Source organism: Lolium rigidum, chromosome 3 (assembly GCF_022539505.1).
Source record: "Lolium rigidum isolate FL_2022 chromosome 3, APGP_CSIRO_Lrig_0.1, whole genome shotgun sequence".
Taxonomy (NCBI): domain Eukaryota; kingdom Viridiplantae; phylum Streptophyta; class Magnoliopsida; order Poales; family Poaceae; genus Lolium; species Lolium rigidum.
In genome coordinates this window covers 20,993,654-21,117,464 of record NC_061510.1, presented here as the reverse complement: position 1 = coordinate 21,117,464, position 123,811 = coordinate 20,993,654, and the positions used below count along the sequence as shown (strand labels likewise).

Genomic DNA, 123,811 nt, shown 5'->3' with positions numbered 1-123,811 from the left:
GCGTTTGGTGTAATCAAAGTACCTTTCCGAGTATAAGTGATTTACATGATCTCATGGTCATAAGGACTAGGTAACTATGTATCGAAAGCTTATAGCAAATAACTTAATGACGAGATCTTATGCTACGCTTAATTGGGTGTGTCCATTACATCATTCACACAATGACATAACCTTGTTATTAATAACATCCAATGTTCATGATTATGAAACTAATCATCCATTAATCAACAAGCTAGTTTAAGAGGCATACTAGGGACTTCTTGTTTGTCTACATATCACACATGTACTAATGTTTCGGTTAATACAATTCTAGCATGATATATAAACATTTATCATAAACATAAAGATATAAATAATAACCACTTTATTATTGCCTCTAGGGCATATCTCCTTCAGAATGGTCGTATGTTCTTGTACAAGATTTACAAATATATCATCTTCTATGCACTACAAATAGGAGGAGAATATTTTCTCTACTAATCCGTTCGGGGAAAGATTTTCATACACCCAAGGGGAGACTTCAAACATCGAGAACACCACTCGCGTATGTTCATATTTTACAAATATTCACTTACACAACATAAAAATACGACTATTATTTATGAACCTTTTCGTACGCAGCAACATGTTGAACCTAACTGGCCAGAGATGGAAGCTGGACTCGGCTACAATATACCTCCTCCACAGGTTCCTTCAATTTTAATATATAATTTCTCCCATAAAAAAATATTCATGCCTATTACTGACAACTCATATTTTTACGCAGCAATCTTTTGATCCTGCTTGGTCCAACATGATAGCTGGGTTTGGCCACAATATGGCCCCACCACAGGGTCGTGAGCATATGCAGCAAGAACATTATGCCGGATCTTATAGTCAACCTGACAATCAAGGGATATTTAATCAATTCTTTGGTGCTGACATTATGAGCGGACAAGGAAGTTTAATTCCTCCAGCGACACAATCTCAGCACGTACTACAAACTCCACCACAGAACAATGATGCCAGCACCGATGATGAGGATGAAGAGTACGGCCGAGGTTTGCGCCAACATCGTCCACCACGTCGTTTGTCGCCTTCTGGTGCTAAGCAGAGACCACCACGTCGTCGTCGACAAGCTTGATATGTTGAGAACTGTTACATATTATTATTATTTCTATCTATGTATGACCAAAGTATGAGACATATTTCTATAATTTCGCTTAATTATTCAACAAGTACTTCAAAATAAGATACATCAACATGCAAAAAATTCAACATCAAATTAAGTTACTACCGAAATGAAGATACATCGGCACTGCCAACACCACAACTTGAAATAAACACTACGAGTAACATTATAAGCTTCACCTTGTTCCCTTCTTCTTGCTCTTCGATGATGAATTAGCCTTGCCCTTCTTACTCGGTGGCATAAAATCGTCGTCCGAGTCAATGCAAGCTGATGCAGCACTTTTTCCCTTGAAATATTCATTGCTCTTAGCCAGATTCCTCGGCGTGAAGACTTCTTCGTCATCCTCCGTCGAGGAAGCCCATGTATATGGATACCTTAGAAATTTTTCTTGTTCCTTCTCATTCTTCGGTTTCTTCTTCTCAAACCTTGCTTGCAACCTAAGTAGCTCTTGTCGTAATTCCACCGGAGTTCGGCCAGGCATACCTGCGTGCTTAGAAAAAAGCTTGCCTACCTCAACGAGGAGGGTCACATTCGTGACCAGATCTTCGACATTGTCTATGTTATTGGCACTCATAACTGAAGTAGCAGAGGAGATAAGAGGAGCAGCCATACGTGCAGTAAAACTACGATCTCCCCGAGGAGCCATCTTGTGGAGACTTCGATTGTGTACAACAAATGAATGCCCGGGGAGGGGTTTTATAGCACGCGGCTAAGAGAAAAGGCGGGAAATCTTGGCGGGAATTCATGGCGCGAAATTTTGGCGGAAAAAAATAAGGCGGGAACTTTAGGCGGGAAAATTTACGCGCGAACTTTTTCCGGGAAATCAACATTTATTATTAATACATCTGCCAAAATAAAGTTAGAAATATAACTTAAATTAAAATACGGCTAATCACTACAACGGAATTTAAGATACAACGCGAAAATAAAACAGAAATTAAAATACGTAGTTACTACAACAAATCACTCTATTTGCCCTGCGTCCAGCGTGGCCATTTTCCAGTCTTGTCGCCGCGTTCTTCTGCTGCCTGCGCCTCAGCAGCCCTTTCTCTTAATCTCTTCCTTTCCGCTTCACGGGACTCCCTGCGCACCTCTTCCTCTGCATACCTACGTGCGGCCTCATCATCCATCCGCTTCTGATTTACCTCGCGATTTCGAGCTTGCTCTGCCCTTAATTTTTGTATTTGTCTCTCTCTTTCTGCTTTATCATTAGCAATAGCCTTTTCGAAACGCTCCTCCTCATGGAACATTGCCCATGCACGCCTCTGTTTTTCCTCCACCTCACGGCGCGCCCAATCCGGCTGCTCCTGGTCTATCCAGTGAAACCAGTTGCAAAGGGGCGGGGGAGACTGCAACAAAAATAATACGGTTAATAAACAAAAATTAATGAAACATACCGCAGGCCTCCAGAATTTTTAATCATGCTTTTAGAACATACCGCAGGCCTCGAGGATGATGAACTTGTTCGTGCGGGTGGATCATGATCGTAATAAGCGCACATGAAATATTTCATGCCGAACTTATCAGAAAAATCCACCACCTCCTTCACCTTCGCAAGGCGGCCGCACCAACACCTCTCTGCTGTAACCCCAGGTGGCAAGCTTGCATTCTTCCCCTTCATCGGCCTAAAATCCTGGTCGGAGCATGGCACACTCATGCTGGCTAAGGTATAACGACTTATCACTTGTGTACCAAAGAATATCGATGGCTGTTTTTATAGAGAACTGGACAGATCGAGCGGGAGAATTAGGCGGGAAATTACCGCAATCAGCGAAGCAATCATCAAAAGCGAAGCAATCAGCAAAAATATTCGTGGGTATCAGTGCGCACGCACAACGAGGCGCAGGCCTGCCGGCCTTGTCTCCTGGCCTGGGAACTTGCCGCCACGGCTGGTGGAGGCAGCCGCCACGTCAGCGTGCCGCCGGACCCTGTGGCGGCAGGGCCCACCTGGCGTCGACGGCGCAAACGGCGCGAACGGACGGCGGCCTGGGACGGACGTGCCGCCACACGCGACGGCGGCAGGGCCTGCCACCACAGCCGGCGGTGGCACCCGCCACGTGTCGCCTGGCTAGCGTGCCGCCGTGGTACTTTTGCCATTTACACTCATAGGTGGTCCTTTTTGCCATTTCACTGGGGCAGGTGGTCCTTTTTGCCAAAAATTCCCCTTTGCCAAGGTTTCCTTTTGTTAGTGGTTTAGGTGGTTTTTCGTTCTTTGTCTTGTGTGTGTCTTTGCTGGTTACATCTTTGCTTCAGAATGTTTATAAATCAGAATTTACACTACACAAGTTTTATTTTGCACATTTCGTTATTGTAGATATCCAAGATTGCTTCAGAATGAAGATTGCGCCATTACTTAAATTATATATATAAAAATAAAAATTGGACAGATATGTCTTCCATCTCCCATTCAAAGTAGAAACGCCACGAAGGAGTTCTAACACTCAGACACGATTGTTTTTAGGCACCGCACCACCTTGATGGATAGAAAGGAACCTAAAGCAATTACCACAAGAACTAGTGAACAACAGCGCAAAACAATACTATTGTCAGGCTTCATCCAAACCGGTTGTAGAGTCAAGCAGACTTGTAGAACTCGCAGCCAATGGTACATTCTCTGACAAGGCCACATTCGGCAACCGTGCAGGAGTCTTTCAGATATCTGCTACCGTAGACCAATTCGTGGCGACATCCCGCTGGAATGGTCACCTTTTCCTTGATCTTGCTCTTGACGGAGGCAATGGTGTCTGATCTCGTAATTTCTACGGTTATGGTCTTGCACGTGGGGATCCTGGCAAAGATCTGCATCTTCTGCAGGGAGGAGTGTTTCTCCAGCCTATGGATGAACACATCGGTCAGCACCGTCTTTGAGGTAAGCATGGCTCGCAGCAGCGCAACGGCCTGCAAGAACAATGGAGATCATTGACAAAAAGAAACTCAGCAACCTCTATTTCCCAATTATTTTGTTCTCTCTAATTGACAAGCTACCTTACCTCCTGCTTCCCGATGGCAATGTCCATCTCCAGGACCATAGCCTTGTTTCTCCCAAACCAATGTTTCATCACAGTAATGGCAGAGGCCTGATGTATAAATAGGTTATCGCCTACGACATACCTCCCATACTCAACAAGGTCAGGATGGCAGCAATAGCGTGCCAGATCTGGCACCATATCCTTCCGACACCGACAATCTAGTGCCTTACACATGGCTTTGCTCGAAACATCAAACGGCATAACGCTTGCATCCAGCAACTTCATCTTGGGGAAACCACCGGTTAAGCAGCCAGCGTCGTCAAGATCAGAGACGCTTCTATAGAGATTGTCCAAGCAGCGGCCAAGATGGCAAGTGCCAGCCCCCGTGTTCTTGATAACAGAGCTCAACGGGTGAATCGTGAAACCGAGGAGCAGGTCAACGAAGTCATGGCTGCATTCAGCATACATGACCTTCTTTTCACGGGTGTCGTAGAAAATCTTGAGCTTGCTTTCCGGTAAAGAACCTGCAGAGTCTCGATCGGACACAAAATTCTTCAGACTGATGCCCGGTTTGACAGTGGCATGAGCAGCATTATAATTTGATTCCTTAGGCAGAAATGCATCGGTCAACATGGTATCTGATGAAAGGGAGGCGTTCAACATAGCTACAACCTAAACAAGTCCATAACTCTAAGTCAGCAGTGAGAAATGATCCCAATCTATGTAGGAGGTTATACGGAGTTGTATACACTACTACTGATCTTCTTACCTGCTCCCATTCAACCAACTGTTCGACCACCTCGAAGGTATGGCCGGTTCCATCAGAATTGAACGCCTGCGGCATGGACTGCATGCTGCTGGTGGATGCCGGCTTGATTGTGCAGTCATCACTGATCACATACCGTTGTTTCTCACCCACAAACGTCTCTTTTCTGCCTACTTGCTCGTAGACATGCAAAAGTCTGTCAAAGACTAGCGAACACTTGCAGGACATGGGAAAGAAGCTGCTGCGTGGAATGAGAGTTGATTTGCAGTTGCAAAGCCTGGCAATTTGATCAAGCGAAACTTAGAGCAAAATAGATTATGTCTAAACAGAAAATTGACTAGTTCCTTTCACTACAAAAAGAGGACAGATGAGGTATTTGTACATACGGGAATTCATCGGAGTGAGCAGGCGTGAGAAGCGTGCCACAGCAGGCCTCAACCTTCAGCAGCCTAATGTCACTGAGGCTGTCGACGCTGTCGCCGAGGTTGCAGAGGCATCCCCGCGATGATGCATCTGCCGGGAGGAGCTGGACGGCAGAGAGCGGGATCGTTAGGAAGGCGAGGAGGACGTCGACGAAGTCGGAGCCTGCGTCGGCGAACAGCACGCGGTTCCACGACATGTCCACGGCGAGGTTGATCTTGATCGGGGCCATAGGTACGTGCAGAGTGCAGTCTACCAGTTCAGATGATGTCCAAGAGACGGGTTCTCAAGTGATGTGTTTAAGTAGCTGTAGCAATCACGCATGGGATCTTTGGGAATATCAAGCGATTAAACTGTCGACCGCCTTGGGAATTCAGAGACGTATAAATGCATGGTGGTCGCGGAACCCGAAGAGGCCAAAGTAAAAACTCTTGGGACCCTACAGCCGTCGAGTTCCGCGACATACCGTCACGTATTCCTTAATATCTCGATTTTTCCCTTCAACATAAATCAGCTAAAGGCGGGCGTGTCACCGACCTCGGCTATGGCCGCCATCAAGATCAAGCTCGTTGTGGACAGGTCGCGGAACCGCGTCTTGTTCGCCGATACCGGCTCCGACTTCGTCGACGTTCTGCTCACCTTCCTGACGCTTCCCCTCTACTCCCTTCAACTCAGCGCCGGCGCGTCCTCGCCGGGTTGCATCTCCAACCTCTGCGCGCGACAGCGTCGACCGCCTCCGCCAAGCCGAACTGCTGAAGGTTGAGGCCTGCCATGGCATACTTCTCAGGCCTACGCACAGGGATGAATTTGGGTCTGTTTTTCTTCCCTCTTAATCCTGTAAAACCTAGAATTGCTTCAATTTGTAAGATTGATCTTGCTATCTATCTGTTGGTTATATGCATGAGAACCTTTTTATACGCGCGCAGGTACAACAGTTCATGCTGCCCATGGTGTACCCCGTTTGCGGAGAAACATCTGAATCCACAGGGAGAAAACGATAGTTGCAGGTGCTGGGAGGTACTCATGGCTAGGCTGGTGCATGTGTACCACGAAACAACACGAAAAGAGGTCTTCTCCAACTGGAAAGAAAGGTTCGTCATCAGCGACGTTTGGGTGATCAAACAGGCGTCGACGAGCTCTGTGGTGTCTTTTCTTCAAGAGCTTGATGGAGACGGTATCAGAGACAGCTACGAGGAGGTGGAGGTGGACGTGGGATGGACTGAGGTAAACTAAATTCTTTTGTTCATTATCAAAGTTGTCTGAAATTTCCCAAAGTAGTATACTGAACTAAGCTTATAAATTACTCCTTCTGAAGCTATGCAACTTTAGTGAAATATTTGTGGACTACTAGCTGAGTACTAGGTTTTTTGTAATGGTGAAGTGATTTTGACTTTTTGAGATGAGGATGGTTGAATCGATGTTGGTAAAGCCTTAGAAGTGGCACTAAAAAAAACTAGGCAACTGATTAAACGAAACCCCAACTGTATTTGCTTGGCCAGAATCCTCAACTGAGTACGTACCAGCCATATCTTTACTATTAAATTGAAATAGGTGGCTGCCTGGTGTCACACATGGGCTTTGGGCTATCTCTTCGGTTCATATTATTTTCTTAACCCGAAGTCACCTTAGCCCACATAAAATCGATGATCGAGACATCCGTTCAAAAATATTTTCCTGCCACCGCGAGGCCCAGAGCGTGTAGTATCCATGGCGCAAGGGATTTGAAATAAAGAACATGGAAAGAAATTAGTACGTGACCACGGTTCTACTCAAACTCCGAATAGTGAACCGTATTCTAACGAAACTCATCTACTCATCTTGGTGATGCGTCCCTGCAGCTGTTACTTAATTTTTCTTCTCCGTATCTAATACGAACTGCATCCATGAAATAAATGACTTTCCACATGAATTAGCCCTGTCTTTTTCTAACGAGTAATTAGCTATCATTTTCCTAAAACTTACTTTTGGATCCGTACGGAAAAGAGATGCACTTTTCAATCGCGTGTATTTGATTGTCCGATCTGTTTTCTGCCAACATGTGCGCGTGTTCGCGTGATCAGGACTGAGCTGGTAAAATCCGGGAAACTATGAAATCCTAGAATGAACCCTATCTCACAACAAGTTGAACTAATTAACAAGATAATGCGTATTTGATACTTGCTCATGATTACCTAGATCTTAATTTCTGAAAAACTATAAAGGCATGCAATTATCCTTTAAACTCTATGGTTGGTGGCACACATAGAAAAGATTTCTGGGGCGTACAGATTACTCCCTCCAATTCGGAAAGAGTGTCGGAATGAAGATTTTGCAGATCAACCCATGAGCTTTTTCTTTATCAACCCATCGTGATGGCCACCGCACGGATGGAGGCCTAGGGCCGAGCCGTTTCTAGGGCATGCAATGAGAGAGCGGGGGTGGGGGATGGGGAGGAACTGGCCTGCCGCATTGGTGCGGGAGCCTTGGTGGCGGCGGAGCATGGGCAGCGAGCGACAACACTCTTCATGTCCGGCCGCATCGCAACTTGTTGAAGATTCACATGAGGCTTGGGTGGAGGTCCGGTCTATACTGGCTTCGACGTGAACGAGTGGGACATCTTCTTCCGGCCGGTAGCATCGCAACTTGCTGCAGATGCACGGGAGGGCGTCCATGGAGGTCTGAGCTCTCCTGCCTTCGACGGGAACATGTTGGGGGCGCCGCTTGTGGAGGGATTGGGGACGAGAAAGGCCGGGGCAGGTGGAACAGGGATGGGGATAAGTTTCGGACGGGGTAGGTGCATGCGGTGCGGCTAGGTCACGGGATTAGAATTTTTCTGATTTCAAGAGGGCTTAATTGTGAAACGTTAGTTTTATTAGCCATTTTACATTTTTTCCGGATCAGAGGAAGTAGATAAAACGAATTGTAAGGCGCAAGCGTAGGTTTAACATTCCTTCCGTCCATAGAAGGATGTCTAATATTTACCTAAATTTTGATATATCTATGCACTAAAGAGTATCTACATACACTTAAATTTACACAAACTGATATCCTTTTATGGACACATGTAATATTTGCGGCTCTGTGCGGCCGCACCAGCCTCACTCATGTCCGCTCGGCCCTACACATGATATACACGCAAAGAAAAAAAATGTGCATATGATAAAGCTGTTCATCCTCGTCCATATGACTAACGTAGTATGTACATATGAGCAAATTTAAAATAATGAATATTGCTCATCAATATCACATGGAAAATTCATATACTCTTAGTAGGATGCCGAGAAATAGTTAGCAATTTTGTGAAATACAAAAGCATATGGGTATGCCCATGTGGTAGTGTTTCAAACCATATTAGGTCGTTTCTGTAAAATTACCTTTAGCACAAACATGTACACAAAATACACCATACATAATTTATTTATTGGCTCGTGACAATGCACGGGTATTTAACTACTATCATTTATGGTCTGCATTCTTTGCATAAATTTCAGGTGCTTTCCTTGCTCAAGGCATGTATTTCGTCCACCACCATATTCACTGATGTGTTTCTTGCAAAAGGAACTGATGGGGTTGTTAGCCCAACTTTAGCAGAAAGATCATTGCTTAAGATCAAGAAGCCTCAATATCAGGAAACCGGTGAACCTACAAGCTCTGAATCTCCTGCAAGTATCCCCATCAAGCTTTTCTATGACAAGAGGGACAGGAAGGTCTTGTATGCAGAGTGCAAGCACGAGTTCGTGGACTTGCTCCTTAGCTTCCTGACCTACCCAATAGGATGCATCGTCAAGAACCTGGCTGGCACCTCTCATCTGCGCACAAGCTTCAACAATCTTTACAGAAGCGCTGCCAGTCTTGACGCAGCTGGATTCTTGACAGGACGTAGCTTTGGGGGCAAAAAGACGCTGCTGGATCCAAGCACTGCCCCATTCAAGATGCGAAGGGATTGTTCTGAACGAGAGGTTCCAGAGTGGTACTATCTATGCCGGATGCCAGGTTGCTACTGCGGGAAGGATAAAAGATCATGCCATTCTTTTGACCCTGAGTTCGTGTGTGATCACACCTATGTTGTTGACGATGATCTAAGTGTACATCAGGCCTCTGCAGTGTCGGTGCTGAAGCACTGGTGCAAGAGAGATCGGGATATAGTGGCGGAGATAGACATTGCTATCAGCAAAGAAGAGGCAAGTAGTCCTAGCAGTCGTAAGCTTTTTTTTACTTTACGGTTTTTTAGGTCTTTGATTTTTGAATAATAGCGTGTCAATATCTTCTAGGCTGTTGCGCTACTGCGAGCGGTGGTCAATTCGAAGACTGCGCTGACAGATGTGTTCAAGGGAAGGCTGGATCAGATAGCACAACTGTTGCCACCTTCGAAAAGAACATGCTTGCCATCCGTGGAGCAGATGCAGATCTTTGTCAAAACCCTTTCAGGTGAGACCATCACCCTCGACGTAACAAACTTCCACACGATTGCTGCCGTGAGGAGTAAGATTAGGACAAAGGGAAAGCTAATGGAGCCTTATCGGTTAGTCTACGGTGGCAAATGCTTGCAGGATCCATGGACTCTGGCTGATTGTGACATTCACAAGGAAGCTACCATTCACGCTGAGTTGCGATCACCTGTTCGTTAGTCTTGTGTGCTGCTGCCTCTAGGTCTCATTTAAAAACCGAAACCGAATGATAAAATGCCATGGGTAACATTGGTCAGGTCGATGATGATGTCGTCTTGCATTGAGGCACAAAATCTAGCCAGAGTCGTCATAGAAGCACAAAAACACTATCAGTATTAATCGGAGTATGAACTTGCCGAGTATAAGAATTATTTTTCAGTAAATGAAAATGACGATGCTGATTTTGTAGTAACATGGAGGGGCAGCACTGTTGTGAACTAGCTAGCAGTATGTTTCTGAAACATTGAACAACCGAATAAATACATACCTAAATTTATCAGGGTGTGGCCTGAGATGTATGATATGGCACATCACACACGTAAACCGTGAGCAGCTCACCATTCCTGAGGTGGATGGTACTGACCGAGAGCTTGGTGAGGGTAGGCCTGCAATGCACAAACTGGCTGAGAGGATGTCAGACAAATTCAGAGCCTGTATTGGGCTATTGGCAAATTAACAAAACATGGTTCAGAGAAAGTTCAGGCAATGATATGCAGCTACAAAAGGCATCTAAAACGAAAATGCCTAGGTATCACCAGATATGCACACCATGCGCTTACTTAAGAAGCAACATTGCACAAGCGGTGATGTCTCTAGATTATTAGCATCAACCACATTCAACATGAATGGTGGCAATGTACATTTATCAAGAATTAGCAAAGGGTTTACTAAACTAACTAAAGTCAACTTTACTGTTGGCTAGTTGGTATAAAGTAGCAAAGGACAAAGGACCAAACTGTAAACAAAATGGCGATCATAACTAAGATGGGTCCGTCCGTTGGTGACGGTTTGGTTTAGTCCCTGGCGATTGTGTAGGCGACTCGTGGTTAGGCTGAGACACCCTGTCACATCCCGCCCTCCACGCCTGGTTTCCCGGCTCCAGCGCGCCCGCAGCTCGGCTCCGCCCCTGCCCATCGAGCGCCGCCGCACCTCCCAGGCTCCCACTCCCCCGACCCCCACCTCACAGCCTTTCCTGTGTGCTAGGGCACGGGATCGTACACCACCAAACCCTAGATCGACGGCGCCTCTCGTGGCGCCCGCGGCGGAGGAGGCGGCATGGAGAGGGTGGAGGACCTGCTGAAGGGCCTGTGCCTGTCAGAGGCGGAGAAGAAGGGGCTCCGCATCGGGCGCCCGGGGGAGAAGGTAGCGGGATCTGGGGAGGCGCGTGCACTGGGCAAAGTACTGTCCGAGAAGCCGACGTACGCGGAGGGGATTGCAGCTTCGTTGGGCAAAGTCTGGTGCCCACTCAAAGGTACTCTCTGCAAACAAATGAGGGAAAATGTGTTTATGTTCACGTTCCTACAACCGTCGGGGAGAAGAAGAGCAGTGGAGGATGGCCCTTGGAAGGTGGGAAATTCGTTGCTGGTGGTGGAGGAGTTCATCCCAGAGAAATCCCTTGACGAGTATGCTTACGCAAGCTTTCCGATTTGGATTCGTGTTTTCAAGTTGCCGCTGGGGAGAATGAACCAGGACACAGCGGAAGCTATCGGCAATGAAGTGGGAGAATTTGTGGAGGCAGAGGTGGGGGAAGACGGCACAGCTGTGGGCGAGTTCTTGCGCATCAAAGTGAGACTCCAGGTGGCAGAACCGCTGAGAAGGGGGATCCTCGTGCAAGTTGATGGAGGCGAGAAGGTGAGGTGGTGCAACTTTGAATATGAATTCCTTCCTGAATTCTGCTTCACATGTGGTATCGTTGGTCATGAGGACAAATGCTGCAATATAGTGCTGGGGAAGGGAGAGAAACAACAGTATGGCAAATGGATGATCGCGGAACTGCAGAAACGAAGGAACGAACACGATGGCCAAAGGTGGGGAGACAGTAGAGGCGGATTTGGCAGAAGTTCAAATCAAGGTAGTGGGGGTTCCCAGTCCAGGAGCGATAAGGGCTCATGGAAAAAAGACCCGTCTGAGATTGTCAAAGGGGGGACCTCAACTGATGGTGGCAAGAAGAACAAAGAGGTGGAGGATGACGCCTCTAGTCCGCTGAAAAAGCCTGTAACTCAGCCCCCTGTTGGGACCCCACGTATGCTGGATTTTGATATGGCGGTGATCAGCCCTAGTAGAGTTGGTGGAAGCCAGGGGATAGGGGGCATGGAACCTGAGCTGGACATGCCCGAGGAAATTGGAGGGGGGGACGTGCTGCCCAAGCCGGGGTGCCAGCACCTGCCTTTGGCCAAAGGAAGTGTGAACGTTGAGCCTATGCCAATCAAGAAGCCTCAAGTGTCCAAGGAAGAAATGGACAAAAATCAGTCTCAGGTTGGTGCCGCTGCGCCACGGTATGAAAAAACTTTCAAGAGGTTGCACAAAGACAGAGTTGTGTCTGGGCTGGTTGGGCTGGTTAATCCAGTGAGTGGAGGAAAGAGGGGACCTGGGGATACAGAAAAGCTGGAGGAAAGAGAGCTAAAGAGAGGTAAGAATGCCTCTGAGATGGAAGGACTTGATGGTGCGTCTGACAAACAACTTGAGGCGGGGCTGCCGATACAGCTCCGCAGTGCCCAATGAAGATCAGCGCTTATAACTGCCGGGGATTGGGGAATAGGCCGGCAGTTAGAGGTCTTCTGGCTCACCAGAAGAAGGAGGCTCCGGATATTCTCTTCTTGTCTGAGACCAAAATGGATGAGAAGGGAATGGAGAAGTTTCGTTGGTTGTTGGGTATGCCTCACATGCTTGTGGTCAAGTGTGAGGGAAGGAGTGGGGGTTTGGCTTTGTTTTGGAGGCGGGGTGTTGATGTGAGCTTAAGGTGGAAGGGTCGTATGCATATTGATGTGGATGTGGTTGGTGAGGATAGTATCAAGTGGAGGCTGACCGGCATCTACGGCCAGCCTCGCCAGGAGATGAGAAAGGAGACATGGCGGCTGATGCGTACCCTCCACCACCAATCCAATCTGCCCTGGATGTGCGTGGGGGATTTCAACGAGATCCTGTACAGCTTTGAGAAACAAGGTGGTGTTGTTAAACCCCAATCCCACATGGATAGTTTCCGTGACACCCTGGAGTTCTGCAACCTGCAAGACCTGGGTTTCGAAGGGGATATGTTCACCTGGCGCAATAACAAGGGCCGTGCTGAAGACTATATTCGCGAGCGCCTGGACCGGGCAGTGGCCTCACCTGCCTGGCGTCTTCACTTCACGGACTTTAAGGTTAAAAATGGCGACCCTGAGCACTCTGACCATAGGCATGTGGTGGTGAGTGTGGTGCGCTCAAACAGACCAGTCTGGACTGGGAACGGGGGCGTGAATAAGAGGTTTGAGGCGAGATGGTTGATGGAAGAGGAGTGTGAGACGATGGTGACGAATGCTTGGGGTCTAGCTGCCGCGAGAGGAGAGGTGAATATCATGGGTAAGCTGAAGACCATCTCAAAAGAGCTACATTCTTGGAGCAGGGATGTTCTAGGCGACCTCCAGAATCGTATAAAAAACCTTAAGGTGGAACTCGAGGAGTGCAGAAGGGGTGATATCACTGCCAAGAGTGTTTCCAAAGAGCAGAGGGTACGTTTCAAGCTGGAAAGACTCGAGGACCAATGGGAGATGTCGTGGAAGCAGAGGGCCCATGCTAACTGGCTAGAGAAAGGGGATCGCAACACCTCCTACTTCCACTCTTTTGCAACTGAGAGGAAAAACCACAATACAATTAAGAGGCTGAAGGGTGGCGATGGGGAGGTGGTTACCGGGGAGGAGGGCTTGCAGACCCTCGTTACTAATTATTTCTTTAACTTGTTTACCCCCGTGGCAGGTATAAATGCAAACCAGGTGTTGGAAAATATTCAGGCAAGGGTCTCTCCTCAAATGAATGAGGCCCTGGCAGCTGAGTTCTCAAAGGAGGAGGTGAAGGAGGCGTTGGATAGTATTGGCGATCTCAAGGCTCCAGTGTGCCGATGGTATGCCTCGCTATTTTTTACAAACGGTTTTGGGGTACGGTTGGTGAGACCGTGGTGGAAGAGGTCCCGAATGTGTTGCGAGGCGGCGAGATACCGCAGGGGTGGAATGAAACTCGTTGTTGTGCTCATCCCGAAGGTGAAGAATCCAGAAAGTTTGAAAGACTTACGCCCAATTAGCCTCTGCAATGTCGTTTACAAGCTCGTCTCCAAAGTCTTGGCTAACCGGCTGAAGCTCATCTTGGATGATATTATTTCTCCCAATCAAAGTGCGTTTGTGCCGGGCCGCCTCATCTCAGATAACACCATTTTGGCCTACGAAATGTCACACTTTATGAAGAGGAAGAGGTCTGGTAAGCAGGGCTTCATGGCTGTCAAACTCGATATGAGTAAAGCTTATGACCGCGTGGAGTGGTCCTTCCTGGAGCATGTTATGGTGAAGTTGGGCTTCTGTGAGCAATTTGTCCAGAACGTGATGAAGTGTGTCCGGTCGGTATCATACAAGTTCAAGGTTAATGGGAACATTACTGACACCATCATTCCGGGCAGAGGTCTTAGACAAGGCGACCCAATTTCGCCGTACCTCTTCCTGATTTGTGCCGAGGGGTTTTCTGCTCTTCTCCACGCTGCCGAAGCCGAAGGACAAATCACTGGTATCAAGCTTGCCCCGTCTGCGCCTAGTGTTAACCACTTGCTCTTCGCCGACGACTCCCTGCTACTGCTAGAAGCGTCCACCGAAAGTGCTGTGGCTGTCAATGCAATTCTGCATGCTTATGAGGCGGCCTCAGGTCAAGTTATTAACAGAGATAAATCCTCTATCCTGTTCAGCAAGAACTGCTCTAGACACCTTAAAGACTCCGTTTTGACTGTGTTTGGCCTCCGTGCTGAGGTGCAGGGCGGCAAATATCTGGGCCTCCCAACCTATATTGGCCTCGATCGAGCTAAAGCTTTTGCTTACATAAAGGAAAAGATATGGAAGAGAATTGTGGGATGGAAAGAGCGGTTCCTGTCCAAAGCGGCTAGGGAGATCCTCATTAAGGCGATAGCACAAGCCATTCCGACTTATGCCATGGCCTGTTTTGACCTTACGAAAGGCCTTTGTGATGACATTGCACAGATGATTTGTAGGTACTGGTGGTCACAACAGGACAATGAAAATAAGGCGCATTGGGTCAGCTGGAAGAAAATGATGAAACCTAAGGAGGATGGTGGTTTGGGATTTAGGGACATTTATGAGTTCAACCTTGCCATGCTTGCTAGACAGGGATGGAGGCTCCTCCAGGCACCCAATTCTCTCTGTGCCAGAGTCTTAAAAGCTCTGTACTTCGCTGACGGTGATGTCCTGAGCGCTGGCCCTATGCCTGGGATGAGCTATGTGTGGAGAAGCATTCTCAAAGGGATTCAGGTCCTAAAGTTGGGCATCATCTGGAGAGTGGGTGACGGCAACAACATCCGCATTTGGGAGGATCCCTGGATCCCGGACAGCTCTACCCGTGGCCCAAGCACGATCGTTGGGCACAACCAGATCAAGTGGGTTGCACAGCTCATCAATACCATCGATAATGCTTGGAACAGCCAGCTGGTGAGGTCTATTTTCAACCCGAATGATGCCGAGAAAATTCTTAGAATTCCTATCTTTGGCCAATGGAGTGATCAGGTGGCCTGGCACTATGACAGCCGAGGGGTGTTCTCCGTCAAATCGGCGTACAAGGTCGCTGCCCTCGCGGCTGACTCTGACCAACAAGCTGGTCCTGCTGATGGCGTGAGGGGCAGCATCTGGGAGCAAAATGTGTGGAATAACATCTGGAAGCTCGAGTGCCCGCCCAAGGTTCACCACTTCCTGTGGAGAGTTGGACATGATAGCCTACCTATGCGTATGAATATTGAGAGAAGACATATTGACCTGGACACTAGATGTGCCATCTGCAACAATTTTTTTGAAAATGGTGGCCATTTGTTTGTCAGATGCTCTGAAGTCAGGAAAGCTTGGCGTGTGCTATCTCTGGAGGATGTCCAGCAGAAACTGCTGTCCTGCAGTTCGGGGATGCAGCTACTGGAATCAATCTTGAAGCTGCCTTCTGAAAAGAAAATGCTCTCCATCGCCTTCATCTGGAGTTGGTGGACGGAGAGGAACAAAGCCAACCGTGGCGAGAGGAGACTCAGTCTTAGCGAGCTGTTATTCGCTGTCCGTGCGCACTGCCTGGAGTGGCACTTGCACCTGAGCAAGAAGACGACTTCGTCGACGAAGGGCATTGCGGTCTGGGAAGCGCCCGCTGCCAACTGGGTCCAAATCAACTCTGATGGGGCGTTCCAAGCTGCGTCGAGCAAGGGAGGCTGGGGAGCTGTGGGCAGGGACAGCGATGGTGACTTGGTTTTTGCCATGGCGGGAGCTGTCCCTCGTGCGATCGACCCCCTCCACACTGAAGCTTTCGGCCTTCTCCAGGGTGCAAAAATGGCGAGCAATCTGGGCATCGGGAGGGCAAAGTTCGCAACTGACTGCCTGATCCTCAAACAGGCCCTCTCCTCTTCCTCACATGATCTTTCAAGACTGGGCGCCCTTATCTCTGAAATCAAGTTTACCCTGGAAACCTCCTTCATTGATTATGTTGTAAGCTATGTGCCTCGCACTATAAACAAACCAGCTCACTGTCTAGCTACTTTAGGTTTGGCTGGAGTGCGACATGACCACCAAGTGTGGTATGAGCACGTCCCTGATGTTGTAAGCAGGGCCCTGTACGGCGATCTTGCCGTTCAAGTTTAATGGAATGTCAGTGTTCCAAGTCAAAAAAAAAAAAACTGTAAACAAAATGGCTGGCGTCAATGGAAGTTCTGAATCAATGACCTATTTGTGGAGATAAAGACTCATTTCGTAATTGTCAAGGCGAACAGTTGGTATGGCAGCACAATGAGTTGAAAGTTAGCTGTACATTCACAAGTATACAAAATAGAATTAACTGAAATTTGATTATGAACGGTTAAACACACCTATCAGATTGTATGACTACCATTTTGGAGCCAACACATTTGGACTACCATCATCACCCTGCAGTCAACAGATGAGCAAAATAGTTTTAACTTAGCAAAATGTGATGAACTACACTAGGTAAAAGGATCAGCCATCCATAATTGAAACTCTAAATGTCAATTTGAGAAAAACCAACCAGCATTCCTAAAACTTGATCTCTGAACCAAAAGCAAAAGTAAACTGTTGAGCGGAGTAGGAATCATATCTTTGGTAGATGGTCGTTGAGCTGCTAGTAGGCTGCCCCCTTAAACACCTAAAACATGCAATCCGAGAAAAATCAACCAGAAGCTGGTAATAATTTAATAACAAAATAAATCGGAGTTAGAGTACTCGGCCTACGGCAGTTGAGCTGCAGCTAGCATGCGACGCTGCGGCCATGGCGAGGGCGGTATGCGATTGGCGGTGCACCCAGCTAACCGGCGAGCCGTCAATGGCGACCGGCGGCTGCGCGGCCGGGCGTGAGCCGTCGAGTGGCAGTGTTCTTCTTCCTCAGCAACTTCACACAACCCCCTCATATTGTTTCTTATTTCATTTCAGAGGCCTGCTCATGTCTATATGGGCCGTTGCAGAGCTAGGGGACTGGGCCTCTCGCTAAATTGTCACTTTTCTCAACAAAAAAAAAAAAACTAACCTGTCCCTGGCCAAGCTGCCATGTGGATCCTTTTCTCTAGTGTCGACTAAGGATCTGGACGTGGTACTTCCCATTAATCGCGCGCTCATGTGGGAAAGGACTGTAAAAATAGTTTTGTAATATTTTATTATACTGCGGTACAATAAACTACAGATGACACGTTCGGTATGAGCCAAAATGCATTTCCATGTGTTTGTAAAGCATGTTATGAAGAGTACATTCAAACGTACTCATTGGCATTGTTGTCCTCGTTATTTACTTGGTCAGACTTGGAATAGGAGTACCACGAAGAAGAAGAGTACGACGCCGAAGACGCGAACTAGGACGCTCTCCCAGTCAGCCGCCTGTAGGATAAAGGCCCGACTTGGGTTCCACCGCGGTTTGGAGTCAAATAAATTCCACTGCTGTTTGTTGAACTACGGCCTGGATGGCCTATGTAAGACTTCCGTAATATCTGTAATTCGGTATTGTAATGGATGATGTAATCTGATATCAGTTCGGTTATGTATTCACGATGGAATGATCTTGGGATCGTGAAATTGTATGCATAACAGGGAGTTCTGGACTGGTAAGTCCGGTGCACCACAGAGCTGGTATCAGAGCCATCCTGACTGTAGGAGACCTTAGTTCGCATGGGCGTTAGTTAGGAAAATACTACTTTGGTAAAATTATTTACTAAAATTATTTTCCTACATATTAGAAGTTTGGCTGCTATATTTCTTACCTTTTCAAAAGCTTCTAAATCTCACCTCTCTGATTCTAGCGAATTTGAAGGTTCTTATTATACTGTCTCATCCTCTTCCAAACATATATATTTGACGAGGTTCCCCAACTCAGACTCATCGGACTCGAGGTATTGAAGACAGGACAAGCTCAGTTGATCCGAATAGGATACCCCCAAATATTAGGTGTCCCTTGAAACTAGTCCTATGCGCGATTCATGTAGTTGTTGTAGTTTCCGAAGTGTGAGCTTGATTGTTTGGATATGATTGTTGTGTGATGCTATTTTCTGCCTTTGGCACCCCTGCTATGTTATGCTATCGTTTACCTACTTTGCTTTTGCGTGTTTTCGTTTTCAAAATCATGCATTTTTAACAAGCCCTCCCCTTTTAAGTGGCTGCCCATCTCTTTGTTTCCACATTAATATATGAATCCATCCTTCTTCAGGATGGTTAATACCCGTAGAGGAAACGCCAGTGGGTCAGACCAAAACCCCCCTCCACCTCCGGACCCAACCATGGCGCAACTTCTGCGCCTTATGATGGAAGACCGTGAGGCAGCCCGTGCGGAGCGCCAAACTAACCTTGCTACCCTTGAGCACCTCGCTCAGCTTGCTACCGGCAACGCCAACAACAATAATGGCGGGAATGGGGATGGAGACCACCGCTCTAAGCTGAAGGATTTTCAGAGCACCAACCCCATGTCTTCTCCAAGTGCACTGAACCCCTCGACGCCGATGATTCGCCACTCATTTCCTTTCTGGACCTGCACGTGCCTGGTGGGAGAATGTCAAGGCTATTCAAGCTGAAGGACACGTCATCAACTGGAAAGAATTCAAGGCCAAGTTCCGCAAGACGCATATCCCCTCTGGACTGATCAAGCTCACGAAGGACAAGTTCATGAATCTGAGGCAAGGAAGCATATTTGTGGTGGAATACATGGACAAGTTCACCACTCTATCCAGGTATGCTCCAGAACACACCGACACTGAAGAGAAGAAGAAGGACCATTTTCTGAATGGTCTGCATGACGAGATGCAGAGTATCTTGGTGGCTGTTCCTTACCCAGACCTTGAATCGCTGGTAGATGCCTCTATCATGGTTGAGAGCAAGCGCAAGAATGCGTTTGAGAACCGCAAGCGCAAGGCGATGCTGCAGCAAGGCAGCTCCAACACTCAGCGACCCCGCAGTTTCCCTCCACCCAAGCCGGCGCCCCAACAGCAGAGGGCACCACCCCCTGCACCTCGCCCCAACAATCCCAATCGCAACTACAACCCTCAGCGTTCTGGAGGAAGCAACTACAATCCCAATTACAACCACCAGAACAACACTGTCCGCATCCCCACCAATGGATGTTTCACCTGCGGGCAGACCAGGCATTTCTCCAAGACGTGCCCTAACAAGGCGACCACTGAGCAGCGCCCCAATACGCCCAATCCAAATCAGGGACAAGCTCGCACTACTGCCGGAAGGAACCAGAACCAGAAGAAGTCAGCGGGACCATTCAGAGGTCACCTGAACCATGTCAATGCTGAAAAAGCCCAGGAAGCTCCGGATATTGTTCTGGATACGTTCCCTGTCAACTCAGTACCCTCCACTGTCTTGTTTGATCCCGGAGCATCGCACTCGTTTGTCACTAAGCCGTTCGCTAGAAAGAGTGGTTTGAGACCTACGATCATGCAACGGCCTATGTTAGTCGAAATTCCGGGAGCCTCCACCAAAACAGATCTACCCTGCAAGGATGTTCCTATAGATATTCAGGGGAAGCGTTTCCACGCGCAACCTGATAGTGTTGGGTGAGCAAGGTCTGGAAGTTATTCTAGGTATGGATTGGATGGTGAAGTATAAGGGCCACATAGATTTTGTCCGCCGAGCCATAACCCTGACTCTTGAAGATGGTGAAGTAGTTGAGCATGTGGCGACCATGCCATCCTCGAAGGCCTTATGCAAGAAGAGCGTCGCCAGTCCAGCCCTGCATGAAGTACCCATAGCTTGTGAGTATCCTGAGGTTTTCCCCAGATGAATTACCCGGTATGCCCCCTGATCGGGATATCGAGTTTATCATCGAGCTAGTCCCCGGAACTGCCCCATCGCTCAGCGACCTTACCAGATGAACCCCCAAGAATTAGTTGAGTTGAAGAAGCAGTTGGATGACATGTTGAGGAAAGGGTTGATTCGCCCGAGCGCATCACCCTGGGGATCTCCCTTTATCTTTGTGGATAAGCGGGACGGTACTATCCGCCTGTGCGTGGATTACCGGAAACTGAATGATGTCACCATCAAGAACAAGTACCCCCTCCCGAAGATTGAAGATTTGTTCGACCAGATGAATGGCGCCCGAGTTTTCTCTAAGATAGATCTCCGAACTGGTTATCACCAACTCAAGGTTCGAGAGTCGGACATTCCCAAGACTGCCTTCACCACACGGTATGGACTTTTTGAATATACCGTGATGTCCTTCGGACTAACCAATGCCCCTGCCTATTTCATGAATCTCATGAAGAAGGTGTTCATGAAGTACCTCGACAAGTTCGTCGTGGTTTTCATCGATGATATTCTGGTCTACTCCAAGAATGAAGAAGATCATGCTGAACATCTGCAGATTGTTTTGGGAACTCTCCGAGACCATCAGCTCTACGCCAAGTTTAGTAAATGTGAATTTTGGCTGAAAGAAGTAGGATTCCTTGGTCATGTCATTTCTGCCGGTGGAGTGTCAGTCGACCCGTCCAAAATTCAGTCCATCATGGAGAAGAAAACCCCAACAAACCAGACCGAAGTCCGCGCCTTTTTAGGATTGGCGGGTTATTATCGTAAGTTCGTTGAGGGATTCTCCATCATTGCGAGACCCTTAACGCAGCTGTTGAATAAGGATGAGAAGTTCGAATGGACCGACAAATGTGAGGCCAGTTTTCAGGACTCAAGAAGAGATTAGTCACAGCCCCCGTCTTGACCATGCCCGATATCACCAAGGATTTTGATGTGTATTGCGATGCATCAAAACTTGGTCTGGGAAGTGTGCTGATGCAAGAAGGCAAGGTGATAGCCTATTTGTCAAGACAACTTCGACCACACGAGATGAATTACCCCACGCATGACTTAGAGCTTGCTGCGGTGGTTCACGCCCTGAAGACCTGGCGTCATTATTTAGTTGGAAATCGTTGCGAGATCTACACTGATCACAAGAGCCTGAAGTATATCTTCACTCAGCGGGAGCTGAACATGAGGCAGAGCAGATGGATGGATCTCATCAAGGATTACGACCTCGGCATTCATTATCACCCTGGTAAAGCCAATGTCGTAGCTGATGCCCTTAGTCGAGAGCCCTATTCGTTGAACGCTCTCATCAAGGTTGCTCAACCCAAGCTATATGAAGAACTTGAGGAGTTCGGCCTCGAGTTGGTCAGCCATGGTTTCCTGGCAAACCTTGAATTGAAGCCTACATTATTCGACCAGATTAAGAAAGCTCAAGTGGGTCATGAGAGTATTGAAGGAATCAAGCGTAGAATGGATAGGGAGGAAGTTCCTGGATTCACGATTGATGCTGAAGGAGTTTTGTAGTACAAGGGACGCCTGTGTGTACCCAATGTTGAAGACCTGAAACAACTTATAATGAAGGAAGCCCACGACACCCCCTACTCAATCCACCTCGGAGGAACGAAGATGTATCAAGACCTCAAGAAGCAATTCTGGTGGCACGGTATGAAGTGCGAGATCGCCTTTTTCATCGCTCGTTGCAACGTGTGCCAGAAAGTGAAGGCTGAACACCAGCGACCAGCTGGACTACTCCAACCCCTCCAAGTTCCCGAGTGGAAATGGGAAGAAGTTGGGATGGACTTCATCACCGGACTCCCTAAATCCCAGCGTGGTCATGACTCCATCTGGGTCATCGTTGACCGACTTACCAAAGTTGCTCATTTCATCCCCGTGAAGACCACCTATTATGGTACCAAGCTAGCTGACTTGTATGTGTCCCGGATTGTGTCTCCACGGCGTTCCTAAGCGGATCGTATCAGATCGTGGTACCCAATTCACCTCGAGATTCTGGAAGAGCCTGCATGAAGCTCTCGGTACCAAGCTCGCCTTCAGCACTGCTTATCACCCGCAGACCGCTGGCCAGACCTAAAGAGTAAATCAGATTCTTGAAGATATGCTTCGTGCTTGTGTCCTCGCCTATGGAGCAAAATGGGAAGATTGTCTACCCTTCGCGGAATTCTCTTACAACAATAGCTACCAAGCTAGTCTTCAGATGGCCCCCTTTGAAGCCTTATATGGTCGTCGTTGCCGAACCCCTCTCAACTGGTCCGAGACCGGAGATAGTCAAGTGTTTGGACATGACCATCTTCACGAAGCTGAAGAACAAGTTCAACTGATCCGTGATCGCCTCAAGGCCGCTCAATCCCGCCAGAAGAGTTATGCTGATTCCAAGCGTCGGGAACTGACCTTCAAGGTTGGAGATCATGCCTATCTCCGCGTCACTCCTCTCAAGGAAATGCAGAGATTTCACGTCAAAGGGTTGCCCCCAGATATATTGGGCCCTTCAAGGTTCTCGCTCATCGAGGTGAAGTATCTTACCAACTGGAACTGCCTGCTGAACTGGCGGAATTCCACGATGTGTTCCATATCTCTCTCCTTCGACGATGCCTCCAAGTACCTGACAAGCCTGAGACTTTCAAGAACATCGATTATCGCACCCTCGACCTCAACACCGACTTAACCTACCGTGAGGTACCCCTTCGGATCCTGGAAGAAGCTATCCGTCTCACCCGAAGAAGGAAGATCAAATTCTGTAAGGTTCAATGGACTAACCATTCCGAGGAGGAAGCCACTTGGGAACGAGAGGATCAACTTCGGAAGGACTTTCCTGCACTCTTCAGTTCTTAGCCACCGAATCTCGAGGACGAGATTCATTTTAAGGGGGGAAGGTTTGTAACAACCCAACTTTTGTGCATTGATTAAAATCTTGGAATACAAATTTTTGGGCCAACAAAAACTTTATCTATCTTTAAAATTTGCATGCATATAGTTGATCTTGCATTTGATTGTAGAATGTGTGTGTGTGTTGCTTGAGAAATTTCCCATTGTGTGTCAATCAATAAAAACCCTAAAACCCTTTCTACATGTGAACCTCTTTATTTTTGGTTTGAATTAAATTAACCATGACACCAACCCTTGGAGCATTTCACCTCTCTCTATTTACTTGAGTGATAACATTTCCCTTTCTCACTAAACCCTAGGACTTAAGCCTCTAATGCTTAGATGGATCTTCCAAGATCAACTTCTAGTCACTTTTGTGGGTGACTTTTCTCTCTCAATTTTCAACCAAATTTGATTATAAAATTTCTCTAGCCATGTGCTAATGAACTCATCCCATTTTCATCCTTGACTTAACCTTCATCACTTGTGAGTGGTCTTGCCAAAAATCTGAAAATTGGCATAGGTTGAAAAATGGTCACATAGACCATGCCTTAACCAATCTTTCTTCTTCCTCTTAATTCTTCCCAAAAATATCTTTCCTCTCATTTTCCCTCACACTCCTCACCTATGCACACTTGGTGAGCCCTTTTTGGCTTGCTAATTAAAAATTGGCCGGCCATGCAATGCCACCCATCCATGCAACATCACCCTCTCACCCCTTTTCTATTTTTACCACCATCACTCCTTCACACGACCTCTCTCTCACCTGCATTCCTCTCTTTGGTCACATACAAATCGTTTGGCCATTTCCTTTTTGTCCAACTCCCTCAACTTACCGTGTACTAATGTGCATGGCATCCTATGCCACAATCAACAAGTAGAAAATAGAGGGGGAGAGGTGCCCGGGGCATGTGATGGTGCATGCCACTCTTGTACATGATTTCAATCAGATGCAGCCAAACCACCACTCCTCCACACCCTGATGCCCCCCTCTCTCACATGCACCCCCTCTCCTGTCCCCTACCCATCGACATGGCATCCCCTCACCCGTCACCTCCCTCACTACAAGGATTCGGGTCTATTGCAACAAAAAAAAAATTGTCGCAATATATGCCGATTTGTGGCAATATGTATCTATTGCTACAAAATGACTTTCGTTGGCAAGCGTTGCGACTGTACGCATGGTAATAGGTTATCGCAACGAAAACACAATCGTGGCAATAAAATGCGCTATTGCAACAAAAATTCGGGCAACTACCACAGTTTCCCCGTGGCAGCACTCACTTGATGCCACAATTTTGTTTATGGTGATAGCTTAATGCGACATGCAAATGGATTGTGGCGATTGATAGTTCGTGGCGACAAACATTTGTGGCAATAACCTTTTCCAACGATTCGCATTTCGTGGCGCATGCTCCTCCGTGGCAATAGCCAATCGTGGAAATAACCCTATGGCAACGACTTTTGTTTTCGCAGCGTTAGACGTTTTGCCACGAACCGCTACCATTGTGGCATTAACTTATAGCAGCAAACATTCTCATCGTGGTAACATGAAATTGCAACATACTCCTTTTGGTGGCGGTAAATAGTTATCGCAACATCGAAAATGTTTGTAGCCCAGAAGCTATTGCGACAATGCAAATTTTCATGGCAATACTCTATTTCAATGAAACTTAGTCTCGTGGCGCAAAATAGTTATCGCGACAAATAAAATGTTTGTAGCGAGAAGCTACTGCTACAGTGTAAACTTCTGTGGCGATATTATAGTTCTACTGCGACAATGTAAACATTCATGGCGATACTCTATTTCAACAAAACTTAGTTTTGTGGCGGTAAACAGTTATCACAACGTGCAGAAAAATTATAGTAACAAGTTATTGTGACATTATAAAATGCTTCGTCGCAACATCCTAGTGCAACAAAACATGTAGGTGTGACGGCCGAGTTTTAACACAACACTATTTTTTTGTGGTAATAGCATATTGCAACCGTAAAAAACCCATGCATTCAATTACAAAATTCAAAACCATGTGTATAATATACATATTGATTCATAAAAATCATAATTGTCATAGAAAATATCTATCAAATAAAACTTATATATAATTTAGCATCCTAATTTAGTGCCAAGACTAAACTATGTCTGTCATCTAGTGTCCAGTCCAGCTAGTTGTTTGGATCCTGCAATCAAGAAATAAAAAAAATGTTATTCAGAATTAACAAAGCATTGAAGTTGTGCACCATTCAGATACATGATTAAGAAGTAAGGATGTTGTGTACCAACAACATCCTGGTAGAATTCACCATTGTGCCCTTGTGTAGGTAATATCAGAAATTGAGTCAATTGCAGAAGACACGCAATGTATAAAGCAAGTATAAAATAAAATAAGTTTACCTACAGATGGAAAGCAATCGTATCTTAGTAGAATGGAAGGGATTACTTTGCACCATATCATCAAGTGTACCAGCGGGAAGCATTATGAAAACGAATTCCCCTAAATTTCATCTGCTTATCCATCATCAAATTTTAGTACTACATTTGCTAGAAGTGTGAGTACAGTGAAAAAGCAGAAAAAGCAATCTCTCTTTCAAAGAAACGGAACAAAAAAAAAAGAACAAGGAACTGAGAATGCACAGTTTGAAGAAATAATACACATCAGTTCGATGAGAACTGAGAAGTCCAAATACGAGCTGACTTGCATCCATAGCTAAGACGAACATTAAGAGGTTGTGCTAATCTATGCGTTGGGATTCAGTAGGAATATAGCGTGATGGGATTTAGTTAGACAAGTCAAGGTAATATGGTAAATCCAATAAATCTTCTTTCCAACATTATGATCCTTGGTGAAAATTGCTATTGTATGCATTAGGGTTAACTAAATTTGAACATCAGTATAGACCTTAATGAAAAAAAAATTAAACATGATATGGCACTTGAACTTGCTTACTGTGTCTTACTCTTACTCTAAAATAAAAAAAATTCAAATGTGACTTCCAAGGAAAGTGAAGGCCTCAGAGAAAGCCCAATTTCAGTTGTCACTACAATTTCATCAGGTTATAATGGAGTTATTTTGTTGCTCTTGTTTAGGATTCTACAATGATGAAAATATTAGCAACTGTGTACAAAAAAGCAAGATCCTAGCATCTAAAAAAATACTAGAATTTCGTATATGGCACGCACATAGCAGTTAATTATTCCATAAACCCCAAAAATTGTCCAGCAGAAGCTATTAGACTTGTCAGTAACATGCCCAGAGATCAAACAAGGAGTGTCAGCCAGAGGTTCATGGGCAATGGCAGATTCAGAGGAGCAGGCGATGAAATTCCCCCTCGAGTTCCCACAGCAGGTTTGAAGATGAAATTATCACTGAATCTTGGTCCTAGGGCTTAGGCTATAATCGGTCTGCCAATCTGTGCTAATTTAACCTCTTCGAAGCAAATAAAATTGCAATGCAGGCCATCAAGAAAAAAATGGACAGCCCTCCGCTTGGCAAGATTGTTTAGACTAGCCACAATGGGAGTATCATAGGTAGTATCATGCATGCCATGTAGGAAAAAATCTGATGTGGCACATCAATTAATAAGGAGAGAGGTGAAAGTAGTATCATAAGTAGATACGGTATCATAGCACGTAAAACTAAAAATTATAGTGGCAAACACATCATGTACACATATTTGCATTGAGATTCTACAAAACATTAAATATGATACAACTATGATACTAATTCATGATACTATGCATTGTAGGTGTTGTATCATAAACTAGTATCATATGAATGATACTAGTCTATGATACTTTCCATTGTGACTAGTCTTAGGCCCCTCGCGTTCCAATTTACGATGAAGAAATGAGAAATCCATAATAAGGGAAACCATGGGGACTCGAGATAAGATTAATGAGGCCAGTACCAGACTAAGCGACAGAACAGCCCATCCTTGGACAGCTGAGGCGCGAAACATCTTGGCCGACGGCACACACGCCAGAACACATTGAACAGCATATCAGAGGAAGAACTAACATTGGGAAACAGGGGAAGCTCGCTGTCAAACTGATCTTGGTCACTGCATTTTATTAATTACTACAATGAGATTCGGGAATGTATAACAATTACTATATGAGACAACCATGGGAAGCCAAAACGTGGAACACTACTACGATCAATTAGACACATTACCGGCTAGAGGAATCACAACAGATCTAGGAGCAGCACCCCTGGCGCCCTATTGACTTCGGGATGTGAAGAGCCATCCGGGAAATCAGGCGAGGCTCGAGCCAGGGATTCATACTCGCAACTTGGTGATAGCAAATCAAGGAGGAGCATGCCCGGGGGCGAGATAGAGGAGTGCTGCAAGGCGGCCGTAGGCGATGTACGGAGCACTTCGAGGAACAAAAGGGGGCGCTGCGCTACAGACAATCTATGTGGAGGAGATTGGTAGAAGAAATAACCTGAGTCATTCGTCGTGCCCCTGGCCGTGCCGTTGACTCCGGTGTGGTTCGCATCCTTGACACCGTCATGAGCACGGAGGAACCAGCAACGAGATGAGATCCAATCTTCTGGTATAACGCCGTGATTTAGTTTGGAGCGCCAACCGGGATTAGTTATGAGGGCGATTAGCGGTAAGGTTTATATAGAAGCTAAATATTTTTGGTGGGAAAAAATAAACAAAATTATAGGGAAAGTAATTAAGGGTGGTTAGCGGGAAGATTAAAAAATTATTGGCGCAAAGTACACTACTGGCAACAATGTTTGGTGGGAAAAATTAATATTATTGGGGGGAAGAATTTATAATATAATAAATTGGAAAATCTATATTTGGAACCAAGATGAAATATGTATAGTTATTGTGCTGGAGCACCCGAGTAGATGATGTGTCTCTGTTGGAGCCAAAAAAGACACCATCGAATGGATCGGCGAGATCTCCTAGGCTTGCAGCGGAGCCGATGTTGCTTTGTGTCATTGATACGTCTCAAACGTATGTATAATTTTTGATGCTCCAGGCTTGTTTTACACCAATTTATATATGTCTTGCTTACACTTCGTTGCACTTTTACATGATTTCCGGCACTAACCTTTTAACAAGATGTCACAGTGCCAGTTCCATGTTTCTGTTGTTTTTGTATTTCAGAAAAGTTGTATAGGAAATATTCTCGAAATTGGACAAAACAAAAGCCGAAGTCAATATTTTATCGAAACGAAGAAGAAGTCCGAAGGGATCGAAGATGCACAGCAGGGCGGCCAGACCTGCCCTAGGGGTGGTCTGGGCCCACCAGGCGCCCCACCGACCTAATTCATCCGCCTATTTATGCATCTTCTCGGGAAAACACTAGATACCCGAGCCTCCATCCACGAAAAGTTCTGTCGCGGCCGCCATCGCAGAACCCATCTTGGGGGGTTCTGAAGCTCTTCCCGGCACCCTGCCGGAGGGGAAATCATCGCCGGAGGCATCTACATTGCCATGCCCGCCTCCTTCCATTCGATACGTCTAATCCTTTGTGTTCAGCAAACCGGTGAGATTGACAACCTCACTGTAAGTTGGAGCAAAGTACTTTGGTTGTGTTGTGTGCAGGTTCCACGTTGTTGCCGACGCCGTGAGTGCGCCCTGCCACTAGTCAGCCGATGAACACCTTCAGAAGTCACGCCTTTCTCCTACTGGTCGATTAAACCTTGGTTTCGTACTGAGGGAAACTTGCTGCTGTGCTCATCACACCTTCCTCTTGGGGTTCCCCAACAGTGTGAAGTCGGCGTAACGATAAGCACCATCAGTCATCTAAGTCGAGCGTTTTTCGCTTGTGGAGTTGACATACGATGTCGATGTTGCAGTTGTTGGTGTCGATGCTTCCGTCGTGAAAACCGAATAGATCGGTTCCGATCGGTGGATAGCTCCTTGTGGTCCGATGTGTAAGTCGAAGCTTCCAGCCGCCGGATCCACCCGCTGACTAAAGTCACCAAAAGCCAGGAGAAGGGCGGGAGGGCGTGGACGAAAATTTATCGAGCCAAAACGCACCTGATCACCCAATCTCGTCGAGTTGTATCTTGAAGATGAGGTCGTCGAACTCATGCCTCCAGCGCCCAAAGCTTCCCACAGACGGCGTAAATTGACAAGGGGCAACCTTATCAATACCCATAATGATGGACTTGGGTTTTCAGGAAGGAGAGCGCTGGTGAATTCAAAGATCGGTCAGCTAAACTAGGTAGCCGACGAAAAGTAAGATCAAGGGCGAAAGTCGCCAAGATTGTATTATCAAACTAGGGTTACAGGGGTGTTGCGGGTTGTGAATCTAGATCCCCTCTCGGTGGCTCCTCCTATCCCTTATATAATGGGCTAGCTATCAGAGTCCACCTTCAGATCGGTTACATTGCTTATATCAGTTTACCCGATATAGGCGTAGCCTACCTATTTTACATAGTCACTGGGCTTCGGCTCCATGCGGTATTCTTCGTGGGCTTCGCCTATTCCTTCCGGGGTTTGCACCAGGGATGGTAATGTTGAGTACCCGACATGGTGTACCCATGTCAGTGGACGGCCGCTCGCGGGGCGGGCCGTCGAGTTGGCGGGGTGGGCGGTGCAGGGGCTGACGGCGCGCGTTTAAGGAAGAAGGTGAATAAGGTGGTACAAAAAAAATGGTGGAATATTCTCAAAGGTGCTTTTTTATTGTCTAATTTTAGGGTGTCTCGTCTGCGGGAGTGTTTTTTGGCCCGCAAATCGCGTTTTTTTCCGTCATGCATCCACGCATTTACAGTTTACAGTTTGAGGGGTCTACAGAGTTGCTCTTAATTTCATTGGTTTCGGACGCAATTACCACTAGGGGAAGGACGTGTAAGTAGTGGAAGTTTAGGAAAGTCTGGATACTCTCCAAACCAATCTGATACTACCTTGATTGTCGTCCCCCAACAAATCCCACAAATCTTTCTCTCTTTAAATCTTCCCGATGGTATTCCCTCTCTCAACTCCATGCAACTTCAACGCGAGGACATCGCGCGCCTCTATCATCTCTCCCACGCGGAATGCATGCAGGCAAAAGCTTCAAAAACACTGAAATTTTTCAGCACCGGAGGGAATCACCATGGCGCCAATGACCGAAAAAATTCGTTTTCAAATTGAAAACGTTGGAGCTATAAATACTCCCCTTCTCCCTCGCCATCTCCTCCTCCCCATTTGCCATCTGTGTCTCCGGGTCTGCATCTCCAATGGTTGGTCGCCACTCTGGGTGCATCAACTGGGATGCCCTCGACGCAGATGAGCTGAACTATGAGTAGGAGTAGATCGTACCCGAACCAGGTTAATCGTCTTGTATTCATTTGTTTTTTGTATTAGTTTTTACAATCTATAGCTGATTCGGCATTGGTTTCGTTTTTGCATTCGTTTTTACAATCCATAGCATGCAGAAGTTGAAGTAGAGGGGGACAGGAAGGAGGACGGAGAGGGCACTGGAGGAGCGACAGGTAAAATTATCTTTGCGAAACTTACAAACTGTTTGGCATAGAATTTCGTTTTAAAACAACTAGTCACTGAAATTGCTTTGTCTTGCGAAGATTGTTAACTGTATTTTTTATTACAACAGCAATAAGAGTTCCTTTTTCTTGTTTGTCGGAGTAAACAATGTTCATTTTACTCATGTTGCATGGAGTAACCTGCTGGCTGTACATACTGATTCTTACTTATGGTGGTTACTGCATCTGCATGGTACTGATGGGAATATTTAAGATGTTGCTGCATACCGGTTCTTATAGATGATTACTTGACTTTCTGATTCTTGTAGATTATCACATTTCTACACTGAGTGCTGTAGTACACATATTGCATAGCCATCTTTCCTTGTTGAATTTGTTGAAATCATCTGAGTAGCAGCAACGAGTTTCAAAGTCAAGGCTAATTTTCTTCAAATTATTCTGCGGGTAGCAACAGTACATTGTGAGAAGCAAACTGCCTACGCAATGATTCTATACTTCTAGTGAGAACCGCTCCAGGGGTAATGAGTCGAGGAGTATATTGCTTATAGAAAGGAACGGAGGGAGCCGGAGGGAGTATGGAGAACATTTAGCCCAGTAGAAACCGGCTCTAGAATTGATGATATCTTTTATTTGTCAGTTATTGCAGGCTCGATTGTCCGAGTCAAGTCTGAAGCGCTATATTTTGTTTGGAAGCTGTCACGGGAATTTCTGATAGTCTCGAACTAAGAAAACTTGAGAATTGTTCTTAGATTCCTTGAGAGCAAGATATAAGCATGCTTGTACTCGTCACTCCATTACCGGAGTTAGGTGATGCTCAGTAAATATGTGAAATATAAGGTTACGTAGAATTAATGAACATCATCATACAGTAGTTCAGATTATGCCCGAAATTTTAAGCTTAAAATTCAAACTTTCTAAAAAAATGAAAATATTCCAGTAAATCATATACGTTTCATTATCAATTCTGGAAAAATTTGAGCCTATCAGATCACAATGTTTCTGAATAAGAAGCATTTAAAGTTCAGATATGCCCAAGTGTTGTGAAACTGTAGCCATCATGGGGAATATGCCGCCATTGTTTGTGGTTCTTCTGATCTAGATTTAGTGGTAGATGCTGAAGCCAAGTGACCGTGAAACTACATAACTTCAAGTCAGTGAAGCTGAGTCCGTTCATATACAAGCGGGACACAAATTTGTCACCAACTGAAACCTAGCGAAGTGGTCGTTGACCTGTGATTTTCCCTTGCCGTCCATGGTTCAAACCCTGGGCTGCATGATTTTTGAGTATTTCCTATAATACATCTATAAACCGTGAGTTAAATAACAAAAAAATAGGAGCGACAAGACAATGTAGAGAATATCGTTGCAATATGTTGCTCCATTTTTGCAGCATAAGGGAATTGTTGGCGAGGCAAAAATCTCCCTATTACAACCAATACATATTTTGCTGCAATAGGAAGCCATTTTTTGCAACAAATATTTGCAACTAGCACCACATGTCAGAATTGTTGCAATACATATCTGAATGTTACCACAAAGATTTTCTTTGTTGCAATATGTAGTCTCTATTGCAATGAAATGACAAATTCACGCAACGCGGCGCAATTGTCGCAATATCGCTACCATATTACAACACTAATGCAGTTTGTGGCAATATGTAGCTTCTGTTGCAACAAAAGTTCTACTTACCGCGACAAAGCAAAACTGTGGCAATATATATAGCCTATTACCGCGACTTGGAATTTTGTGGTAATATCACGTTTTATTGCAACAAAATATGGTCATTGCAATAAATTTCGTTGCAATAGACCGAAATTCCTGTAGTGCCTCCCTTTGGAAACCCGGCCGCATGGAGCCAACACCTCCCTCTCTCCTCTCTGCTGCTCATGCACGCGGGGCCAAACACTCCCGACGTTCCCCTGCACCTCCTCTTTCTCCCTCGCACACTCCCGTGCCCTCCCTCTCACACACGCACGCCACACACCCCCAATGGCCACCATGCACGCCGGCATGGACACGGCCACGGTGGCGACCGCACCACCTCGCGCCTATGCTCCTGAACAACCTTCGGGTGTTCGGGAGAGAGTCACGCGCCTCAGAGACAAGAGCAACGCCGTCCCCTCCCATCACCCTGCACGACATCGACACCATGATTTCTGGCATTTCGTCGAACAGTTGGGCTGCAGTGCCAACCTTCTGTCACATCTCTTCTCACCTCGCCACCGACGCGCGCTAGCTCCCAACCTTTGGTGTCGCGGCTCGGACATGTAGCCCCGCCGCCCAGCTCGCCCAATTAGCTGATGCCGCCGCTCCTCTCCTCGCCACGGACCTGGTGCACCGTGCACCGACGTCGCTCCTTAAAACGCCCCCAACCCTCTCCTTCCCTCTCCTCTTGCCAGCACACTCACAAGCCACCACAACTTCATCCCCCCAGCAGAGAGGAGCTCCTCTCCTCCCTGCTGGCCGCGACCTTGCTCGCCTTGCTGCAAACCGGTGAAGGTTGCCGACGCGGAAACCCGCCGTTCTTCCCCTCCCTTGTTTGCTCCCTGGTTGCTACACACCTCTCCCTCGCTAACGCTCCATCGTTTCCCACCTAGGTCGCTTCGACATCGACTGCAGCGTGAACAGCGGGGCGGACCGTCGCCGTCGACCGCCGCTCCGACCCGTGCTGTTTTCGCCGCCACCACCTGAATTCGGGAGAACATCCTCCGCCGCGTCCAACGCACCCGACTCGCCGTTTTTTGCGAACTGAGGTGAGCGCACGAGTCGCCGGAAGTAGCTAGGGTTCCGTTGGTGAACAGCGTCGCGAGGAAGGAGACGCCCTCGCATGCATGCGGTTGACGCGGGGCCCGCACGCCAGCGTGGCCCGCCACGTCCCCGCATTTTAAACGGGATGGCCTCCCGCGCGGCCGCATCTCTACCAGGCCGGATCTGGCCAGGCCCAGCACCCCGGCCCGAATTCATTTCCCCCCCTTTTTCTCTAATTAAACCTACCAGTAATGTTCTGTCTAGATTTTGTAATACCAAAAATTCATGGAGAGACCAAAATTGTTGATTTCAATTTCTAGATGCTCATAGATGTTTTCTCTACCATGAATAATTGCATGCATGTGCTTTAGAGTTGTGAAAATATGCTGTTAAATAAAAACCTAAAAGGTTACTGATTGTGTATTTTATTTATGGTGTGAGATTGATAAACCCTTTCTGCATGAGATTAATTTTTCTGTGAAGTAGAAGTAAATACCTTTGTTTTGGCACTACTATCACATGCAGGACCTTCCTAGATTTGGTTTTATTTACAAATCAAAATTTGACCAGAGAGCTATTCCATGAATTTTATTTCAAAAACCACATATGTTTTTGAATCCAAACCAAGTGCAACTGGTAGATATAATGTTAAGGTATTTCTGTGCCAAAGGAAATAATTTGTAGAGTGGTAGTTTATGCCTGGAGAATTTATTACTGAAACAGTGAACCTTTTCAGTATTTGATTTTTATAAAATCATTTACAAATCAGAAAATACCAAACCAGTGGGATTAGTTCACATTTAGTCTCACCTATCCAGGGGTATGCTTGGTGTTGGTTGGTGATGCTCTGATACTGGTGCGCCTAGCTGTTTGTATGTTCTAGTTTCTGTCTTAGTTAATTTGTCTAGGTCATTTAAGATTTTATTTGCATATAATTCTTGTGCATGTGTGCTCTACATGTTATTATCTTTCAGTAGGTATGCTGCATGCATTTTTGAGACATACAGAAAGATTTAGACCATTTAAATGGTTCCTAAGTCATTCTGAAATTGCAAAAATCATATCTTTTGTTTTAAAACCCATAAATGGGTGAAACCACTTTCAGTAGCTTGCATTTGTGAGCCTTTACATACTGTGATTTTACCAAATTTTTGTGTGAATTATTCTGGTGTGGTTTGTTGATTGGGTATGACTTGTTGTTTTTCTTTTTGCAACGTTAGATTCGAACGCCGCCGAAAACGGAGGAGAATGAGACTTTGGAGGAATTGAAGAGGAAGACCAGGGACACTTTGCTGATCAAGGCAAGCCATCTCTTGATGCATCTCCGATCCTATATATCTTGCTCTTGCATTATTACAGGTTTTTATAAAGTGCATGTCTTTTAATTTTCATGTCGGTGGTTAGTGCCACCCGGAGTTTTATTAATCCACCCTTAGAGTGCAGCCCTCGTTGTTACCTACTGACCACATCTTTATTAGTGATATGGTGCTGATCACGTTGTCATCCTTGTCGCCATTTTTCGAAGAAGAATTGGACTATAGGTTGGGAGCCCTGGAGAAATGATTATGAAAATGTTTTCCTGAAAAGAAGTTTTCGAAAACCTTGGAATGGGGTATCACTGCTCAAGTGTGGGTTTATGAAAGGAAAGATGATTATGGAAAGAATATTTGCTGGAGGCAAGTGGAGAAAAGAAAATGTTTTCAAAAACTTTAGCGCCTAAGTACTCACTCGGACTGAAAGACAGTACGACCACATTACCCCATAGTGGGCACGGGACGTAGCATAGTAGTTTGTATCGCCTTAGTTTGGGTCCTGCAAGTGTAAGAGGTAGTCCGACCATGGACACCTATCGACCGTGGCCTTCCTGACGAACTGGGAACGCCTTTCCATTGCGTACCGATGGCAGGGGTACAACCTAGCTCCCATTGAATAATGCCCCGCAGTCGGTCGCGGCATTCCGGAGGATCGAGCTGGTCGGGGAATTTGCTATTCCCAGGTAAACGACCCCTCAGACTCTGGTGTTGGGAGGTACAACTCTAGGCGGCATGTCTTAGGCTAAGGCGAGCAGGCGAAAAACTGCGATCGGGTATTTGTCGTGGTATATGTTGTTATGCAGGGATGATGCCCACACGATGAGTATCCGGATCTTGTGGGGAAAGTGTACAACCTCTACAGAGTGAAAACTATTCGAATAGTCGTGTCCGCGGTTATGGACGATCGGGAATGCTGTTGCTTAGCCTGAAGAGTTTTTGTTTTATAAAAAGGGTTTCTAAAAATTGTTTTGGGAAAGTGCTGCCAGTGGGACTGGAGGAAATGTACCTGAGAGGTACGGTGGAAAGTTGGTACAGTTGTTTGGCCGTTTCGAGGGCCAGAAAAATAAATTGGGTCACCCTTACCTATTAGTCTTCAAATGATAATTGTTACAAAAAGATTTTCAACAAAATTATAGAGATATCTTATTCTCGAGAGAAACTCTCTCTCGCTCTTTGTCGCCTTAGTTAGTGCCTGTTCCTTGCGACCGCCATATTTCTCTCTAAGGTGGTTTACGAGTACATTCAAACGTACTCATTGGCATTGTTGTCCTGGCTATTTACTTGGCCAGACTTGGAAGAGGAGTACCACGAAGAAGAAAAGTACGACGCCGAAGACGCGAACTAGGACGCTCTCCCAGTAGGGTAAATGCCTGACTTGGGTTCCGCCGTTGTTTGGAGTCAAATAAATTCCGCTGCTGTTTGTTGAACTACGGCCTGGATGACCTATGATGTAAGACTTCCGTAATATCTGTAATTCGGTACTGTAATGGATGATGTAATCTGATATCAGTTCGGTTATGTATTCACGATGGAATGATCTTGGGATCGTGAAATTGTATGCATAACAGGAGTTCTGGACTGGTAAGTCCGGGCACCACATTAACATTCCAAAATAGTAAGTTTTGGGATGTTACAGAAAAATAATTGTAATCTAGGCCCTTGGGGCCTCTCCGTGTTCAAAAAAAAGTAGGTGCGAGTGTTGGCACATGATTCTCTAGAAAATGAGCCGTATGCGATTTATTGGACATGGCACACGGCCTGTAAATTTTGCATTTATTTTGTGTGTGTCTGAATGGGAAGGTTGCATGGCCCGTTGTCCTAGTGATTCACACACGTTTTTGGGTCGCAACCGCAGTAGATGGGCTTAGGAGGCGTGCAGCCTTCGTTCCCGCACACAATCTCCTTGCAGCACAAAATGGACTGGCAGTACCGGGGGCCGGCATTCGAGCAGCACTTGCACTGTCCGCAGTTCCTAAACGTCCCGAAGATTGCAGGCTCCGACGGCCGCCACTGCCCCTTCGACGTCGGCGGCTCCCACACTGGCACCAAATCAGCGGCGTAGTCCTCCACGCTTCCGCCTGCTTAATTAGTTTCCATCATCACTCATCAGCACTTGTATTCTGCAGCCGTATGCCCGTATCTACCATCTAGGTATATGCCTGTTTCAGATTTTTCAGTAAACATAATTTTTTCGTTTGACGTACTATACCTGCAAGGGTGTTGCACAGAAGGGAGAGGAGCACGACGCTGAAGAAATTCACTGTGAGGCCGCAGGCCATGGTTGTCCGGCAGAGGAAGAAAAGGGTCTGTTGCTATGATCTTTCTGAAGGGCTACTCTGAAGATGATCTTGTGGGGCAGTACATGAGTCAATTTATATGCATGGAAGGGCTGCTTGTGTGAGACTGTGCATTCATTTTATACATTTTATTTATTAATTGCATTGAATTCATGCTTGTGTGATAAGTTTCTACGATAGGGTCGTATGACAGGATCCTACGGCGCTGATACGCTCCTAACGGTCCATTACTCCATAGCCAAAAAGAAAAGAAAATACCGCCTATTATTTCAACTCAAAAGGTTTCCGGCGTTGATTCATGTTTCAAAAACCGTACCACCTACTCCTTATGCCACTTTATTGGAGCATTATTATTGTTTTGAGATTGGTGCCACGTGACTTGCACAATATTTACCGCAACATTTTTCTGAATTGTGGATACACTGAAGGAAAACCTGCAAGTCAAATGCAAATTTTTTTGGCCACATGGCATACTCGCAAATCGGCGGATGGCCTGAAAAGAGTTGAAACCGAGACTAGCTAGAATTACACTTTAGAGTAATACGCGAATGTAGAACTGGGTAGTGAATCCCATTTTATATTTCTATTGATTTCGCTTGGGTCAAGATACTGACGCACATCTAAGCCTACACACTCATAGGCCGTCTAGCAGATAACCAAGCATGTAGGCTATCACGATCTTGCTCCGGTCACGCTCAACCTTGGGGTACAACGGTGGCACGTTCATCCATGGCGCTAGCATGCGGTCTTTGCAGTTCTCTAGGCTCATAATCCCATCCACGTACAGGCTGGAGAGTTTTTTAAAGTAGCAGTTGTTCAGACAACTGTTGACGATGACGGCGAGGGTGTTGGTCGATGTGGTGTAGTCGTTCATGCAACCGTGGTAGGCATCGCTCTCTGCACGGGAGAGTGATTTGTTTTGTTGGAGCTGAATCCTCAAATCCTGAAGGGTGCCGCTGTAGGAATCTATGGCCTGGTTCGCGGCGAGGATGGCATACACGGTGGTCTCCTCTGTGTGCGATGGGGAGGGGTCGATGCCACCACGCTGCATCGCGTCGATGCAGTTATCATACATGAACTTTGTTCCGTGTGCGCTGCTGCAGGCGACCGTCATGCTAACGTGCAGCACGTTGGGGCAAAGGAGGCGGGCGGCGGCCATGTAGAGGGGTGCAAGGATGACGAGGAGGGTAAGGATCACCTTCATGGCTGATATGCCTTGGATGTTCTCTCTGTGTGGTCGAGCATGCCTTGCACTGTTGTATTTGTAGCACGGACACATTAATTATCAAATATTATTGTAATGATATGGCTATTTATTGGTTAGATTTGGTAAAAGATTATGGACTTGACGTGTGTCAAGTTATGCTGACAAGCGCACATCTACATGATGACAAATAATCATAAATGTAAAAATAGAAACAAAATATGTCATTAATATCTAGAAGATTTTCTAAAGGAGTGTTTGACTACCAGACACACGGCTTGCCAGCACCCCTCGCCGTGGCCTCGCCGTGGCGGATGCAGGAAAAAAATAGAGGGTGAACACATCTTCTAATTTTTTTACGGTACCGCAATTGTGATAAAAGTTTGCCAAATAAAGAATAATTCGTGTTCCTGAATGTAATAAAAAAGGTGATTTTTTTTGACATGTAAGTGTCTGTGTTCTTTGTCTACATGTAAAATTTTGTGGACAAAGTGCAAATACATTAAAGAAGATATTGTATGTTCTTTGTCTGTGTTCTTTTTTACGGTCACCCTCTAACATTAAAGAATATATTGTATGTGATCTAAGCTCGCACTATACATTACCTTCCTTCCCACCAACACCACGTATACTTTATCATTTTGGCAAACCGTTAGCTGAAATGCTCAGCCGCTATGCTTAGGTTGTACAACACTCAACAAAGACAATTCATACATTATCTTGCTTTTTTTCCATACTAATACAGTACTGGAAGCTAGAGTTCATGGTTGTTCGCTGATTATTTGCTTGATGCATCTGTTGCAGAGGCTGAGGCGATTTGTGCTACTTTAGCTGCTGTAAAGGCCAGGCAAGCGAATGGTGAGTTGGAGCATTCAGCTGACAGAGAGCAGTCTTCAGATACCCCACCAAATGTGAAGTAACGTAGCCTCATCAAACTTGATATTGCTCTTGCAAATAATTCAACGCCACCTCATGTGGTTTGGCGACACCGTAGATCAGTGAGTAGAAAATACAATTAAGCTGAGTCATGTGTACTTATTGATTCTACGTCCTTCCAGAAAAATCCCTTGACTTGTTCATTTTCTTCTTGGTGGACTATTCCTCAACTAACAGACCACGCGCTATATCTTAGAGGCTGTCTGCTGAACTGTTTAGCTCAAGTAGACAGTGAGCCCCCCTGCGTCGCCGCGATGCAGCTACCCAAGGTGGCCAGTCGGCCGTGCTCAACGTCATCTACAAGCCGCGGATGGTATTGTCTAAAAGGAAAAAGATGAGGAAACATATGGGCAAAGAGGAAGATGGGGTGCAGGGATGCGTTGTCTACCAAGGTTGCAAAATGATGTCTTTTGGAAGCTTCCCCAGTTATATTTTGGGCTTCCAACTTGGAAGGAGCACTTAAACTGATTCTGACAAGGATGATGCATTCTTGTGTCAAAGTGCAGGATATTGTATTCTGTGAAAATGCAACTGACCCTCTCAAGGGAGTTGTGTCAAAGAGCTTTTCCAGTCTGCTTGAGTGTTTATCAATATTTCAGTTATGTGAAAATAGACTGGTAGTTACTGGATTAACAAATCAGTTGTTTTAAATGTTGACACTGAGGTCTTTGTAAACATCACAAGAATTTTGTCCCAAAATCCAAATAATTTTGAGTGCTTTCCCTAAATCTGGGTGAACTGTTCCCGTAGGTTATGATAAAGATTTTTTTCTCACCACATATGGAACTTCAAAGCTGATTATGTAAGAATCAAATTCAAGATTGACTTTATGTCATTAGTTTATTTGTGTTTTCAAATGAAATACTACCTCTACTTTATCTTCTGATTTGAAGGCTATTTTTCATCTATTACCAACAGTAGCACTACAATTCAAAGAAATGCATGGGCTATCTACCTATCTTAGAATCCAGACATAAAGTAGAGCTCATTGGATTGTCAAAGAGATGTTCTCTGCTTTCCAGCTTGGACATACACATTGCCTTCATGGTTCATTAGGACCCCCCTGTCATTGCTCAATCTAACAATTTGGGTCGGCATAACATACTAATGCGAACAGTATGTCATTGGATTTGATCCTAACGAACAGAGGTAAGGGGGTAAATTCAAGCATACATTAAATTTTTCAATGTATTGTGAAAGCTATCGGTCTCCCGACTCTCCCCGCACCAGTTAACGAACTCATCATCATTATCTCTGATGATATGACGACAGCAGCATGAGCTAGATACCATTTATGTAAGACAAACATGTCAACTATGTAATCGCATGGGGATATGTCTTAGTACCATTCAGTTTTTTTTTTCGAAATGGGGGTGTACCCCGGCTTCTGCATCATGACGATGCACACGGCCTTTTATTAATAAAAAGATCCAACAAGATTGTTTACAGTTCACACATGCTCAATGATTGATACAAGAATCAACCATCGAAAAAAGGACATACTACGACTACCACTCAACATAGTCTTCTAGTATGCCGCCAACCAGCCTGGCACAAGATATCCTGAGCGACCATCAGGAGACGTGTGCATCCAGAAGCCATGGTATCCCGCAATCCCTCCGGGGAAAGTAGAGCCCAAAGCTGGACCCAATGGGAGACCATGTGAATAACCTGCAAGAAATGAAAAGAGACTTTTTTGTTAAAGATTATATCATTTTAGACCCTCCAAATAGACCAACATAAGGCAGAAACCCCAATCCAGATAAACACCTTAGATTTTCTATCTACTCCTTTAAGCCAGTTACCAAACATATTGGTAATATTGGTAGGAGGTGGGAGATCATAGGTGAAATTAACTATACGCCATAAAAGCTTAGCTAACGGACAATCAATAAAAAGATGTTGAATGGTCTCCTGTTCCCCACAGAATACACATTTTGTACACCCATTCCACTGACGTTTCGCTAGGTTATCTTTTGTTAACAAAACCTTATTACTCAAGAACCACATGAAAATTTTAATCTTAAGGGGTATTTTGACCTTCCATAGATATTTTCGCAAAAAGGGGGTATGGTCACACATAATATCTTCATACATAGACTTGACAGTAAACACTCCGTTAGATGTCAGATTCCAAACAAACCTATCATCTTCGTCATTCAAAGTAACCATCATGAGTTTCCGACATAATTGTAACCATAAAGTCCATTTACTACCATTCAACACTATTCGGAAGGTAATATTCAAAGGTGGTTGGGCAAGCACATGTGCCACAATGACATTTTTATGATGGACAATGTTGTATAGTGAAGGATATTGCTGAGCCAATGAAGTATTTCCCAACCAGGTATCTTCCCAGAAGCGGATGGTCATACCATTACCCACTTTGAAGGAGCCCCTTGAAAAAAACTCGTGTTTTACCTCCATCAATCCTTTCCAAAAAGGAGAATTAGTAACTCATTGATTTCTCCTGCCCTATGAATGAATTCACCTTCTTCGTGTCATCACTTCGCGATACTTCTACTCACATATCACAGACTTGATCAGCAATAGTAATATCTCACAGGATAGTTATATCTCACAGGCCGCGGCGCACCTTCATAGTTTCACTGAAATTGACAAAACCAAGAATTGCATTGGCTTAATCTAATAAAAAATACATTCAAGTAGATAACAAAGGGTTCGTGAAAATAAGTGGTATGAACGCTTAACAACATGTTTCAGAAGGATAAATTTATGTCCATAAATACTGCTGCGCGAATTACGAAACATACCTTGGCTTAACCATGTACTCCAGAACTGTGAACCCGAAAGCAAGGAAGAGGCACAAACCACCAATAGTAAGATACGCAATACGAATGAAGTTATTTGTTCCTCCAATCCAAGATGCAGTAGAAAGGACCAACGCTTTTGATCCTCCAAAGCTATACGTGTTATAGTTATTCTGTATAACCACTGTTATGTTATCCTTAGGCATGATCTCCTTTTCAATCCTGCCATATAGCTTTCTGAAAGTTGGGAAGGCAGCGGTTCTCATCCAAACAATGAGATCTTCTTGCTCACTTAACTGAAAATTGTGACAAGAATAAGGAAGTAATAGGATAGATATCGTTCTTGGAATTGTGGCAAGAATAAAAATTGTGACAAGAAAGAGGAAAAATCCACGTACTGCTATGCTCTCGTTTAGCTTAGCACCACCTATGAGACGTCCTTTCTGGAAATTACTAGGATAGATATCATTGCCGAATTTATGCTTCTTGTCACTCTTCCAAGCTATATCCTTTTTATTCACTTCAATAGTCTCCCCATTGAGCTTAATTGTAAATGTGTCGTTGAACAGGCTCCAAGCAACAAGGCCACATGGAACAATTGGAGCACCACCAGCGGCATGCCCTTCAGGTTCACATTCTTTTCCCAAGTGAACATTCTTATACCGCAGTTGTTTGTCATTTCGACTTTGCACATACCTAGGAAAAGGGCGTAGCAATTGGTCTGAGTATGTCAACACAATTTGTTATACCAGGACACTATCAAAATCAGTACAACAGAATGTGGAAGAAAGAAATGAATACATGTGTTCCAGTGCAACAGAGTCTTATTAAAATGCAATTGTAGGTGGGGAATGAATTTTCTCAGGAAGCACACGGAGAAGGAATGTAATGCATTTCATTTGTTAATATACAAATTTTACAGTGGTTGGCATTTTTAATAACCGTCCATCCACCCTGATCCTATGGTGATAAATAGACGGAACTAAACTGACGGAACCAAAAATGCGGGACCGGAACAAAAATCTGTGGGACCGGAACCTCTAATATATTTTGCTAAGATTATAAAAAATGAACATCCATTTGAGCGGGCGAAGCATCCAATTAGACTAGCACGAATCTTAAAGTCATCCGACAACACGAACTAGTACTTGTTCTCTTTTTCTTTTGTCTTGAAATCACGGACAAATTAGTAGCATTCAGGCAAAAAAAAGTGTCAAACTGAAGCAAAGGGATCAGACAAGAATAATACCTCGACGATCAAACTTCAAATGCACCCATCATAGAGCTTCTTCTCGCAGCTTGTTGTCCTACACAACAGGAACAATAATTCAGCAAATGTTTGAGCATCACCGTCAGCAAATGTTTCCTGCTTTGTACAACCATTTCTGTTTTGATACTGCTATGGTAACCTCTCAGATTCTATTTTGTTTAATCATCTCTATTAAAATGGACAATCTCAAAGCTGACCACATAGCGCTAATTGCAGTCGCAAGTTCAGAAGCTGTATACAAACCTCAGGAGCTAAAGTCGCTTCATGCATTTGGTTTAAATACAAGAGCCGTGGCCATGGCCAGTGCTTAATTTTCTGTACGTTTTCTGCCGATAGAAGGAGCATACGGCCAATGCTTAGCTTTTTGTACAATTTCAAGCAATAAGCTAAGAACTGCTTCATCCGAATTTTTATTATGTGATACTATGTATTGTACAAACATGTAAAAGGTAGTTTTCTCCTTCCTGTTTTTATCTGCTCTATTATTGTTGACAGTACGTGCAACAGTAGGCTGACGCTAGAGTTCAGCTCGCTGAATCTGCACCTCGCCACTGCCACCTCTCTAGCCCAAAGATAGCTACAGGACCTAAAGCTGCCCAATCAATTTAGCTTAGAGATTCTAAATAAAGAAGACTATGATAGAGAGAATACCGATAGAGCAAATTACTCATGTGTTCCAACCATAGTTTAAAATAGCCGGCTATAGACGGGCTATAGCCTGCTATAGCCTTTTCTGTATGGTGCGGCTAACTGCATTAGCCCGCTAAAAGGTGGTAAATTCTTTAAATAGCCGGCTATAGCCAGGTATAGCCGGGCCTATAGCTGTTTTGGGAAGCCGCGGCTATATCTTGTAGCCGGCTATTTTAAACATTGGTTCCAATAGGCAGCGGGCTGCCGGATTTAGAAGTACTGTGTCTACGTTGTGTATTCTTTCTTCAGTATTCAGTTACCAGCAGCAACCGCACAGAGCCACCGACAGGATCGAAAAGCAACACCCATCTCCGCCCCCCAACCCTAACCCGCCCCCGCGCGGCGGCGCCGCGCCGCCGCCGGGGCGCCCACCTCCGCCCGTCCACTCCAGCCCTCCCCCGGCGTTCTCCTCTCCGCCGCCGCTGCCGGGAGCGCCGCCAGGCAAAGCCTGGTCGGTGTGGTGGCGGCGGCGGCCATCCTCCTAGCGCCGGGTTGCGATGATGACAGCGCTCGTTGTCCTCTCCCGCGGCGTTGGTGCAGCGAAGGGACGGCGGCCACGGCGGATCCGGGGATCGCAAGATGCAGCGGCGCCTCCTTCCAATCTGATCCGGTCCCCATGGGGATCGAGCGGAGGGGATGGGCGGGCTCCTGCGGGCAGCGGCGTGCGGGCTTCGTTTGTGTCCCTTCTGCTTCACGAGGGCGCTTGGAGTTTCTGCTCTAGGCATGGCGGTGGTGGTCTTCTCTTCCGCCGGAGGAGATCGGCTAGTTGTGTGGCTAGCCGTGGCGGATCTCGCGATCTGTCGCCTAGCTCCCGATGGCGAGGCGCAGCTGCCGGTGAAAGCCGGCCCGGACTTCGGTCATGGCGGATGATGACGGCGTTCTTCGTCGTTACCTTGTTGAAGGCATTGTCTCTGCAGCCTGCGTTCTTCGCCTGGGCTGCTCCGGGGGAAATCCTAGACCCGGGTCTCCCGGATCAGACGATGGCAGCGTACAACGCCGTTCTCCCTGTTGGGGTCATCGTTTTTGGAGCAGACAACGGATGGCGGTGGTGCTGAGGTGGAGCGGTGTGCTTTCGCTGTGTCGGCGTCGTCGAGTCGCCGCGGCATGGTGCAGTGGTGTCTCGGGACGGATGCAGTGTGATGGACTCGTGCAAGATGGTGGAGTCGTCTGGCGCCGTGGCGGCATCGATGGCAGGCCTGGCATGGTCAATGCGATGATCTCTCTTGAAGATGGAGTCGAGGAAGACGGCGGTAGCAACTTCTATGGCGTAGGCGTTGGCGTATGCTGGGAGTCTGCTTGACTGGATGTGTTTCTCATCTGCTATTGGGCGGCCTGAGAAGGCATTTGGTTTTTGGTTGATGTGTTGTGAATAATCTAATAAAAAAAGCCGTGTGCATCCTTTGGATGCAGAAGCTGGGGCGATTTTCCCCCATTTCGAAAAAAAATTCAGTTACCAACCACACTACTAGGGAGTAGTTTCACAAAAATAAACGAACTGACAATGTGCTTCCAAATATGAGGAGGGGGCCATTGATGAATCGGAGCTTACCGACGATCGAAGGAGGCGATGTGGACGAGGAGCCAGAGTCGCGTCCGCGTCAGGTATGGGGTAGGGGCTGGATTCTCCCGGCGATCCCAGCGACACTCCAGCCGATCCCTTCGACAGAGGGGACGTGTCCATGACTTTCCCGGCGATCCCCGTGACGGAGGAGAGGGGGGCTGCGACGGAGAGGGTGCTGCGGCGGAGGGAGGGGGCGGCGGAGGGAGGGGGCTCAGACGGAGAGAGGGGAGGCGGCAGCGTCTGGCGGCTGCAACGGAGGGAGGGGGCGGTGGCGGCTGGCGGCGTCTGGCGGCTGCAACGGAGGGAGGGGGCGGCGGCGGCTGGGCGATGGAGTACATGAGGCGGTCGTGGCGGCCCATTGAGGAGAGGCGATTGCTCCTGGGAAGAAGGCCAGAACGTGTCTGCGATTTAATGAGATTTATTTTTTATTTTTCTGATTATGATTTGGTGAGTTGACCTTCCAAACGTGCGTTTAGAATTGTTAAAGAATCATAGAAGTTATACACTGATTTAATCAACGGCTACGAAAAAATACATTAGACGGAACCTAGATTTAATTAGACGGAGCCAAAGTTCCGTGCCAATCACTGTAAAAGAGCTCTAATATATATACCTTCGATGGTTTTGATAGAAGTTGCCAATCTGGTAATATACAAGGATTGGACTCTTCATGTATCTAGGCACCTAAAAGGCACAAAAAAACCAGCTAATTAATTTAAAAAGTAAGATATGAAAACACTGCACTTAATATCACAAGCAATAAGGGCAACCATCGCAAGTAATAAGTATGTAGAAACTGGGAGCATTTTCATTGAAAACTCACCTGTAGTGTGATGTTGCATGTTTTGTCAATCTCGGAGTTCTGAATGAAGGCGATCTTATCATCCATGCGCACACTGTGAAGATACCTCGTTAGGTTTGGGTGGAATCGATGCCCTTTGTCTCGGGCTCGGGTACGTGTTTATATAGGCCGACAACGGCAAGATAGGTACATGGTTGTTGATCACGTGTGAGAGAAGTTAGGGAACGATCTGATCTTTATACACCAGATCAGATCGGTTACAAGGATGCTTATCAAACTAAACTAACATATCTCTACACGTGATAAGGATGTTACAACAGATATACATGTAGCGCTAACACCCCTCCTCAATCACAACCCTTTCTAAGGTTGAGATTGTGCTTGAATTCTTCAAGTTGCCGTGCTGGTAAGGCCTTTGTAAAACCATCTGCCACCTGATCCCCTGAAGGAATAAATCTGATCTCAAGCAATTTGTTTGCTACTCTTTCTCTTACAAAATGAAAGTCATTTTCGATGTGCTTTGTTCTTGCATGAAAAACAGGATTAGCAGAGAGATAGGTTGCTCCCATATTATCACACCATAAACAGGATACTCGTTTCCTTTGAACACCAAGTTCTCCAAGTAGAGACTCAATCCAAATCACTTCAGCTGTGGCATTTGCCAAAGCTTTGTACTCGCTTCGTGCTTGATCTAGAAACTGTGGCCTGTTTTCTAGCACTCCAAGAGATTAAGTTAGGACCAAAATAAACAGCAAAACCTCCTGTAGATCTTCTGTCATCTACACAGCCTGCCCAGTCAGCATCTGAGAAAGCACTTACTAATGTGGAAGAAGACTTTCTAAATGTCAAACCGAGACTTGTAGTCCCTTTGATGTATCTTAATATTCTTTTCACGGCTGTCCAATGAACAGTGGTTGGTGCATGTAAATATTGGCATACCTTGTTGACTGAAAAAGCAATGTCTGGCTGGGTAAGAGTTAAGTACTGAAGTCCTCCGACTATGCTTCTGTACCTTGTGCCGTCCTCCGGTCCAAGTGCATCACCTTCAAAAGCTGACAATTTTTCTGATGATGAAAGAGGCGTGGGTGCTATCTTAGCATCCTTCATTCCCACTCTAGCCAATAAATCAGATGCATACTTTTCTTGGGTTAGTATAACACTATCACTTAATTTTCTAACTTCAATGCCAAGAAAATAATGCAAATCACCTAAATCCTTGAGTGCAAAAGCTGAACTCAAATCCTTAAGAAGTGAAGTAATTGCTTTGTTTGAGGAGCTTGTGACAATAATGTCATCAACATATACTAGCACAAAGATGGTGATACCTGACTTATTGTAAATGAATAGTGATGTGTCAGCCTTAGATGCTAGGAAACGAAGCTCTTGTAACTTTGAGCTTAGCTTGGCAAACCATGCTCTTGGAGCTTGCTTGAGACCATACAAAGATTTATCAAGTTTGCACACATGAAATGGTGCACGGGGATCTTCATAACCTGGTGGCTGCTTCATATACACTTCCTCTTCCAGAACACCGTGAAGAAACGCGTTCTTTACATCCAATTGCCTGAGGCTCCATCCTCTAGAAACTGAAACAGCTAGAACAAGTCTAATAGTTGCAGCTTTAACAACAGGACTAAAAGTATCCTCATAATCTAAGCCATATCGTTGTTTAAACCCTTTGGCTACTAATCTGGCCTTATATCTATCTATTGTTCCATCAGCATTTCTTTTGACCCTATATACCCATTTACAATCTATAAGATTGATGCCTTGCTTAGGTGGTACTAGATGCCAAGTTTTGTTTTCTACAAGTGCATGATATTCATCATTCATAGCATTTTTCCAATTCTTATCAGCCTAGTGCAATTTGTAACGTAGCAGTGTTCTTCGAAATGCAAGAGAGACCGTAGCGAACCGCATCCGTCCGTATACCTCTTTGGCTTGCGTTTTCCAGTTTGTTGCCTGGTACGATACACAGGCTCGGCTGCAGGAGCATTATTCGCAGAAGATCCTGGCCCTGGCTCCCCCTGCTGCTGCTGCGCCTGTGCAGAAGATCCTGGTGGAGAAGCAGGCCCCTCCTGGCGACATGATGGGCCAATGATTGGCCTGTCACGAGCGGGAGAGCCACCGATTGGCCCGCTGCGTGCAGAACCAGTGTTGGTTGGCCGACCAGATGCTGTCGTGGGCCGCTTGGGCCCAGGTGGTGGAGCTGGAGCGCGACGCGTGTAGACACGAACAGGAGGCGCCGTTTGGGACACCGCAGGAGGCGTCGACGTGGACGACGCGGGTTCGCCCGCTTGAGATCGAGACAGATCGCCTGTCGGATGCGCAGAGCCTGACGCAGGAGCCGATCCCGGGGCGGAATCTTCGGAGATCGCGAATGAATCATCATTGGGATCTGTCCCAGGGCTGTCGTTTTGCCCCAGATCGCTATTTTCACCGTTTGAGCTCAAATCTGAGCCAGTTTGCTCCAAATTTGCTCCTGCATTTTGCTGGTGCACCTGCAGGGACACTACGGGAACAAAAGGTGAAACATCAGATGTTAAATCAGTACATTGTTGCTCCCCAGGAAGTTTGTCCGATGAATTTTGAAGAGATTCTGGGAGTAGAAGAATGGCTTGGCGAAGGAGAGCTCCGGCGTTGGGATGAAGTTTGGAGAATGGGAAAACTGTTTCATCAAACACAACATCTCGGGAGATATACACTCGGCCAGAGGCGACGTCTAAGCACTTCACACCTTTGTGCATATTACTATAACCAAGAAATACACATTGCTTAGATCGGAAGGCTAATTTGCGTTGGTTATAGGGCCTAAGGTTTGGCCAGCAGGCACAACCAAAGACACGAAGAGATGCATAGTCGGGTTTTTGTGGAGTAGACGTTCCATAGGTGTTTCATAGTTGATGACTTTGGAGGGGATCATATTAATGAGATGAGTGGCGGTAGAAAAAGCTTCATCCCAGAATTTTAATGGCATGGATGCATTGGCAAGAAGAGCAAGCCCAACTTCTACAATGTGGCGATGTTTCCGTTCTGCTGAGCCATTTTGTTGGTGGGCATGAGGGCATTAGAGATGATGAGAGATGCCAATGCTTTGAAAGAAGGGAGTTAGTTTTTCATATTCACCTCCCCCATCAGTTTGTATGGTAATGATCTTTTTACCAAATTGGCGTTCAACAAGATTCTGGAAATTCTTGAAAACTTGAAATACTTCAGATTTTTTCTTGAGAAGAAATATCCATGAAAATTTGCTAAAGTCATCTATAAAGCTTACATAGTATGAAAACCGACCTACAGAGGATGGTGCAGGTCCCCAAACATCTGAGAATACAAGTTCTAGAGGGGAGGTTGACACACTAGTGGACCTTGTGTAAGGTAGTTGATGACTTTTTGCTCTTTGACATGAATCACAAACCGACTCAATGCTAGAATTGCTAGAAAAAGGAAGATCATATTTCCTAAGGATCTTTTGAACGACTTTGAACGAAGGATGTCCTAAACGATCATGCCACCTGATAGCTGAAGGCTTGGTGGCGCTAAGAGCTTGTTTATTCGTGCTTGATGATGATGATACCAACGGGTAGAGACCTCGGATGCATCGGCCTTTAAACAGAATTTTCTTCGTGACCTGATCCTTGACATAGAAGAACCACGGGTGAAATTCAACAAAGACACCGTTATCCAAAGTAAAGCGATGGACAGAAACAAGATTTTTTGAGGCACATGGAACATGAAGAACATTGTATAGGTGGAATTTTTTGGATGGGGAATCAACGAATGCATGACCAACATGGCTGATGTTCATACCTGTTCCATTTGCCGCTTGAATCTTATCATGACCGTTGTACTTTTCCTTCATGGTAAGCTTGTCAAGCTCCCCGGTGATGTGGTCGGTGGCGCCGGTGTCGGAGTACCAGTTGGTGTCGACACCGTAGGCGGCGTTGACACCCTTCTCCTGATCTTCTTCTTCATCATCAGAGTAGCGGTGCCAACACTTCCAGGCAGGATGGCCTGCCTTGCCGCAGATTTGGCAGACGATGAGTTCGCGGTCGTTGCCGCCGCCGCCTTGATGACGTCCGCTGCCGCCACCGCGGCGTCCACCATTGCCACCTCCTTGCTGGCGGCCTCGACCACGGCCGTAGCCACGGCCTCCTCCACCACGTCCACGGGGCGCTCCTTGGCCACCCCGGCGTGGTCCACCGCGTCCTCGCGCGGCAGCGTTGGCAGAGCCCCCGTGAGTGGGGACACCGAGCATCTCCATATGATTGTCGTAGGAGGTCACCTGGGAGTACAGCTCTCCCACGGTTAGCTTGATGTCGGGGTTGGCTCCAATGGCTGCGAAGAGCGGATTATAGGGATCATCGAGACCGGCGAGCAAATACTCAACCAGCTCGTCCTCCTCTATCCTCCGCCCTGCAGCTGCCAGCTCATCAGCAATCGCTTTCATCTGGGCGAAGTATTGGGAGGTGGTTTTCCCTTCCTTCTTGGTGTTCGCGAGCTTGACCCGGAGGTTGGCGATGCGGGTCCTCGACTGGGTTGAGAACATGGACCTTATTGTAGTCCACACAGCAGACGATGTCTTCATGCCTATCACGGACAGCATGATCTCCCTGGACAAAGAATTCACCAGGTAGGAGAGGACGTTCTGGTCCGTCTGCATCCACAAGGTACCCCATCAGGCGAGCACCACGGATCGTCGGCAGAGCTTGTGTCTCCCATAGGAGGAAGTTGTCCCTCGTGAGCTTCTCGGCCGTTCCCTGGCTTGGCAGAGGGTTGGCCATGGCGATGGATGAGGATGGAAGGCTCATAGATTGGTTTTGTGGAAGAGAGGCTCTGATACCATGTGAAGATACCTCGTTAGGTTTGGGTGGAATCGATGCCCTTTGTCTCGGGCTCGGGTACGTGTTTATATAGGCCGACAACGGCAAGATAGGTACATGGTTGTTGATCACGTGTGAGAGAAGTTAGGGAACGATCTGATCTTTATACACCAGATCAGATCGGTTACAAGGATGCTTATCAAACTAAACTAACATATCTCTACACGTGATAAGGATGTTACAACAGATATACATGTAGCGCTAACACACACAACTTATATCGTATCTCTCCACCAGTTCGACAACCTGCATCACAGCGAAGGTACAAAATAAACAAATGCACAATAAAGAATCACAGTAGAGAAAACTAATATGATCGGAGACATTTGCACCTAACCTCTCGTGACGCATTCAGAGTCACAACCCCGATCGGAATGAATAGGAACGCAATTAGCAAGAAGACAGTAACGACCTACGATGTCCACATATCAGCAAATGCATATCTGAAGATAAAAAAAAAATTGGTGACTGGGATAGTTACAATTTTAGGTGTCAGCACTGGCTTGCATGCTGGAAGCTCCTGCTGTGAAAATTTGGAATCTGCAAGCAAAACCAACAGAAAATACTCATCGATTTCTTGAAGTCATCAATCGTCGAAGTAAGAAGATCAGACAAAAAAAAAGAGTAAGAAGACCAGGGATGAAATACATTTGGGCTTCCTTGAGTCGCCATCCCGTTCTGCAGGATCCATCTGCTCGTCTGCTCGATCGAGCAATAGGATAGCCTGGGTGGCGTCTAGGTGGAGGAGACGAGGAGAGGAAAGCCGGTGGAGGAGGGAGTGAGGTGGAGGATGGAGTGTGGTGGACTGAGATTAATACGCTGGAGAGGTGGCGGTTTTGGGGACGCGGTGTCAGCACATTGTATTGGAGGAATGGAGATGCAGATGAGTGCTTTTGGACGTTCTAGAGAAGGAATCCTACCGTAAGTGTACGATTATTGTTCTAGAGAAGTTATTACTATCTTCCAAAAGTTTGTTCATCAACAAAAAGTGACCTCAATCAATTAGCTTGGAAGTTCCCAAAACAAAAAGCCGCATGGGCATAAGTTAGGCTGGCCATAGTGCTAGTATCATACTCCCTCCTTCTCAAGGCATATGGCGTATATTTTTTTTCGAATTTTCATCAAAGCATAAGGCGTGAGCACATTCAGATGCAATTAACACGCCAATCTTCCAAAATTACCCCCGCTTGTTCAGTGCTCCACCTTAAAAATCGCTAGCAGTTAATACCAAACGTCGCTTTTTCATCTCCCTGCATGCGTGGAAGAGTAGTAAACAAGGAGAGGAGCAGTTACTACAGCCTTTTCATTGGTTGTGCATGTTGCATGCGTGGAGAGAGAAAAGGAAACTCCATCAAAGGAGGAGGCAGTCAATGCTAGGTGAGAAAAATACTCAACTAACTAGCGATTAATTAGGGGCAAGTTAGGAAAGAGTTGCCTGGCTGAAAACCTCCTTAATCGGCGTGCAAAAAATTTTACGCCCTATGCCTTGAGAAGGAGGGAGTAGGTAGTATCATACATACTAGGCCCACAAATATGATGATGTGGCATGTAATTAAGGAGGAGATATAAGGTTAGAGTAACATAGGTGGATACTATATCATAGCGCACATTACGAGAAAAGTACATGTCAAATAGATCATGTACATAGATTTACATTGGGATTCTACAAAACAATAAATTTAGAAGTTTATGATACTACTCTATAATACTACCCACTATAGAGATAGTATCATAGACAAGTATCATATGCATGATACTAGTATATGATACTATGCACTATGACCAGCCTTAGCGCGCGTTCAGTTTGTTGTGAGGCTGTGTGGATTTTTATAAACATAGCGCTAGCCTGTTTCATTCTATAAACATCCCAAATACGCTATCGCTCTCGAGCCGCTGCCGCGAGCGGCCAGGAGCCCGTGGCGGCGCCCCTCCCCCCCCCCTCTGTCTCGCTGCCGCCAGAGGGAGTCGCCGGCGGCGGCGGGCCCTCCTCCCCCCTCGCGCGGTGGTGGCGGCGCGGGCCACCCACGGCCGGTGAGGGCACTGCGCTAGGCGTCGGGCGCGGCGGCACGGATCCTCGGCGTCGGCGTGGAGATGGTGCGCCCCTGGCGTGCTCGTGGCGGCGGTCGCTTCCTGGAGCGGCCCCGGCGGTTGCAGGTACGGGCGGCCCGATCTCCTCTCTCGGCGGGCTCGGGAGGTCGAACGAGGTCGTCCCGACGGTGTGCTGGTGGCCCTCTTGGCCGGCGGCGACCCTGTGTGCCGCCCCAGGCTGGGATCTGGCGCCTCACGGGCCGGGCAGGCGCTCGGGCCCCTTCTGAGCCCAGATCCAGCCCCGATTTGGACGGGATCTCCGTTTTGGTGGGTGCGTGCAGTCGTCAGGTGCGGTGTGCTGCCTTGGTGGCAAGCTTGTCTGGCGGCGGTGGTCTGCCGGTGTTGGTGAGGATGCTCGGAGGCGTTCTGGCTTTCCCACGGGCCAGGCAGGGGCCTGGTGCCATGCGAAGCCATCGTCTTTCGTCCCGCGATCTGGTTTTGCCGGCAGCCACGGGGGCTGTGGGTCTACCGATCCTCGGGAGGGGCTCTCTTCAGTCAGGTTCGATGCTTCCACGCAGGCGGTCCGGGGTACTCGCTGCGAAGGTCTTCTCGTTCTCTTCCTTTCCTCGTTGAGCTCTGAGCTGGGACACCGGGGCGGCGGCCCTGGAAGGTGGGAGTCATGTTGGTTGGCGGGCGAGCCAATGACTCTGGTGCTGGCTAGTGACCACGGCCGTGAGGGCGGCGTGGTGGTCGGCGAGTCGAGTGCTGTGGGTGTAGTTGGTAGGGATGTTGCCAAAGGGAAACCTTTGCCCCTCAGTCCACGGCGGCGGCGTCCGTGGACGGCGTTTCCTTGTTGAAGGCGCCGTGAGGCCAATCTCCGTTCCTCTACTTCGCCCGGGTGAAAACCCAAGATCCTCGGATCGGGCGGTGGCGGCACTCCAGTGTCGTGCTCTTCTTGAAGACACCGTTTTGGAGCCCACAGCGCGAGGCTCACCGTTGGTTGTGACGGAGGTGATTCTTCGGCGATCTTCGGCAAGGCTTGCTCCGTGCCCCTTCCCTTGTCGAGCTTCCTTGGCGCTGTTGTTCGTTTTGTGAGCAACGAGGGCTGGCCCCCGGTGGTGGTCGGCTTCCGGTGGCGTTTCTGCGACGGAGGAGTTCTGTTGAGGCGCGCGTGAAAATGGCTCGCTCTCGAGTGAGCTTCGACCCGACACTGTAGACTCCAGCTCTTCTCCGAGTCTTGTAGGCGATTTGGCTGAGCTCGTTGATCACGCTTCCGGTTGTAGCGTTTTCGGTAGTTCGTGTGGGTGTGTGGTGTCGTTCTGTAAGCTGGGTTCAACACTTTGTATCGTTCTCGCCGTTGGTGGCTTTGTTAATTCAAAGTTGGGCACTTGAGTGCCTTTTATCTAAAAAAAACATCCCAAATACGTGCAGCAATCGTCTATACTACACATATTATACATTTATTAAAGAGAGTTGATCGAAGAACACAATTTGGAAATTTATCAAACGGATATCTATTACTGGTAAGTGGATGTGTGATTTTGGTCGATTTTTCTGAATTAACCGTGTCTTGTATGGTTTTTAGGTCCAGTTTTTCTCATTAACTGGATCATGTTTCTTCTTCTTATATTGCAATGTGGGAGCTCCCTGCTCTCCCACAAGATTTCCGTAAAAAAAAATATGGTGAAGAAAATCGGTAGTCCATTGTTTGATGAAAACTACGGAAGTGCCAGTGACTGGCCACATCCACTAAGTGTATCAGTGAGTTGACCGCATCACAGAAATAGAAATATATGTTGGTTTTGATGCTTTCGATGAACTCCAGAAGTTTGTGGCTTATAACTTTATCCTTAAGTCATGTCGATGGTCAGGAGATCAACAGGCTGTTGAAATAAGTGGATGCACAAATCAACACCAACATACCGTCATATCCCACATACTAGTAGGATACTATTTTGGCCAGTACATCGTCGATAGTTTTTTTTTTTTTTTTTTGTTTTTTTTTTTTGTTTCCATGACGTGATGGCGGCCATCTACAAGCATTGTTGGGATACCATTGGCCATGATGTGATGGCGGCCATCAACCTTTTCGGGAACCTTCATGTCGCCAACCTCCATTGGCTCAATTCCGCTAATATTGTGCTCCTTCCCAAGAAAGATGGCGCCGAGGAAATCACGGATTTCCGCCCCATTAGCCTCATTCACGGCTTCGCGAAGATCGTCTCCAAGGTGTTGGCCATTAGACTTTGTCCTTTCATGGATGAGCTAGTGTCCAAGGCCCAAAGTGCCTTCATCAAGAAGCGGAGTATCCACGACAATTTCCTCTATGTCAAGAACCTCGCCACTAGACTTCATAGAAGCAAGACTCCAACACTCCTCTTCAAGCTTGACATCCGAAAGGCTTTCGACTCCGTGCGTTGGGACTACATCATTGACCTTTTGCAAAGACGGGGGTTCCCAAGCCGTTTCCGGAATTGGATTGTCGCCCTGCTCATCTCCTCTTCTTCGAGGGTGCTCCTCAATGGGGTAGCCGGCCGTCCCATTAGGCATGGGCGTGGCTTGCGCCAAGGCGATCCGCTCTCCCCGCTCCTCTTCGTGCTTGCCATTGACCCGCTCGCCAAGCTTCTTGAGTTGGCTACCTCTCATGGGTTCCTACAAAAAATTCGCCGCCGGAGCACCATCGTGAGGACTTCCCTCTATGCGGATGACGCGGCTATTTTTGTGAAGCCGGTGAAAAGCGATATTACGAACCTTGCCGCCATCTTAAACATTTTCGGGGACGTCACCGGCCTTTGTACCAACTTCCAAAAGAGTTCGGTTGTGCCTATTCGTTGCGGAGAGGTGGACATGGATGATATCCTTCATGGCATACCGGTGGAAAGAGCGACCTTCCCAATCAAATATCTTGGGTTACCTCTTACGGTGGGCGCCCTTAAAAGTGCGCATCTACAACCGCTCGCGGACAAGGTGGCCGCCAAAGTTCCCGCTTGGAATGGAAAGTATGTCACTATGGCGGGCCGCACCGCCCTTGTCAAATCCGTCCTCGCGGCTCAATCGATTTTCCATTTGACAACGCTTGTGGTTCCCCCAAGTATCCTCCTCTCCATCAAGAAAACTCAACGGGCTTTCCTTTGGACGGCAACGGACAAGGTCACCGGCGGGCAATGCAAGGTCAATTGGGAGGTGGTTTGTAGGCCTAAGAACCTCGGGGGCCTCGGTGTTCTCAACACCATTTTCTTCGCCCGCGCTCTTCGCCTACGTTGGCCTTGGTTTGAGTGGAAGGACCCCAACAAGATTTGGGTTGGGTTGGGTAACCCTTGCAATGAGGTGGATATGGACCTCTTCTACGCCGCCACTACCATCCTTGTTGGCAATGGAGAGAAGACTCCTTTTTGGGATGCACCTTGGCTACATGGAGTCAAGCCAAAGGATGTTGCCCCCCTCATCTTCTCTATCTCCACTAGAAAGCGTTGGAACGTCAAAAGTGCCCTTAGTAATAATGCTTGGATTGCCAAGATTGATATGGAAGCGACTTTCTCCATTGCGCACGTGCGACAATATTTGTCTCTTTGGTCTAGGCTTAGTGCCTTCGCCTTGAACCCCGGGGTTATGGATGAGATTACTTGGAACCTTACGGAGAACGGCAACTACTCGTCCAAGTCCGCGTACAAGGCACAATTCTATGGGTCGATCGAGGCCCCTATTGGCTCCTCGGTGTGGAGGATTTGGGCTCCGCCGAAAATCAAGTTCTTCTCATGGCTCTTTGTCCAAGATAGGATTTGGACTAGTGACCGTTTGGAGAGGCGCCATTGGGATAATTGCGGTAATTGCCCCCTTTGCAATAGGGTTCTCGAGTCCGTGGAGCATCTCTTCGTCCATTGTCGGTTCTCCATCCGCATTTGGGCGCTTATCAAGGATTGGCTTGGTCTTCATCTTCTTTCCCCCAACACTTGGACTACTCTCCCCTTCATCGATTGGTGGTACTTGATGACGAAGCATAAGGGCGTGGCGTCCATCACTCTTCTTGTGGCTTGGGAAATATGGAATGAGAGGAACGCTAGAGTTTTCAAGAACAAGCACGCCCCCCCTACGGTGGTTTTCGACAAGATTAGAAATGAGGCTAAATTGTGGGCTCTCGCGGGAGCTAAACATGTGAACTCGTTGATGCCGCGAGAGTAGTCGCTTGTTTTTCCTTTTGGGGTTGTTCTCTTTGTAAACTCTCCCTTAATTAATGGAATTGGGCAAGGCTTTTGCCCTCTTTTCAAAAAAAAACAAAAAAAAAAAAAGAAAGCTACCTCCATGGTGGGGTGGATGAGAAATCAGAAGCAAGAGCTGTAGAGGACCAGTTTATAGATGCGGAGGATGTAGAGCCGAAGAATTCAAGCATGCTGATGGCATAGCCACGAGGATCTATTCCACCAATCTCCTAGGAGGGCATTGCATGGATTTTAAATGGAAGAAATCCATCACTTCGCTGGCGTGAATCCATGCTCCTGGATATTGATCGGGAGGACGAAGCATCGTTAATGGGGAGATGAAGAGAGTACAACTTTTTAAAGGGAATTGTTAATGACTGCGTTCATGACCGAAAGGCGGCCTGCTCGGTGGAGAAGATGAGCAGTAGCCCGACGGTTCCTTCTTGCAGTGTAAAGACAATAATGGAAGATTGATGGCCATTTAGCTTTCCGTTACAATTGAATGTAGCGACTGTACTACTCCTTTCTGTTGCCTTTCTCCTTGCGCAGCCAGAGTACATGGGTGCCGAACAGCGTACTGTATTTGCTAATTGGGGTGACGTGGCTCAAGGAAATTGCAGCAAAATCAAGTAGTGGGGTGCTTCTATTTAGAGATAAAAGATTGAATCCTTCACTTTTTTAGTGAGGTGGATGGAGCGTAAAAAAACTAACTATATTCAATTCTCAAGAACTATGTCTCTCAAATATGTCAATTTACTGACTGAATTCTGAAGAACAGATTAAAATGCATAGTAACTGAAGTAGAGTGGGGATGACGTGCCTTCCCTTTCTGTTTGGGGATTTCTTTTAATCTGTTGCCTTGCTCGACCTGGAGGAGACCTTTAACCTTGGTGCTCCTTCCATAGCTCAGGGATGATGAAGGCAAGCCGCCTGCGTTGGTGGTGCACGACAGGTTGTTGTTGCCATCTCAGTCAGCGTACAGCTCTTTCATAGTTGGACTGTAGAAAATAAACAATATAAATACATGTACATCTCTATATATGGAGCTATCTAGGAATCCCAATAGGAGGGATGCAAAGAATATAAAATTATCTGATCTGAATGACAAGGATGATCACCTTATTATGTGAATAGTGTAACCATTCATCGAATTAATACAGAAACCATTTGGTGAAATAATACAAAGACCAGAGAACAACAAACAAGAAGCATTTGATTGCAGGCCTTGTTGATAAGAATAGAGGCTAGATCCTTTGAAAGCCGTTTTCATTCTCTCTACTAAGACTGCAAAAGCTAGCACAACCTGAATTAGTAAATTGGTTATTTGAGTGGCAGAACTTGTTAGTTTGTGCCTCTGTCCTAAGAACACGAAATTGCAATAAGAACTCATCTAGCTCGGGGTAGTCAAGGAAGGATCGAACCTTGCAGGTGGAGAGGAGAGAAACCTCTCCATTTTTTTGATCCACAAATATAAATAAGCCACAATGGATTCCTAACAGTACATCTGTAACTGAATTGCAGGAAACAGGAGCCATCAAATTGCAGCGTACAATTACAGAAAAGAACTTGAGAATGGCTTGAGACACTAATCATATGAACTGGAAAATACTTGGAGCATTTTATTTATCTTGAGAAATACACTTTAGATAGATTTGTTTGACGTCCAAAGAAGAGCCAGTTTTGAAGCCTGATATCCAATGAGATCATCAGACAACTCTGAAGATCATTTATACTGTACGACTCATTGTGACCAGGATTTGACCACTCGAAAAAACAAAATAATCAAATTGTGTGAAGAGAGTTGTATTGCATGTCATTTAGGAAGAGAGATGTCCTGATTTGCCTGGTTGTGGAAGAAACAATCTGGGAAAAGTGTATCCTCGGTGAAGACAAACGTAGTGATACAGAATGACCAGACCACCAGCAAAGTTGATGATGATTTCCATTGGAAAGAACTTGCATACTTATATAAAAATAACCCGCACACGAACCTGCATGAAACATGATAAATACATATATCTCGGTGTATGAATTGTGTAAAGGCTGAAACAAATGCACAAAAAGGCTGAAGCTCAAGCACAAAATCTACAGTATCAGATTTGAGTATCACAATTTTTTGTTACGCCAAATACAGTGGGGAAGACCCCCACTGCGTCATTTTCATATATGGTGCCCAAAAAAAGGCATGGTTATATACATATGGTGGGCAAGAATAAAACCAAAGAAGAAGAAGAAAATAAATCTTAGTGCCCAAAACAAATATGTGTGCAAATTAGATTTCCATGTGCTTTACTCTACAACAATATATATCTTAAAAATAATATTAGCAACATTACTAAACATAAATCATGTTTCTTCAAAGAGCATAATAAATAATGTTTCTTCAAAGAGTATATTAGCTAATTGATACATATTGTTTTTTAGTCATAAATCATGTATCTTCAAAGAGCATATTAGCTAACTGTTCAAGTGGTCATTTCCACATTACTGGATGTTCCAAGGTTTCTGGAAATAACTATTGGTTTACATTCATAATTCATAATGTGACTGTCCATCTTGTCTGGCGTCTTGAACTTAATGCATGGCGGGTGCTCAGTCATGGGAGAGTTGGAATCTTCATCCTCGATAGAAACCTTGGCAGTCCTTGCTGTCGAGAAAACCCCTCACCGACAAAATCTTGGTGCAGAAACCATAAGCCTTAACACTATCGTGTGAATGTTTGGATGCTGCATGACAAAATTCAGTCAAATAACACGACCATGATCAATTAGTAACATAGGATGATGAATCTGCAACCTGTATACCCAGTACGAGCGTTGGCACACACACCACGATTTGCGAATCCAGCTGCAAGGCCTCAGAGGTTCGGTTCTATGAATGACTATGCAGCCCCATGAGGTGCACAGTCCAGGAGCTTCAGAGATATGGCATTGGTTTCGGCTTGAAAGACACTCCACAACAAATCCTGCATCCTGTGACTAGTCCTATGCGGACAAAAAAAGCGCACACTGGGATCAACTGATGTGGGTTGATTACATTCCTCACAGAAAAAAAAGGAACGCACATAGGCTCGATCTAGATGGTGTTGCCGAGTGTGCAGCGGCACACCCAAAAGTTGTGAACCTCAATGGGATTTAACTAATTGCCAGAAGTTGTGAAGGTCAATGTTTACTGTGAAGATCGACTAACAATTTTTTTGGTGATCTCGAACTTCTTCCTCGAACTGGGACTCGCACAGGCACTCGGCAAAGACCAAGCCTGAACAAATCGACCACTCGTCCTCACGGAAACTTAGCAGTGTAGCGGAGGCCGAGGAGGAAGGCAAGGGGCAGGAGGACCGAGCCGGCACGAGCATCGTCCATGTGTCACCCACGCGCCACCGCGGCCGTCATCATCACCGAAGTCGAGCTCCCCGGCCTCGTCCGCGGCCGCATCATCAGGGGTCCCAGGGGACGGCATCGAGTCGCGGAACTCCGTGGAGGCGCTGCTGCCGGTCGCCGGCAAGAGGCGGATCTTGGAGAGAACGGGGCATCGGCGGCATCGGCGGTGGCTTCACGGAGAAGGCATGCGTTTCCAGGGACGGGAGACGACGGGAGGAGGTTGGCGCATCTGGGTCGTCGGCGAGCACTGGAGGAGGGGTCTCCAAACGGCGATGTGAGCAGCGGTAGCGCACATGCGAGGGAGGAGAGGGGACTGCACGAGATTTTGGGGATAGGGAAGGGAGGGGCAGCGTTGTGTGCGCTGAGGTGATTGTCATGTCACTACGGGAAACAGACAAGTTAGGCGTTGTGCCGACGGCATTTTGTCAGAGCCATCCACGCAGGGCTTGAACAAGACATGTTGCGAAGGAGACCGTCGGCGTAGGGGCAACCCTGTGCCGACGGCCACCACCAGCACAACAAAGGCCATCGGCAGAGAAAAGCTATCGGCGTAGCCTGGGAGCCTGTGGCACAAGAAATTTTTCTTTATTTTTCCTCTTCAAGTCGTTGGCACAAGTCATTTTTTGCTCCACACACACACACACAACCACCCTGAAATGTTTCAGTTTTCAAAAAAAAAATATAAGAAAATGTTAGAAATTTTAAAAGATAAAATTCTTTGAGATGACCATGTATTATGTGTTCTAGCTGTTAGGAAATTTAACAAACATGAATTACGATGTATTATGCAAAATGGAGTCATGTTTTGGTAAAACAACTTTCCTCAATTTACTTTCCATAAAATGTCGTTTTCTAAAAAAAAAACTTTCCTGAAAATAAATAAGGAAATAGGAGTTTTTCAGATTTTAGATTTTGATGAAAAAAAAAATTATTGTTCAAGATTTATTATTAATTATTCATTGTTGTTTAGTCAAATAATTATTTGGAATTCATGCGAATATCCATGTTTATTGATACATATTCCTACATATTTGTATCTTACATAATGTTATATCTATGTTTTATATTGATTTTGGGGATTTTTAGAAATGATCCCCCTTATTTCAGTTATAACTCTGCAGAACATGAATTCCTTGTTTTGTGCATTTTTAACTTTCAGTGATCTAAAGAACTCAAATTGACCTGGAATTTTTCGAGGATTATTATTTCACAAGGAAGATTACCTGGAGCACTAGAACCTCATGAGCGGGGCCCGGAGGCAGGAAAGACACCAGGTGGCATGGCCCAGGAGGGGGCTCGTGCCACCCATTGTCTTTCCCTCCTCAAGCATCTTCGGTCGTCCATCCAAAGCCCACCTCAAAGTCTTGACCTAAAAATGCCTATATTACCAATGCAGTTCGAAAAGGAGACGGAGCGTATCATAGAAACACCGAAATAGATTCAGAACCAGGGAACATTGCAGGGGGAACACCACCAGAGCCGCCACCGGTGGGATCTCTACCCTCTCCAACATCTACACCAACATCACCATGATGAAGGGAGTTGTCCACCTCTAAACTACTAGTTTATGGCAGTAGCTTGATCTATCTCTCTCTTGTTTTATCAATGATTTAGTACCATATGAGCTGCCTAACATAATTATGGTCATCTATGTAAATCACTTGTGGTGGATCTTTGATCTATAAGTTGATAATTGAGATTGAAATTCTATTATGTGTGTGATGTATGAATGGATGCATATTATGTACCCCGGTCTTAATTGTTTATTTTGATCCAACTTTTATGAGAGAGCCTGTGTGATCTGTATTAGTTGGAGTAACATGATGGTAGTAATTGAATAGTAACATAAAATTCAAGATCCACTATGCTTTTACCTTTTTTGTTACCTCAGTAGGGTTAAACTAAATTCATGTGTTGTATTTCATCTAGTGACATCTAGGTAAATCTTGTTTGTTCAATGTACCATATTTTTTATTTAAACATCTTTTCAATGTACATAAGGCTATACTCCGTTAATTTTTAATTTTATATTGCATGAAATTTTGTCTTTCTGCAGGAGCATAAAAGAGATGTGTTGCATCATCTATAAGATAGAACGTGATGCACATATAAATACTTACCATTCACATAAACATGTTTCATCAATATTATATGGCTTATGAATTGTTATGTCCACTACACCTTTATGAGAGTAAACAAGTAAATCTATGAACCTGATCCACTTTTTATTATAAGAAACAACTTTCCAACACTTTTATCACCTTTTATATTTCCTGAATTAATTAAATATGAAAATAGGAGATTTGATTTTTTTTTGGAGATTTGATGTTTACATGTGTAGCAAGAAATTGTTTGACTAATGGAACTTGATGCTCATTGTAATTTTTTATGACCAATTGGTATGCATTCCTTCCACGGATTGCTTGGATACCAGAGTTTAAGTAACAAAGAACGGAAACACGTCACAATATATGAAGTGATAGAAATGTCAAAAATTAATGGTAAACACTTCAATTTTTTTGAAAAAGCGTACTATTTACCGGATGTGGCATTTTTGCTCCCATATGCATATGCTCCCTTTTTTGAAAATGTTAAAAAATTGCAAAATAAAAATGTCGCATGTATATCTTCACATCATATATGCTAACTAAGTTGTTTCAGCAAAAAAAAAAATCGAGTTTTTGTGTAGTCCATGTAAAAAAAAGACATATTTTGGTGCTTAAATCGATTCATGTCGATTTTCAGCAAAACTTTGCATGTGCACATATACATGCCAATTTTTTTCTCCGGATTTTTTAACAATTAAAAAATTACTTTTAGATAAAGGGAGCATATGCACCTATATCAGAAATGCATTTCCGCTGTTTATCACCATTTAAAAAAATAAAAACTTACATCAGATTTTTTTCTAACTTTGATACCATCGTACCACCTAAATCCTAATGTAGTGGAAAACAAAAATACCAGAATCGTAACTGCGAGAGAAAAAGATTGGAGGATGCATTACTAGAAAGTAAAGAATCAAGACATCAACAAGCAAAACGTGCACTGGTGACGCGAGTTTGTATTGAGATGAGTACTAGCTGCCCTCGAAGTTGTCCGTCCTTTTCTATTCCCAAAACGTGCTGGTCCGATTCATGCTGGAGCCCATCAGCTGGCAGGGCGACGCTAAACTTGGTAGTACTCCACTATGGCTAGTCTTCATGGTACGAAAGTGAAGCCGACAGCGATGGCTGGTCGATCAAGCCCCATGCAGTCCCTTTCTCATACTCACTTTAGTTTCTGACGTGAGGGCATCTCCATCGCACCGACGCATTTCGGATGTCCGAAATGTCCGTTTACGTCGGCCCGCGAACGCGATGTGGCCGGGCGATCGTTTGCGTCTTGGGTATCTCCAGCGGTGCCGACGCAATTTTTGACCGGGGACAGCGTCAAGATCGCTAATGGTGTTTTACGTCCCGTCGAGGACTGCCGCCGGCGATTAACTGTTCCCGCGCGACGACGATCATTCCCGCGCTTGCCCAATACATTGGCAAGTTTCGCCGGCTTTTCGCGTGCGCGGGAAACGCCCTGCGCGCCAACGCCGTTTCCCGCCCCGCCGTGGCTATATATGGTGGACACCAGCGGGGGCGACGGGCACACCTCAAGCTACCATCCATCCATGGCCGACCACATGAATTGAGAGCACGTTGTTCACATGTGCCGCCAGCTCCACCCGGACGAGGAGGAGGAGGAGGTAGCCGCCGCCGGCGTTGAGGCCCAGCAGCTGGACCTGGAGGTGGCGGCGGCGGAGGCGGAGGTCGCGGAGGCGGAGGCGGAGGCGGCAGAGCGCGCGGAAGGGCGCCTCGCGGCGACCAAGGCGGAGATCGCCAACGCCATGGCCGAACTCGCCGACGCCAGGGCCGAGCTCGCGGAGGCGCGGGAGGCCATCGCGGCCCCTCCGGCCGACGCCGTCATCCACGACATCGCGGACGACGACGTCCCCGTGCCCATGCGCTTCAAGTGCGCCCGCGAGCAGCGGATTCTGCTCGCGTCCTTCGAGTCCCTGGCTGGGGACGCCCAGCGCCGTCAGGCTTGGGTGGAGGAGGAGGAAGCCCATAGCTATGCGATGGCCATGGCTCGGGGGTTAATGTGCTCCGACCTGGACTCGCTCCAGCATAGGGGCCCTTCTCCCACGCGGGTCGAGCAGGAGAACCGCGAGCTGGAGGCCGCCATCGCCGCCAGGGACGAAGCGGTGGCGGCGGTGGCTAGGGACAGGGCCTGCTTCATCGCCGACATGGCGGCAATCCAGGCGGCGGTCCAGGTGAACGAGGACGCGGCGGCGGCGGTCCAGGCGGTGGCGGAGGAGGAGGCCCGGGCGGCGGCGGAGGAGGAGGAGGGACGGGCGGCGGCGGAGGAGGCCCTGGCGACGGCCCTGTGGGACAGCGCCCTGGCCGAGGCCCTCGAACGCCGCAGGCGGCAGGACGAGATGTCCGCCGGCGTGCACGGCGCGCGGAGTGCGCGAAGCGCTCCCGCTTCAACGACGCCGCCGGCCCTTCCGGCGGCCAGTAGTAGGGCGCGCGACTGCGAGTAACCGAGGCCGGTGTAGGCCGCGCGACGGCGAGTAGGTACGGCCGTTGTAGTTTTAGGTTAACTCGACTAACCATCTCTGTAAAGATGGTCCTTTTGGCCAATCAATAGTAATGAAAATATCTTTTGCTTACCTAGTCACTGCCGACCGGGCTCGGATGTACCCAATGCGGATACATTTCGCGACCGCCGAGCGTCCGCGGAGACGCAAACCTGGCGCATATTTGGGCCAGGTTTGCGTCTCCGCGGACGGCCCGGTCACTTTGCGTCGCCCCGCTGGAGCAGGCCTCATATGCATTTCCGGTTACGGCGGACGAAAACGGTCGTTCAGCGTCCGTTTGCGTTGCGCCGCTGGAGATGCCCTGATGGTTTGATTTTGTGGAGGTCCAAGTGCGCATCGGCTGGAAGGAGGTAAGACGATTTAGTATAGGAGCAACCACCGATCGCCTATTTTTGGTAACGATGCCTCATTTCCGTTTCATCGCAGGAAGCTACATACAGCGTCCCCGTGCTTGCCTTGGGCTGACTTTAATTGTCTGGTCTGTGAACGGTGTGGTTATACAATTTTAGTGACGAGAGACGTGTGACTTTGGAACCAAGGTCACCAATAGAAACCCACGAGGCACGAGGGACCAAGTCACATTCGAAATATAATGTGACTTGTGAGCGAGTGAGCGACCATGTGTCAATCAGTAAACACTAACCGCCATCAATCCGATTTTCATTCCCAATCTATGTTATTTTTCTCCCTCGTTTTTCATATATCCGATTTGAAACTTTGGAACCACGGTTACCCATGAAAATCCACGAGGGGCCACTAGTACAGATTAGGCCAAATGGTCCGTCACACACGATAAAGCCAACCGTCGCTATGCAAGGGAATGTGATACACTAAAACAAAGCACAACTGTGGTCATTGTGCCGTATACATTGTCAGAAAATAAACTGTGTGCGATTTAGAGGCCCGCGCAAACGGCATGTTGTGTTCTATCGTCTGTGTTTCTGACAATCAGAGACAGTTTGCTTTACAAAAACATCGCATTAGATTTAAAACATAACGGGCTCGTTGTAGCCGCAAAACTATGATACCAGCAGGTGTATGCCCAGCTAAATAGTCATGCAAATACAATACCAAATACCAATTATATTGCACATGTCATGCATCATTTTATACATACTTTAGCGACAGATACAGAAAAAAGAGAAAGATACGCAGAAGAGCATTTCTTCGTTATGCTTTTGTCTCCGTGAGGAAAGGAAGGTGGAATTTCCTATCTATTCCAAATCTTCGCGAGGATACTAGGTTTCTACACTTATCCTTGCGAAGACACGACAGAAAATAAGTCATGTCTCCGAAAGGATACGAGATTCCTTCATATATACTTGGGAAGATATGAATGGAGAAATATAAGGTGCACCACCTTATTGTTTTGCAATGGTGTTCCCGCCATTGCATATTCTGCAAATAATTAACAAGAAAGTAAGAAAATGCTAACAAGACCATAATTATCAATGATAAAAGTTCATATGACTAGTAATCATAAGTTAGAACGCTGAGGCAAATCGATCGCGAACACCACGTCGCACACCTTCTCTTTCCTTTATCCCATGCAGAGTTACCAAAATAAGATCCTTATGACAAGGTATAGAATAGAGATGGAGTTAGTTGTGGTTAAACATCAGAATATCAAACGAATGAATAAACAATATACGTGCTTTATATAGCCAGCGAGATGAATCTGTGTCTATCATGTTTACAGATCATCTTGTCAAAATTTTAATCATCGGCATCATGAACCCAATCAAAACTGAATAAATATATAAACAGATTTGTACGTGCCTCATATAGTCAGCAAGATGATATCTACATCTACCAAGTTTAATGTAAATGCTACTATTTAACAAAGTATTTTAATCTAGTTAGAACATGGTGGATCCTCTAGCTAAGAGTAGATCCGGCACTTCATACAATATAACATATAGAACATGTTACCTTACACCTCAGATGATACAACATCCAGTCTTAACAATATTCTAATGAAACCCGCCTTGCTAACTGTGGTAGTGATAAAAAACCGAAACTAACCAATCCTAACACAATATTCTAATGGATACAGCCTTGCTAATTGTGTTATGCATCAGATCCGTGGTCAACTTAAACAAAAAAATCATGAAAAAGAACCTATACCTTCGGGAGACGGTCGAGCTGGCGAGGACGAGATAGCTTGACCGACGGTATCGAAGTTCAACGGCGAGTTTTGGTTAGCGTGATAGATGAAGAAGCCCCCGACGACGGCATCTTCATTCCAGCGAGGCAGGACTGCAGAATCTAGGTAGCAGCTTCCGCCACGCCATCAGGTGCTCAATGGGAGCAAAGTGACCATTATCGTTAAAGTTTTAAACCATCTATTCACCCCTCTAGGCGGCATCCATGTCTTTTCAGAGACACGGAAGACATCTTATTCCTGCTAGCCATCGCCAGGTCGACATCATGGAGAATGTCGTCCCCCTCGAGCATCTTGACTGCCATGCGCTCAGCCCACACTTGTCTCAGGATGCCCCTGATCTCGATCTCCACTTTTAAGTTTTTAACGACACCTATGACAGCTTGGCGCCAGAGCGTGGTGCAACGTGTAAGATGGCTATGTGACCAGGCTGGCATCGACCAACAAATTACGAACCTCCATTCTAGAGCAGAGCACGAGAATGTAGGCTAGGCCGAAGGCACACATGGAGAAGTCTGCTGGCGTGAGGGCAAACTAGGCGTGAAAGGTTGCGGCGGCCATGTACAACGATACATGCAGGTTGGTGCCGGCCACTGAGATCATCACGACACGGACTAGATCCTCCTCGAGCTGCACAGTGCCATGTGATGGAGTGTGGTAGCACACCTCGAGGCGTTCAGGCTACCCAACACGACGGTTTTGACGGCGACTTCGCAGGCCCGATGGTGGGGGACAATGGAAAAAAGGGGCGGAGAAGTCCACTGGGGTAGGACACTCTCCACATCCACCGTCGCTTCTCACAATGTCGCGCCATGAGCTACCGCCATCACATGCGGGAAGATTTGGAGCACAGTGAGCCAAGGTTTTGGCTCCCGACAGGAAAAAAATCCCGGGGGGGATCGGGATTCCCGGTTACCGTGGTAACCGGGAAATCCCGACCGGTTACCGGACGAATTACAAATCCGAAATTTGAATTTTAAGAGAATATTCGCTAAAATTATATAGAATATTCGCTAAAATTTTAAATTTTCACTAAAATCCAAAAATTTCGGGAATTTTCGCCCGGTAAGACCAATTCCCGGGGGTGGTCGGGATATCCGGTTCCCGGCCGGGAACCAGATTTCCCGGGCGGTAACCAAATCCCTGCAGTGAGCATCCCCGTCACCGTTGGCGGCGGCCCACCAGAGGGGTGGCGCGCCTACACGAGACATGGTGGTGGTGTCTCTCTGAGGGCGCTTATAGTCGCGCGAGGTGTGCTCTGAGCTACCTCAACACACACAGATGGTGGCGTTGGAGCATTGGGAGGTGATGTGGTCCTCCTCTCCATAGTCGCAGCAACAACCATGCCGCACTACTAGATATGGCTGGTATTCTCTCCCGCGGGCCTGGCAGATGGCAGGACGCAACGAGCTTGGTCCTAGGCATGGCAGGTGTTGTGGTTGTGCCTTGTCTGCAAAGACTCGGCCGTCAATACTTCTATGGACGATCGGGGCCGCATAAGCTTTGGCAACAAATTTAAAGATGACATTTATAAGAGCATTCATTAAAGGGAGGAGCCTGCACGACTGTGTGTTGGCACTCCATGAGATTGCACACGAGCTGAGGGTTAAGAAACTCAAAGGTCTACTCTTCAAACTGGATTTCGGAAAGGCCTACGATAGAGTCAACTGGGAGTTCCTCCGTGAGGTTCTGTTGAGAAAGGGTTTCTCAGCAGGCGTCGTGCATCGTCTCATGCGCCATCAACATTAATGGTGAGGTGGGACCTTACTTCCAGAACACCTGGGAGTGCGTCAAGGGGACCCTCTTTCCCCAATCTTATTCAATTTTATTGTTGATGCCCTGGTAGATATTCTTGCTAGGGCAAACGAGGAGGGACATATACAAGGAGTGGTGCCCCATCTGATTCCAGGGGTTGTCACTCATCTACAGTATGCGGACGACACTACGATTCTGGTGGAGCCTGATGTCTACGTTCCCCCTCCTTTCCTGTAGACAGTGTTGGGCCTCCAAGAGCAGAGGTTTGTAGAACAGCAGCAAGTTTTCCCTTAAGTGGATCACCCAAGGTTTATCGAACTCAGGGAGGAAGAGGTCAAAGATATCCCTCTCATGCAACCCTGCAACCACAAAGCAAGAAGTCTCTTGTGTCCCCAACACACCAAATAGGTGCACTAGTTCGGCGAAGAGATAGTGAAATACAGGTGGTATGAATATATATGAGCAGTAGCAACGGTGCCGTAAAATAGCTTGTCGGCGTGTAGTTGATGGTGGTAGTATTGCAGACAGTAGTAACGCAAAGAAACAAGAAACAAGCAGTAGTAACTCAGCAGTATTTAGGAACAAGGCCTAGGGATTATACTTTCACTAGTGGACACTCTCAACATTGATCACATAACAGAATAGATAAATGCATACTCTACACTCTTGTTGGATGATGAACGCATTGCGTAGGATTACACGAACCCTCAATGCCGGAGTTAACAAGCTCCACAATTTGTTCATATTTAAGTAACCTTATAGTGTAAGATAGATCAACATAACCAGATAGATCACATCAATACCATCATAATGATAATTAACTCCACAATCTACAAGAGATCATGATCATAGCCTACGACAAGAACCACACGGTGCACACACTAGTCACCTTTACACACGTGCAGGAGGAATAGAACTACTTTAATAACATCACTAGAGTAGCACATAGATGAATTGTGATACAAAACTCATATGAATCTCAATCATGTAAAGCAGCTCATGAGATCATTGTATTGAAGTACATGGAGAGAGATTAACCACATAGCTACCGGTACAGCCCCGAGCCTCGATGGAGAACTACTCCTCCTCATGGGAGTAGCAGCGGTGATGAAGATGGCGGTGGAGATGGCAGCGGTGTCGATGGAGAAGCCTTCCGGGGCACTTCCCCGCTCCGGCAGGGTGCCGGAACAGAGACTCCTGTCCCCCAGATCTTGGCTCCGCGATGGCGGCGGCTCTGGAAGGTTTCTGTGGTTTTCGTCGAACGCCTCAGGGTTTTCGATCCATGGGCTTTATATAGGCGAAGAGGCGGCGCAGGAGGGCTTCTGGGGGGCCCACACCATAGGGCGGCGCGCCCCCTCCGGCCGCGCCGGGGTGTGGTGTGGGGCCCCTGTGGCTCCCTCCGGCGGCTCTCGGGTGTTCTGGATGGTTCCGGGAAAAATAGGAACCTCGGGCATTGATTTCGTCCGATTCCGAGAATATTTCGTTACTAGGATTTCGAAACCAAAAACAGCTAGAAAACGTGAACCGGCACTTCGGCATCTTGTTAATAGGTTAGTTCCAGAAAATGCACGAATATGACATAAAGTATGCATAAAACATGTAGATAACATCAATAATGTGGCATGGAACATAAGAAATTATCGATACGTCGGAGACGTATCAGCATCCCTAAGCTTAGTTCTCGCTTCGTCCCGAGCAGTGTAAAACGATAACAAAATAATTTCTGGAGTGACATGCCATCATAACCTTGATCATACTATTTGTAAAGCATATGTAGTGAATGCAGCGATCAAAACAATGGTAATGACATGAGTAAACAACTGAATCATAAAGCAAAGACTTTTCATGAATAGCACTTCAAGACAAGCATCAATAAGTCTTGCATAAAAGTTAACTCATAAAGCAATAATTCAAAGTAAAGGTATTGAAGCCACATAAAAGAAGATTAAGTTTCAGCGGTTGCTTTCAACTTGTAACATGTATATCTCATGGATAATTGTCAACATAGAGTAATATAATAAGTGCAATATGCAAGTATGTAGGAATCAATGCACAGTTCACACAAGTGTTTGCTTCTTGAGGTGGAGAGAAATAGGTGAACTGACTCAACAATGAAAGTAAAAGAATGGTCCTCATAGAGGAAAAACATCGATTGCTATATTTGTGCTAGAGCTTTGATTTTGAAAACATGAAACAATTTTGTCAACGGTAGCAATAAAGCATATGCATCATGTAAATTATATCTTATAAGTTGCAAGCCTCATGCATAGTGTACTAATAGTGCCCGCACCTTGTCCTAATTAGCTTGGACTACCGGATCATCACAATGCACATGTTTTAACCAAGTGTCACAAAGGGGTACCTCTATGCCGCCTGTACAAAGGTCTAAGGAGAAGGCTCGCATTGGATTTCTCGCTATTGATTATTCTCAACTTAGACATCCATACCGGGACAACATAGACAACAAATAATGGACTCCTCTTTTATGCATAAGCATGTAACAACAATTAATAATTTTCTCATATGAGATTGAGGATATTTGTCCAAAACTGAAACTTCCACCATGAATCATGGCTTTAGTTAGCGGCCCAATGTTCTTCTCTAACAATATGCATGCTTAACCATAAGGTGGTAGATCTCTCTTACTTCGTACAAGACGAACATGCATAGCAACTCACATGAAATTCAACAAAGAGTAGTTGATGGCGTCCCCGTAAACATGGTTATCGCACAACAAGCAACTTAATAAGAGATAAAGTGCATAAGTACATATTCAATACCACAATAGTTTTTAAGCTATTTGTCCCATGAGCTATATATTGCAAAGGTGAATGATGGAATTTTAAAGGTAGCACTCAAGCAATTTACTTTGGAATGGCGGAAAATACCATGTAGTAGGTAGGTATGGTGGACACAAATGGCATAGTGTTGTTTGGCTCAAGGATTTTGGATGCATGAGAAGTATTCCCTCTCGATACAAGGTTTAGGCTAGCAAGGCTTATTTGAAACAAACACAAGGATGAACCGGTGCAGCAAAACTCACATAAAAGACATATTGAAAACATTATAAGACTCTACACCGTCTTCCTTGTTGTTCAAACTCAATACTAGAAATTATCTAGACCTTAGAGAAACCAAATATGCAAACCAAATTTTAGCATGCTCTATGTATTTCTTCATTAATGGGATCAAAGCATATGATGCAAGAGCTTAATCATGAGCACAATAATTGCCAAGTATCACATTACCCAAGACATTTATAGCAATTACTACATGTATCATTTTCCAATTCCAACCATATAACAATTTAACGAAGAAGAAACTTCGCCATGAATATTATGAGCTAAGAACACATGTGTTCATACGAACCAGCGGAGCGTGTCTCTCTCCCACACAAGCATTTATTCAAACAAAAACAAAAACAAGAAACATACAGACGCTCCAAGTAAAGTGCATAAGATGTGATGGAATAAAAATATAGTTTCAGGGGAGGAACCTGATAATTTGTCGATGAAGAAGGGGATGCCTTGGGCATCCCCAAGCTTAGATGCTTGAGTCTTCTTGAAATATGCAGGGATAAACCACCGGGGCATCCCCAAGCTTGGAGCTTTCACTCTCCTTGATCATGTTGCATCATACTCCTCTCTTGATCCTTGAAAACTTCCTCCACACCAAACTCGAAACAACTCATTAGAGGGTTAGTGCACAATAAAAATTAACATATTCAGAGGTGACACAATCATTCTTAACACTTCTGGACATTGCATAATGCTACTGGACATTAATGGATCAAAGAAATTCATCCAACATAGCAAAAGAGGCAATGCGAAATAAAAGGCAGAATCTGTCAAAACAGAACAGTTCGTATTGACGAATTTTAAAATGGCACCAGACTTGCTCAAATGAAAATGCTCAAATTGAATGAAAGTTGCGTACATATCTGAGGATCATGCACGTAAATTGGCTTAATTTTCTGAGCTACCTACAGGGAGGTAGATCCAGATTCGTGACAGCAAAGAAATCTGGAACTGCGCAGTAATCCAAATCTAGTACTTACTTTACTATCAAAGACTTTACTTGGCACAACAAAACACAAAACTAAGATAAGGAGAGGTTGCTACAGTAGTAAACAACTTCCAAGACACAAATATAAAACAAAGTACTGTAGCAAAATAACACATGGGTTATCTCCCAAGAAGTTCTTTCTTTATAGCCATTAAGATGGGCTCAGCAGTTTTAATGATGCACTCATAAGAAATAGTATTTGAAGCAAAAGAGAGCATCAAGAGGCAAATTCAAAACACATTTAAGTCTAACATGCTTCCTATGCAAAGGAATCTTGTAAATAAACAAGTTCATGAAGAGCAAAGTAACAAGCATAGGAAGATAAAACAAGTGTAGCTTCAAAAATTTCAGCACATAGAGAGGTATTTTAGTAACATGAAAATTTCTACAACCATATTTTCCTCTCTCATAATAACTTTCAGTAGCAACATTAGCAAACTCAACAATATAACTATCACATAAAGCATTCTTATCATGAGTCTCATGCATAAAATTATTACTCTCCACATAGGCATAATCAATTTTATTAGTTGTAGTGGGAGCAAATTCAACAAAGTAGCTATCATTATTATTCTCATCAAGTGTAGGAGGCATAGTATAATCACAACAAAATTTACTCTCCATAGTAGGTGGTACCAAAAGACTACTATCATTATAATCATCATAAATAGGAGGCAAAGTATCATCAAAGAAAATTTTCTCCTCAATTCTTGGTGGACTAAAAAGATCATGCTCATCAAAACCAGCTTCCCCAAGCTTAGAATTTTCCATATCATTAGCAACAATGGTATTCAAAGTATTCATGCTAACATGTTCCATGGGTTTTTTAGTTTTCGCATTAAACCATTCATGTCTTGACTCAGGAAATAGTACAAAGAGCTCACAGATGTTTTCCATTATGCCTTACTAGTGTAAACAAGAAACAAAAAAAATGCAATTGCAGGATCTAAAGGAAATAGCTTCGAGCACAAACACAATGGCGCCAGAAAAGTACTTTACCTGGAACCGAAGTATGAGTGCCTTTTACCTTTCCTCCCCGGCAACGGCGCCAGAAAAGTGCTTGGCGCGTAGTTGACGAGGGAGGAAAAGTGCTTAGTTGCCGGGCTTGCCAATGTGTGAGTGCCGTTTACCTTCCCTCCCGGCAACGGCGCCAGAAAAGTGCTTGATGTCTACGTTCCCCCTCCTTTCCTCGTAGACAGTGTTGGGCCTCCAAGAGCGAGAGGTTTGTAGAACAGCGAGCAAGTTTTCCCTTAAGTGGATCACCCAAGGTTTATCGAACTCAGGGAGGAAGAGGTCAAAGATATCCCTCTCATGCAACCCCGCAACCACAAAGCAAGAAGTCTCTTGTGTCCCCAACACACCAAATAGGTGCACTAGTTCGGCGAAGAGATAGTGAAATACAGGTGGTATGAATATATATGAGCAAGTAGCAACGGTGCCGTAAAAATAGCTTGTCTGGCGTGTAGTTGATGGTGGTAGTATTGCGACGAGTAGTAACGCAATAAAACAAGTAAACAAGCAAGTAGTAACTCAGCAGTATTTAGGAACAAGGCCTAGGGATTATACTTTCACTAGTGGACACTCTCAACATTGATCACATAACAGAATAGATAAATGCATACTCTACACTCTTGTTGGATGATGAACGCATTGCGTAGGATTACACGAACCCTCAATGCCGGAGTTAACAAGCTCCACAATTTGTTCATATTTAAGTAACCTTATAGTGTAAGATAGATCAACATAACCAGATAGATCACATCAATACCATCATAATGATAATTAACTCCACAATCTACAAGAGATCATGATCATAGCCTACGACAAGAACCACACGGTGCACACACTAGTCACCTTTACACACGTGCAGGAGGAATAGAACTACTTTAATAACATCACTAGAGTAGCACATAGATGAATTGTGATACAAAACTCATATGAATCTCAATCATGTAAAGCAGCTCATGAGATCATTGTATTGAAGTACATGGAGAGAGATTAACCACATAGCTACCGGTACAGCCCCGAGCCTCGATGGAGAACTACTCCCTCCTCATGGGAGTAGCAGCGGTGATGAAGATGGCGGTGGAGATGGCAGCGGTGTCGATGGAGAAGCCTTCCGGGGGCACTTCCCCGCTCCGGCAGGGTGCCGGAACAGAGACTCCTGTCCCCCAGATCTTGGCTCCGCGATGGCGGCGGCTCTGGAAGGTTTCTGTGGTTTTCGTCGAACGCCTCAGGGTTTTCGATCCAGGGGCTTTATATAGGCGAAGAGGCGGCGCAGAGGGCTTCGGGGGCCCACACCATAGGGCGGCGCGGCCCCCTCCGGCCGCGCCGTGGTGTGGTGTGGGGCCCCCTGTGGCTCCTCCGGCGGCTCTCGGGTGTTCTGGATGGTTCCGGGAAAAATAGGAACCCGGGCGTTGATTTCGTCCGATTCCGAGAATATTTCGTTACTAGGATTTCTGAAACCAAAAACAGCAGTAAAACAGGAACCGGCACTTCGGCATCTTGTTAATAGGTTAGTTCCAGAAAATGCACGAATATGACATAAAGTGTGCATAAAACATGTAGATAACATCAATAATGTGGCATGGAACATAAGAAATTATCGATACGTCGGAGACGTATCAGAGCCATCCACCCTAGGGATTGCAAACCTCAAGCTGCTTCTGTTGTGCTTCGAGAACATGTTGGGTCTGAAGATTAATTTCTCGAAGAGTGAATCTATGGTGACTGGGGTCGCTGACACAGTTAAGCAAAGGGTTGCTGACTACCTGAGCTGTAAGTTGGGTACCCTTCCGATGAAATAACTAGGTCTTCCAGTGTCAGATAAGGCTCTCTCGGTTGCGGACTGGTACTTCCTAACTGAGAAGGTGGGTCATAGGGTTGACCCATGACAAGGTCTATTCCTAGGCTCTAGGGGACGACTGGAATTGACCAACTCGTGCTTGTCTAGCCTACCTATGTTTGCGATGGGACTATACCTACTACATGACTCGACGCATGGGGCGATGAATAAAGCGTGGTCACGTTTCTTTTGGGAAGGGGTTGGGTCTAAGCTGAAATATCATATGGTAGACTGGACTACGGTTTGCAAGCCAAAGGAGTTTGGGGGTTTGGGAATCCTAAATATAAAATTTATGAACATTGCACTTTTGCTTAAGTGGGTGTAGAAAATATATCAGGACGTAGATGGGCTATGGGTAGACCTACTGCGGGCCAAATACCTGGGGGATCAGGATCTTGTCTCTCCGGCAGACCCGGCGCGGGGATCACAATTCTGGAATGCCATCCACAAGTTAAAGTGTATTTCAAATTGGGGGCTAAGCACCAGGTCCATGACGAGAGAAAGACTTACTTCTGGCTGGACTGGTGGACGGGGACATGCCCGCTGAGAGTCAGCTTCCCGCGTCTCTTTGACTGCTGTGGCAACCCCTATGCGACATTGGTAGCGTTTAGGGTTGCCAAGGGATGTCATGTGAGGTTCCGAAGAACCTTTGGCTTGGCTGCGATGGTGGAATGGAACAATATTTTCAGGATTTTCGACCTACACCCTTTCAGACAAGGTAGTGATAGTGTCGTGGGGACTGGAGAATTGGGGGAAATTCTCTACCAAGTCCATTTACTACCGGCTGTCCTTGGGAGCCACAGTCACACACTTTTCCGAGGTGTGGAAGAATCGGGTACCACAAAAAAACAAGATTGTTCTCTGGCACATGCTAAGGGGGCGCCTACCGGCGAGGGACCAACTGGTGAAGCGGCATGGCCCCTTGGATGGGAATTGTGGTCTTAATTTGCAGGGAAAGGGAAGACTGCAAACACATCTTCTTTGACTGCCCGCTGGCAAAGTTTATGTGGGCATGAGTGAGGGAACTTCTGAAATGCGACTGGAACTCGACAGGGGCTGGGCAATTCCCGGGTATAGTTCAGGATCTGTCGGGGCCCCTCCATAGACTTAGTATGGTTTACCTTTGCTGCTCAATGTTGGGCGCTCTGGAATATTAGGAATAAACTAGCTATAGTGGGGAGATTGATCACCCCGTTGATGCCTTGTTTCATATGTCAATGTATATGCAGAGATGGAGGGTTCTGGTCAGACCGACGGACAAGGCTCTAGTGGACGTTGCTAGAGACGAGATTTGGGGGCTCAACGTGCGGACAAGGGATGGAGGGTGATGGCGTCGTGGCGGAAGCAATCATTCTCTACCTTGACCAGTGTATCTCTATGTTATGAGCGTGTATGAGACTATGTGTTGTATTCATGGATGCTTTGGTGCGGATTCAGTGTGGTGGTGGGTTAGAACCCATTGTGTGAATCTTGTTGTCTTGGTTGGCTTTATATATAAAGCTGTGCGATGGCCTTACCTTTAGAAAAAAGACTCGGCCGTAGCAGCCTGCTCAACATGGGGCGGCGCGTCTCGGGCTCGCGCCGACATCCCAGCCTCTCGAGTCCATGCCAATGTTGGTAGGTGCCACCACCTGCGAGTGCAGGGGCGGAGTCACCTGCATGTCCGTCATGCAGGACGTCACAGACACTTCCTAGAGGTTAGACTCGGAGAGGACGACATGTCTACCCATGGAGAGCAAGCACGTGGAGGAGGTGAGTGGCCAACGTTGTCGAGTGGTTCCTAACCATGGCGCTCCGGAGGTTGGAGCCCAAGATGGGAAGGAGACTGACTGCTGCTCCCTTGCTAAATAAGTTCTAAGGCCCGTCTCTAGATCTGGAGGTTACGGTTGGTGCTCTCTGTACTCCTATTTCTTCTTCCTCTTGTCATCATGGTGGCGTGAAGTTGGAGCACATATTTAGAAGGGAAAGATGTTTTGGTTCGTGAAGCTGTTCCTGAAGCTTGCTCGTGGAGTTCATCTACCAAGGCCAAGGTCACCGAGGTGATTCATGGCCAACAGAGGCCACAACTTCTTATTCCTATAGGCTAATGTGCCGATGCGGAAGATCTTTGGTCTCGGAGTGGCACTCCACTCTAGTGACGACCCAAGTGGTATAGTCCCCTGATTTCGACGCTGGTGGTTGTGTCTCGAGATCTCGCCGGAGCTATGGTGGAGAAGAAGGACTCCTTCGCTTTTTTTTTCACATTTTCTTGTTGAGATATTTCTTGTAAAAGTGGAGGACCAACATGGTTTTTCAGCAATAGTTAGTGTCCTCATTATAATTCAACCTGCCATGTTATACAACTTCTGGGTCCTTCGAGTATCCTCCTCGTTCAAAAAAATAAAATAAAACGTGTATTAGATTTATTAAAGTTTGGCTATATCTAGTCACTGAATAGTCACTAAATATATCCAACTTTTCATAAGTTTTGACAAAAATTTCATGGGAGTATGGGATGGAGGGTACAAAGAGCGCCGTCATCGTTAGTTCGTACCAACCAAACATATATACAGTTTAGTCTCCTAAGAAAACAGAGCGACCTGACAAACACGCTCGAGAGCCTTCTGCCCCGACGATGACGGTGCTCTTCGTGCCAGCATCTCCACTGGCGGAGCTTAATGTAAGTCGGGGGGGGGGCGCCGCCCCCTAGCTTTTTGCAAAGTTTTGCAGAATTTTTTTTGGGAGTGTTTAGATGCAGGAAAATTAGCATTTCGCCCTCCAAACATTGACATTTTATCTTTAGCCCCCCTGATTTTTGGTGAAGCTCCGGCACTGAGCATCTCTATCACCGCGTTTCGGCAACACAAGATACAAGTCTCTCCCTGCACGGGTAAATTCGAAACCACCTAGCGACTTTAACTGTCATTGTGAGCGAGCATGTGTGTGGTGGCTGCCGGACACGCGGATACAGCCCGCAGGAGTTCATCCCAGCGTCGCCAAACCCGTCTTTCTCCACAGCCCACGGGAGTTCATCTCAGTCCTCCTCCTCCCCCGTTGCACCAGTGACCCGCCGCCTCCCCTCATCCTCCCCGTCGGTAAGAGCATCTCCAGCCGTCTCCCCGACGAGGCCCCCAGGATGCCTTTTTTCATCTGGATGGACGAAAACGGCCCAGTCGCGCTTCCGGTTCCTCGTTTTCGTCTGGATTAGGCCTTTCATCCGTTCAGAGAGCCCAGGCCATCCCCGGACCCCCGGGGAGCGCTCGGGGACTCCGGACGAGAGAAAAGCGGGGGCGGGTGATGGCGCATGATGCACACATCCGTTGGGAACCCCAAGAGGAAGGTGTGATGCGCACAGCAGCAAGTTTTTCCCTCAGTAAGAAACCAAGGTTATGGAACCAGTAGGAGATGAAGGCCACGTGAAGGTTGTTGGTGAAGGAGTGTAGTGCGGCGCAACACCAGGGATTTCGGCGCCAACGTGGAACCTGCACAACACAATCAAAATACTTTGCCCCAACTTAACAGTGAGGTTGTCAATCTCACCGGCTTGCTGTAAACAAAGGATTAAACGTATGGTGTGGAGAATGATGTCTGCTTGCAAAGAACAACAGAGAACAATGATTGCAGTAGGTTGTATTTCAGATGTAAAAGAATGGACCGGGGTCCACAGTTTACTAGTGGTGTCTCTACAATAAGATAAATAGCATGTTGGGTGAACAAATTACAGTTGGGCAATTGATAAATAGAGAGGGCATAACAATGCACATACATATCATGCTGACTACTATGAGATTTACTTAGGGCATTACGACAATAAACATAGACCGCTATCCAGCATGCATCTATGACACTGTTCAAAAAATTGTCCGATTCAACGATTAATCGCCCGATTAATCCCTATTCAGTGGTCACCGATTAGCCGATAAATTCATTTATCGTCCGATTAACTCATTTATCGCCCGATTAATCGTCCGATTTGCCTATTAATCGCTAATCGTCAGCCGACCGAGTTGAACCCGATAAGCGATTTTCTCAACATTGATCTATGTCTAAAAATTCCACCTTCGGGTTAGCATCCGCACCCCTTCCAGTATTAAGTTGCAAACAACATACAATTGCATTAAGTACTGTGTGTAATGTAAACAATACAAATATCCTTAGACAAAGCATTGATGTTTTATCTCTAGTGGCAATAGCACATCCATAACCTTAGAACTTTCTGTCACTGTCCCAGATTCAATGGAGGCATGAACCCACTATCGAGCATAAATACTCCCTCTTGGAGTTACAAGTATCAACTTGGCCAGAGCTTCTACTAGCAACGGAGAGCATGCAAGATCATAAACAACACATATATGATAGATCGATAATCAACTTGACATACTATTCCATATTCATCGGATCCCAACAAACACAACATGTAGCATTACAAATAGATGATCTTGATCATGATAGGTAGCTCACAAGATCTAAACATGATAGCACAAGAGGAGAAGACAACCATCTAGCTACTACTATGGATCCATAGTCCAAGGATGAACTACTCACGCATCAGTCTGGAGGCGGGCATGGTGATGTAGAGCCCTCCGGTGATGATTCCCCTCTCCGGCAGGGTGCCGGGGCGATCTTCGAACCCCCCCCCGAGATGGGGTTGACGGCAGCGGCGTCTCTGGAACTTTTCTCGTATCGTGGCTCTCGGTACTAGGGTTTTCGCGACGGAAAGATTATATAGGCGAAGGGGCAAAGTCGGGGGACGCTCGAGGGGCCCACCCCATAAGGCGGCGCGGCCAGGGGTGGGGCCGCGCCCCCTATGGTGTGGCCGCCTCGCATCCCTCCTCGTCTCCTCTTCGGTGTTCTGGAAGGCTCCGTGAAAAATAAGACCGTGGGCTTTTGTTTCGTCCAATTCCGAGAATATTTCATGTGTAGGATTTCTGAAACCAAAAACAACAGAAAACAGGAACTGGCGCTTCGGCATCTTGTAAATAGGTTAGTGCCGGAAAATGCATCAAAATGATATAAAGTGTATATAAAACATGTGAGTATTGTGTCATAAAACTAGCATGAAACATAAGAAATTAGAGATACGTTTGAGACGTATCAAGCGTCCCCAAGCTTAGTTCCTACTCGCCCTCGCGTAGGTAAATGATAACAAGGATAATTTCTGAAGTGACATGCTACTATCATAATCTTGATCAATATTATTGTAAAGCATACGAGATGAATGAAGTGATTCAAAGCAATGGTAAAGATAATGACTAAACAACTAAATCATATAGCAAAAACTTTTCATGAATAGTACTTTCAAGACAAGCATCAACAAGTCTTGCATTAGAGTTAACTCATAAAGCAATAGATTCTTAATAGATGGTTTTGAAACAACACAAAGGAAGATTTAAGTTTCAGCAGTTGCTTTCAACTTTCAACATGTATATCTCATGGATAATTGTCAACACAAAGTAATATGATGAGTGCAAATAAGCAAGTATGTAAGAATCAATGCACAAAGTTGACACAAGTGTTTGCTTCTAAGATAGAAAGAAGTAGATAACTGACTCAACATAAATTAAAAGAAAGGCCCTTCGCAGAGGGAAGCAGGGATTACTCATGTGCTAGAGCTTTTTATTTTGAAAACATGGAAACAATTCATATGTGTTATGCATAAAACCTCCTATAAGTTGCAAGCCTCATGCATCGAATACTAATAGTGCTCGCACCTTGTCCTAATTAGCTCGGATTTCCATGGATTATCATTGCATTACATATGTTTCAACCAAGTGTCACAAAGGGGTACCTCTATGCCACCTGTACAAAGGTCCAAGGAGATAAATCACATTTGATTTCTCGATTTTGATAGATCTCAACTTGAGGACATCCATACCGGGACAACATAGAAAACAGATAATGGACTCCTCTTTAATGCTTTAAGCATTCAACAACAGATAATATTCTCATAAGAGATTTGAGGATTAATGTCCAAGCTGAAACTTCCACCATGATACATGGCTTTGGTTGGCGGCCCAATGTTCTTCTCTAACAATATGCATACTCAAACCATTTAATCATGGCAAATCTCCCTTACTTCAGACAAGACGAACATGCATAGCAACTCACATGATATTCAACAAAGGTGTAACAGGTTGATGGCGTCCCAGAAACATGGTTACCGCTCAACAAGCAACTTATAAGAAATAAGATACATAAGCGACATATTCATTACCACAATAGTTTTTTAGGCTACTTTCCCATGAGCTATGTATTGCAAAGACAAGGAATGAATTTTTTAAAGGTAGCACGCAAGCAATTTACTTGGAATGGTAGAAAAATACCACATAGTAGGTAGTTATGGTGGACACAAATGGCATAGGTTTTGGCTCAAGGTTTTGGATGCACGAGAAGCATTCCCTCTCAGTACAAGGCTTTGGCTAGCAAGGTTGTTTAAATCAAACACAAGTATGAACCAGTACAGCAAAACTCACATAAGAACATATTGCAAGCATTATAAGACTCTACACTGTCTTCCTTGTTGTTCAAACACTTTTACCAGAAAATATCTAGACTTTAGAGAGACCAATCATGCAAACCAAATTTCAACAAGCTCTACGGTAGTTCTCCACTAATAGGTTTAAACTACATGATGCAAGAGCTTAAACATGATCTACTTGAGAACTCAAAACAATTGCCAAGTATCAAATTATTCAAGACAATATACCAATTACCACATGAAGCATTTTCTGTTTCCAACCAAATAGCAATGAAGCGGCTTTCAACCTTCGCCATGAACATTAAAAGTAAAACTAAGAACACCAGTGTTCATATGAAACAGTGGAGCGTGTCTTTCTCCCACACAAGGAATGCTAGGATCCGAATTTATTCAAGCACAAACAAAAATAAAAACACACAGACGCTCCAAGTAAAGCACATAAGATGTGACAGAATAAAAATATAGTTTCGCTAGAGGTGACCTGATAAGTTGTTGATGAAGAAGGGGATGCCTTGGGCATCCCCAAGCTTAGATGCTTGAGTCTTCTTGAAATATGCAGGGATGAACCACGGGGGCATCCCCAAGCTTAGAGTTTTCACTCTTCTTGATCTTATTATATCATCCTCCTCTCTTGATCCTTGAAAACTTCCTCCACACCAGACTCAAAACAATCTCATTAGAGGGTTAGTGCATAATCAAAAATTCACATGTTCAGAGAGGACACAATCATTCCCAACACTTCGGACATTACCCAAGGCTACTGAAATTTAATGGAGCAAAGAAATCCACTCAAACACAATAAAGGAGGCAATGTGAAATAAAAGGCAGAATCCGTCAAAACAGAACGATCCGTAAAGACGAATTTTTTCGAGGCACTTAACATGCTCAGATGAAGAAGCTCATATTGAATGAAAGTTGCGTACATATCTGAGGATTACTCATGAATCTTTACAGAATTTTTAGATTCTCCTACAGAGAGAAAAGATCAAATTCGTGACAGCTAAAAATCTGTTTCTGCGCAGAAATCCAAATCTAGTATCAACCTTCTATCAAAAACTTTACTTGGTACAACAATGCAATAAAGTAAAGATACAAAGGTATTGCTACAGTAGTAACAAGCACCTTGACTCAAGTATAAAACAAAATTTCAGAAATAAAACAATGAGTTGTCTCCCATAAGCGCTTTTCTTTAACGTCTTTCAGCTAGGCGCAGAAAGTGTAAATCAAGTAACATCAAGAGAAGAAGCATCAACATCATAATTTTCCTTAAAAACACAACTTGTTGCAGTAGGTATCTTAGATGCTCCATTATCTAAATTTCCCATAGTGGTACTAAGGGTTTTATCAATTATAAGCTCATAATGATTCTTTGGCTTAGGCATCTTAGGGACATACATGAACTTGTGCTCCTTACCCACATAAGCTTTCTCCTTAAACTTAAGAGAAGAAAAAGTTGAACCCAAGGTTCTCATAGCTCTTCAAGTTCACCAATCCTATGGGTTTGATTATCATGAATAGCACAAGTTTCTAAGACAACAATTCTTTCATTAATTCCTACTAGAGATTTATCAAGTTTATCAGTATTATCAAGTAATATTCCCAATTTAGTTTCAACACTTGGAAGATTTTTCTCTATGGCCTCCAACTTTTTCATGGCATCCTCAAGAGAGATTTCAATTTTAACTTCATTAACAGGTGGTATTTCAACTAGACTCTCAATAATGCAACTAGCTTCTAAAGAAGGAGTGCCTAGGAAATTACCCCCCGTAAGAGTATCAAGAACATACCTATTCCAGCTAGAGATACCAACACAAAAGTTCTAAGGAGGATAATAGTGGAGTGTTTCTTAGTGCACCTATGATGAGCACCACTAATTCTATACCAAGCATCTTTAAAACTTTCTCCCCCTTGTTGCTTAAACGAACGAACTTCAACTTCAGGATTACTCATTTTAGCAATAATAAAAATAAAGCAAAACCGAATTTAAGTAAAGTAAAACAAGTAACTAATTTTTTTGTGTTTTTGATATAAAGAAAGCAAACAAGACAAAAAATAAAAAAAAGCAAGACAATAAACAAAGTAAAGAGATTGGGTGTGAGAGACTCCCCTTGCAGCGTGTCTTGATCTCCCCGGCAACGGCGCCAGAAAAAGGTCTTGATGGCGCGTGATGCACACGTCCGTTGGGAACCCCAAGAGGAAGGTGTGATGCGCACAGCAGCAAGTTTTTCCCTCAGTAAGAAACCAAGGTTATCGAACCAGTAGGAGATGAAGGCCACGTAAAGGTTGTTGGTGAAGGAGTGTAGTGCGGGGCAACACCAGGGATTCCGGCGCCAACTTAAAAGTGAGGTTGTCAATCTCACCGGCTTGCTGTAAACAAAGGATTAAACGGATGGTATGGAGAATGATGTTTGCTTGCAAAGAACAACAGAGAACAATGATTGCAGTAGGTTGTATTTCAGATGTAAAAGAATGGACCGGGGTCCACAATTCACTAGTGGTGTCTCTCCAATAAGATAAATAACATGTTGGGTGAACAAATTACAGTTGGGCAATTGACAAATAGAGAGGGCATAACAATGCACATGCATATCATGATGACTACTATGAGATTTACTTAGGGCATTACGACAAAGAACATAGATCGCTATCCAGCATGCATCTATGCCTAAAAAGTCCACCTTCGAGTTAGCATCCGCACCCCTTCCAGTATTAAGTTGCAAACAACAGACAATTGCAATAAGTAGTGTGTGTAATGTAAACAATACAAATATCCTTAGATAAAGCATTGATGTTTTATCCCTAGTGGCAACAGCACATCCACAACCTTAGAACTTTCTGTCATTGTCCCAGATTCCATGGAGGCATGAACCCACTATCTAGCATAAATACCCCCTCTTGGAGTTACAAGTATCAACTTGGCCAGAGCCTCTACTAGCAACGGAGAGCATGCAAGATCATAAAAAACACATATATGATAGATCGATAATCAACTTGACATAGTATTCCATATTCATCGGATCACAACAAACACAACATGTAGCATTACAATAAGATGATCTTGATCATGATAGGCAGCTCACAAGATCTAAACATGATGGCATAATAGGAGAAGACAACCATCTAGCTAATGCTATGGACTCATAGTCCAAGGATGAACTACTCACGCATCAGTCCGGAGGCGCGCATGGTGATGTAGAGCCCTCCGGTGATGATTCCCCTCTCCGGCAGGGTGCCGGAGGAGATCTTCGGAATCCCCCGAGATGGGATTGACGGCGGCGGCGTCTCAGTAACTTTTCTCGTATTTTGGCTCTCGGTACTAGGGTTTTCCGATACGAAGGAATATATAGGCGAAGAGGCAGCATCGGGGAGCCAGGGGGTGGGCTCCCCATACTTGGGCGCGGCAGGGGGCCAGGCCGCGCCGCCCTATGGGGTGGCCCCCCTGCTGGCCGCCTGATACGTGTGAAGCACACGTCCGTTGGGAACCCCAAGAGGAAGGTGTGATGCGTACAGCAGCAAGTTTTCCCTCAGTAAGAAACCAAGGTTATCGAACCAGTAGGAGTCAAGGGCCACATGAAGGTTGTTGGTGACGGAGTGTAGTGCGGCGCAACACCAGGGATTTCGGCGCCAACGTGGAACCTGCACAACACAATCAAAATACTTTGCCCCAACTTAACAGTGAGGTTGTCAATCTCACCGGCTTGCTGTAACCAAAGGATTAAATGTATGGTGTGGAAAATGATGTTTGTTTGCGAAGAACAGTAGAGAACAATGATTGCAGTAGATTGTATTCAGATGTAAAAGAATGGACCGGGGTCCACAGTTCACTAGTGGTGTCTCTCCAATAAGATAAATAGCATGTTGGGTGAACAAATTACAGTTGGGCAATTGAAAAATAGAGAGGGCATAACAATGCACATACATATCATGATGACTTCTATGAGATTTAATTGGGCATTACGACAAAGTACATAGACCGCTATCCAGCATGCATCTATGCCTAAAAAGTCCACCTTCGGGTTAGCATCCGCACCCCTTCCAGTATTAAGTTGCAAACAACAGACAATTGCATTAAGTATGGTGCGTAATGTAATCAACACAAATATCCTTAGACAAAGCATTGATGTTTTATCCCTAGTGGCAACAAGACATCCACAACCTTAGAACTTTTTGTCACCGTCCCGCATTCAATGGAGGCATGAACCCACTATCGAGCATAAATACTCCCTCTTGGAGTCACAAGTATCAACTTGGCCGGAGCCTCTACTAGCAACGGAGAGCATGCAAGATCATAAACAACACATATATGATAGATTGATAATCAACTTGACATAGTATTCCATATTCATCGGATCCCAACAAACACGACATGTAGCATTACAAATAGATGATCTTGATCATGATAGGCAGATCACAAGATCTAACATGATAGCACATGAGGAGAAGACAACCATCTAGCTACTGCTATGGACCCATAGTCCAAGGATGAACTACTCACACATCAGTCCGGAGGCGATCATGGTGGTGTAGAGTCCTTCGGGAGATGATTCCCCTCTCCGGCAGGGCGCCGGAGGCAATCTCCCGAATCCCCCGAGATGGGATTGGTGGCGGCGGCGTCTCTGGAACTATTTCCGTATCGTGGCTCTCAGTAATAGGGTTTTCGCGACGGAGAATTTAAGTAGTCGGAAGGGCAGGGTCGGTGGAGGCACGAGGGCCCCACACCATAGGTCGGCACGGGCCCCATGCAGGTCGCGCCACCCTATGGTCTGGGTGCCTCGTGGCCCCACTTCGTATGCTCTTCGGTCTTCTGGAAGCTCCGTGGAAAAATAAGACCCTGGGCGTTGATTTCGTCCAATTCCGAGAATATTTCCTTTGTAGGATTTCTGAAACCAAAAACAGCAGAAAACAGCAACTGGCGCTTCGGCATCTCGTCTATAGGTTAGTGCCGGAAAATGCATAATAATGGCATAAAGTGTGTATGAAACATGTGAGTATTGTCATAAAAGTAGCATGGAACATAAGAAATTATAGATACGTTTGAGACGTATCAAGCATCCCCAAGCTTAGTTCCTACTCGCCCTCGAGTAGGTAAACGATAACAAGGATAATTTCTGAAGTGACATGCTATCATAATCTTGATCAATACTATTGTAAAGCATATTAGATGAATGGAGTGATTCGAAGCAATGGTAAAGACAATGAATAAACAACTGAATCATATAGCAAAGACTTTTCATGAATAGTACTTTCAAGACAAGCATCAATAAGACTTGCATAGGAGTTAACTCATAAAGCAATAGATTCATAGTAGAAAGTTTTGAAGAAACACAAAGGAAGATATAAGTTTCAGCGGTTGCTTTCAACTTCAACATGTATATCTCATGGATAATTGTCAACACAAAGTAATATGATGAATGCAAATAAGCAAGTATGTAGGAATCAATGCACACAGTTGACACAAGTGTTTGCTTCTAAGATAGAAAGAAGTAGGTAAACTAACTCAACATAAAAGTAAAAGAAAGGCCCTTCACAGAGGGAAGCATGGATTACTATTTTTGTGCTAGAGCTTTTCATTTTGAAAAAATAGAAACAATTTTGTCAACGGTAGTAATAATTCATATGTGTTATCACCGGAATTTGACCAAGTCAGAGGTGGGCCGCGATCAAGATGGGTTTTAAGATTATATACTGAAGGAGTACGTGAATCGGTCTTATATGCGAAGTTGGGCTAGATTGCCCATGTATCTGTAATATAGTAGATCGCATCTTAGATAGAGTTTCACCCGTGCACGGTTAGGTGCACGCCTAAATTAGAAAGTCCCCTGGACTATAAATATGTATCTAGGGTTTATGGAATAAACAACAACCAACGTTCAACCAACCAAATCAATCTCGGCGCATCGCCAACTCCTTCGTCTCGAGGGTTTCTACCGGTAAGCAACATGCTGCCTAGATCGCATCTTGCGATCTAGGCAGCACAAGCTTTATGTTGTTCATGCGTTGCTCGTACTGAAGCTTTGTTGATGGCGAGCAACGTAGTTATCATAGATGTGTTAGGGTTAGCATAGTTCTTCGCGTAACATGCTATCGTAGTGCAACCCTTGCATGTCTAGCCGCCCTCACACCTATCTTAGGTGTGGGGGCGGCACCCCGCTTGATCATTATTTAGTAGATCCGATCCGTTACGGTTGCTCCTTGTTCATCAAGGATTAGTTTAATATCTGCAATAGTTAGGCCTTACAAAGGGTTGGAGGATCCAGGTGGCACGTAGGGTGTCGTTTGCTAGTCCTAGACGGGATGTTCCGGGGATCAACCTCGTGTTGGTTTTTAGGCCCTATCTAGGATCGGCTTACGATCACCGTGCGTGGCCGCGAGGCCCAATCGTGAGTAGGATGATCCGATTATGCGGTGAAAACCCTAAATCGTCGTAGATCTCATTAGCTTTATCTTGATCAAGCAGGACCACCATATATTCGTGCACCTCGTACGAATCATGGGTGGATCGGCTCTACGAGCCGATTCACAGGATAACCTCGAGAGCCGATCGAGGCTCGTATTTAATGTTTACATGTATGCCATGCGGGAAACTAAGCGAGGCATCTCCATCACTTTCCCGACCAGGTATAGGTCGGGTGGCACGCCCTGCATCAGCATCGGACGTGTGTACCGGAAGGCTTTGCGGGCCGTCGCTCGGAGGGACCTCGGCCAGCCGCAGCCCTAGGTTGTTCCCGGCTCTACGGTGTTGCCCGTCGCTGCCCGCCGGTGGGTTTTGGCAGCAACACATTCTGGCACGCCCGGTGGGACGAGCTTCTACATCAACCACATCGCCATCTACATCTGAGATGGCGGACGGCACGCCAGTCACGTACGAGGATCTGACCGACGAGCTCAAGAAGAAGTATGACGAGATCAAAGTCATCCTCGAAGCCGACCTCATCGGCTCATATCACGGAACCCGGTCACATGGCATCAGGTGGAAGGGGTTCTCACCGGAAGGCGCGCTCGATGGAGTGGACCTATCCGTCCCGTCAGAAGAACGTACCAGGGCTGTGCGCCAGGAGATTAGCGGCATGGTGACTCACTCGTTGCATCGCCATTCTGAGAGCCTGGTGAATACTTTGGAGCATGTCGCCGTTCGGATGATCAAGGAGGTCATGAAGTATCAGCACTCTCTATTAGAACCAGCTCTCGGGACCTACCAAGGAAAAGTGCCACTTCAGTCCCGTCCACCGTCGTCATTCACATTGGCGGCACCAGAAGTGCCTAATTCACCGTCGTGCGCCGTTGATAGGGTTAACGACACTTACCCTGGGAGGTGCCAGCCAAGACACTCGTTCAACATCAACATGATAGAACTGGGGCACCCCCCTGATGAGGATAGAGGCGAGGGCAACTGCTCTCGTAGCGAAGATAAGGAAGAAGCTGCTCCACGTGATCGGCCCCGACACTGCCGAAAGATCCTGGTGATGATCAAGATGGAAGCCGATTCTAGCGATCGGCCTGTATTATCCGTACCACCTGCTCTCCCGGTATATGGCGTCGACCTCACAGGGGACGGAAAGCTAGGGTATGGGTTTACATCGGCCGATGAGCTAGAGGAAGTCGACATTGGTCCCGGGGATAAGCCGCGACCGACTTTTATCAGCAAGAAGCTAGATCCACGGCTCGGGGGACGAGATGATAGCTCGTTAAAAGAATACCCGGATTGCTTTGCATGGGATTACACGGAGATGCCCGGGTTGGACAGGAGCATCATTGAACATCGGCTCCCCTTAAGAAAGGATTTCGGCCGTTCCAACAACGAGCACGTCAGATGAGGGCCGAAATTCTGGAAGAAGTCAAGAAAGAGATCGAGAAAATGTTGGCCGCCGGGTTCATCAGGCCATGCAGGTATGCTGAGTGGATCTCCAGTATCGTTCCCGTAGAGAAGAAGGACGGCCGATGGCGTGTGGCCATCGATTTCCGAGATCTCAATAGAGCCACTCCAAAGGACGAGTATCCGATGCCTGTGGCAGAAACGTTGATAAACGCCGCTGCTGGCCACAAGGTGTTGAGCTTCATGGATGGCAACACCGGCTATAACCAGATCTTCATGGCTCCGGAAGATATACACAAGACCGCATTCAGAGTGCCAGGGGCAGTAGGCTTGTTTGAATATGTGGTCATGACCTTTGGGTTGAAGAATGCTGGTGCAACGTACCAACGAGCCATGAATTATATATTTCATGATCTGATCGGAAAGTTGGTGGAGATCTATATCGACGACGTGGTAGTCAAATCTGTCTCCATGGAGGGACACTTGGATGATTTACGGCGCGTCCTAGACCGAACTCGGAAATTCGGACTGAGAAAGAATCCGAAGAAGTGTGCCTTTGGCGTGACGGCTGGTCAATTCCTAGGTTTTCTCGGTTCATGAACGGGGAATTGAGATCGGCCTGAAAAGTCAGGAGGCGGTGCGTACCATGCAGCCGCCAACCACGAAGAAGGAGCTCCAACGTCTCATCGGCAAAATCAATTTCGTCCGACGATTCATCTCTAATCTATCGGGGCGAATCGAGCCGTTCATGGCGCTGGTAAAAACTAAATCTGACGACGAGTTTCACTGGGGGGCAGAACAGCAACAGGCGTTTGATGAGATTAAGCGTTATCTGACGACGCCGCCTGTGCTAGTTCCGCCCCAGCAAGACAGGCCGTTCTACATCTACTTGTCAGTAGCTGACACATCCATCGCTTCGGTAGTGGTGCAACTCTACGAAGGTGTGGAAAAGGTCGTTTTCTACCTTAGCAGAAGGATGCTGGACGCGGAGACAAGATATCCTGAGGTCGAGAAACTTTGCCTCTGCCTGTTCTTTACCTGCACCAAGCTTCATCACATCCTTTTGACGGCAGAGATCATCGTCATATGCAAGTCAGATGTTGTCAAGCACATGTTGTCGGCCCCCGTTTTGAAAGGCCGACTTGGTAAGTGGATGTTTGCGTTGTCAGAGTTCGATCTCCGGTATCAGCCTGCGAAAGCAGTCAAGGGACAAGCGTTGGCCGATCTTATCGCTGAACGGATCAGTACCAATATAGCAGCACTATCTATACGTGCATGGGCTATGTTCTTCGATGGATCGGCTTGCGACCATGGTTGTGGCATCGGCATACTGCTCGTGTCGCCCCGGGGGGCAGAATACTCCTTCTCCATCAGATTATCTACCCCTTGCACCAATAACGTAGCAGAATATGAGGCAATACGTAAGGGAATGGAGTTACTACTGGAAGCCGGGGCAGAAGCAGTAGAGCTTTTTGGAGACTCCAAGTTGGTGATTAACCAGCTCACGGATGAATATAAGTGCGAGAGTGAATCGCTTTTCCCATATTGGATGGAATGCCGTGAGTTGATGACACAGTTTCGGTACATCAACTTTAATTGGGTCCCAAGATCCCGAAACACCGAGGCCAACAATCTCGCACAAATGGCGTCGAGGCTACATAGATACGGCCGACGGGTCGAAGTTCGACGACAATTCCTGGAACAGGATGATTGGAGAGCCGAAATCTTCAATTACTTAAAAGATTCGGCTCGGGGGGCACCTAAACGGATAAGATACAAAGCCATGAAGTATGTCCTCATAGGAGACGACATGTTCTACAGGACGTTGGAAGGGTTGCTACTCAAGTGCCTGGGACCAACTGAGTCTAATCGGCTCTTACATGAGGTGCATGAAGGCGCCTGTGGGACGCATCAGTCGGCTCATAAGATGAAGTGGCTGATCAGACGATCAGGGTTTTATTGGCCCACCATGCTTGAAGATTGCTTCAATTATTACAAGGGGTGCCAAGCGTGTCGGATGTTCGGGAAGATTCGGATGGTACCAGCGATCGGCGATGAACCCCATCATCAAACCTTGGCCGTTTCGGGGTGGGGCATGGATATGATCGGCAAAATCCATCCGGCGTCGAGCAAAAAACACGAATGGATTTTGGTTATCACAGATTACTTCACCAAGTGGGTGGAAGCCGTCCCTATGAAGAAGGTGAAATCAGAAGATGTGATCAAGTTTGTGAAAGAACACGTCATTCATAGGTTCGGAATTCCCCAAACTATCACGACCGATGGAGGTTCGGTTTTTGTTTCTAAGGAATTCAGGAAGTTCTGCGATGACATGGGGGTTAAACTGATCCGATCATCTCCATACTATGCTCAAGCTAATGGGCAAGCTGAAGCGTCCAATCAGAGCCTGATCAAGCTGATCAAGAGGAAAATTGACGAGAACCCTAGGGACTGGCATGAGAAGTTATCAGAAGCATTATGGGCCTACCGCATGTCGTGCCATGGAGCTATAAAGACTTCGCCGTACCAGCTTGTCTATGGACAGGAAGCCGTACTACCTTGGGAAATTACGGCTGGATCAAGACGTATCACGTTTCAGAATGATCTGACAGCTGAAGAATATGCAGCCTTGATGAGTGACACTATTGAGGACGCAACAGAACTTAGGCTTTGGTCGTTGGAAAAGATTAAGGAGAACAAAGCCAGGGTGGCTCGTGCCTACAATAAGAAAGTTAGACCAAAGGAGTTTCAAATTGGTGATTTAGTATGGGAAGCTGTGTTGCCGTTGGGAACCAGGGACAAGGCATATGGCAAATGGTCTCCTAATTGGCACGGTCCGTACAAAGTTGTCCAGGCCTTGAAGGGTAATGCATACATGCTGGAAGAGTTGAGCGGCGAGAAGTTCCCAGTAGCTGTCAATGGTCAACACCTCAAGAAGTATTTCCCAAGCATGTGGGATGATGGGCAGTAAGATGTGGGGGCCGATTTAAAATCGGCCGATAAAAAAACACAGCCGATGCGCAGACATCGACTTGAGAAAACATATGGAGATAACAGTATGCAAATGCAGCCGATGCACGGGCATCGACTTCAGAATAACAAAGCCGATACACTGATATCGACTCTAGAGGAATAAGCTCAGATTAGCAAGTTAACGGAATCGGTTCTGGACCAGAAATCATGATATGTGAGACGAATCTCCTAATGGTTGCTGAGGAGTTCAATCCGATGGTTTGGACGAGAATTAGGCCTACCGAGGCCTGTTGGACTGTGCGTTTAGGCAACAGTTTGGCCTCAGATCACCGTACGAGCCGATGTTTCGCTATCGGCTCTCTGTACGACAACTCCATTCGACAATCGGCAAGGTTGACAAGGAAGCAAAGTTAATTAAAGGATATTTTCTTCATTGATAAGGGGATTCCTTACAAAGAAAGAGCCGATTGCTCAGGGAAGGAAAAGGGCAAAAGCCAACTACTACTACTGGTCCCTAATCTAGGGGCCGTTGCTGCCCTCGTCGTCGCTGCCTCCGGCGCAGCTGCTGGGAGGCTCCTCATCAGAGCTTCCGTAGCCTTCTACGGGAGCCTCATCTTCCTCATCGTCGTCATCGCTGTCGTCGTCCCACCGAGGTGCGGAGGCGCTCGCTGGTGGGTAACCTTCGACGGAGTCGTCGTCGTCGTCCTCCTCCTCCGCCTCTTCCTCGGAGGAAGTGAAATCATCCCGGGAGAAGCGGTCGTCCTCGCTCTCCGCCTCCTCTTCCCCTCGACGAGGAATTGGAGGTCGCCCTCTCCGTCGGTCAGGGATTTGTCATCCTCAGACCAGATGGAGGAATCGTGTTCCTCTTTGTCCCACGTCGTTGGGGCGAGAATGTCGTGCGCCGCCAACGAGCCCCACTCCGGTGTCGGCTCGCGGGATGGAGAGGAGTCAGAGAAGATCGATGAGGAAGAAGAGGAAGACATGGCTATGGGAGATTGGGGGTTTTTTGGGAGCCGATGGCCAGAACAGAGCAAGGTGATGAAGTGGCAAACTGCTCAGAGCGGTTAAATAAAGGGGCTATAGTAGAAATTCAATGCCACAGCAGTTTCCGAGGCAGTGATGCCCAAAGACAACGGTCAAATCACGCGGAAAAGTTGAGAAGATAGGGCATCATGATGAAGAATGCTGCGACGGTTCTGCTCTGCCATGACATGACCCGACGAAGAAAAAACAGAGTGATTTTGGAATTATCAATTCCAAAACCAGGGGGGCATGTGTTATCACCGGAATTTGACCAAGTCAGAGGTGGGCCGTGATCAAGATGGGTTTTAAGATTATATACTGAAGGAGTACGTGAATCGGCCTTATATGCGAAGTTGGGCTAGATTGCCCATGTATCTGTAATATAGTAGATCGCATCTTAGATAGAGTTTCACCCGTGCACGGTTAGGTACACGCCTAAATTAGAAAGTCCCCTGGACTATAAATATGTATCTAGGGTTTATGGAATAAACAACAACCAACGTTCAACCAACCAAATCAATCTCGGCGCATCGCCAACTCCTTCGTCTCGAGGGTTTCTACCGGTAAGCAACATGCTGCCTAGATCGCATCTTGCGATCTAGGCAGCACAAGCTTTATGTTGTTCATGCGTTGCTCGTACTGAAGCCTTGTTGATGGCGAGCAACGTTGTTATCATAGATGTGTTAGGGTTAGCATAGTTCTTCGCGTAACATGCTATCGTAGTGCAACCCTTGCATGTCTAGCCGCCCTCACACCTATCTTAGGTGTGGGGCGGCACCCCGCTGATCATTATTTAGTAGATCCGATCCGTTACGGTTGCTCCTTGTTCATCAAGGATTAGTTTAATATCTGCAATAGTTAGGCCTTACAAAGGGTTGGAGGATCCAGCGGCACGTAGGGTGTCGTTTGCTAGTCCTAGATAGGATGTTCCGGGGATCAACCTCGTGTTGGTTTTTAGGCCCTATCTAGGACCGGCTTACGATCACCGTGCGTGGCCGCGAGGCCCAATCGTGAGTAGGATGATCCGATTATGCGGTGAAAACCCTAAATCGTCATAGATCTCATTAGCTTTATCTTGATCAAGCAGGACCACCATATATTCGTGCACCTCGTACGAATCATGGGTGGATCGGCTCTACGAGCCGATTCACGAGGATAACTCGAGAGCCGATCGAGGCTCGTATTTAATGTTTACGTGTATGCCATGCGAGAAACTAAGCGAGGCATCTCCATCACCTTCCTGACCAGGTATAGGTCAGGTGGCACGCCCTTGCATCAGCATCGGACGTGTGTACCAGAAGGCTTTGCGGGCCGTCGCTCGGAGGGACCTCGGCCAGCCGCAGCCCTAGGTTGTTCCCGGCTCTACGGTGTTGCCCGTCGCTGCCCGCCGGTGGGTTTTGGCAGCAACAGTTATGCATAAGACATCCTATAAGTTGCAAGCCTCATGCATAGAATACCAATTGTGCTCGCACCTTGTCCTAATTAGCTTGGATTTACATGGATTATCATTGCATCACATATGTTTCAACCAAGTGTCACAAAGGGGTACCTCTATGCCACATGTACAAAGGTCCAAGGAGATAAATCACATTTGATTTCTCGATTTTGATAGATCTCAACTTAGACATCCATACCGGGACAACATAGAAAACAGATAATGGACTCCTCTTTAATGCATAAGCATTCAACAACAGATAATATTCTCATAAGAGATTGAGGATTTATGTCCAAACTGAAACTTCCACCATGATTCATGGCTTTAGTTAGCGGCCCAATGTTCTTCTCTAACAATATGCATACTCAAACCATTTGATCATGATAAATCACCCTTACTTCAGACAAGACGAACATGCATAGCAACTCACATGATATTCAGCAAAGGTGTAATAGTGTATGGTGTCCCCAGAAACGTGGTTATCGCTCAACAAGAAACTTATAAGAAATAAGATACATAAACGACATATTCTTCATCACAATAGTTTTTAAGCTATTTTCCCATGAGCTATATATTGCAAAGACAAAGAATGAAATTTTAAACGTAGCACTAGAGTAATTTACTTTGGAATGGCAGAGAAATACCATGTACTAGGTAGGTATGGTGGACACAAATGGCATAGTTTTTGTCTCAAGGATTTGGATGCACGAGAAGTATTCCCGCTCAATACAAGGCTTTGGCTAGAAAGGTTGTTTGAAGCAAACACAAGTATGAACCGGTACAACAAAACTTACATAAGAACATATTGCAAGCATTATAAGACTCTACACTGTCTTCCTTGTTGTTCAAACACCTCACCAGAAAATATCTAGACTTTAGAGAGACCAATCATGCAAACAAAATTTCAACAAACTCTATGGTAGTTCTTCATTAATAGGTGCAAAGTACATGATGCAAGAGCTTAAACATGATCTATTTGAGTACAACAATTGCCAAGTATCAAATTATTCAAGACATTATACCAATTACCACATGAAGCATTTTCTGTTTCCAACCATATAGCAATGAACGAAGCAGTTTTCAACCTTCGCCATGAACATTTAAAGTAAAGCTAAGAACACATGTGTTCATATGCAACAGCGGAGCGTGTCTCTCTCCCAAACAAAGAATGCTAGGATCCGATTTTATTCGAAAAAAAACAAAAACAAAAACATACAGACGCTCCAAGTAAAGCACATAAGATGTGACGGAATAAAAATATAGTTTCACTAGAGGTGACCTGATAAGTTGTCGATGAAGAAGGGGGTGCCTTGGGCATCCCCAAGCTTAGATGCTTGAGTCTTCTTGAAATATGCGGGGATGAACCACGGGGCATCCCAAGCTTAGAGTTTTCACTCTTCTTGATCATATTGTATCATCCTCCTCTCTTGATCCTTGAAAACTTCCTCCACACCAAACTCAAAACAAACTCATTAGAGGGTTAGTGCATAATCAAAAATTCACATATTCAGAGGTGACATAATCATTCTTAACACTTCTGGACATTGCACAAAGCTACTGAAAGTTAATGGAGCAAAGAAATCCATCCACTATAGCAAAACAAGCAATGCGAAACAAAAGGCAGAATCTGTCAAAACAGAACAGTACGTAAAGACGAATTTTTCTGGGGCACTTAACTTGCTCAGATGAAAATGCTCAAACTGAATGAAAGTTGCGTACATATCTGAGGATCACGCACGTAAATTGGCAGATTTTTCTGAGTTACCTACAAACGGGGCTACTCAATATTGTGACAGCAAGAAATATGTTTCTGCGCAGTAATCCAATTCTAGTATCAACCTTACTATCAAAGACTTTACTTGGCACACCAATGCAGATAAGGATATGTTGCTACAGTAGTAACAAGTTCCAAGACTCAAATATAAAACAAAAATGCAGAAGTAAAATAATGGGTTGTCTCCCATAAGCGCTTTTCTTGAACGCCTTTCAGCTAGGCGCAGAAAGTGTGAATCAAGTATTATCAAGAGATGAAGCATTAACATTCTTACCAGAGGCTTTGCCTCTACCCTTCTTACTCTTATTCTTACTCTTTGGTTTAGGGAATATATGACAGCATCCGGGTGTAGAGGTAAAATTTAGGGTGCCTTTCCCCACATCTATGATTGCTCCCACGTGTTTCAGCAGGGATCTTTCAGGTGTGATTTGTCCTGTCCCTACACATTCAACAACGAGATAATCAGTGGATACTGTTCTTCCAAGAAAGGTTGTGAACACACCTTCAACTATTCCCTTAGGAATTATAACAGAGTTATCAGTAAGAGTTATTCCTTCTCCTCCTTCAGTAAGTTCCCAAAGTGTCAAAGATTCATAGATACTTTTAGGTATAAGGCAGAACTCAGACATAATATCACAAAGGGGCATGAAAAATTTCACCACAATTAGCAACTTTAATAGTAGGCACCCACATTGAAGGTTCAAAGCTTACTGGAACATAATCATAATATTCGTGAATCTGGTTGTACCCTTCTTTTAAACAAGATATATTTGTCTCGAGAGTGTTTAATCTATTATGAATGCTGGCAAGAGATGAATCAAAATTATTGGCGGAGCTAGATGATGTAACCAGTTTTCTTATGGCATTAAAAGCTTGATCCCCATCACAATGAAGGAAATCTCCTCCCACTATAGCATCTAAGGCATATCTATAGCGAAGAATAAGCCCAAAATAAAAGTTACTAAGAAGCAAACTTAGAGTCATTTTAGGTTAGGTTTTACCATGAGAATCAAAAATTCTAGACCAAGCTTCTTTAAAACTGTCCTCACCCCCTTGTTTAAAAGTAAAGATCAATTCCTCAGGTGACAGAGTAACAACTACAGGACTAATCATGATAACAAAATAAAGTAAAACAAGTAACTAATTTTTTTGTGTTTTTAATATAAAGAACGCAAACAAGACAGTAAATAAAGTAAATCAAGTAACTAATTTTTTTTGTATTTTTGATATAGAGAACAAACAGAGCAGTAAATTAAAATAAAGTAAAGCAAGATAAAACAAAGTAAAGAGATTGAAAGTGAGAGACTCCCCTTGCAGCCTATCTTGATCTCCCCGGCAGCGGCGCCAGAAAACAGTCTTGATACGCGTGAAGCACACGTCCGTTGGGAACCCCAAGAGGAAGGTGTGATGCGTACAGCAGCAAGTTTTCCCTCAGTAAGAAACCAAGGTTATCGAACCAGTAGGAGTCAAGGGCCACGTGAAGGTTGTTGGTGACGGAGTGTAGTGCGGCGCAACACCAGGGATTCCGACGCCAACGTGGAATCTGCACAACACAATCAAAATACTTTGCCCCAACTTAACAGTGAAGTTGTCAATCTCACCGGCTTGCAGTAAACAAATGATTAAATGTATGGTGTGGAAAATGATGTTTGTTTGCGGAGAACAGTAGAGAACAATGATTGCAGTAGATTGTATTCAGATGTAAAAGAATGGACCGGGGTCCACAGTTCACTAGTGGTGTCTCTCCAATAAGATAAATAGCATGTTGGGTGAACAAATTACAGTTGGGCAATTGACAAATAGAGAGGGCATAACAATGCACATACATATCATGATGACAACTATGAGATTTAATTGGGCATTACGACAAAGTACATAGACCGCTATCCAGCATGCATCTATGCCTAAAAAGTCCACCTTCGGGGCACCCCTTCCAGTATTAAGTTGCAAACAACAGACAATTGCATTAAGTATGGTGCGTAATGTAATCAACACAAATATCCTTAGACAAAGCATTGATGTTTTATCCCTAGTGGCAACAACACATCCACAACCTTAGAACTTTCCGTCACTCGTCCCGCATTCAATGGAGGCATGAACCCACTATCGAGCATAAATACTCCCTCTTGGAGTAACAAGTATAAACTTGGCCAGAGCCTCTACTAGCAACGGAGAGCATGCAAGATCATAAACAACACATATATGATAGATTGATAATCAACTTAACATAGTATTCCATATTCGTCGGATCCCAACAAACACAACATGTAGCATTACAAATAGATGATCTTGATCATGATAGGCAGCTCACAAGATCTAACATGATAGCACATGAGGAGAAGACAACCATCTAGCTACTGCTATGGACCCATAGTCCAAGGATGAACTACTCACACATCAGTCCGGAGGCGATCATGGTGATGTAGATTCCTCCGGGAGATGATTCCCCTCTCCGGCAGGATGCCGGAGGCGATCTCCTGAATCCCCCGAGATGGGATTGGCGGCGGCGGCGTCTCTGGAACTATTTCCGTATCGTGGCTCTCGGTAATAGGGTTTTCGCGACGGAGAGTTTAAGTAGGCGGAAGGGCAGTGTCGGTGGAGGCACGAGGGCACCACACCATAGGCCGGCGCGGGCCCCATGCAGGCCGTGCCGCCCTATGGTCTGGGTGCCTCGTGGCCCCACTTCGTATGCTCTTCTGTCTTCTGGAAGCTCCGTGGAAAAATAAGACCCTGGGCGTTGATTTCGTCCAATTCCGAGAATATTTTCTTTGTAGGATTTCTGAAACCAAAAACAACAGAAAACAGCAACTGGCGCTTTGGCATCTCGTCAATAGGTTAGTGCCGGAAAATGCATAATAATGACATAAAGTGTGTATAAAACATGTGAGTATTGTCATAAAAGTAGTATGGAACATAAGAAATTATAGATACGTTTGAGACGTATCACCGCCTCCGACTCTTCTTCGATGTTCTGGAATCCTCCGTGGAAAATAGGGCCGTGGGTTTTTGTTTCGTCCAATTCCGAGAATATTTCCTGTGTAGGATTTCTGAAACCAAAAACAGCAGAAAACAGGAACTAGCGCTTCGGCATCTTGTTAATAGGTTAGTACCGGAAAATGCATAAAAATGTTATAAAGTATGAATAAAACATGTAAGTATTTTCATAAAACTAGCATGGAACATAAGAAATTATAGATACGTTTGAGACGTATCAAGCATCCCCAAGCTTAGTTCCTACTCGCCCTCGAGTAGGTAAACGATAAAAAGAATAATTTCTGAAGTGACATGCTACCAACATGATCTTGATCAATACTATTGTAAAGCATATGAAATGAATCAAGTGACTCAAAGCAATGGTCTATAGTTTGTTAATAAATAGATAATGACTAAAAACCTGAATCATATAGAAAAGACTTTTCATGAATAGTACTTTCAAGACAAGCATAAAAAAGTCTTGCATGGGAGTTAATTCATAAAGCAATAGATTCTTAATAGAAGGTTTTGAAGCAACATAGAGGAAGATTTAAGTTTCAGCAATTGCTTTCAACTTTCAACATGTATATCTCATGGATAATTGTCAACACAAAGTAATATGATGAGTGCAAATAAGCAAGTATGTAAGAATCAATGCACACAGTTGACACAAGTGTTTGCTTCTAAGATAGAAGGAAGTAGGTAAACTGACTCAACATAAAGTAAAAGAAAGGCCATTCGCAGAGGGAAGCAGGGATTAAATCATGTGCTAGAGCTTTTCAAGTTTTGAAATCATATAGAGAGCATAAAAGTAAAGTTTTGAGAGGTGTTTGTTGTTGTCAACGAATGGTAGTGGGCACTCTAACCCCCTCGTCAAACAGAGTTTCAAAGAGCGGCTCCCATGAAGGACGTTATCTCTACCAGCAAGGTAGATCATCCCTCTTCTCTTTTGTTTACACATGTACTTTAGTTTTATTTATGGATCACACTCCTCCCAACCTTTTTCTTTCACAAGCCATGGCTAACCGAATCCTCGGGTGCCTTCCAACATTTCACATACCATGGAGGAGTGTCTATTTGCAAAATTAAGTTGCTTACCGATGAATCGGGGCAAAACATGTGAAGAGAATTATTAATGAAAGTTAATTAATTGGGGCTGGGAACCCCGTTGCCGACTCTTTTTGCAAAATTATTGGATAAGCGGATGAAGCCACTAGTCCATTGGTGAAAGTCTGCCCAACAAGATTGAAAGATAAAACACCACATACTTCCTCATGAGCTATAAAATATTGACACAAATAAGAGATAATAACTTTTGAATTGTTTAAAGGTAGCTCATGAAGTATTTACTTGGAATGGCAGAAAAATACCACATAGTAGGTAGTTATGGTGGACACACATAGCATAGGTTTTGGCTCAAGGTTTTGGATGCACGAGAAGCATTCTCTCTCAGTACAAGGCTTTGGCTAGCAAGTTTGTTTGAAGCAAACACAAGTATGAACCGGTACAGCAAAACTTACATAAGAACATATTGCAAGCATTATAAGACTCTACACTGTCTTCCTTGTTACTCAAACACTTTTACCAGAAAATACCTAGACCTTAGAGAGACCAATCATGCAAACCAAATTTCAACAAGCTCTAGGGTACTTCTCCACTAATAGGTTTAAACTACATGATGCAAGAGCTTAAACATGATCTACTTGAGAACTCAAAACAATTGCCAAGTATCAAATTATTCAAGACAATATACCAATTACCACATGAAGCATTTTCTGTTTCCAACCAAGCTTTCGCCATGAACATTAAAAGTAAAACGAAGAACACCAGTGTTCATATGAAAAAGCGGAGCGTTTCTTTCTCCCACACAAGGATTGCTAGGATCGGATTTTATTCAAACACAAACAAAAATAAAAGCACACAGACGCTCCAAGTAAAGCACATAAGATGTGACCGAATAAAAATATAGTTTCACTAGAGGTGACCTGATAAGTTGTTGATGAAGAAGGGGATGCCTTGGGCATCCCCAAGCTTAGATGCTTGAGTCTTCTTGAAATATGCAGAGATGAACAACGGGGGCATCCCCAAGTTTAGACTTTTCACTCTTCTTGATCATATTATATCATCCTCCTCTCTTGATCCTTGAAAACTTCCTTCACACCAGACTCAAAACAATCTCATTAGAGGGTTAGTGCATAATCAAAAATTCACATGTTCAGCAAGGACACAATCATTCCCAACACTTCTGGACATTACCCAAGGCTACTGAAATTTAATGGAGAAAAGAAATCCACTCAAACACAGTAAAAGAGGCAATGCGAAATAAAAGGCAGAATCTGTCAAAACGGAACAGTCCGTAAAGACGAATTTTTTCGAGGCACTTAACATGCTCAGATGAAAAAGCTCAAATTTAATGAAAGTTGCGTACATATCTGAGGTTTACTCAAGAAATTTTTCAAGATTTTACGAATTTTTTACAGAGAGGAAAACGCGAAACCGTGACAGATAGAAATCTGTTTCTGCGCAGAAATCCAAATCAAGTATCAACTTTCTATCAAAGACTTTACTTGGCACAACAATGTAATAAAGTAAAGATACAAAAGTATTGCTACAGTAGTAACAAACACCTTTACTCAAATTTAAAACAAAAATTGTTGTAATAAAATAATGGGTTGTCTCCCATAAGCGCTTTTTTTAACGCCTTTCAGCTAGGCGCAGAAAGTGAAAATCAAGTAACATCAAGAGAAGAAACATCAACATCAGAGTTGGGAGTTTTCTCAACGATGCATTGTATATTATCTATGTAAGTTTTAGAGGCTCCTCTTTCATTGCTTTTAGGCTTACTATCCTCCTCAAATAAATTTTCAGGAACAATCCAATCAAAATTCTTTTCTAGTGCCTCATGCATTCCTATGAGCTTATAAGGTATTCGTACTTTAGTCTCCCCCTCAACAACATTGTATAAAAGCCAAGCATCTTATGTTGAATAAAGACTTTTCTAGCTTCTCTAGCTACATCACCAAATTCTTTAAGAAGGGTTTCTAAAATAAAATCTTTCTTCTCTTCTTCTTCCCTATCATGGAGTGTAAGGAACATATGTTGCATTATAGGATTAAGATTGAAAAATCTAGCTTCCAACATGTGCACTAAAGAGTCAGTAGCAATTTCATAATTAGGAGCAAGTTCTACCAAGGATCTATCTTCAAAATCTTCAACCTTACTAACATGATTGAAAAATTCTTTTATATTATCTCTTCCAATGATAGACCCACTCCCTACCAATATATCTTTCAAAGTGAACTTAGGGAGAAGCATGGTAAAATAAACAAGGGTAAACCGATAAAATAAATGCAAGTAACTAATTTTTTGTGTTTTTTATTTAAAGAAAGCAAACAAGACAGAAAATAAAATAAAGCAAGACAATAAACAAAGTAAAGAGATTGGGTGTGAGAGACTTCCCTTGCAGCGTGTCTTGATCTCCCCGGCAACGGCGCCAGAAAAGTAGCTGCTTGCGCGTGACAGGGATTGCAACGGCGCCAGAAAGTAGCTTCTTGTGACGGTAAAGCACACGTCCATTGGGAACCCCAAGAGGAAGGTGTGATGCGTACATCAGCAAGTTTTCCCTCAGTAAGAAACCAAGGTTTATCGAACCAGTAGGAGATGAAGGCCACGTGATGGTTGTTGGTGAAGGAGTGTAGTGCGGCGCAACACCAGGGATTTCGGTGCCAACGTGGAACCTGCACAACACAATCAAGATACTTTGCCCCAACTTAATAGTGAGGTTGTCAATCTCACCGGCTTGCTGTAAACAAATGATTAAACGTATGGTGTGGAGAATGATGTTTGCTTGCAAAGAACAAAAGAGAACAATGATTGCAGTAGGTTGTATTTCAGATGTAAAAGAATGGACCGGGGTCCACAGTTCACTAGTGGTGTCTCTCCAATAAGATAAATAACATGTTGGGTGAACAAATTACAGTTGGGAAATTGACAAATAGAGAGGGCATAACAATTCACATACATATCATGATAACTACTATGAGATTTACTTAGGGCATTACGACAAAGAACATAGACCGCTATCCAGCATGCATCTATGCCTAAAAAGTCCACCTTCGGGTTAGCATCCGCACCCCTTCCAGTATTAAGTTGCAAACAACAGACAATTGCATTAAGTACTCTGTATAATGTAAACAATACAAATATCCTTAGACAAAGCATTGATGTTTTATCCCTAGTGGCAACATCACATCCACAACCTTAGAACTTTACGTCACATCGTCCCAGATTCAATGAAGGCATGAACCCACTATCTAGCATAAATACCCCCTCTTGGAGTTACAAGTATCAACTTGGCCAGAGCCTCTACTAGCAACGGAGAGCATGCAAGATCATAAACAACACATATATGATAGATCGATAATCAACTTGACATAGTATTCCATATTCATCGGATCACAACAAACACAACATGCAGCATTACAATAAGATGATCTTGATCATGATAGGCATCTCACAAGATCTAAACATAATGGCATAATAGGAGAAGACAACCATCTAGCTACTGCTATGGACCCATAGTCCAAGGATGAACTACTCACGCATCAGTCCGGAGGCGGGCATGGTGATGTAGAGCCGTCCGGTGATGATTCCCCTCTCTGGCAGGGTGCCGGAGGAGATCTTCAGAATCCCCCGAGATGGGATTGACGGCGGCGGCGTCTCAGTAACTTTTCTCGTATTTTGGCTCTCGGTACTAGGGTTTTCCGATACGAAGGAATATATAGGCGAAGAGGCAGCGTCGGGGGAACCTGGGGGTGGGCTCCCCATACCTGGGCGCGGCAGGGGGCCAGGCCGCGCCGCCCTATGGGGTGGCCCCCCTGCTGGCCGCCTCCGACTCTTCTTCGATGATCTGGAATCCTCCGTGGAAAATAGGACCGTGGGCTTTTGTTTCGTCCAATTCTGAGAATATTTCCTGTGTAGGATTTCTGAAACCAAAAACAGCAGAAAACAGGAACTGGCGCTTTGGCATCTTGTTAATAGGTTAGTACCGGAAAATGCATAAAAATGATATAAAGTATGAATAAAACATGTAGGTATTGTCATAAAACTAGCATGGAACATAAGAAATTATAGATACGTTTGAGACGTATCAGTTCCCTTTAATCTATGTGGTTGTTCCTGTATGACTGAAAGTTGTTCTAACTACAAACTTTTGTTCCACTGAATCTATAGGGTTGTTCCCCATGTGCCTCAATGTTGTTCCTATCTACAGATCAGGTGGTTGCCCATGTGCGTCCATGTTGTTCCTATCTACACATGGGGTTGTTCCCTCAATCTGTGACATTTTCCCCGTATGAATGAAAGTTGTTCTAATTACAAAATTTTGTTCCCCTCAATCAATGGGGTTATTCCCCATGTGCCTCCATGTTGTTCCTATGCACACATGAGTTTGTTTCCGTATGAATGAAAGTTGTTCTAACTAAATACTTTTGTTCCCCTCAATCTATAGGGTTGTTCCTCATGTGCCTCCATGTTGTTCATATCTACACATGGGTTTGCCCCCCCCCCCCCACCCAAATTGTAGGTTGTTTCCATTTGACTCGGAGTTGTTCCTAACTATAAACTGTTTTTTAACGCTAACTATAAATTGGTTTGTTCCATTCAAATTATAGGGCTGTTCCCCGATTAGACTAGTTTTGTTTCTAGGGTGCAATCCTTATTCCCTCTGTTGATGAGATTCGTTCCTCATACACAATATTCATGTTCCCTGGGTAGCCAAGATGTATTCACCGGACGCAATATTCTTGTTCCCTGAGTATAGAAGATGTGTTTCTCGGACGCAATATTCTTGTTCCCCGAGTGGATGAGATGTGTTCCTCGGATGCAATATTCTTGTCCCTTGAGAAAGACGAGATGTGTTTCTCGGACGCAATATTCTTCTTCCCTGTGCAGATGAGTTTTATTCCTCGGGCGCTATACTTTTGTTCCATGTGTAGACGGAGATTTGTTTCTCGGATGCTAGTTTTTTGTTCCTCATCTAGGACGCTATATTTTTATTCCGTGTGTAGAAGAATTTTGTTCCCCAAAACCTACATTTGCGTCCGTGCGTAGACCAGATTTCTTTTCGGACACTACATATTTTTCATATGTAGAAGAAATTTGTTCCCCGAACGCTACATTTTGTATCCTGTGTAGACGAGATTTGTTCCTTGTGCTCGTGAACGGTGACGGCCGATTTAACACCGGCACACGACCGACATCGATCTAAGCCACCGAGTTGCGGCCTCCGGCCTCGTACTCGCGGACGAGGCGCAGGAGCACCTCGTTGGACCTACTGGCCGTCAGCCGGACGACTGGATCCGTCGGCGCTGGAGAGGATGGTGGAGGAGAAGGCGGAGGAGGCGAGGAGGCCATGGCGGCGATTGATGGGACATGGCGGTGTTGTCTGTGCCAGGAGTGAATGGTGAGAGAGAAGGAGTGAACCGGTGAGGGGAAGTGGGGAGCAAGGACCAAGGCAATGCGCTTTCTCCCGCGCTTCTCCACGCGTGCAACCGTTGCACGCGGGTGTGCAAAATGGTACGACAACAGGACAGGCCCCTGGAGGGCTCATAGTCTACCAAACGCGCTATAACGCGCACGAGCAACGTACCATCCCAGCCGGACAAGACAGCATAGTTCGGGCTGTATTTTTAGGGCATGTACAATGGTTATATCTTAAGGATGCCACGTAGGATAATTGATGATATGGAGGAGAGAGAAATAGAAAAAAGAGGTTTGTCTTCTCTTAGCTAAGAGATCATCTCTTAGCAACAATATCTCTCACCACATATTTAGGAATGTCTTATTATTAGAGATAAGACTAAAAAATGACCCATTGTATATCATGCTTTGTTGTTATATCTAGACTACGTGGCGGAGTTAAGATAAGACGGTCTTATCAACCATTGTTCATGCCCTTAGTCCCACCTCGCGCGGCGAAGATGCTAGCGAGCAGCTTAAATACCAATTTCTCCCGAGAGCTTACGTAGAAGGATTAGCTTCGTTCTAGCATTCAATCTGGCCATTCACCGCGCGCTGATGGGGGGCCTGCTAAACTCTCTCGGCCCAACATCCTGTTGCTAGAATATATGGACCTCTGTATACTGAAAGCAACATTGGTGTCATGCTCTAATATCTGTTACATTTTTTTTCGATAAAGGATGCTTTATTACTTCAAGAAGCAATTACATCCAGCCTCTGCATAATCAGGATGCACACAGCCGTTTGTTTGTCTCAAGTGACCAAAGTTACATAAAACAAAAAGAGGTGAAATACATATCGGAACAATGAATTATATAACGCCTAAGAGCTAGGTGGAGCTTCTATCCGTAGACTATGCTGCCACCCATGTAGGGAAAAAGTATCCCTCGCCGTATCCTCCAACCGTGTACAGACCTCCGTAAACAGGTCTCGGTTCTCCTCCCGCTGAAGAGGTAACCACGAACGGAGAATACCTGTGCATCTGTAGATAACCGGCAACAAAGAGCAATTTTTGTCATTAAAGATCTTGTCATTTCTACATAGCCGGAGCGCCCGGATAATCGCTAGCGCCCCCATCCTAAGAAGCATTTTAAACCTTGAATTGATACCATGCAGCCAATTGCCAAAGACATTAGCGACACTAGTCGGGGGATACAAGGTAGACGCTACTTGGACGACTGACCATATAGATCTCGCAAACTGGCACCGGAAGAATAAATGATTGATGGTTTCGTCATGATGACAAAAGACACATCGTGTACTTCCGTGCCAATTCCGCTTAACAAGATTATCTTTGGTGAGAATAACCCCACGACGAAGATACCATCCAAAAATTTTAATTTTTAATGGTATCTTCATCTTCCAAATTTTCTTATTATTATCAATCGGTAAATCGAGAGAGCAGCATCGCATTGTAGAAAGATTTTACAGAAAAGGAACCATCTACGTGGAGGTTCCATCGAAATTCATCTGGCTCTGGCGATAATTGAATATCTCCAAGCCGCAGAATTAGGTTGTTCCATGCCACGAGCCTTTGTCCTAGTAAAACCCGTCTGAACGTCACATTCGGGGGTGAGGTAGCCATTACAGTTGCAATGGTATCACCTTGGCGACGCGCAATTCTATACAAAGCGGGATATTGTTCACATAGGGGTGCATTATCGAGCCAAGCATCTTCCCAGAACCGTATCTGTGCACCATTCTTAATGGAGAAAGTCCCATGTCGAAAAAAGACATTTTTTGTCGCCATAAGACCGGCCCGAAGTGTGAATCCCCGGGTTTCCAAACCATTTGAGATAATGTCTTCGAGCCGATGTACTTTCTCCGAAGTATAGTTTGCCAAATCCCATCCTCGAGTAAGTAGCTTAAATAGCCATTTACCCGATAGCGCTGAGTTCTTGACCTCCAGGTCATGAACTCCAAGCCCTCCTTGATCTTTGGGACTACAAACTATACTCCATTTAACCGGTCGATATTTCTTTTTCTCGTTGTCCCCTCGCCAAAAGAATCCGGATCGATAATAATCGAGTTTGTGCAGAATTCCTTTGGGTAAGATGAAGAATGATAACATATACGGTACCATATTAGTTAGTACTGAATTAATGAGTACCGATCTTCCACCCGGGAACAACGAGTTTACCTTTCCAACTACTGAGGCGTTTTTGTAATCTTTCTTCCACTAATTTCCATTCCGCAATTGTAAGTCTCCGATAATGAATCGGAATACCCAAATAGCGAATCGGAAATTGGCCTTGCCCGCAACCAAATAACTCGAATACGGAGCTACATCGTCTTGGGCATCACCGAAGCAGAACAATTCACTTTTATGGAAGTTAATTTTCAATCCCGATAATTGCTCAAAAGCTGCTAAAATTAATTTCAGATTTCGAGCTTTTTCAAGATCATGATCCATAAAAAGAATTGTGTCATCGGCGTATTGAAGGATAGATAAGCCACCATCAACTAGATGTGGAATCACCCCTTCAATTTGACCATCAGACTTGGCCCGCTCTATGAGTATCGCCAACATATCCGCTACGATGTTAAACAACATCGGAGATAACGGATCCCCTTGGCGTAACCCTTTTCGCGTTTGGAAGTAGTGTCCGGTGTCATCATTGACCCGTATAGCCACACTACCACCATACACAAAATCATTAATTAGAGCTCGCCACTCAGGTGAAAAGCCTTTCATCCTGAGTGTCTGTTGAAGGAAAGACCATTTAACTTTATCATACGCCTTCTCAAAATCAAGCTTTAAAATAACCCCATTTAATTTCTTAGAATGCATCTCATGTATCGTCTCATGCAAAACTGCCACTCCGTCAAGGATATTCCGTCCTTGCATAAAGGCTGTTTGCGATGGTAAAACCACCTGATCCGCAACCGTATTAAGTCTAATGGTGGCCACTTTAGTGAAAATCTTGAAACTTACATTTAATAGGCAAATAGGTCTATATTGTTGGATCCTTTCTGCCTCATTAATTTTCGGTAACAAGATGACTTCGCCAAAATTTAGACAAAATAATTCTAGTTGTCCAATGTGTAAATCACTGAACAAATCTAGAAGGTCCGATTTAATAGTATCCCAGAAGGTTTGATAAAACTCTGCTGGAAAACCATCTGGACCCGGTGCTTTGTTGCATTCCATTTGGAAAACAGCCTTCTTAACCTCTTCCTCAGTATAAGGTGCGGTTAGCAAGCCGTTTTCTTCCAACGAAACTTGGGGTATATCATCCGTTAGGTCCTCGTTAAGAGTAAAATTACTTTCCTCCGGAGGACCAAACAGAACCCTTATAATAGTTAGTAATGTAAGACTTGAGTTGCTCATGGCCTTCAATCAACCCTTCATCTTGAATAAGAGAGTGAATACGTTTTTTCCGGTGTCTCCCATTGGCTAAGCCATGGAAATACCTCGTATTTGAGTCTCCTTCCAAGATGAATTGAGCCTTGGATCGTTGATACCATTTGAATTCCTCTTCGCGGAGAAGACCGGCCATCTGTTCATTGGATTGATTTTTAAGTTCAATCTCATGTGTAGACAGTGGTCTAATCTCCGCAACAGCCTCAAGCTCATCAATCACATTTGATAAGCGAGTCTTTTCTTTTTAAGAATACCAGCCGTATGGGCAGCCCAACCGAGAGAGATGTTTGCGCATAGACCGCATTTTATTATTCCATCTCAAGATAGGTGTGCTTCCACCGACCGGTCTTTCCCAAACCCTTTTAACCATATCATGAAATCCCTCTCGATGTATCCAGCCAAGTTCAAACTTGAACGGCCGTTTACAAACGGGTCTGGGATTTCCAGTGGTTAGAAGGATGGGAGCGTGGTCGAACAGTTTTTCAATACGTTCTAGTGCACGGACTGACACCATAGGGTATTTACTTTCCCATTCGGTATCCATCAACACGCGATCTAGTTTCTCGTATGTGGGCTCCGGCAAGCTGTTTGCCCAAGTAAGCTGTCGACCCGGACATATAGACCTCTCTTAAATCCAGTCGTCGATGACGACATTGAACAAGAAAGGCCAATGACCATCAAAGCGGCCTTTACTTTTCTCATGAGGGAACCTCAACAAATTAAAATCACCTCCGATTAAAATCGGATAAGGATTATCCTTTGTAAGGTTTACCAACTCACGTAAAAAGTCAGCCTTAAAAACTTCTCAGGCGACACCATACACGACAACCGGACTCCATATGAAACCGTCTGCTTTATTCTGAATGTCGAGTTTAATGTGATACTCTCCATCAGAACTAGCCAAAACGGTCATGGTGTCTATACGGACGCCGAGTAAAATGCCCCCAGACCTACCACGGGGCGGGCGAGAAAACCACTGAAAGTTAATCCCGCCCGACAAACGGTCGAGAAAACTTTGAGAGAAATTCCGCCTACCCGTCTCCGAAATAGCAAGAAAATCTAAATCATAATCTCTACAACCATCAGCAATATGGGAATGCTTAGCCAAGTCACGAAGACCTCTGCTATTCCGGAACATGCCATTCATCGAGAAACTATTTTAGATTTAGAATTCTTACCATACCTACGAGATTTCTTTCCAGCCGATGATCGAGAACCACGTTCGGATGCTTGTAAATCAGAACTAAGCTCCGCGTGTTCTAAATCAACTTCTGAAATATTGCCAATTATAGCCGAGAGAATTTGACCATCTAGGATGTCATCATCATCATCATCGTCTATAACTGTCGTTTCAGGCCCAGTGGAGACATTCGGAGCAACCGTTAGACGGTCAAGCTCCGTTTGTCTCAACACATTAGCCGAAACAGAAATCTCATCAGGGCGAGTACCCAAGGAAACCCCTAAGCTACTCAAATTAGAAGAAATACGAGTATCTGAAAAAGAAACAAAGGACTTAGGCGGATGTTTAATACCTGCCGTGTCAAGGTTCATCTCCGCCTTGCGCCGCATGGCTCTCTGCATGACATCCTCATCCGTCGCCCCCGCCCCATCCTCCGAAAGAGCAAACCTCCCACTTCTCCTCACCGTCGGCTGAACGACTGGAGGAGGGACCGTGGGTGAAGGTTGCTGCAAGGAGGCTGGCGATGGTGTGGGCGAGCGCGGCGGAGAACCATCTGGAGAAGTCGGAGCCGATACAGGGGTAGCGGGTGGAGAAGTCCCCTGTATCCCTCCCGCTTTGACCGGCGACGAGGCGGTAGATGGCGATGTAGACGGCGGCGACGAAGAAGCCGGTGTAGCCGCAAGCTCGGAAGACATGCCCGTCGTAGGGGGTGGGGTCCTCGGAGTCCGGTGCTCACAAACCCGCATCTCCTCCACCACTGCGTCACTCGGACGTGGCAGAGGCGAAGCAGGCTCGGGCATCAACTCCAGCCGGTCCCCCTGTGTGGCGCCCTCTGAGACCGCCTGTCCCGGCGTAGACGACGTCGAGGTGACCTGCTGCACCGGTGGCGCAGGGTCCCCAGCAGGCGGCAATGGCGACGCCGTGGCCGGCTGCGTCACCGCCTGGCGGGGCAGCGAAGCCAGCCTCTCCATGGCCGCCCCTGGCGCGCGCGGCGTGGAACCACCCACCGGCTGCAGCAGCGGCGCCGTGGCTGGCTGCGGCGCAGCCAAGGGGGTGAGCGGAGTCGGCTGCGCATGCAGCGAGGACACAGCGGCCCGCTGCGCCATCGAAGTCGGCGACACCACTGACCCCGTCTGAGTCGAAGAAGGAGACAGAGTCGGTGGCTGTTGCCCCCGCGATGGAACGGAGACCGGACGAGTACGACCCTGCATAAAAATCCGAACTCTGGAGGGTGAGGGCTCCCGTGGAGCTACAGGGGGTGAGGCGACCAAGTGAGGCGCCTCGGCTCTGGCCGGCGCCACAATCTGCCGCCCTCTATCCGTCATCGGTGAGTGGTTGAAAGGAGTCAACGCCACCTGCGTAGACTGCGCCGCCGACATGCTAGACTGCGTCGGGGGATGTCCATCAACATCCATACGAGCAGCCTCAGGTGCCGCCTCGGCAGGTGCATCATCAGTCCTATCCTCCTCTGAACCATGTGAACCATCATCATTCCCTCCCCCCTTCCAGAAAAAAGGTCGAAACCGAGGGTCAGGCTGGAACCCCTCCGCCTCACGAGTGAACCGAAAACGATAACCACTAAGCTGTAAAAGAGCAACCACCTCCAGGCAACCATTATTCTTCTCCAGAACCGAAGGGTCACGCATAGCCACCAGAATACGAATAATCCCCTGACTCCGAAGAGAGAACAAATCAACATCAAGAGTGGTGCCAATAAGAGAACCCACAGCCCAGATACCTAAGAAATGTCCCAAAGAATCTGGTACACCACTGACGTGCACCCAAACCGGCTGCATAACGAAAATAGGCTGAACATCCTGATGCACCCAAGAAGAAACTAGAACCTGAGCATTAACCTTGGGTACACTCATCTGCATGCCATCAATCCGAGACAAATCATCAGCTGTAGAAATACCAATAACAAAAGCATTAGCCCCATGGGGCACCGCCTCCCATCTCCACGATGGGTTCCCTGGACACATGCGGGCCATCAGACTCTGAACATCAGCTGCAGATACAACTCCTTCCCCTGACACCTGTACTAAAGCTGTGGGTGTCCCAGAAGAGATCAACTGTGGCTTATACACCGAGTCCGGAATCTGAAGATCAAGTGTGGCATCATTACCGCAACCAACAAAGAAGCTCGTGGGTCTAGGCAACTTCGGAACCGGACACCGAATAGTGGGATGTGCCCCCGAATCACAAATCAGACAATAATGAATAGCCTTACAAGCTTTAGTAGCATGAGTATTAACATCACATTTCCAACATTTTCTGGCCTTCTTCTGCTTCGCCACTGGTGCAACGACCTCAGGAGCAGTGACCATAGGCTGCACAGGGACCTGAGGAGTATCAGAAATCACCATCGGAGCTGACACCAACTGTCCAAGGGGTGGCACAGTCTGCACCAAGGGTGGCGGCAGCTGTCCTGTCGGAGGCGCCGGCTGCCCCTGAGCCATAGCAGGCTTCTTCTTCCGCCTCTTCTTCACCTGACCAGGCTGCGGCAGTGGCTGCTGGAGTACTGGCTGCTGCATGGGAGGCTGAAGCATACTCTGCTGGTTAGGAACAGAATACTGATACGGACCTTGAAAGTGCTGGTACTGCTGAGGCGGAGTAAAATGCACCGGCGGCTGAGGCACTGGCGGACGAAAAGGCGGGCGATATCCCGCAGAAGGACCCACGAATGGGGCAGGCTGTCTCGGCGCAGGGGCGGGCTGCGGCATGGGCACACCCGCCGGCCACCCCTGGAAGCCAGGGGGTCCCATGTAGGGACTCGGAGCGACGGCCGACGCTGTCCCGGAGGGAACCGCCCCAGCTGCCGAGGACGCGGGCGTAGACGCGGGCGCAGCCAATGCCGCCGTCGCCCCGGGAGGCGCCGGAGGCCTCGCAGCCCCGGCCATCCCCACAGCCGCGGGGGAACCAGCGACAACCTCGGCGAAAGATCGCCGCTGCCCAGAGAACGCGGGCGGCGACGCCCAGACGGAGCACGGCGTTGACGAGTCCGAAGTCGGCGAGGACGAGGCGGGGGCTGCGGGGCGCGAAGAGGAGCTGAGCGACGATGATGATGACGAAGTGGGAGCAGCGGAGGACGACGGCGGCGTTGCGAACGAAGGCGACGACGATGATGGGGCAGCTGCGGCGTACGACTGGGGGCGATTGGCGGCGGCGCGATGTGAGGGACTAGGGGCATCGATCACGGTACGTGATTGCATGTGCCCCTCGTTCCCTCTACGCTGTGCCTCCCTGACGGCCCACCGAAGCCCAGCCCACTCCGTCCGCGGCCCAGCAAGGGAAGCTGCGGGCGCCATCGAGGCTGATTCGAAACGCGACGTGAATCGCGGCTTGATCAGCGCCTCCTCCTCCGATGATCGCGCAACCGTCTCCGAGCCTGACTCCGCCACCCCACATCGCCGCGCAGGCATCACGCGGCAGATCGGAGGTGCTGTCCCTAACGGGGGACGCAGCAGCTCCTTCCCCGCCGGCCGCCGCGGTGAGGCCGTAGCGAGGAAATCACCGACCACAGGCGCCGGTGTCACACGACGGCGAGGTAGCGGACCTCGCCATGGTTTGATCCGCGGCATGCGGGCAATCCTCATGCCCACAGGCGAAGAAGACGCAGCCCTTGACGTCGTCCCTTTGGTCTTCATCCGTGTAGAAGGCGACAAGGACCTAGCCCTTTCCGTCGACCTGCAAAACGGAGAGCTTACCTTCGACGCCGTCGCACGCGACCAAGCCCTGGACTCCCTGGTCGGGAAGCCAATCTTAGCCCAAAAATCCGCCTCCACCTCCTCCTCGGTCAACGCTGGCGACCGCCCGATCTGTCGAACCTCCGGCTCAAGGCCTAGTGCGGACCAAGCCGCATCCTCCGCCGTCGCCCGAGCGTCCTCAACGGGGTCATCGTCTTCCTCCTGCAGACAGAAGAAACGAGATCCCGCCACCGGAGATAGAGGGTTCGCCGTCGGCGACACTCCTGCCCGCGCGCGGCACCCCTCCTCGTCGCCCATCTCTGGCCCGGGATCGCGGACAACCGCCGAGTGTACTAATATCTGTTACATAATCGAAGAAAAGAAAGTATACTCTAATAAGTTGCTACATCAGATTTGATAACCAATGCATTTTCCTTACGGGATTGAATGCTTTTGAAGATATCCCATTTATGTAAATTATAATAAGATCAATTGTATGTATGTCAACAAACTTCACAGAACCTGGACTATTAGGAGAGTCAATATACTGTTCCATGGCACCTACATTTTTTTAGCGCGGCATAGATAGCCCAGTGGCACACAATTAAATCAAGGTTTTTAGGCCAAGTAATAATTTCACAAATATCCTTATGTTCAGTTGCTTCCTCTGCTGTTTTACCAGTTTTTAGTATGCGTGATTCGACATCACCATGTGTGAATGATGGAGCCTCTCCTCATTTGTGTCGCCTATCCCGGTTTGTTCCCGTCCTTACTCCTCAGCATGCAGCCCTTCGGTTTGAGGTTGGGCGCTACGAATACCGGCAACTTAGCCACAATGCGGGGTGGCCTCGCAGATAAACCATGCAAGGTGGCCGACAACCTGACGCAAGTATTTCTAAAAGACGGTTTGCATTCCTGTTAGGATGGACATTTATTACAACATATATAGAGGCTGATTTTAGTGAGGTTTGATGATACATATTTTCTGTTTCTTGACTAAAGCTTACAAGTTCAACTTCAGATCCGTCAGTATATATTTGCTTAATGTGACTATGGAGACCTATGAATATCCACAAGTTAACATCAATAATATATTCATAGGTGAACAGAATGACAATGGACATACCAAACTTCAGGTTATAAGGTTTTTAATTACCTCAGATATTGATCATAGGATGGTTCTATACAAACCAAGTCTTATTTATTAAATGTGCACTACTTGGATAAATTGTTTTGCTTTAAATACTGATTTAATTATGAGTTCTCCAGATTTTGTTGTCCGCTTGCTAATCTTGCTATTTAGTACACTGATATGTGTTTTAAAAACTTCACTTATATGCAGGTCAGGAGAGGAACAGCATGCAGACATCATTAGTCAAGGGCGTATCTATCTCCCAAATCTTGGAGATCTGTTCCATGGCGGTCGACATGGATATGACCGTTGAGAGGAGCGAAGATTGCGGAGGCGATCTGAGTGGCGATTTCGTCACTCCGTCGCCGGCGAGAGAGAGGTCGTCGGAATGGCTAGGGGGAAGCCGTTTCTGGTTGCTCCAATCTTCTGACGACGAGGAGGAAGACGATGGTGCCGAACCGTCGTCGGAAGGCGCTGATGCCGACAGGTCGATCGCGTATCTATGCCGCACACCATCACCGGTGAGTGGCATCGATATGGTTGATGACTCGCAAGATCTGGCGCGGCGGGCTATCAAGCGGCTGCAGAAACGCGACGCGCAGCGGATGGCGGCCAAGGCTTCGATGATCCTGGCGGCTTCGGAAGGTACGTTCATTTCTTCTCCGGTGCCGTTGGGCATGGCTAGAGTCAAGGAATCGGCACGGCCGGTATTGGAACCCTCGGTGTTCAAGGATGATGGCGATGGTGCTTGGACGGTGGTTCGCCGGAGGCATCGGCCGCCGTTTCTCGAATAATGCAAATTTTTCAAAAACCACGGATTTGTCTGGTTTGGGCCTAGTTCGATTGCGGGCTAGCCCAACCAAGCAACCGGGTGTCGGCCATTCATCTCGGTTTCGATCGAACGAAGATTATGCGCCACGTCAAGCCAGGGTAGGGAATTTCACCGCAGGACATGCGTTCAGGCGGCTTTTAGGATTTTCCTGGCGCAAAAAGGAACCAGGTGAACCTGTCTGGCGGCGGCGCGATCTCCCGTCTGCGATGAGTGGCGACGGTGGTCGCGGTGGTTTCAACCCGGGCCGGGGTGTTTTCAACGCCGGTCGTGGAGGGTTCCAAGGCCGCACTGGTTACCAGGGTCGTGGTTACCAAGGCAGAGGAGGGTTCCAGGGTCGTCATGGCTTCCAGGGGCGAGGTAATGCGGCTCCACGCGGCAGACATGGGACTGGCCGTGGTGGACACCTTTCTTATGAAGGTAACTCTGAGTTTTCTGGTTTGGGAAGTGGAGCTAACTTCGTGCAAGGGGAGAGTAGCAACAGTGGGGCGATGAACAAGGGTGCTCAACGCCAGCCTTGGGCGGGCAACTCTCAGCGAAACAATGGCCCCTCCGTTGGCAATTATGGAGGATATGTGGGGAACCAACAGAGATGGCAAGGGGATAGAGGTTATCAGTACCGTCCTCGAGATCAACCAAGGTCTGGCATAGACGCCGACTTGTTGCAGCAGACGGTGCAGGCGGTGGTCGCAGCAGTCACGGCAGCAACTAAGGCTGTTGAACCATCCCAGTGCGCTCCTTCTTCAGTACCTGTGACAGAGGGTTCTGGTTTGCATACAATGACACCGGCTGCGGTGCCTAGTGCAGTGAACCAAGTAGCCCAAGGGGCTCAGGAGAATCAGGGGATGGCGCCGAAAGCAAAGGATGGAGATGGACAAGGTCTTCAAAAGAAGAAGAAGGAGGACAAGTCGGGATGTTTCAGGTGTAAGCAACCAGGACATCTTATTGATGACTGTCCGGTTCCTTTTTGTGATCTATGCGAGTCTGTCCATCATGCAACCAATGCTTGTCACCTTCTTCAATCCTCCAAGCCTACGGCAATTCTTCATGGGTATGCAAATGAGGGTTTGATGTTCTTTGAACTTGCTTGTGGGGCCTTTAAAGCTAAAGTGGAAAATCCAAGATTAGCTAAGATTACTATTGAAGGAGATGCTATGACTATCCTAGAGCTTATTGAACAGCTCAAGAAGATTGTTCCTTCGGACAAGTTCAACTGGGAGGTTTTCCATTTTAAGGAGAATGTGTATAGAGTCAAGCTGCCAAGTAAGAAAGAAGTTCAACGTCTCAAAAATCTCCGTACTTATATTTGTAATGACAGGGAATCATGCTTAGTTTTTGATGTTTGGTCTTCATTGGAGGAGCCAATGTATTCATTGCCGGAAGTTTGGGTTCGAGTGACTGGTTTGCCTAGTGACATCATAACTGATTACTTGTCCTTATGGAGCGTGGGTACTCTTTTTGGCAAGACTTTGTTATCACCAGAATTTGACCGAGTCAGAGGTGGGCCGCGATTAAAGATGGGCTTGAAGGATATACATGGAAGAAATACATGAATCGGCCTTATATGCAAAGTTTGGGCTAGTTTGCCCGTGTATCTGTAATATAGTAGGATACGTGTCGGTTAGTTAGAGTTTGGCTCGTGCACGGTTGGGATTATTCCCACGTTAGAAAGTCTACGGACTATAAATATGTATCTAGGGTTTATGAAATAAACAACAATCACGTTCACCACAAACCAATCTAGGCGCATCGCCAACTCCCTTGTCTCGAGGGTTTCTTCCGGGTAAGCATCATGCTGCCTAGATCGCATCTTGCGATCTAGGCAGTACACGTTCATCCGTTGTTCATGCGTTGCTCGTACTGAAGCCTTTTTGATGGCGAGCAACGTAGTTATCTTAGACGTGTTAGGGTTAGCATTGTTCCTCGTATCATATGCTGTCGTCGTGCAACCCTGAGACGTCTAGCCACCCTTACGCCTATCTTAGGTGTAAGGGCGGCACCCCGCTTGATCATTATTTAGTAGATCCGATCCGTTATGATTGCTCCTTGTTCTTCAAGGATTAGTTTAATATCCGCATAGTTAGGCCTTACAAACGGGTTGAAGGATCCGAGTGGCGCGTAGGGTGTAGTTTGCTAGCCCTAGACAAGGATGTTCCGGGGATCAACCTCGTGTTGGTTTTTAGGCCTTGTCTAGGGTCGGTTTACGATCACCGTGCGTGGCCGCCGAGCTCAATCACGAGTAGGATGTTCCGATTATGTGGTGAAAACCCTAAATCGTAGTAGGTCGTTTTAGCTTTATTTTGATCAAGCAGGACCACCATATATTCGTACACCACGTACGGATCATGGGTGGATCGGCTCTTTGAGCCGATTCACAGGACAACCTCGAGAGCCGATCGAGGCTCGTATTTAATGTTTACGTGTATGCCATGCAGGAAACTAAGCGAGGCACATCCATCACCTTCCCGACCAGGTATAGGTCAGGTGGCACGCCCTTGCACCAGCATCGGACGTGCGTGCCGAGTCTTTGCGGGCCGTCGCTCGGAGGGACCAGGGCCAGCCGCAGTCCTGGGAGCCTCCCGGCTCTACTGTGTTGCCCGTCGCTGCTCGCCGGTGGGTTTCTGACCGCAACACATTCTGGCACGCCCGGTGGGACGATCTGCGACATCAACCGCATCGCCATCTACATCTGAGATGGCGGACGGCACTCCAGTCACGTACGAGGATCTGACCGAGGAGCTCAAGAAGAAGTATGACGAGGTCAAAGCAATCCTCGAAGCCGACCTCATCGGCTCTTTTCACAGAACCCGCTCACATGGCATCAGGTGGAAAGGGTTCTCACCTGAAGGCGCGCTCGATGGAATGGACCTGTCCGCCCCGTCAGAAGAACGCACCAGGTCCCTGCGTCAGGAGATTAACTTCATGGTAGCTCATTCGCTACACCGCTATTCTGAGAGCCTGGTGAACACCTTGGAGCGTGTCGCTCTTCGGGTGATCCAGGAAATCATGAGGCATCAGTACTCTCCGTCAGGACCAGCTCTCGGGACTTACCAAGGAGAGATGCCACTCCAGTCCCGTCCACCGCTGCCATTCACGTTGGCAGCACCAGAAGTGCCGAATTCACCGGCATACGTCGTCTACAAGATCGGTGGTGACCCTAGTGACTACCAGTTCTTGCATGAGGCACCTAAGGAGATCCCTCACGGATACACGTGCACATACGTGCCGACCGCTAAGAATCGGGCACTCACAAACCGGACCGCAACAGCGAGGGACTTCGGAACAACAGGAGGAACTTCGGGAACGGATCTTGAGAAGCGAGACGTGGCTAGCTAAGTATGCCACTCCGACAAACCTCCGAGCTCAGCTCCTGCAGCTTGGCTCGGAGCTGGAAAAGCAAGCATGGCTGGCTAAGTATGCCACTCCGGCGAATCTTCGGAGTTCGACTCCTGCAGCCAGCACCGCGGATCGGATCGGTACCATCCCGAGAGACCAGTTCGGCATGGTGCCGAAAAGGAGGACAATCGGCTATTCCAAGCCGTACCCCAACGAGTACGAGTTGATCCCGCTACCACCCAAATATCGGCTCCCTGATTTCTCCAAGTTTAATGGATCGGATGGTTCCAGCTCCATCGAGCATGTGAGCCGATATTTGGCACAGCTGGGCACGATCTCAGCATCAGATGAGCTGCGTGTGAGGTTCTTCGCACAGTCCCTCACAGGATCGGCTTTCGGGTGGTACACATCGCTGCCACCGCACTCAATCCGGACTTGGAAGCAGTTGGAAGAGCAGTTCCACATGCAGTATCACTCAGAGGCTTCCGAGGCTGGCATTGCCGAGTTAGCACAAGTACGTCAGAAGCGCGGAGAAATAGTGTCAGATTACGTCCAGCGCTTCAGGACTGTTAGGAACCGATGCTATTCGGCTCGTGTGACTGAAAAAGAAGCAGTCGAGTTGGCGGTGGTGGGTCTCGCATCACCGATCAAGGACGTGGCCTCCCAAGCAGACTACCCTTCACTGGCGCACATGGTGCGTAAGCCGTCGCATATGAACAGCGCCACCCAGATGTATACCAGGATAAATTCAAGCGTGCGGTGGTCCTGGTTGAGGCAGATGAAGACGAAGGCTCTGCGGGAGATCAAGAGGTAGCGGTGGCTGAATGGACTCGGGGGGGAAGCCCCGTGTCCTGCAAGTGGGTTAAGCCACAAGGTCCTCCCAGAGGATTTGACTTCGATGTTACCAAAGCTGACCAGATTTTCAACCTCTTACTTAAGGAGAAGCAGCTAAAGGTACCCGAAGGCCACAAGGTCCCCACGGCGCAGGAGCTGAATGGAAAGCCATACTGCAAGTGGCATAACAGGTTCACCCATGCCACCAACGACTGCAGGGTGTGGCGGCAGCAGGTCCAAATGGCGATAGAACAAGGGCGTCTAATTTTCAGCCAGTACGCCATGAAAGTCGACACACACCCCTTCCCCGCCGTTAACATGGTGGAGTGCACTTACCCTGGAGGGTGCCAGCCAGGATTCTCGTTCAACATCAACATGATAGCACCTGGACACCACTCTGGTAAGGACGGGGACGAGGGCAGCTGCTCTCGTAGCAAGGACACAGAGGGAGCCGTTCCACGCGATCGGCTCCGTCACGATGGCAAGCGCTACATCACAGAGGGAGAAGTGAGGAACGTGAGATATCAGCGACCTCTCTCTGATCACCTCCTCAACAAGTATGTGAGTCAATATGACCAACGCCGACGACCCAACGACGATGATGAAAGAGATCGTCTGGCTAGGGACGCCAGGAGACATCGTCGGCATGATCGCGACGAGGAGAGATATGAGCGCCATGCCAAGGAAAAGTCAAGAGAGCAAGACGACGAGGATAGGCACTGGGACTGCCCCTTCTTCAGACACTACTGGGATTCAGGAATGAGCCGATTGCCTACAATCGGCGACTGCACAGAATGTAGACAGAAGAGGAAGGATGCAGCTAACGTGTCCATGTTCAAACGTCTAGGGCCTCTCCCGCCTCGGAACAAGCACGCTGAGTCCTCTCGGGTGGAAGATCTCGAGGAATTGGAAGACGATGAAGAAGAAGAAGATAAGTACCACCGGCCAAGGTGGTGCCCTGATGGACTCAGCCGTTCCCAAAAGCGTAGGGTTCAGCGGCTACGTGGTTTGGAGGAAGCCGAAAGGTTATACCTGCACACGTTGAGGAAGACGCGGCCTGATTTGGCCGCTAAAATTCAGCGAACCCTGGACGAAGAAGGTCGGCCACAAAGGAAAGAGTGGCGCCCCAGACAAAAGAAAGCCGATGATGAAACATCGAGTGGCACAAACATGGTGTTCATCCTTCCGACAGAGTTTAGTGCTCCAGGATTAGACGAAGCACCCGTGGCACAACTTGACCGTGGCCCACGGCCGCTATCTTTGAGAAGCCACGAGAGAGAAGCTACGTACATCCGAAGGCCCCGTACTTGCGAGGTTATATCGATGGGCAGCCTCGTCAACAAGATGCCGGTGGACACCGGAGCGGCAGATCAACATTATGCCATACTCCATGCTACGTCGGTTGGGACGCTCTAGCTCGGATCTGATCAAGACCAACGTGACATTGAGCGATTTCAACGGCCAAGCGTCTGACGCACAAGGTGTTCTGAACGTGGATCTGACCGTAGGAAGGAAAACCATCCCTACGACGTTCTTTATTGTCGATAGCAAGAGCACCAATCTCTTCCTGCACGCCAACTGTTGCATTCCATCCACGATGCACCAATGCGTAATACAGTGGGATGGAGATGAAGTAGAGGTCGTCCATGCAGATGACTCAGCCGAGATTTCAACGGCTGGCATGAACGCTTGGGATACAACAGGCCAAGAGCCACTCTCAGGCATCAATTTGGACGACTGCGAGTGCATCGACGTGGCGAGGCCGATCCAAAGATCTATGGAGGAACATTGCAAAACCTTCATTGAGCGATTCAATCAACGTGGAGGCCGATTCCAGCAATCGGCCAAAATTATCCTCACCACACATTCTGCCTGTGTTCAACGTCGATCTAATGGGCAGCGGTTTTACGTCGGCTGATGAGCTGGAAAATCAACATTGGTCCTACCGGAGCCGACGTTCAAATACAGTGCCTTGGCTAACTACAGAGCCGATATCCGCAGTTACCTGGCAGATTCGGCTCGGGGGGCACCTAATCAAATGAACATGTGCGATACATGTGCAGATGAACATGTGTGCAGTGAAATATTGGGGGCCGATAGAAACATCGGCCAGTAAAAAAAATTCTCATGGTATACAGCCGATGCACAGTCATCGACTCTAGTACAAATTACACAAGATCTACCAGCTGCGTGTTCAAGACGCGGATTTTTCACCAAGTCGGTCTTCAGTTCAGCTTCAAGGCCTTCTGCTTCCTTGAGGGAGTGGACAATGAGAGCTCCCTCAGCCGCAATGAGCCAATTTTGGTGCCCGAACTTTCTCTTCGAGGACTTCCAACCCTTTGCGCCAGTTCAGCAGTAC

General features: G+C 46.3%; 2 protein-coding genes and 1 long non-coding RNA gene across 3 annotated transcripts; all 3 read right to left on the bottom strand.

Annotated features, from left to right (window-relative positions):
- Positions 1–3,745: 3,745 nt before the first annotated feature.
- Positions 3,746–5,558, bottom strand: LOC124694477. The gene is made up of 4 exons (XM_047227462.1): positions 5,293–5,558; positions 4,910–5,183; positions 4,162–4,812; positions 3,746–4,069 (listed from the first exon to the last, which is right to left on the bottom strand). The coding sequence occupies exons 1-4, from the start codon at positions 5,556–5,558 to the stop codon at positions 3,746–3,748; spliced, it is 1,515 nt and encodes a 504-aa protein (XP_047083418.1).
- A 19,568-nt stretch (positions 5,559–25,126) lies between these two features.
- Positions 25,127–27,515, bottom strand: LOC124695030. The gene is made up of 3 exons (XR_007000519.1): positions 27,311–27,515; positions 27,045–27,197; positions 25,127–25,316 (listed from the first exon to the last, which is right to left on the bottom strand). It is a non-coding gene; the product is annotated as an uncharacterized LOC124695030 (long non-coding RNA).
- Positions 27,516–41,665: 14,150 nt separating this feature from the next.
- On the bottom strand, positions 41,666–51,752 carry LOC124694476 (ALA-interacting subunit 1-like). Its single transcript, XM_047227461.1, has 9 exons — positions 51,710–51,752; positions 51,543–51,601; positions 51,399–51,473; positions 51,270–51,307; positions 46,203–46,275; positions 45,993–46,063; positions 42,257–42,554; positions 41,862–42,154; positions 41,666–41,696 (listed from the first exon to the last, which is right to left on the bottom strand). The coding sequence occupies exons 1-9, from the start codon at positions 51,750–51,752 to the stop codon at positions 41,666–41,668; spliced, it is 981 nt and encodes a 326-aa protein (XP_047083417.1).
- Between the last annotated feature and the right edge of the window lie 72,059 nt (positions 51,753–123,811).

Excerpts from the sequence above, each read along its gene's own strand:
- LOC124694477 (XM_047227462.1), bottom strand. The coding sequence starts at position 5,558 with ATGGCCCCGATCAAGATCAACCTCGCCGTGGACATGTCGTGGAACCGC. Across the intron at positions 4,813-4,909 it reads AGTTGGTTGAATGGGAGCAG|GTTGTAGCTATGTTGAACGC; the intron begins GTAAGAAGATCA and ends GGACTTGTTTAG. Across the intron at positions 4,070-4,161 it reads TTGCCATCGGGAAGCAGGAG|GCCGTTGCGCTGCTGCGAGC; the intron begins GTAAGGTAGCTT and ends TTGTTCTTGCAG.
- LOC124694476 (XM_047227461.1), bottom strand. The coding sequence starts at position 51,752 with ATGGATCCTGCAGAACGGGATGGCGACTCAAGGAAGCCCAAAT. Across the intron at positions 51,602-51,709 it reads CGACTCAAGGAAGCCCAAAT|ATTCCAAATTTTCACAGCAG; the intron begins GTATTTCATCCC and ends TTTTGCTTGCAG. Across the intron at positions 46,276-51,269 it reads AGATACGATATAAGTTGTGT|TGTGCGCATGGATGATAAGA; the intron begins GTGTTAGCGCTA and ends GTATCTTCACAG.